The sequence below is a fragment of the Arvicola amphibius genome, chromosome X (assembly GCF_903992535.2).
Source record: "Arvicola amphibius chromosome X, mArvAmp1.2, whole genome shotgun sequence".
Lineage (NCBI taxonomy): Eukaryota > Metazoa > Chordata > Mammalia > Rodentia > Cricetidae > Arvicola > Arvicola amphibius.
The window spans coordinates 6,654,323-6,772,842 of record NC_052065.1 but is presented as its reverse complement, the minus strand read 5'-3'; the positions used below and the strand labels follow the sequence as shown (position 1 = coordinate 6,772,842).

The window sequence follows — 118,520 nt, the reverse complement described above, 5'->3', positions numbered from 1 at the left end:
CATGTACATATATGTATAAGTATATATACACAATATATTTTTTAATTTTAATGATTCACTATTCTTGTGCTGTGAGGCATCACAAAGAAAAAATAATTTGAGATCTTAAGCTGCTTTCTGTTCTTTAATCCCTTGTCTCCCTCTTGTTTAAAATTTTAATTTTTGCCTGTGTATTCTTGTTTATGTTGGACTAGACTGACCACATTTATGAGGATATCAGATTACAGGTAAATTATATGCATACTATAGGTCTATGCAATTTTGTGTTTACATAGACAGCTCAAACCTGATGTAGGTGTGTCTTCTATCTATCTGATCATTTCATTGGTTAATTAATAAAGAAACTGCTTGGCCTGATAGGTTAGAAAATAGGTGGGTGGAGTAGATAGAACAGGATGCTGGGAGTGAGGCAGATGCCTCGGGCAGATGCCATGCCTCTCATCTCTGGGACAGTCGCCTTGAAGCCAGCCACCAGGTCAGACATGCTGAATCTTTAAGACACCACTTTGTGGTGCTACACAGATTATTAGAAATGGGTTAATCAAGATGTGAGAATTAGACAATAAGAGGCTGGAACTAATGGACCAGTCAGTGTTTAAATGAATACAGTTTTGTGTGTTGCTATTTTGAGGCATAAGCTAGCCAGGCGGCCGGGGGCTGGGCAGGATGAAAAGCAAACCTGCCTGCAGCTCCTCACTACACAACCCATCAATATGAAACAAATTTGACCCTGTTAGGAAATATTCTGTCTTGAAACTCTCAACACATGTTCTCATGTCTTTAAATTTATTGAAACATTTTCAAGTGACCAAAAGCAGACTTGTTGATTGAAAGTAGGGCTCTTTCTAAGTGCTTTAGTAATACACCCCAAGAACTAGAATACAAAAGCAATAGAAGCACCTGAGGAAAGAGAAAGAGCTCTTTAAAATCCTGCTGCCCTATGTGATTGTATTCCCAACTTTCTGCCTCTTCCTTCTGCAGTCCCTCAGCCTGGCTTCTCTTACTTTTCTCTCTATTATGGCCATACTTACTCCTGTACTTGCATACACTCCTCCTCCTCCTCTTCCTGTAGGTTGGGGTGTATATGTAAAGATCGGTTGTCCTGCAATGGCAATATGTCTTCTACTGAATAGTTCCTGAAAGAGAGAGAGATGACCAGAGGATGAGAAGTTAGAGAAGATAGTAAAGTTTGGGATCAGGCATGCTAACACAAGTTGACTGTTGGTACAAGCAGGTTTATTAGGAAATCCTACATCCTATACACAGTTTTCCTGAAAGGAAAAAGGGGACGGTATCAGCAAAAATTCTATTACAAGAGGGCAAAGTTAGCAGTAAGTCGCTCCACTAAAAAAGCACAAAGGTAACACAGAATATTGCAACTGAGACCCATGCTGAGTGCACAAAGGCTATTGGAATGATAAGCACTGCCTCTCACGATGGGAAGACTGGTTCTCAGGACCTAAGGTACCGCCCCTCTTAAGGCCTGAATCCAGGATACTTCTGGCCTTGTTAAGAGTGTGCCTGGCCTTAGACCAGGAATTAAATTCATTCGTCATACATCTGTGTCAAAGAGAAAACCGCAGGCAAGTAAAGTTCAATACCAGGGTCAGGACAGGCTCTAGAAACTACAGGGAAACCCTGTCTCGAAAAACCAAAAAAAAAAAAAAAAAAAAAAGGATAAAAGAAAGAAATACATTAAAAATATTCTAAACATGTTTGGGTCTGAAATGCTGGACTTCGATGGGAAAAGTTAGAAGACACAAGGTTCAGAAGGAAAAGAACCTAGGCTCTCTCTCAACACCAAAAAAATCGATGCACGTGATGTATGTATACATACACACATACACATACGTACACTCACAGATGCATACACACATACATACGTACATACATACATAGGCTTGAAGTGAAAAGAAAAGACATAAAGTAGCAGCTATAATTAACCACACTCACAAAACAGCTTCTCCCATGTAGAGTTTGGCACAGGTCTGAAATAAAATGGATCTACATACAACCTGAAACTTTGAAACCCCACTGTAGCTCTCTTTACTCCATTTATATAAATAGAAAGGAAACCTTACATTAGAAATGTCAAAATGTCCTGTATCCCAGAAACCTGAAACACTGGAGGAGGAAGACAGCTTATAGTCCAGAAACGTGAGGCCAAATTGGGAAAACTAAAGAGACCTGCTCTCAAGGACAAATGAAGGGACATAGTTTTCAAGTCACACAGGTAGCTCTAGTGGCTCTCTTTGTCCGATGTTCAATCAGCTGAACTATTTATACCCCTGATCTCCTGACCATTAACACAGAGTTTTGCAAAATCCCCTGTGTTTTCATGGTCTACTTTAATCTTTCAACTCTGGCTTTCATGGAAATATAATTTCTTTCCTTATAATAATTAGGATATGGGCTGGTATTTTCATGATTCCATGGTGTATTCATTTACAAACCCAGCCAATCATAAGAGCTGGGGAAGAGAGACTTACAAATTTGAAGAGAAAAGCATACAAAAACCCTGACAAACACCACTCACCTGCCAAGAACTCATAGACTGATGCACAGAAGACAGAAAAACAGAAGCAGCAACTTGGGTGGTTATTGAGGAAAAAGTAAAGATGTTTGCATAACAAGGCATCAGAATAGAGGCAGGTGAGTGGGTATCACAATCTTAATTCTTTACAACATCACTTGCATGGCCAAACAGGCTTAGGAAATGAGAAACGACTAAAACAAGTGAGCCAACTCCCATGTCAAATTCACAAAACACACACAGAACAAACGCAGAAAGAGTAGAAGAACAACTCAGAGAGAGTGTGACTGTCGAGGAAATGAAATCACGGGGTAGATGCCATCGGTGCGGACAACTGATGGCAGGAAAATAAGGGTAAATGAGCCTGAGCAGATGAGCGCTCCACATACTAGATGTGTATGGACCACATGATGGATCTGCCAACCTGTACAATTCTTATCTTTGAATGACCAACAGGACTGAGTCACACATCCGTCCAGTTTATCACAAAGGCGATGGAATACCTATTAACAATCCCAGCACTGTATCTTGTTCACAGAGCCTGATATCCTGACTGCACATCTTCACCCGGTGTTTCCATCTCTGCAGCAAGACTGGTAGGGATAAAAGGAGCATATCTAAATATAATAAAGGCAATATACGGGGGCTGGAGAGATGGCTCAGCGGTTAAGAGCATTGCCTGCTTTTCCAAAGGTCCTGAGTTCAATTCCCAGCAAACATATTGTAGATCACAGCCAACTGTAATGGGGTCTGGTGCACTCTGCTGGCCTGCAAACATACACACAGACAGAATATTGAATACAAAATAAATAAATAAATAAATAAATAAAATATAATAAAAGCAATATACAGCAAGCCAACAGCCATCATGAAACTAAATAAAGAGAAAATCAAAGCATTGAGAAAACAGAAGGAGACCAAGGGGATACAAATCTGAAAGAAGTCAAACACTCACTGTGTGTTTATGATAGGATAGTGTACATAAGAAAACACAAATTTCTACCAAGGAACTTCGACAACTCATAAACACTTTTAGTAATATAGCAGGATAAAAGGTTAACTCAAAAAAAATCAGTAGCACTCCTAAATACATGTGGTAAATGGGCTGAAACAGAAATCAGAGAAACGTCACCCGTTACAATAGCCACAAAAGCATAAAATAGCTAGGATTAACTCTAACGAAAAAAGTGGAAGACTTGTATGACAAGATCTTTAAATCTTTGAAGAAAGTAATTAACGAAGACACCAGAAAATGCAAAGATCTCCAATGCTTTTGGGTAGGTAGAATTAACATAGTAAAAATGGCAATCTTACCAAAAGAAATCTATAGATTCAATGCAATTCCTAGCAAAATCCCAGAAAAATTCCTCACAGACCTCAAAAGAATAATACTTAACTTCATATGGAAAAGTAAAAAATCGAGGATAGGGATAGCAATCCTGTGCAATAAAAGAAATTCTGGAGGCATCATAATCCCTGATTTCAAACTCTACTACAGAGGTACAGTACTAAAAACTGCCTGGCGTTGCCCTAATAAGAGATAGGAGGACCAATGGAACCAAATTGAAGACAAGGATATTAATCCATGCATCGAGGAACACATGATTTTTTGACAAAGAAAAAATATTTAAAAAATGGTGCTGCCATAACTGGATAACAACATGTAGAAGAATGAAAATAGATCCATAACGATCACCATGCAAAAAACTAAACTCCAAATGGATCAAAGTCCTCAACATAACACCAGAAATACTGAAAATTATGAAAAAGAAAGTGGAAAGTACACTTGAATGCATTGGCACAGGAAACCACTCCCTAAATATAATCCCAGTAGCACAGACACTGAGAGAAACAATTAATAATTGAGACCTCCTGAAACTGAAAACCTTCCGTAAAGCAAATGACACGGTCAACAAGACAAATCGACAGCCTTCAGAATGGGAAAAGATCTTCACCAACTCCACATCAGACAGAGGTCTGATCTCAAAAATACACAAAGAAATAAAGACAATGAGCATCAAAACAGAAATAACGCAAGAATAAAAAGGGTATAAACCCAAACATAGAACTCTCAACAGAGGAATCTAAAATGCCAGAAAGGAACTTGGAAAAGCTCAACATCCTTAGTCATCAGAGAAAGGCAAATCAAAACAACTCTGAGATTCAATCTGACACCTGTAAGAAAGGCCAAGATCAAAAACACTTATGAAAACTTAGGCTGGAGAGGTTGTGGGGTAAAGGAAACACTCCTGCATTGCTGGTGGGAATGCAAGCTGGTACAGCCCCTTTGGATATCAGTATGGCAATGTCTCAGAAAATTAAAAAAACAAGCTTGCTCAAGACCCAGCAATACCACTTATGGGTATATATCCAAAGGATGCTCAGTCGTGCCACAAGAACATGTCCTCAGCTATGTTCATAACAAAATTATTTGCCATAGCCAGAATCTGGAAACAACCTAAATACCTCTTGACTGAAGAATGGATACGGAAAATGTGGTACAATTGCACAATGTAGTAATACTTAGCAGAAAAAAAAACCAACGGTATCTTGAAATTTGCAGGCAAATGGATGGACCTAGAAAACATTATATGGAGAGAGATAACCCAGACCCAGGAAGACAATTATCATATATACTCACTCGTAAGTGGTTTTTAAACACAAATCTAAGAAAATCAGCCTACAAATCACAGTCCCAGAGAACATAGAAAACAATGAGGAACCTAAGAGGGACAATTAAATATGGACCTAATATACATGGGAAATAGAAAAAGACAAACACTCCTGAATAATTTGGGAGCATGGTGACCATGGCGGAGGGTTGAAGGGGAGGGGAGGGGAGGGGAGAAGTAAGGAAGGTGGGGAGCTAAGAAAAATTAGACTTCAATTAAATCAATTATAAAAAGAGAAAAAAGGAGTGAGGGAATGTGGGAAGTATGGTGAAGAGGGGGAAACTGAAGGGAAACGGGACAGAGAAGAGGCACAAATGGAAGAAAGGCAGTAGAAAAGGAGTAATAGGAAGAAGAGTAAGACAAAGGGTGCAAAATAAAGAATTGTGAAGGGAGAAATGGGAGTGACTTTTAAAAAAGAAATCTAGCCAGGAAGCCAGCAGTAAACTAGAAACTGAGGCGTCCTGAAGCAGAAATAGTAGGAACGCTGTTAGTTTGAGAGCATCCTAATCTGCACAAGGACGTCCACCAAATCAAGGAGGACATGGACAGTCCTATCTGTAAAAGCAAATGAAAGTAATATAAATGGTGATGATGATGATATTAATGATAATCAACAAAGCAAAATATATAGAAAACTAACTTTGGATGGAAAGGGAAGAAAGAAAAAAGAAAGTAAAAGAAGTAAGAAAAATTCAATGAAAGAATGAAAGAACAAAAGAAAGAAACACAAAAGGAAAGAAAGGAAGGGAGGAAGGAAGGAAGGAAGGAAGGAAGGAAGGAAGGAAGGAAGGAAGGAAAAGAAAATAAAGGAAAAATCAGAAGAGGAAAAATTGTGAGGAAGGTTTTCCTGCCTTGAAAAAAAAATTTAGAATTTTTTAATGGAAAAGAGAGATACACGGAAAATATGGAAGGATGAAAAAGAAGAAGGAACGAATGGAAAGGTGCTAATATCGAGCAAAGCGGTAGGAAATGGGGAAAGAGATGTAATGATTAAAGGACAAAGAAAGAATGGACAGATGTTACAGGGAAGGAATCATGGTAGGAGGAGGACTCAGAAGAAGAAGCAGAAGGGGAGGAGACACAGGTCAAATCAGATGCAGGAGAAGGAAATAAGCAACAAGAAAAGATGGGAAAGGGAGCAGAAGGAGAAAAGAAGGGAAGGCAATGTGGACGTGCAAAGGTTAAGGAAGAAAATGAGAAACACAGGATAAAAATAATCAGGAGAAAACTTCAACCACTGTTGGTCAGAGCATGCAGCTCATGGGAGGCAGACATCAGTAGACAAAAAGGAAATTCGTGAGTTCTGGACAGACAGGACCAATGAACAAATGAAGCGCTGAACAAAGAATCAAATAAAGGACATACAAGGGATATCACTGAGACAAGGGGGATCACAAAGCATACAAAACCGTGAAAATGACTTTAAAATATACACATTAGGGCACTGTCAAAGACTCAGATATGCAAAAATGACAGGCAAAAAGCTCTCCTAAAGGCAAACTGTAACAGCCTGACAGCATTAAAACGTGACAACAATACAAACCAAAAGAATCTTTTACATGTTCTATTTTTGAAAAAAATTTGAACTCCACATTAGAATAAGTTTTAACCCTATGCAATACAAGAGACAGTCACATGTAAACACAGCTCTCAGAAACAGTCACATAAAAATTCTACGGTCAAGGGACTATTCCCAAAGCAGCAGGAGGTAAACAACAAAACACTATGAGTTATCAGGAATATTCACAAAAGGGTTTCACAGTCTAAGTAGATATGCATTCTAGGGATGATACCTTTTCAAACCTGTTTTTCAGCGTGCATAAATTACAGACAGGACACCAACTAAGGATGTACAGACTCCTAACATCATCTAAACGTGTAAGGATGCTAATATCTGAAAGAGCGTTCTTTCATTTCCTCAAAGACACTATTGTTGAAAGAGGAATGGCTATCACCTGGTGTAGGCCTGTGCTCCAGCCAGTGATCTGAGGATTTAAGGAGAGCACATGACAACTGACTACTTCCAAACCCACCTAGCGACAGAACAGCCACAAAGCTGACAGAGGCCACTGCCAAGAAAATATTTCAAACTTAAAACGCAAGACACGTAAGAATTGGTATTTGGCTCATAGAAACATCCTGACTACCCTGGACTTCATTGGAGATTAAAATCGAGGCCTTGCTGGGGCTTTCAAAGAGGGACCAATGTATGGAGAAATGACTTAGTTTCTTGTCCAAATTCAAGCACATACTATACAGATAAGAGTCCTTTAGGTGATTTCATAATAGTTTTATATGTGTGTATGTGTGTGTGTGTGTGTGTGTGCGTGTGTGTGTGTGTGACTGTGTTGGAAAGTATATATACACACATTTTTTTATTTTAATGATTCAGTGTTCTTATTCCCTGAGGCATCACAAAGAAAAAAATGATTCGAGATCTTAAGCTGCTTCCTTTCCTTCAGTTTGTTCTCTCCCTCATGTTTAGAACTTTATTTTTTACCATCGTAGCTCTGTTTGTTTTGGATTAGACTGACCACATTTATGAGGGTATCAGATTAGAGCCAATAATATGCATAGTAGGGATCTAAGAAATACTATGTCTACATGAACAGCTCAAACCCATCAATATGAAACACATTTGACCGTATCAGAATATATTTTGTGTTGAAACTCTCAAGTATATATTTTTATATCTTAAAATTAATGGAAATATTTGCAGAAAAGCAAAGGCAGACTTCTTGATTGAAAATAAAGCCTCTTCTAAGTGCTTTAGCAATACACCCCAAGAACTAGAATACAAAAGCAACAGAAGCACATGAAGGAAGAGAAGGAGCTGTTTAGAATCCCACTGTCATATGTTATTGCACTCCAAATCCCTTCTGCCTCTTCCTTCAGGCAGTCCCTCAGCCTGGCTTCTCTTAGTTTTCTCTATGCTATAGCCATACTTACACTTCCTGTTCTTGCAAATAGTCCTCCCCAAGTCTGGGGTCCATATTGAGGAATGAGTTGTCCTACGATGGCAGGTGGTTTTCTACTGGCAGGTTCCTGAGAGACAGAGACAGGACCAGGATGAGAAGTTAGAGAAGATAGTAAAGTTGGGGATAGAGCGTGCTTCCACAAGTTGACTGCTGCTACAAGCAGGTTTATTAGCAAATTCTACATCCTATATACAGCTTTCCTGAAAGGAAAAATGTGATAGTGTCAGCAAAAATTCTATTACATGAGGATGAAGTTAGCAGTAAGTAAATGAACTAAAAATGCACAGAGGTAACACAGGGTATTGTAAAGGAGACGCAATGTGAGTAGTGCACAGAGGCCATAGGAATGATAAGCATGGCCTTCCACAATAGGAAGACCTGGGTTCTCAGGACCAAGTGATAGCGTCCCTGTTAGGTCCTGCCTTCAGGCCACTCCTGGCCTTCTCAAGAGTGTGTCTAGTTTTAGACCAAGAATTAAGTTCCTTCTCTGCACATCTGAGTCTCAGAGAAAGCTTCTGACAAGTCAAGAGGAAGAACAGGGTCAGAAGAATGAAAAAAAGATAGAAATACAAAAGATATATTTATAACGGTCCATTGGCATGAAAACCTGGAACTCAGGAAGCACAGGAAGAAGAGGCCAGAGTCAGAAGGAGAAGCATGTTGGCTATCTCTCAAGCACTGAAAAATCAATACATGTGCTGTATGAATATATGCAAACAACTATAAACACAATTTATATATAAATACTTAAGTATGTAGGCTTTCACTGCCAAGAAAATATATTAAATGGCAGCCATAAATGACCACACTCAAAAAAACAGCTTCTTTTGAGTAGAATTTGACACAGATCTGAAATAAAATGGTGCTGGATACACAAACTGAGACTTTGAAACACAAAGGCATCTGTCTGTCTTTTGAGTTGGGGTGGAATTTGACACAGTCCATGTCAGCCTGGTGGCCTGCATATACACCTCAGCAGGTACGTTCAATCAAAGGACCAAGCCTGGTAAGAAAGACATGGGACCCACTGACAAAATACAGGCTGTAGGCGCCTGATGTCCATGTCCCACACGGGGTAGGCATGTCCCTGATAGAGCACAGTGTGGGTGAAGCTCCCCAGGTCCCAGTACCTGGTGGACATATCTCCAGAACAAGAGAGCAGCCCCGAGTTGTCTGAGAGGAACCGTGTGCTGTATTCTGGGTCACAGTGTCCCCACAGAATCTTCATCTCTGAGCCTGTATTATCTTCCTCATTCTCCTCATCCTCCAAAGTGTCACAGGCAAGACAGGTATGAGATGTGTCCACAAGGAGAGGATCTGATTTCAGCTTTTGAAATCATAAACTCCGGAGCTATATGCAGGAATTGTCAAATCCAGCAGCCAGGAGTTTGCTATCAGAAGAGATCTCAACTGCAGTTCTATAACCCCATTCCACGTAAACTGAGAGGAAACCTTTCATGTGGGAATGTCAAAGGACCCTGTATCCAAGAACTATGGAATACTGGAGGAGGAAGATGGCTTCAGACCACCAGTATTGTATATCGTTCACATAGCACGATATCCTTATTGTAAACGTTCAAAAACAGTTTTCATCCTGCAGCACAACAGGCACTTGGGGTGTAATATTTTCTTTCAATGGACTGTCTTCTTAATCTAATATTTCTTTCAGCATGTGCACGTATTCTTGATAGGCATCAGTGGGGGCAGTCCCTCCATCTTCTACAGACAACAGAAGCCCAGGCGATGGCATTTGCCACGGTGATATGGAGGACAAATAAAACAAAACAAAAAACAAAACCAAAAACCAAAAAAAACCAAAGGTTTTATTCCCCCCAATACAAGCAAACATCTATGTTCCTACAGCTGAGAAACAAAATCAGAACACCTCAGAAGTATTGAGAAGACCTCATCTCATAGCCCAGATCAGAAAAAGCATATAAAGCAGTGTAAATGGCCTCAACTGATGACATACACATTAGGACATTGTCAAGGATTCACATATGTAAAATAATCACTGACCAAAACCTCTCCTAAATGCAAACCTTAATAGCCTGACAGCATTAAGAGTTGACAAGAATACAGACCAACAAAATCTTTGACATATTCCATCCTGCCAGAAACTGAACCTCGCTTTAGATTAAGCTTTAACCCTATGTTATACAAGAGACAGTCACTCGTAAACACAGCTCTCAGAAAAAGGCACATATGATTTCTACAGTCAGGTGCCTATTTCCAAAGCAGCAGCAGACAAAATGACAAAAGTCTACGAGTTATCACAAATACTCACAAAAGGGTTTTTAAAATCTCAGTAGACATGCATTCTCGGGATGGTATCTTTGTATGCCTGCTTTTCAACGTAAATAAATCACAGACAGGAGAGCAAATAAAGACCATTCTGTACAGTTTAGCATTACCTGAATGTATTTGAAATCTAATTTTTGAAATAGCATAAAAAGAAATGGATATAATCTGGTTCAGGTGATTCAGGCCTGTGCTCCAGCCAGCTGACTGAGAGTCTGAGGAGAGCACATGACAATTGACTCCTTCCAAACACAGAATGACAAAAGAGTCATAGAGCTGTCCTAGGCAACTAACGAGAACACATTTCAAACTTAAAACCTAAAAGATGGGTAAAAATTGGAATTTAATAATGGAGATCTTCTGACGAAACTGGACTAGGTTGGAGGTTGTTAAGAGATAGGCTTGCCTGGGGCTTTCCCTGTGGCCCAATGTATGAAAAAATAACTTAGTTCCTTGTCTAATTCCAGGTACAGACTATACAGGGAAGAGTCACTTTACCTACCCTCATAATTGCAATATATATACATATATATGCTTATAAGCACATATAAGTGCACGTATATATTAATTTTAATGATTTAGTGTTCTTATCCTCTAAGGCATCACAAAGATAAACCAATTTGATATATTAAGCTTCTTCCTTTTCTTCAGTCCCTTCTCTCCCTGTTGTGCAGAATTTGAATTTTTCTCCTGGGTACCCCAGTTTGTTTTGCATTACAATAAAGATATTTATGAGGGTATCAGATTAGAGGAAAATCATATGCATACAATGGGTCTAAGCAATGTTGTGTCTACATAGACAGCTCAAACCCATCAACATGAAGCATGCACATTTGACCCTGTTAGGAAATATTTTGTCTTAAAACTCTCAACTGTATGTTCTCATGTCTTTAAATTATTGAAACATTTTCAGGTAACGCAGACTTGTTGATAAAAAGTAAAGACTCTTTCTAAGTGCTTAAGCAATACACCCCAAGACCTAGAATACAAAAACAACAGAAGTACCTGAGGAAATAGAAAGAGCTCTTTAAAATACTGCTGTCCTATGTAATTACACTTGCAACACTTCTGCCTCTTCTTTCAGGCAGTCCCTCAGCCTGGATTCTCTTACTTTTCTCTGTTATGACCATACTTACTCCTCCTGTACTTGCAGACACTCCTCCTCCCATAGTCTGGGGTCCATATTGAGGAATCAGTGGTCCTACAAAGGCAGGTTGTCTTCGACTGACAGGTTCCTGAGAGAGAAAGATGACCAGATGATGAGAAGTTAGAGAAGACAGCAAAGTTTAGTGGTTTGGGATTAGGCATGCATACACAAGCTGACTGCTGGTACCTCTATGTTTATTAGGAAATTCTGCATCCTATATATAGCTTTCCTGAAAGGAAAAATGGGACAGTGTCGGCAAAAGTTCTCATACAAGGACTAAACGTCAGCAGAAGTTGATCAAGTAATGCTGCACAAAAGTAACACAGAGTATTGCAAGTGAGACCCAAGATGAGAGCACACAGGCCGTAGAAATGATAAGCATGGCCTCTCAGGATGGGAAGACCTGGGTTCTCAGGACCCAAAGATACCATTCCCAGTAGGGCCTGAATCCAGGCCACTGTTGGCTTTGTTATTGTTTGCCTGGTTATAGACCAGAAATTAAGTTCCTTTTTTGCACATCTGTGTCTCAGAGAAAGCCACAGATGGGTCAAGTGCAACAAGAGTGTGTGAAGCATGAAAAAAGAAACAAATACAATAGAAATATTGACTGAACAGCACACCTGAAAGCTCTAAAACAAAAAAGAAGCAGACTCACCCAGGAGGAGCAAAAGATAGGAAATGATCAAATGGAGGGCCAAAATCAACAAAATAAAAGCAAAGAAATGAATACAATCAATGAAACAAAGAGTTGGTCCTTTGAGAAAATCAACAAGATAAATGAACCCTTATCCAAACTAAAAGGCAGAGAGAGAACATGAAGTTAACAAAATAAGAAATGAAAAGGGGGACATAACAACAGACACTGAGGAAATACAGAGAATCATTAGGACTGGTTTAACATACAAAAAACTATCAATGTAATCCATCAAATAACTAAACTAGAAAAAAACATATGATCATTTCATTAGATACTGAAAAGGCCTTTGACAAAATCCAACACTCCTTCATGACAACGGTCTTGGAGGGACCAGAGAAAGAAGGAACATATCTAAATGTAATAAAAGCAATATACAGCAAGCCAACAGTGAATATCAAAATAAATGGAGAGAAATTCAAAGTGATTCCACTAAAAACAGGAACAAGACAAGGCTGTCCACTCTCTCCATATCTCTTCAACATAGTTCTTGAAGTTTTAGAAAAAGCAATAAGACAACAAAAGGAGATCAAGGGAATTTAAATTGGAAAGGGAGAAGTCAAACTTTCATTATTTGCAGATGATATGATAGTGTATATAAGTGACCCCAAAATTCTACTAGAGAACTCCTAGAGCTGATAAATATCTTCAGTGATGTGGCAGGATACAAGATCAAATAAAAAATGAGAAGCCCTCCTATACACAAATGATAAAAAGCTGAGAGGGAAATCAGAGAAACATCACCATTCACAATAGTCACAAATAACATAAAATACCTCGGGGTAACACTAACCAAAGAAGTGAAAGACCTATATGACATGAACTTTAAGTCTCTGAAGAAAGAAATTGAAGAAGATACCAGAAAATGGAAAGATCTCCAACGATCTTGATTAGGAAGGATCAACATAATAAAAATGGCAACCCTACCAAAACCAATCTATAGATTCAATGCAATCCCCATCAAAATCCCAACACAGTTCTTCACAGACCTCAAAAGAACTGAATTCAACTTCGTATGGAAAAATAGAAAACCTAGGATAGCCAAAACAATCCTGTACACTAAAGGAACTTCCGGAGGTATCACCATCCCTGACATCAAGCTCTATTACAGAGCTACAGTAATGAAAACAGCTTGGTATTGACAGAAAAACATACAGGTTGACCAATGGAATTGAATATAAGACCCAGATATTAATCCACACACCTATGAACAGCTGATTTTTGGCACAGAAGCTAAAATTACACAATGGAAAAAAGAAAGCACCTTCAATGAATGGTGCTAGAATAACCGGATGTCAACATGTAGAAGAATGAAAATAGATCCATATCTATCAGCATGCACAAAACTCAAGTCCAAGTGGATTAAAGACCTCAATATAAATCTGACCACACTGAACCTGATAGATGAGAAAGTGGGAAGTATTCTTCAATGCATGAGCACAGGAGACCACCTCCTAAATATAACCCCAGGAGGACAGACTCTGAGAGCAACCACAAATAAATGGGACCTCCTGAAACTGAGAAGAAAGCAAAGGGCACAGTCAATGAAACAAAAAGGAAGCCAACTAAATGGGAAAAGATCTTGACAAAACCCCACATCAAACAGAGCATTTACCGACAAAATGTACAAAGAACTGAATAAATTAGACATCAAAATTCAAATAAACCAATTAAAACTATAGTACAGATCTAAACAAAAAAAAACTCATAAGAATTTCGAGTGGTGGAAACACTTTAAAATGATATTCTATGCCCAATCCTTCTGCCTCTTCCTTCAGAATTCTGTTGTGCAGAATTTGAATTTTTCTCCTGGGTACCCCAGTTTGTTTTGCATTACAATAAAGATATTTATGAGGGTATCAGATTAGAGGAAAATCATATGCATACAATGGGTCTAAGCAATGTTGTGTCTACATAGACAGCTCAAACCCATCAACATGAAGCATGCACATTTGACCCTGTTAGGAAATATTTTGTCTTAAAACTCTCAACTGTATGTTCTCATGTCTTTAAATTATTGAAACATTTTCAGGTAACGCAGACTTGTTGATAAAAAGTAAAGACTCTTTCTAAGTGCTTAAGCAATACACCCCAAGACCTAGAATACAAAAACAACAGAAGTACCTGAGGAAATAGAAAGAGCTCTTTAAAATACTGCTGTCCTATGTAATTACACTTGCAACACTTCTGCCTCTTCTTTCAGGCAGTCCCTCAGCCTGGATTCTCTTACTTTTCTCTGTTATGACCATACTTACTCCTCCTGTACTTGCAGACACTCCTCCTCCCATAGTCTGGGGTCCATATTGAGGAATCAGTGGTCCTACAAAGGCAGGTTGTCTTCGACTGACAGGTTCCTGAGAGAGAAAGATGACCAGATGATGAGAAGTTAGAGAAGACAGCAAAGTTTAGTGGTTTGGGATTAGGCATGCATACACAAGCTGACTGCTGGTACCTCTATGTTTATTAGGAAATTCTGCATCCTATATATAGCTTTCCTGAAAGGAAAAATGGGACAGTGTCGGCAAAAGTTCTCATACAAGGACTAAACGTCAGCAGAAGTTGATCAAGTAATGCTGCACAAAAGTAACACAGAGTATTGCAAGTGAGACCCAAGATGAGAGCACACAGGCCGTAGAAATGATAAGCATGGCCTCTCAGGATGGGAAGACCTGGGTTCTCAGGACCCAAAGATACCATTCCCAGTAGGGCCTGAATCCAGGCCACTGTTGGCTTTGTTATTGTTTGCCTGGTTATAGACCAGAAATTAAGTTCCTTTTTTGCACATCTGTGTCTCAGAGAAAGCCACAGATGGGTCAAGTGCAACAAGAGTGTGTGAAGCATGAAAAAAGAAACAAATACAATAGAAATATTGACTGAACAGCACACCTGAAAGCTCTAAAACAAAAAAGAAGCAGACTCACCCAGGAGGAGCAAAAGATAGGAAATGATCAAATGGAGGGCCAAAATCAACAAAATAAAAGCAAAGAAATGAATACAATCAATGAAACAAAGAGTTGGTCCTTTGAGAAAATCAACAAGATAAATGAACCCTTATCCAAAATAAAAGGCAGAGAGAGAACATGAAGTTAACAAAATAAGAAATGAAAAGGGGGACATAACAACAGACACTGAGGAAATACAGAGAATCATTAGGACTGGTTTAACATACAAAAAACTATCAATGTAATCCATCAAATAACTAAACTAGAAAAAAACATATGATCATTTCATTAGATACTGAAAAGGCCTTTGACAAAATCCAACACTCCTTCATGACAACGGTCTTGGAGGGACCAGAGAAAGAAGGAACATATCTAAATGTAATAAAAGCAATATACAGCAAGCCAACAGTGAATATCAAAATAAATGGAGAGAAATTCAAAGTGATTCCACTAAAAACAGGAACAAGACAAGGCTGTCCACTCTCTCCATATCTCTTCAACATAGTTCTTGAAGTTTTAGAAAAAGCAATAAGACAACAAAAGGAGATCAAGGGAATTTAAATTGGAAAGGGAGAAGTCAAACTTTCATTATTTGCAGATGATATGATAGTGTATATAAGTGACCCCAAAATTCTACTAGAGAACTCCTAGAGCTGATAAATATCTTCAGTGATGTGGCAGGATACAAGATCAAATAAAAAATGAGAAGCCCTCCTATACACAAATGATAAAAAGCTGAGAGGGAAATCAGAGAAACATCACCATTCACAATAGTCACAAATAACATAAAATACCTCGGGGTAACACTAACCAAAGAAGTGAAAGACCTATATGACATGAACTTTAAGTCTCTGAAGAAAGAAATTGAAGAAGATACCAGAAAATGGAAAGATCTCCAACGATCTTGATTAGGAAGGATCAACATAATAAAAATGGCAACCCTACCAAAACCAATCTATAGATTCAATGCAATCCCCATCAAAATCCCAACACAGTTCTTCACAGACCTCAAAAGAACTGAATTCAACTTCGTATGGAAAAATAGAAAACCTAGGATAGCCAAAACAATCCTGTACACTAAAGGAACTTCCGGAGGTATCACCATCCCTGACATCAAGCTCTATTACAGAGCTACAGTAATGAAAACAGCTTGGTATTGACAGAAAAACATACAGGTTGACCAATGGAATTGAATATAAGACCCAGATATTAATCCACACACCTATGAACAGCTGATTTTTGGCACAGAAGCTAAAATTACACAATGGAAAAAAGAAAGCACCTTCAATGAATGGTGCTAGAATAACCGGATGTCAACATGTAGAAGAATGAAAATAGATCCATATCTATCAGCATGCACAAAACTCAAGTCCAAGTGGATTAAAGACCTCAATATAAATCTGACCACACTGAACCTGATAGATGAGAAAGTGGGAAGTATTCTTCAATGCATGAGCACAGGAGACCACCTCCTAAATATAACCCCAGGAGGACAGACTCTGAGAGCAACCACAAATAAATGGGACCTCCTGAAACTGAGAAGAAAGCAAAGGGCACAGTCAATGAAACAAAAAGGAAGCCAACTAAATGGGAAAAGATCTTGACAAAACCCCACATCAAACAGAGCATTTACCGACAAAATGTACAAAGAACTGAATAAATTAGACATCAAAATTCAAATAAACCAATTAAAACTATAGTACAGATCTAAACAAAAAAAAACTCATAAGAATTTCGAGTGGTGGAAACACTTTAAAATGATATTCTATGCCCAATCCTTCTGCCTCTTCCTTCAGGCAGTCCCTCAGCCTGGATTCTCTTACTTTTCTCTGTTATGACCATACTTACTCCTCCTGTACTTGCAGACACTCCTCCTCCCATAGTCTGGGGTCCATATTGAGGAATCAGTGGTCCTACAAAGGCAGGTTGTCTTCGACTGACAGGTTCCTGAGAGAGAAAGATGACCAGATGATGAGAAGTTAGAGAAGACAGCAAAGTTTAGTGGTTTGGGATTAGGCATGCATACACAAGCTGACTGCTGGTACCTCTATGTTTATTAGGAAATTCTGCATCCTATATATAGCTTTCCTGAAAGGAAAAATGGGACAGTGTCGGCAAAAGTTCTCATACAAGGACTAAACGTCAGCAGAAGTTGATCAAGTAATGCTGCACAAAAGTAACACAGAGTATTGCAAGTGAGACCCAAGATGAGAGCACACAGGCCGTAGAAATGATAAGCATGGCCTCTCAGGATGGGAAGACCTGGGTTCTCAGGACCCAAAGATACCATTCCCAGTAGGGCCTGAATCCAGGCCACTGTTGGCTTTGTTATTGTTTGCCTGGTTATAGACCAGAAATTAAGTTCCTTTTTTGCACATCTGTGTCTCAGAGAAAGCCACAGATGGGTCAAGTGCAACAAGAGTGTGTGAAGCATGAAAAAAGAAACAAATACAATAGAAATATTGACTGAACAGCACACCTGAAAGCTCTAAAACAAAAAAGAAGCAGACTCACCCAGGAGGAGCAAAAGATAGGAAATGATCAAATGGAGGGCCAAAATCAACAAAATAAAAGCAAAGAAATGAATACAATCAATGAAACTAAAGAGTTGGTCCTTTGAGAAAATCAACAAGATAAATGAACCCTTATCCAAACTAAAAGGCAGAGAGAGAACATGAAGTTAACAAAATAAGAAATGAAAAGGGGGACATAACAACAGACACTGAGGAAATACAGAGAATCATTAGGACTGGTTTAACATACAAAAAACTATCAATGTAATCCATCAAATAACTAAACTAGAAAAAAACATATGATCATTTCATTAGATACTGAAAAGGCCTTTGACAAAATCCAACACTCCTTCATGACAACGGTCTTGGAGGGACCAGAGAAAGAAGGAACATATCTAAATGTAATAAAAGCAATATACAGCAAGCCAACAGTGAATATCAAAATAAATGGAGAGAAATTCAAAGTGATTCCACTAAAAACAGGAACAAGACAAGGCTGTCCACTCTCTCCATATCTCTTCAACATAGTTCTTGAAGTTTTAGAAAAAGCAATAAGACAACAAAAGGAGATCAAGGGAATTTAAATTGGAAAGGGAGAAGTCAAACTTTCATTATTTGCAGATGATATGATAGTGTATATAAGTGACCCCAAAATTCTACTAGAGAACTCCTAGAGCTGATAAATATCTTCAGTGATGTGGCAGGATACAAGATCAAATAAAAAATGAGAAGCCCTCCTATACACAAATGATAAAAAGCTGAGAGGGAAATCAGAGAAACATCACCATTCACAATAGTCACAAATAACATAAAATACCTCGGGGTAACACTAACCAAAGAAGTGAAAGACCTATATGACATGAACTTTAAGTCTCTGAAGAAAGAAATTGAAGAAGATACCAGAAAATGGAAAGATCTCCAACGATCTTGATTAGGAAGGATCAACATAATAAAAATGGCAACCCTACCAAAACCAATCTATAGATTCAATGCAATCCCCATCAAAATCCCAACACAGTTCTTCACAGACCTCAAAAGAACTGAATTCAACTTCGTATGGAAAAATAGAAAACCTAGGATAGCCAAAACAATCCTGTACACTAAAGGAACTTCCGGAGGTATCACCATCCCTGACATCAAGCTCTATTACAGAGCTACAGTAATGAAAACAGCTTGGTATTGACAGAAAAACATACAGGTTGACCAATGGAATTGAATATAAGACCCAGATATTAATCCACACACCTATGAACAGCTGATTTTTGGCACAGAAGCTAAAATTACACAATGGAAAAAAGAAAGCACCTTCAATGAATGGTGCTAGAATAACCGGATGTCAACATGTAGAAGAATGAAAATAGATCCATATCTATCAGCATGCACAAAACTCAAGTCCAAGTGGATTAAAGACCTCAATATAAATCTGACCACACTGAACCTGATAGATGAGAAAGTGGGAAGTATTCTTCAATGCATGAGCACAGGAGACCACCTCCTAAATATAACCCCAGGAGGACAGACTCTGAGAGCAACCACAAATAAATGGGACCTCCTGAAACTGAGAAGAAAGCAAAGGGCACAGTCAATGAAACAAAAAGGAAGCCAACTAAATGGGAAAAGATCTTGACAAAACCCCACATCAAACAGAGCATTTACCGACAAAATGTACAAAGAACTGAATAAATTAGACATCAAAATTCAAATAAACCAATTAAAACTATAGTACAGATCTAAACAAAAAAAAACTCATAAGAATTTCGAGTGGTGGAAACACTTTAAAATGATATTCTATGCCCAATCCTTCTGCCTCTTCCTTCAGGCAGTCCCTCAGCCTGGATTCTCTTACTTTTCTCTGTTATGACCATACTTACTCCTCCTGTACTTGCAGACACTCCTCCTCCCATAGTCTGGGGTCCATATTGAGGAATCAGTGGTCCTACAAAGGCAGGTTGTCTTCGACTGACAGGTTCCTGAGAGAGAAAGATGACCAGATGATGAGAAGTTAGAGAAGACAGCAAAGTTTAGTGGTTTGGGATTAGGCATGCATACACAAGCTGACTGCTGGTACCTCTATGTTTATTAGGAAATTCTGCATCCTATATATAGCTTTCCTGAAAGGAAAAATGGGACAGTGTCGGCAAAAGTTCTCATACAAGGACTAAACGTCAGCAGAAGTTGATCAAGTAATGCTGCACAAAAGTAACACAGAGTATTGCAAGTGAGACCCAAGATGAGAGCACACAGGCCGTAGAAATGATAAGCATGGCCTCTCAGGATGGGAAGACCTGGGTTCTCAGGACCCAAAGATACCATTCCCAGTAGGGCCTGAATCCAGGCCACTGTTGGCTTTGTTATTGTTTGCCTGGTTATAGACCAGAAATTAAGTTCCTTTTTTGCACATCTGTGTCTCAGAGAAAGCCACAGATGGGTCAAGTGCAACAAGAGTGTGTGAAGCATGAAAAAAGAAACAAATACAATAGAAATATTGACTGAACAGCACACCTGAAAGCTCTAAAACAAAAAAGAAGCAGACTCACCCAGGAGGAGCAAAAGATAGGAAATGATCAAATGGAGGGCCAAAATCAACAAAATAAAAGCAAAGAAATGAATACAATCAATGAAACAAAGAGTTGGTCCTTTGAGAAAATCAACAAGATAAATGAACCCTTATCCAAACTAAAAGGCAGAGAGAGAACATGAAGTTAACAAAATAAGAAATGAAAAGGGGGACATAACAACAGACACTGAGGAAATACAGAGAATCATTAGGACTGGTTTAACATACAAAAAACTATCAATGTAATCCATCAAATAACTAAACTAGAAAAAAACATATGATCATTTCATTAGATACTGAAAAGGCCTTTGACAAAATCCAACACTCCTTCATGACAACGGTCTTGGAGGGACCAGAGAAAGAAGGAACATATCTAAATGTAATAAAAGCAATATACAGCAAGCCAACAGTGAATATCAAAATAAATGGAGAGAAATTCAAAGTGATTCCACTAAAAACAGGAACAAGACAAGGCTGTCCACTCTCTCCATATCTCTTCAACATAGTTCTTGAAGTTTTAGAAAAAGCAATAAGACAACAAAAGGAGATCAAGGGAATTTAAATTGGAAAGGGAGAAGTCAAACTTTCATTATTTGCAGATGATATGATAGTGTATATAAGTGACCCCAAAATTCTACTAGAGAACTCCTAGAGCTGATAAATATCTTCAGTGATGTGGCAGGATACAAGATCAAATAAAAAATGAGAAGCCCTCCTATACACAAATGATAAAAAGCTGAGAGGGAAATCAGAGAAACATCACCATTCACAATAGTCACAAATAACATAAAATACCTCGGGGTAACACTAACCAAAGAAGTGAAAGACCTATATGACATGAACTTTAAGTCTCTGAAGAAAGAAATTGAAGAAGATACCAGAAAATGGAAAGATCTCCAACGATCTTGATTAGGAAGGATCAACATAATAAAAATGGCAACCCTACCAAAACCAATCTATAGATTCAATGCAATCCCCATCAAAATCCCAACACAGTTCTTCACAGACCTCAAAAGAACTGAATTCAACTTCGTATGGAAAAATAGAAAACCTAGGATAGCCAAAACAATCCTGTACACTAAAGGAACTTCCGGAGGTATCACCATCCCTGACATCAAGCTCTATTACAGAGCTACAGTAATGAAAACAGCTTGGTATTGACAGAAAAACATACAGGTTGACCAATGGAATTGAATATAAGACCCAGATATTAATCCACACACCTATGAACAGCTGATTTTTGGCACAGAAGCTAAAATTACACAATGGAAAAAAGAAAGCACCTTCAATGAATGGTGCTAGAATAACCGGATGTCAACATGTAGAAGAATGAAAATAGATCCATATCTATCAGCATGCACAAAACTCAAGTCCAAGTGGATTAAAGACCTCAATATAAATCTGACCACACTGAACCTGATAGATGAGAAAGTGGGAAGTATTCTTCAATGCATGAGCACAGGAGACCACCTCCTAAATATAACCCCAGGAGGACAGACTCTGAGAGCAACCACAAATAAATGGGACCTCCTGAAACTGAGAAGAAAGCAAAGGGCACAGTCAATGAAACAAAAAGGAAGCCAACTAAATGGGAAAAGATCTTGACAAAACCCCACATCAAACAGAGCATTTACCGACAAAATGTACAAAGAACTGAATAAATTAGACATCAAAATTCAAATAAACCAATTAAAACTATAGTACAGATCTAAACAAAAAAAAACTCATAAGAATTTCGAGTGGTGGAAACACTTTAAAATGATATTCTATGCCCAATCCTTCTGCCTCTTCCTTCAGAATTCTGTTGTGCAGAATTTGAATTTTTCTCCTGGGTACCCCAGTTTGTTTTGCATTACAATAAAGATATTTATGAGGGTATCAGATTAGAGGAAAATCATATGCATACAATGGGTCTAAGCAATGTTGTGTCTACATAGACAGCTCAAACCCATCAACATGAAGCATGCACATTTGACCCTGTTAGGAAATATTTTGTCTTAAAACTCTCAACTGTATGTTCTCATGTCTTTAAATTATTGAAACATTTTCAGGTAACGCAGACTTGTTGATAAAAAGTAAAGACTCTTTCTAAGTGCTTAAGCAATACACCCCAAGACCTAGAATACAAAAACAACAGAAGTACCTGAGGAAATAGAAAGAGCTCTTTAAAATACTGCTGTCCTATGTAATTACACTTGCAACACTTCTGCCTCTTCTTTCAGGCAGTCCCTCAGCCTGGATTCTCTTACTTTTCTCTGTTATGACCATACTTACTCCTCCTGTACTTGCAGACACTCCTCCTCCCATAGTCTGGGGTCCATATTGAGGAATCAGTGGTCCTACAAAGGCAGGTTGTCTTCGACTGACAGGTTCCTGAGAGAGAAAGATGACCAGATGATGAGAAGTTAGAGAAGACAGCAAAGTTTAGTGGTTTGGGATTAGGCATGCATACACAAGCTGACTGCTGGTACCTCTATGTTTATTAGGAAATTCTGCATCCTATATATAGCTTTCCTGAAAGGAAAAATGGGACAGTGTCGGCAAAAGTTCTCATACAAGGACTAAACGTCAGCAGAAGTTGATCAAGTAATGCTGCACAAAAGTAACACAGAGTATTGCAAGTGAGACCCAAGATGAGAGCACACAGGCCGTAGAAATGATAAGCATGGCCTCTCAGGATGGGAAGACCTGGGTTCTCAGGACCCAAAGATACCATTCCCAGTAGGGCCTGAATCCAGGCCACTGTTGGCTTTGTTATTGTTTGCCTGGTTATAGACCAGAAATTAAGTTCCTTTTTTGCACATCTGTGTCTCAGAGAAAGCCACAGATGGGTCAAGTGCAACAAGAGTGTGTGAAGCATGAAAAAAGAAACAAATACAATAGAAATATTGACTGAACAGCACACCTGAAAGCTCTAAAACAAAAAAGAAGCAGACTCACCCAGGAGGAGCAAAAGATAGGAAATGATCAAATGGAGGGCCAAAATCAACAAAATAAAAGCAAAGAAATGAATACAATCAATGAAATAAAGAGTTGGTCCTTTGAGAAAATCAACAAGATAAATGAACCCTTATCCAAAATAAAAGGCAGAGAGAGAACATGAAGTTAACAAAATAAGAAATGAAAAGGGGGACATAACAACAGACACTGAGGAAATACAGAGAATCATTAGGACTGGTTTAACATACAAAAAACTATCAATGTAATCCATCAAATAACTAAACTAGAAAAAAACATATGATCATTTCATTAGATACTGAAAAGGCCTTTGACAAAATCCAACACTCCTTCATGACAACGGTCTTGGAGGGACCAGAGAAAGAAGGAACATATCTAAATGTAATAAAAGCAATATACAGCAAGCCAACAGTGAATATCAAAATAAATGGAGAGAAATTCAAAGTGATTCCACTAAAACAGGAACAAGACAAGGCTGTCCACTCTCTCCATATCTCTTCAACATAGTTCTTGAAGTTTTAGAAAAAGCAATAAGACAACAAAAGGAGATCAAGGGAATTTAAATTGGAAAGGGAGAAGTCAAACTTTCATTATTTGCAGATGATATGATAGTGTATATAAGTGACCCCAAAATTCTACTAGAGAACTCCTAGAGCTGATAAATATCTTCAGTGATGTGGCAGGATACAAGATCAAATAAAAAATGAGAAGCCCTCCTATACACAAATGATAAAAAGCTGAGAGGGAAATCAGAGAAACATCACCATTCACAATAGTCACAAATAACATAAAATACCTCGGGGTAACACTAACCAAAGAAGTGAAAGACCTATATGACATGAACTTTAAGTCTCTGAAGAAAGAAATTGAAGAAGATACCAGAAAATGGAAAGATCTCCAACGATCTTGATTAGGAAGGATCAACATAATAAAAATGGCAACCCTACCAAAACCAATCTATAGATTCAATGCAATCCCCATCAAAATCCCAACACAGTTCTTCACAGACCTCAAAAGAACTGAATTCAACTTCGTATGGAAAAATAGAAAACCTAGGATAGCCAAAACAATCCTGTACACTAAAGGAACTTCCGGAGGTATCACCATCCCTGACATCAAGCTCTATTACAGAGCTACAGTAATGAAAACAGCTTGGTATTGACAGAAAAACATACAGGTTGACCAATGGAATTGAATATAAGACCCAGATATTAATCCACACACCTATGAACAGCTGATTTTTGGCACAGAAGCTAAAATTACACAATGGAAAAAAGAAAGCACCTTCAATGAATGGTGCTAGAATAACCGGATGTCAACATGTAGAAGAATGAAAATAGATCCATATCTATCAGCATGCACAAAACTCAAGTCCAAGTGGATTAAAGACCTCAATATAAATCTGACCACACTGAACCTGATAGATGAGAAAGTGGGAAGTATTCTTCAATGCATGAGCACAGGAGACCACCTCCTAAATATAACCCCAGGAGGACAGACTCTGAGAGCAACCACAAATAAATGGGACCTCCTGAAACTGAGAAGAAAGCAAAGGGCACAGTCAATGAAACAAAAAGGAAGCCAACTAAATGGGAAAAGATCTTGACAAAACCCCACATCAAACAGAGCATTTACCGACAAAATGTACAAAGAACTGAATAAATTAGACATCAAAATTCAAATAAACCAATTAAAACTATAGTACAGATCTAAACAAAAAAAAACTCATAAGAATTTCGAGTGGTGGAAACACTTTAAAATGATATTCTATGCCCAATCCTTCTGCCTCTTCCTTCAGGCAGTCCCTCAGCCTGGATTCTCTTACTTTTCTCTGTTATGACCATACTTACTCCTCCTGTACTTGCAGACACTCCTCCTCCCATAGTCTGGGGTCCATATTGAGGAATCAGTGGTCCTACAAAGGCAGGTTGTCTTCGACTGACAGGTTCCTGAGAGAGAAAGATGACCAGATGATGAGAAGTTAGAGAAGACAGCAAAGTTTAGTGGTTTGGGATTAGGCATGCATACACAAGCTGACTGCTGGTACCTCTATGTTTATTAGGAAATTCTGCATCCTATATATAGCTTTCCTGAAAGGAAAAATGGGACAGTGTCGGCAAAAGTTCTCATACAAGGACTAAACGTCAGCAGAAGTTGATCAAGTAATGCTGCACAAAAGTAACACAGAGTATTGCAAGTGAGACCCAAGATGAGAGCACACAGGCCGTAGAAATGATAAGCATGGCCTCTCAGGATGGGAAGACCTGGGTTCTCAGGACCCAAAGATACCATTCCCAGTAGGGCCTGAATCCAGGCCACTGTTGGCTTTGTTATTGTTTGCCTGGTTATAGACCAGAAATTAAGTTCCTTTTTTGCACATCTGTGTCTCAGAGAAAGCCACAGATGGGTCAAGTGCAACAAGAGTGTGTGAAGCATGAAAAAAGAAACAAATACAATAGAAATATTGACTGAACAGCACACCTGAAAGCTCTAAAACAAAAAAGAAGCAGACTCACCCAGGAGGAGCAAAAGATAGGAAATGATCAAATGGAGGGCCAAAATCAACAAAATAAAAGCAAAGAAATGAATACAATCAATGAAACAAAGAGTTGGTCCTTTGAGAAAATCAACAAGATAAATGAACCCTTATCCAAACTAAAAGGCAGAGAGAGAACATGAAGTTAACAAAATAAGAAATGAAAAGGGGGACATAACAACAGACACTGAGGAAATACAGAGAATCATTAGGACTGGTTTAACATACAAAAAACTATCAATGTAATCCATCAAATAACTAAACTAGAAAAAAACATATGATCATTTCATTAGATACTGAAAAGGCCTTTGACAAAATCCAACACTCCTTCATGACAACGGTCTTGGAGGGACCAGAGAAAGAAGGAACATATCTAAATGTAATAAAAGCAATATACAGCAAGCCAACAGTGAATATCAAAATAAATGGAGAGAAATTCAAAGTGATTCCACTAAAAACAGGAACAAGACAAGGCTGTCCACTCTCTCCATATCTCTTCAACATAGTTCTTGAAGTTTTAGAAAAAGCAATAAGACAACAAAAGGAGATCAAGGGAATTTAAATTGGAAAGGGAGAAGTCAAACTTTCATTATTTGCAGATGATATGATAGTGTATATAAGTGACCCCAAAATTCTACTAGAGAACTCCTAGAGCTGATAAATATCTTCAGTGATGTGGCAGGATACAAGATCAAATAAAAAATGAGAAGCCCTCCTATACACAAATGATAAAAAGCTGAGAGGGAAATCAGAGAAACATCACCATTCACAATAGTCACAAATAACATAAAATACCTCGGGGTAACACTAACCAAAGAAGTGAAAGACCTATATGACATGAACTTTAAGTCTCTGAAGAAAGAAATTGAAGAAGATACCAGAAAATGGAAAGATCTCCAACGATCTTGATTAGGAAGGATCAACATAATAAAAATGGCAACCCTACCAAAACCAATCTATAGATTCAATGCAATCCCCATCAAAATCCCAACACAGTTCTTCACAGACCTCAAAAGAACTGAATTCAACTTCGTATGGAAAAATAGAAAACCTAGGATAGCCAAAACAATCCTGTACACTAAAGGAACTTCCGGAGGTATCACCATCCCTGACATCAAGCTCTATTACAGAGCTACAGTAATGAAAACAGCTTGGTATTGACAGAAAAACATACAGGTTGACCAATGGAATTGAATATAAGACCCAGATATTAATCCACACACCTATGAACAGCTGATTTTTGGCACAGAAGCTAAAATTACACAATGGAAAAAAGAAAGCACCTTCAATGAATGGTGCTAGAATAACCGGATGTCAACATGTAGAAGAATGAAAATAGATCCATATCTATCAGCATGCACAAAACTCAAGTCCAAGTGGATTAAAGACCTCAATATAAATCTGACCACACTGAACCTGATAGATGAGAAAGTGGGAAGTATTCTTCAATGCATGAGCACAGGAGACCACCTCCTAAATATAACCCCAGGAGGACAGACTCTGAGAGCAACCACAAATAAATGGGACCTCCTGAAACTGAGAAGAAAGCAAAGGGCACAGTCAATGAAACAAAAAGGAAGCCAACTAAATGGGAAAAGATCTTGACAAAACCCCACATCAAACAGAGCATTTACCGACAAAATGTACAAAGAACTGAATAAATTAGACATCAAAATTCAAATAAACCAATTAAAACTATAGTACAGATCTAAACAAAAAAAAACTCATAAGAATTTCGAGTGGTGGAAACACTTTAAAATGATATTCTATGCCCAATCCTTCTGCCTCTTCCTTCAGGCAGTCCCTCAGCCTGGATTCTCTTACTTTTCTCTGTTATGACCATACTTACTCCTCCTGTACTTGCAGACACTCCTCCTCCCATAGTCTGGGGTCCATATTGAGGAATCAGTGGTCCTACAAAGGCAGGTTGTCTTCGACTGACAGGTTCCTGAGAGAGAAAGATGACCAGATGATGAGAAGTTAGAGAAGACAGCAAAGTTTAGTGGTTTGGGATTAGGCATGCATACACAAGCTGACTGCTGGTACCTCTATGTTTATTAGGAAATTCTGCATCCTATATATAGCTTTCCTGAAAGGAAAAATGGGACAGTGTCGGCAAAAGTTCTCATACAAGGACTAAACGTCAGCAGAAGTTGATCAAGTAATGCTGCACAAAAGTAACACAGAGTATTGCAAGTGAGACCCAAGATGAGAGCACACAGGCCGTAGAAATGATAAGCATGGCCTCTCAGGATGGGAAGACCTGGGTTCTCAGGACCCAAAGATACCATTCCCAGTAGGGCCTGAATCCAGGCCACTGTTGGCTTTGTTATTGTTTGCCTGGTTATAGACCAGAAATTAAGTTCCTTTTTTGCACATCTGTGTCTCAGAGAAAGCCACAGATGGGTCAAGTGCAACAAGAGTGTGTGAAGCATGAAAAAAGAAACAAATACAATAGAAATATTGACTGAACAGCACACCTGAAAGCTCTAAAACAAAAAAGAAGCAGACTCACCCAGGAGGAGCAAAAGATAGGAAATGATCAAATGGAGGGCCAAAATCAACAAAATAAAAGCAAAGAAATGAATACAATCAATGAAACAAAGAGTTGGTCCTTTGAGAAAATCAACAAGATAAATGAACCCTTATCCAAACTAAAAGGCAGAGAGAGAACATGAAGTTAACAAAATAAGAAATGAAAAGGGGGACATAACAACAGACACTGAGGAAATACAGAGAATCATTAGGACTGGTTTAACATACAAAAAACTATCAATGTAATCCATCAAATAACTAAACTAGAAAAAAACATATGATCATTTCATTAGATACTGAAAAGGCCTTTGACAAAATCCAACACTCCTTCATGACAACGGTCTTGGAGGGACCAGAGAAAGAAGGAACATATCTAAATGTAATAAAAGCAATATACAGCAAGCCAACAGTGAATATCAAAATAAATGGAGAGAAATTCAAAGTGATTCCACTAAAAACAGGAACAAGACAAGGCTGTCCACTCTCTCCATATCTCTTCAACATAGTTCTTGAAGTTTTAGAAAAAGCAATAAGACAACAAAAGGAGATCAAGGGAATTTAAATTGGAAAGGGAGAAGTCAAACTTTCATTATTTGCAGATGATATGATAGTGTATATAAGTGACCCCAAAATTCTACTAGAGAACTCCTAGAGCTGATAAATATCTTCAGTGATGTGGCAGGATACAAGATCAAATAAAAAATGAGAAGCCCTCCTATACACAAATGATAAAAAGCTGAGAGGGAAATCAGAGAAACATCACCATTCACAATAGTCACAAATAACATAAAATACCTCGGGGTAACACTAACCAAAGAAGTGAAAGACCTATATGACATGAACTTTAAGTCTCTGAAGAAAGAAATTGAAGAAGATACCAGAAAATGGAAAGATCTCCAACGATCTTGATTAGGAAGGATCAACATAATAAAATGGCAACCCTACCAAAACCAATCTATAGATTCAATGCAATCCCCATCAAAATCCCAACACAGTTCTTCACAGACCTCAAAAGAACTGAATTCAACTTCGTATGGAAAAATAGAAAACCTAGGATAGCCAAAACAATCCTGTACACTAAAGGAACTTCCGGAGGTATCACCATCCCTGACATCAAGCTCTATTACAGAGCTACAGTAATGAAAACAGCTTGGTATTGACAGAAAAACATACAGGTTGACCAATGGAATTGAATATAAGACCCAGATATTAATCCACACACCTATGAACAGCTGATTTTTGGCACAGAAGCTAAAATTACACAATGGAAAAAAGAAAGCACCTTCAATGAATGGTGCTAGAATAACCGGATGTCAACATGTAGAAGAATGAAAATAGATCCATATCTATCAGCATGCACAAAACTCAAGTCCAAGTGGATTAAAGACCTCAATATAAATCTGACCACACTGAACCTGATAGATGAGAAAGTGGGAAGTATTCTTCAATGCATGAGCACAGGAGACCACCTCCTAAATATAACCCCAGGAGGACAGACTCTGAGAGCAACCACAAATAAATGGGACCTCCTGAAACTGAGAAGAAAGCAAAGGGCACAGTCAATGAAACAAAAAGGAAGCCAACTAAATGGGAAAAGATCTTGACAAAACCCCACATCAAACAGAGCATTTACCGACAAAATGTACAAAGAACTGAATAAATTAGACATCAAAATTCAAATAAACCAATTAAAACTATAGTACAGATCTAAACAAAAAAAAACTCATAAGAATTTCGAGTGGTGGAAACACTTTAAAATGATATTCTATGCCCAATCCTTCTGCCTCTTCCTTCAGAATTCTGTTGTGCAGAATTTGAATTTTTCTCCTGGGTACCCCAGTTTGTTTTGCATTACAATAAAGATATTTATGAGGGTATCAGATTAGAGGAAAATCATATGCATACAATGGGTCTAAGCAATGTTGTGTCTACATAGACAGCTCAAACCCATCAACATGAAGCATGCACATTTGACCCTGTTAGGAAATATTTTGTCTTAAAACTCTCAACTGTATGTTCTCATGTCTTTAAATTATTGAAACATTTTCAGGTAACGCAGACTTGTTGATAAAAAGTAAAGACTCTTTCTAAGTGCTTAAGCAATACACCCCAAGACCTAGAATACAAAAACAACAGAAGTACCTGAGGAAATAGAAAGAGCTCTTTAAAATACTGCTGTCCTATGTAATTACACTTGCAACACTTCTGCCTCTTCTTTCAGGCAGTCCCTCAGCCTGGATTCTCTTACTTTTCTCTGTTATGACCATACTTACTCCTCCTGTACTTGCAGACACTCCTCCTCCCATAGTCTGGGGTCCATATTGAGGAATCAGTGGTCCTACAAAGGCAGGTTGTCTTCGACTGACAGGTTCCTGAGAGAGAAAGATGACCAGATGATGAGAAGTTAGAGAAGACAGCAAAGTTTAGTGGTTTGGGATTAGGCATGCATACACAAGCTGACTGCTGGTACCTCTATGTTTATTAGGAAATTCTGCATCCTATATATAGCTTTCCTGAAAGGAAAAATGGGACAGTGTCGGCAAAAGTTCTCATACAAGGACTAAACGTCAGCAGAAGTTGATCAAGTAATGCTGCACAAAAGTAACACAGAGTATTGCAAGTGAGACCCAAGATGAGAGCACACAGGCCGTAGAAATGATAAGCATGGCCTCTCAGGATGGGAAGACCTGGGTTCTCAGGACCCAAAGATACCATTCCCAGTAGGGCCTGAATCCAGGCCACTGTTGGCTTTGTTATTGTTTGCCTGGTTATAGACCAGAAATTAAGTTCCTTTTTTGCACATCTGTGTCTCAGAGAAAGCCACAGATGGGTCAAGTGCAACAAGAGTGTGTGAAGCATGAAAAAAGAAACAAATACAATAGAAATATTGACTGAACAGCACACCTGAAAGCTCTAAAACAAAAAAGAAGCAGACTCACCCAGGAGGAGCAAAAGATAGGAAATGATCAAATGGAGGGCCAAAATCAACAAAATAAAAGCAAAGAAATGAATACAATCAATGAAATAAAGAGTTGGTCCTTTGAGAAAATCAACAAGATAAATGAACCCTTATCCAAAATAAAAGGCAGAGAGAGAACATGAAGTTAACAAAATAAGAAATGAAAAGGGGGACATAACAACAGACACTGAGGAAATACAGAGAATCATTAGGACTGGTTTAACATACAAAAAACTATCAATGTAATCCATCAAATAACTAAACTAGAAAAAAACATATGATCATTTCATTAGATACTGAAAAGGCCTTTGACAAAATCCAACACTCCTTCATGACAACGGTCTTGGAGGGACCAGAGAAAGAAGGAACATATCTAAATGTAATAAAAGCAATATACAGCAAGCCAACAGTGAATATCAAAATAAATGGAGAGAAATTCAAAGTGATTCCACTAAAAACAGGAACAAGACAAGGCTGTCCACTCTCTCCATATCTCTTCAACATAGTTCTTGAAGTTTTAGAAAAAGCAATAAGACAACAAAAGGAGATCAAGGGAATTTAAATTGGAAAGGGAGAAGTCAAACTTTCATTATTTGCAGATGATATGATAGTGTATATAAGTGACCCCAAAATTCTACTAGAGAACTCCTAGAGCTGATAAATATCTTCAGTGATGTGGCAGGATACAAGATCAAATAAAAAATGAGAAGCCCTCCTATACACAAATGATAAAAAGCTGAGAGGGAAATCAGAGAAACATCACCATTCACAATAGTCACAAATAACATAAAATACCTCGGGGTAACACTAACCAAAGAAGTGAAAGACCTATATGACATGAACTTTAAGTCTCTGAAGAAAGAAATTGAAGAAGATACCAGAAAATGGAAAGATCTCCAACGATCTTGATTAGGAAGGATCAACATAATAAAAATGGCAACCCTACCAAAACCAATCTATAGATTCAATGCAATCCCCATCAAAATCCCAACACAGTTCTTCACAGACCTCAAAAGAACTGAATTCAACTTCGTATGGAAAAATAGAAAACCTAGGATAGCCAAAACAATCCTGTACACTAAAGGAACTTCCGGAGGTATCACCATCCCTGACATCAAGCTCTATTACAGAGCTACAGTAATGAAAACAGCTTGGTATTGACAGAAAAACATACAGGTTGACCAATGGAATTGAATATAAGACCCAGATATTAATCCACACACCTATGAACAGCTGATTTTTGGCACAGAAGCTAAAATTACACAATGGAAAAAAGAAAGCACCTTCAATGAATGGTGCTAGAATAACCGGATGTCAACATGTAGAAGAATGAAAATAGATCCATATCTATCAGCATGCACAAAACTCAAGTCCAAGTGGATTAAAGACCTCAATATAAATCTGACCACACTGAACCTGATAGATGAGAAAGTGGGAAGTATTCTTCAATGCATGAGCACAGGAGACCACCTCCTAAATATAACCCCAGGAGGACAGACTCTGAGAGCAACCACAAATAAATGGGACCTCCTGAAACTGAGAAGAAAGCAAAGGGCACAGTCAATGAAACAAAAAGGAAGCCAACTAAATGGGAAAAGATCTTGACAAAACCCCACATCAAACAGAGCATTTACCGACAAAATGTACAAAGAACTGAATAAATTAGACATCAAAATTCAAATAAACCAATTAAAACTATAGTACAGATCTAAACAAAAAAAAACTCATAAGAATTTCGAGTGGTGGAAACACTTTAAAATGATATTCTATGCCCAATCCTTCTGCCTCTTCCTTCAGGCAGTCCCTCAGCCTGGATTCTCTTACTTTTCTCTGTTATGACCATACTTACTCCTCCTGTACTTGCAGACACTCCTCCTCCCATAGTCTGGGGTCCATATTGAGGAATCAGTGGTCCTACAAAGGCAGGTTGTCTTCGACTGACAGGTTCCTGAGAGAGAAAGATGACCAGATGATGAGAAGTTAGAGAAGACAGCAAAGTTTAGTGGTTTGGGATTAGGCATGCATACACAAGCTGACTGCTGGTACCTCTATGTTTATTAGGAAATTCTGCATCCTATATATAGCTTTCCTGAAAGGAAAAATGGGACAGTGTCGGCAAAAGTTCTCATACAAGGACTAAACGTCAGCAGAAGTTGATCAAGTAATGCTGCACAAAAGTAACACAGAGTATTGCAAGTGAGACCCAAGATGAGAGCACACAGGCCGTAGAAATGATAAGCATGGCCTCTCAGGATGGGAAGACCTGGGTTCTCAGGACCCAAAGATACCATTCCCAGTAGGGCCTGAATCCAGGCCACTGTTGGCTTTGTTATTGTTTGCCTGGTTATAGACCAGAAATTAAGTTCCTTTTTTGCACATCTGTGTCTCAGAGAAAGCCACAGATGGGTCAAGTGCAACAAGAGTGTGTGAAGCATGAAAAAAGAAACAAATACAATAGAAATATTGACTGAACAGCACACCTGAAAGCTCTAAAACAAAAAAGAAGCAGACTCACCCAGGAGGAGCAAAAGATAGGAAATGATCAAATGGAGGGCCAAAATCAACAAAATAAAAGCAAAGAAATGAATACAATCAATGAAACAAAGAGTTGGTCCTTTGAGAAAATCAACAAGATAAATGAACCCTTATCCAAACTAAAAGGCAGAGAGAGAACATGAAGTTAACAAAATAAGAAATGAAAAGGGGGACATAACAACAGACACTGAGGAAATACAGAGAATCATTAGGACTGGTTTAACATACAAAAAACTATCAATGTAATCCATCAAATAACTAAACTAGAAAAAAACATATGATCATTTCATTAGATACTGAAAAGGCCTTTGACAAAATCCAACACTCCTTCATGACAACGGTCTTGGAGGGACCAGAGAAAGAAGGAACATATCTAAATGTAATAAAAGCAATATACAGCAAGCCAACAGTGAATATCAAAATAAATGGAGAGAAATTCAAAGTGATTCCACTAAAAACAGGAACAAGACAAGGCTGTCCACTCTCTCCATATCTCTTCAACATAGTTCTTGAAGTTTTAGAAAAAGCAATAAGACAACAAAAGGAGATCAAGGGAATTTAAATTGGAAAGGGAGAAGTCAAACTTTCATTATTTGCAGATGATATGATAGTGTATATAAGTGACCCCAAAATTCTACTAGAGAACTCCTAGAGCTGATAAATATCTTCAGTGATGTGGCAGGATACAAGATCAAATAAAAAATGAGAAGCCCTCCTATACACAAATGATAAAAAGCTGAGAGGGAAATCAGAGAAACATCACCATTCACAATAGTCACAAATAACATAAAATACCTCGGGGTAACACTAACCAAAGAAGTGAAAGACCTATATGACATGAACTTTAAGTCTCTGAAGAAAGAAATTGAAGAAGATACCAGAAAATGGAAAGATCTCCAACGATCTTGATTAGGAAGGATCAACATAATAAAAATGGCAACCCTACCAAAACCAATCTATAGATTCAATGCAATCCCCATCAAAATCCCAACACAGTTCTTCACAGACCTCAAAAGAACTGAATTCAACTTCGTATGGAAAAATAGAAAACCTAGGATAGCCAAAACAATCCTGTACACTAAAGGAACTTCCGGAGGTATCACCATCCCTGACATCAAGCTCTATTACAGAGCTACAGTAATGAAAACAGCTTGGTATTGACAGAAAAACATACAGGTTGACCAATGGAATTGAATATAAGACCCAGATATTAATCCACACACCTATGAACAGCTGATTTTTGGCACAGAAGCTAAAATTACACAATGGAAAAAAGAAAGCACCTTCAATGAATGGTGCTAGAATAACCGGATGTCAACATGTAGAAGAATGAAAATAGATCCATATCTATCAGCATGCACAAAACTCAAGTCCAAGTGGATTAAAGACCTCAATATAAATCTGACCACACTGAACCTGATAGATGAGAAAGTGGGAAGTATTCTTCAATGCATGAGCACAGGAGACCACCTCCTAAATATAACCCCAGGAGGACAGACTCTGAGAGCAACCACAAATAAATGGGACCTCCTGAAACTGAGAAGAAAGCAAAGGGCACAGTCAATGAAACAAAAAGGAAGCCAACTAAATGGGAAAAGATCTTGACAAAACCCCACATCAAACAGAGCATTTACCGACAAAATGTACAAAGAACTGAATAAATTAGACATCAAAATTCAAATAAACCAATTAAAACTATAGTACAGATCTAAACAAAAAAAAACTCATAAGAATTTCGAGTGGTGGAAACACTTTAAAATGATATTCTATGCCCAATCCTTCTGCCTCTTCCTTCAGGCAGTCCCTCAGCCTGGATTCTCTTACTTTTCTCTGTTATGACCATACTTACTCCTCCTGTACTTGCAGACACTCCTCCTCCCATAGTCTGGGGTCCATATTGAGGAATCAGTGGTCCTACAAAGGCAGGTTGTCTTCGACTGACAGGTTCCTGAGAGAGAAAGATGACCAGATGATGAGAAGTTAGAGAAGACAGCAAAGTTTAGTGGTTTGGGATTAGGCATGCATACACAAGCTGACTGCTGGTACCTCTATGTTTATTAGGAAATTCTGCATCCTATATATAGCTTTCCTGAAAGGAAAAATGGGACAGTGTCGGCAAAAGTTCTCATACAAGGACTAAACGTCAGCAGAAGTTGATCAAGTAATGCTGCACAAAAGTAACACAGAGTATTGCAAGTGAGACCCAAGATGAGAGCACACAGGCCGTAGAAATGATAAGCATGGCCTCTCAGGATGGGAAGACCTGGGTTCTCAGGACCCAAAGATACCATTCCCAGTAGGGCCTGAATCCAGGCCACTGTTGGCTTTGTTATTGTTTGCCTGGTTATAGACCAGAAATTAAGTTCCTTTTTTGCACATCTGTGTCTCAGAGAAAGCCACAGATGGGTCAAGTGCAACAAGAGTGTGTGAAGCATGAAAAAAGAAACAAATACAATAGAAATATTGACTGAACAGCACACCTGAAAGCTCTAAAACAAAAAAGAAGCAGACTCACCCAGGAGGAGCAAAAGATAGGAAATGATCAAATGGAGGGCCAAAATCAACAAAATAAAAGCAAAGAAATGAATACAATCAATGAAACAAAGAGTTGGTCCTTTGAGAAAATCAACAAGATAAATGAACCCTTATCCAAACTAAAAGGCAGAGAGAGAACATGAAGTTAACAAAATAAGAAATGAAAAGGGGGACATAACAACAGACACTGAGGAAATACAGAGAATCATTAGGACTGGTTTAACATACAAAAAACTATCAATGTAATCCATCAAATAACTAAACTAGAAAAAAACATATGATCATTTCATTAGATACTGAAAAGGCCTTTGACAAAATCCAACACTCCTTCATGACAACGGTCTTGGAGGGACCAGAGAAAGAAGGAACATATCTAAATGTAATAAAAGCAATATACAGCAAGCCAACAGTGAATATCAAAATAAATGGAGAGAAATTCAAAGTGATTCCACTAAAAACAGGAACAAGACAAGGCTGTCCACTCTCTCCATATCTCTTCAACATAGTTCTTGAAGTTTTAGAAAAAGCAATAAGACAACAAAAGGAGATCAAGGGAATTTAAATTGGAAAGGGAGAAGTCAAACTTTCATTATTTGCAGATGATATGATAGTGTATATAAGTGACCCCAAAATTCTACTAGAGAACTCCTAGAGCTGATAAATATCTTCAGTGATGTGGCAGGATACAAGATCAAATAAAAAATGAGAAGCCCTCCTATACACAAATGATAAAAAGCTGAGAGGGAAATCAGAGAAACATCACCATTCACAATAGTCACAAATAACATAAAATACCTCGGGGTAACACTAACCAAAGAAGTGAAAGACCTATATGACATGAACTTTAAGTCTCTGAAGAAAGAAATTGAAGAAGATACCAGAAAATGGAAAGATCTCCAACGATCTTGATTAGGAAGGATCAACATAATAAAAATGGCAACCCTACCAAAACCAATCTATAGATTCAATGCAATCCCCATCAAAATCCCAACACAGTTCTTCACAGACCTCAAAAGAACTGAATTCAACTTCGTATGGAAAAATAGAAAACCTAGGATAGCCAAAACAATCCTGTACACTAAAGGAACTTCCGGAGGTATCACCATCCCTGACATCAAGCTCTATTACAGAGCTACAGTAATGAAAACAGCTTGGTATTGACAGAAAAACATACAGGTTGACCAATGGAATTGAATATAAGACCCAGATATTAATCCACACACCTATGAACAGCTGATTTTTGGCACAGAAGCTAAAATTACACAATGGAAAAAAGAAAGCACCTTCAATGAATGGTGCTAGAATAACCGGATGTCAACATGTAGAAGAATGAAAATAGATCCATATCTATCAGCATGCACAAAACTCAAGTCCAAGTGGATTAAAGACCTCAATATAAATCTGACCACACTGAACCTGATAGATGAGAAAGTGGGAAGTATTCTTCAATGCATGAGCACAGGAGACCACCTCCTAAATATAACCCCAGGAGGACAGACTCTGAGAGCAACCACAAATAAATGGGACCTCCTGAAACTGAGAAGAAAGCAAAGGGCACAGTCAATGAAACAAAAAGGAAGCCAACTAAATGGGAAAAGATCTTGACAAAACCCCACATCAAACAGAGCATTTACCGACAAAATGTACAAAGAACTGAATAAATTAGACATCAAAATTCAAATAAACCAATTAAAACTATAGTACAGATCTAAACAAAAAAAAACTCATAAGAATTTCGAGTGGTGGAAACACTTTAAAATGATATTCTATGCCCAATCCTTCTGCCTCTTCCTTCAGGCAGTCCCTCAGCCTGGATTCTCTTACTTTTCTCTGTTATGACCATACTTACTCCTCCTGTACTTGCAGACACTCCTCCTCCCATAGTCTGGGGTCCATATTGAGGAATCAGTGGTCCTACAAAGGCAGGTTGTCTTCGACTGACAGGTTCCTGAGAGAGAAAGATGACCAGATGATGAGAAGTTAGAGAAGACAGCAAAGTTTAGTGGTTTGGGATTAGGCATGCATACACAAGCTGACTGCTGGTACCTCTATGTTTATTAGGAAATTCTGCATCCTATATATAGCTTTCCTGAAAGGAAAAATGGGACAGTGTCGGCAAAAGTTCTCATACAAGGACTAAACGTCAGCAGAAGTTGATCAAGTAATGCTGCACAAAAGTAACACAGAGTATTGCAAGTGAGACCCAAGATGAGAGCACACAGGCCGTAGAAATGATAAGCATGGCCTCTCAGGATGGGAAGACCTGGGTTCTCAGGACCCAAAGATACCATTCCCAGTAGGGCCTGAATCCAGGCCACTGTTGGCTTTGTTATTGTTTGCCTGGTTATAGACCAGAAATTAAGTTCCTTTTTTGCACATCTGTGTCTCAGAGAAAGCCACAGATGGGTCAAGTGCAACAAGAGTGTGTGAAGCATGAAAAAAGAAACAAATACAATAGAAATATTGACTGAACAGCACACCTGAAAGCTCTAAAACAAAAAAGAAGCAGACTCACCCAGGAGGAGCAAAAGATAGGAAATGATCAAATGGAGGGCCAAAATCAACAAAATAAAAGCAAAGAAATGAATACAATCAATGAAACAAAGAGTTGGTCCTTTGAGAAAATCAACAAGATAAATGAACCCTTATCCAAACTAAAAGGCAGAGAGAGAACATGAAGTTAACAAAATAAGAAATGAAAAGGGGGACATAACAACAGACACTGAGGAAATACAGAGAATCATTAGGACTGGTTTAACATACAAAAAACTATCAATGTAATCCATCAAATAACTAAACTAGAAAAAAACATATGATCATTTCATTAGATACTGAAAAGGCCTTTGACAAAATCCAACACTCCTTCATGACAACGGTCTTGGAGGGACCAGAGAAAGAAGGAACATATCTAAATGTAATAAAAGCAATATACAGCAAGCCAACAGTGAATATCAAAATAAATGGAGAGAAATTCAAAGTGATTCCACTAAAAACAGGAACAAGACAAGGCTGTCCACTCTCTCCATATCTCTTCAACATAGTTCTTGAAGTTTTAGAAAAAGCAATAAGACAACAAAAGGAGATCAAGGGAATTTAAATTGGAAAGGGAGAAGTCAAACTTTCATTATTTGCAGATGATATGATAGTGTATATAAGTGACCCCAAAATTCTACTAGAGAACTCCTAGAGCTGATAAATATCTTCAGTGATGTGGCAGGATACAAGATCAAATAAAAAATGAGAAGCCCTCCTATACACAAATGATAAAAAGCTGAGAGGGAAATCAGAGAAACATCACCATTCACAATAGTCACAAATAACATAAAATACCTCGGGGTAACACTAACCAAAGAAGTGAAAGACCTATATGACATGAACTTTAAGTCTCTGAAGAAAGAAATTGAAGAAGATACCAGAAAATGGAAAGATCTCCAACGATCTTGATTAGGAAGGATCAACATAATAAAAATGGCAACCCTACCAAAACCAATCTATAGATTCAATGCAATCCCCATCAAAATCCCAACACAGTTCTTCACAGACCTCAAAAGAACTGAATTCAACTTCGTATGGAAAAATAGAAAACCTAGGATAGCCAAAACAATCCTGTACACTAAAGGAACTTCCGGAGGTATCACCATCCCTGACATCAAGCTCTATTACAGAGCTACAGTAATGAAAACAGCTTGGTATTGACAGAAAAACATACAGGTTGACCAATGGAATTGAATATAAGACCCAGATATTAATCCACACACCTATGAACAGCTGATTTTTGGCACAGAAGCTAAAATTACACAATGGAAAAAAGAAAGCACCTTCAATGAATGGTGCTAGAATAACCGGATGTCAACATGTAGAAGAATGAAAATAGATCCATATCTATCAGCATGCACAAAACTCAAGTCCAAGTGGATTAAAGACCTCAATATAAATCTGACCACACTGAACCTGATAGATGAGAAAGTGGGAAGTATTCTTCAATGCATGAGCACAGGAGACCACCTCCTAAATATAACCCCAGGAGGACAGACTCTGAGAGCAACCACAAATAAATGGGACCTCCTGAAACTGAGAAGAAAGCAAAGGGCACAGTCAATGAAACAAAAAGGAAGCCAACTAAATGGGAAAAGATCTTGACAAAACCCCACATCAAACAGAGCATTTACCGACAAAATGTACAAAGAACTGAATAAATTAGACATCAAAATTCAAATAAACCAATTAAAACTATAGTACAGATCTAAACAAAAAAAAACTCATAAGAATTTCGAGTGGTGGAAACACTTTAAAATGATATTCTATGCCCAATCCTTCTGCCTCTTCCTTCAGGCAGTCCCTCAGCCTGGATTCTCTTACTTTTCTCTGTTATGACCATACTTACTCCTCCTGTACTTGCAGACACTCCTCCTCCCATAGTCTGGGGTCCATATTGAGGAATCAGTGGTCCTACAAAGGCAGGTTGTCTTCGACTGACAGGTTCCTGAGAGAGAAAGATGACCAGATGATGAGAAGTTAGAGAAGACAGCAAAGTTTAGTGGTTTGGGATTAGGCATGCATACACAAGCTGACTGCTGGTACCTCTATGTTTATTAGGAAATTCTGCATCCTATATATAGCTTTCCTGAAAGGAAAAATGGGACAGTGTCGGCAAAAGTTCTCATACAAGGACTAAACGTCAGCAGAAGTTGATCAAGTAATGCTGCACAAAAGTAACACAGAGTATTGCAAGTGAGACCCAAGATGAGAGCACACAGGCCGTAGAAATGATAAGCATGGCCTCTCAGGATGGGAAGACCTGGGTTCTCAGGACCCAAAGATACCATTCCCAGTAGGGCCTGAATCCAGGCCACTGTTGGCTTTGTTATTGTTTGCCTGGTTATAGACCAGAAATTAAGTTCCTTTTTTGCACATCTGTGTCTCAGAGAAAGCCACAGATGGGTCAAGTGCAACAAGAGTGTGTGAAGCATGAAAAAAGAAACAAATACAATAGAAATATTGACTGAACAGCACACCTGAAAGCTCTAAAACAAAAAAGAAGCAGACTCACCCAGGAGGAGCAAAAGATAGGAAATGATCAAATGGAGGGCCAAAATCAACAAAATAAAAGCAAAGAAATGAATACAATCAATGAAACAAAGAGTTGGTCCTTTGAGAAAATCAACAAGATAAATGAACCCTTATCCAAACTAAAAGGCAGAGAGAGAACATGAAGTTAACAAAATAAGAAATGAAAAGGGGGACATAACAACAGACACTGAGGAAATACAGAGAATCATTAGGACTGGTTTAACATACAAAAAACTATCAATGTAATCCATCAAATAACTAAACTAGAAAAAAACATATGATCATTTCATTAGATACTGAAAAGGCCTTTGACAAAATCCAACACTCCTTCATGACAACGGTCTTGGAGGGACCAGAGAAAGAAGGAACATATCTAAATGTAATAAAAGCAATATACAGCAAGCCAACAGTGAATATCAAAATAAATGGAGAGAAATTCAAAGTGATTCCACTAAAAACAGGAACAAGACAAGGCTGTCCACTCTCTCCATATCTCTTCAACATAGTTCTTGAAGTTTTAGAAAAAGCAATAAGACAACAAAAGGAGATCAAGGGAATTTAAATTGGAAAGGGAGAAGTCAAACTTTCATTATTTGCAGATGATATGATAGTGTATATAAGTGACCCCAAAATTCTACTAGAGAACTCCTAGAGCTGATAAATATCTTCAGTGATGTGGCAGGATACAAGATCAAATAAAAAATGAGAAGCCCTCCTATACACAAATGATAAAAAGCTGAGAGGGAAATCAGAGAAACATCACCATTCACAATAGTCACAAATAACATAAAATACCTCGGGGTAACACTAACCAAAGAAGTGAAAGACCTATATGACATGAACTTTAAGTCTCTGAAGAAAGAAATTGAAGAAGATACCAGAAAATGGAAAGATCTCCAACGATCTTGATTAGGAAGGATCAACATAATAAAAATGGCAACCCTACCAAAACCAATCTATAGATTCAATGCAATCCCCATCAAAATCCCAACACAGTTCTTCACAGACCTCAAAAGAACTGAATTCAACTTCGTATGGAAAAATAGAAAACCTAGGATAGCCAAAACAATCCTGTACACTAAAGGAACTTCCGGAGGTATCACCATCCCTGACATCAAGCTCTATTACAGAGCTACAGTAATGAAAACAGCTTGGTATTGACAGAAAAACATACAGGTTGACCAATGGAATTGAATATAAGACCCAGATATTAATCCACACACCTATGAACAGCTGATTTTTGGCACAGAAGCTAAAATTACACAATGGAAAAAAGAAAGCACCTTCAATGAATGGTGCTAGAATAACCGGATGTCAACATGTAGAAGAATGAAAATAGATCCATATCTATCAGCATGCACAAAACTCAAGTCCAAGTGGATTAAAGACCTCAATATAAATCTGACCACACTGAACCTGATAGATGAGAAAGTGGGAAGTATTCTTCAATGCATGAGCACAGGAGACCACCTCCTAAATATAACCCCAGGAGGACAGACTCTGAGAGCAACCACAAATAAATGGGACCTCCTGAAACTGAGAAGAAAGCAAAGGGCACAGTCAATGAAACAAAAAGGAAGCCAACTAAATGGGAAAAGATCTTGACAAAACCCCACATCAAACAGAGCATTTACCGACAAAATGTACAAAGAACTGAATAAATTAGACATCAAAATTCAAATAAACCAATTAAAACTATAGTACAGATCTAAACAAAAAAAAACTCATAAGAATTTCGAGTGGTGGAAACACTTTAAAATGATATTCTATGCCCAATCCTTCTGCCTCTTCCTTCAGGCAGTCCCTCAGCTTGGCTTCTCTTAGTTTTCTCTGTGTTATGGTTATACTCACTCCTCCAGTATGTGCTGCTCCTCCTCCTCCTCCTCCTCCTTCTCCTCCTCCTTCTACTCCTCCTGTAGTCTGGGATCGATATATAAAAGTCGGTGGTCGTAGTATAATGGCAGGCTGTCTTCTACTGACAGGTTCCTGAGAGAGAGAGATGACCAGGGGATGAGAAGTTAGAGAAGATAGTCAAGTTTGGATCAGGCGTGCTTACACAAGCTGACTGCTAGGAATTTCTACATGCTATACACAGTTTTCCTGAAAGGAAAAATGGAACACTGTCAGTGGAATTTCTCCTACAAGGGCAAGAAGTTAGCAGTAATTCGACCAAGTAATGATACACAAGGTAACACAGGGTAATGCAAGTGAGACCCAAGCTGATTGCACAGAGGCCATAGGAATGATAAGCACTGCCTTTCAGGATAGGAAGACCTGGGTTCTCAGGACCCAAAGATTAGGGCCTAACTTCATGCCACTGCTGCTCTTTTCAAGCATGTTCCTGGCTTAATACCAGGAATTAAGTTTCTTCTCTGCACATCTGTGTCACAGAGAAAGACACTGACAAGTAAAATACAAGAACAGGGTCTGAAGAATGAAAAAAGAAAGAAATACAAAAGAAATACTTATAAACGTACATTGAGTCTGAAATCCTGGATCTCAGGTAGCAAAGGAAGAAGAGGCCAGGATCAGAAGAAGAGGGTTGGCTAGTTCTCAAGTACTAAAAAATTCGATGCATGTGGTATATGTACATATACCCATCAATATATATATATACATACATATATGTATAGGTTTGATGTTGAAGGAAAAGCATAATATAGCAGCCACAAATAATCACACTCTCAAAATGCTTCTTTGTAATAAAATTAGACACAGGTCTGAAATAAAATGGCACTGAAACACAACTGGAGATCTCTTTATTCCATTCCTTATGCATTGAAAGCAAACCTTTCATGGGCGTATGTCAAAGGACCCTGTTTCCATGAAATATGGAATACTGGAGGAGAAAGAATGCCTTAGTCCACCAATGCTGTATCTTGTTCATAGAGCCTGATATCCTGAGTGTATACCTTCAACCACAGATTTCCCCCTGCATCAGGATTGGTACTTGGGGTGAAATAATATTTTTTTCACTGGACTGTCTTTTTAATCTATCTTTTACTTTCAGCAGCTCTGCATATTTATATGCAACAATAGGAATCATTCCTTCCATCTTCTACAGACAACAAAAGAACAGACAATGATATTCACCACCATGAAGTAAAAGACCAACAAAAGCAAGTCTTTTTTCCCCAAAAAGAGAAATATGTGTTTGGGTTACTACAGCCAAAACACAAAATCAGAATACCTCAGAACTGTCAAGAAAACCTCATCTCATAGCCCAGAACTACTACATATAGCAAACATCTTATTTGTAATGATGTATAGAAAACAACAACAATATATAACACATAGTGAGTTCCAAGCTTGAGTAAGGAAACAAAGCCTGCATGCATACCAGAAATGAGGGTGAAAAATAACATGAAAAAATATTTCGAGGCCATGAAGCCTATATCTACAATGGAACTACTATGAAGGAGGCAGCAGGTAGACCACGAGGTCAGGACAGTCAGTACAGGTGCCAGTTTCTAAGTTATACTCTCTTAGGAAAACAAAAATACCTCATTTAATGCAGAACTCGGGAGGCAGAGGCATGGGGATGTGTGTTTGAGGCCAGTCTGGCCTATGAAACAACTTCCACACAGCACAGACTGTTAACACAGAAAAACCCTGTCCCACCTCCCAAAAAAAGGAAAAAAAGGAAAAATAAAAATAGAAAAAGAAATGTTCCACAATGGACAGAGTGGTAGGCTCATGAAATCACAGCACTGCAGAGGCACTGGTCACAGTATAAAGGCTCTCAGTCCTGCCAAGGACACAATAAGACAATGTCACATGTTTAGCTGTAGAGCATTTTATAGCCTGACCTAGGGAATTTTAAAATATGCTAAATCAAAATTTAAATTTAAAATATAGTAAGAGAAGCATGCAAGAAATTGTAAATGTATACAAGAAAAAATAAAAACCTCAAGGGGGTTCTGCAAAAAGATGCATGATTAAAAAAAACTGTCAAAGAGGTTCAATCAGAATCTTATATTGTGGATTCAAAACACAAGCTCCAGGAAGCTGTCCATTGGAATCTATATGCCTCCAGTGAGTAGAAAGTCTTGCATTCCAGGAAACACAGACATAAAAAGAAAACACTAAACTCATTCTCTCACACATGCACACAAAAACCGCACACTCACACAAAACAAACACACACACACACACACACACACACAGAAAGAGAGAGAGAGAGAGAGAGAGAGAGAGAGAGGAAGAGAGGGACGGGGGGAGGGAGGGAGGGAGGGAGGGAGGGAGGGAGGGAGGGAGGGAGGGCGGCAGGAACTAAGGGATGGAGGGGAAAGACAGCTTCAACCCAAAACTGAAATAAGAGATTCAATGTTAATGAGGATGGTCTCTCAAAATAATACCACAGTCAAAGGCTATGTGACAGCTATACATTGAAAGACATTAATAGTAGCACTATACAGTGCTGAACATAAGAACTGATATGAAAATGATCATTGACAAATTGTTAAAAGTGGAAACAGACAGACTATTGACATCTGATCCTCCCAGGATCATCAATTGCAACAGGTATATACTCTCTGCTACACTACTTCTGGTCAAAAAGTATATGCTTAAAAATACAGAGATCTACATCCCATCAATTGGACTCTGTAAGCTACCAGTTCCACTCTGACCCCAGGCCCTCCTATTCCCCTGGACCCGTGAGGAACTCTGAAATACAGGCTGCAACTAGGCAGAGATGCCAAGGGTGAGTGCCAACTCAGCAAACAGGGCTTCCAATCTCTAAACATTCATACAAGGGCAAAACCCCAGGCACTTCCCCAACCTGCCTTAGCTTGTCTAGCTAGGCAGTAGGCAATCTTCCTGCTGTGGGCTGCTCCAATACCCCCATTCCATCAATGGGACTTCCAAGCTACAAGGCACACTCTGACCCCAAAACCCCCTATCTCCCAGGACCTCAGAGGAACTCTGAAACACAGGCTGCAAATACATAGATATGATCATGAGGTGAGTCAGCACCTACCTAGCGGGGTACCCACTCACTAGTCCCTTTATACCACGGCAAAAAACTAGGCCCCTTCCCAGATCTGACTCTGCTTCTCTAGCTAGCCAACAGGGAACAATGAACAAAGGAACCACTGAATGAAGTAACAAGTGAATGACATACAAGCATATCACTGGGACAAGGGGGATCAGAAATCATATAAAGCAGTGAAAATGACTTAAATTGATTATATACACAGTAGTATACTGTCACAGAATCAGATATGCACAAAATCACCGACAGCATTAAGAGTTGATGAGAATATAGACAAACAGAATATTTTCATGTTCTATCATGGGAGAAATTGAACTTCACATTAGAGTAAGTTTTAACCCTATGCTATACAAGAGACAGTCACTCATGAACACAGCTCTCCGAAACGTCACATATGACTTCTACAGTCAGGTGCCTATTCTCAAAACAGCAGCAGACAAAATGACAAAATAATGACGAATTATCATAAATACAAGTTTTCATAATCTAAGTAGACATGCATTCTCTGGATGGTATATTTTTCAGCCTGTTTTTCAAAGTGCATAAATTACAGACAGAAGTCCTAATAAGGATAATTCTGTACAGACAAGCTAACATCCTCTAAACATGTAAGAATGCTAATATCTGAAACAGCATTCTTTCATTTCTTCAAAGGCGCCACTACTGAAAGGAGGAATGGCTATGACCTGGTGCAGGTGACTCAGGACTGTGCTCCAGCCAGCTGTCTGAGAGTCTGAGGAGAGCACATGACAACTAACTACTTCCAAACTGACCTAGTGACAGAACAGCCACAGAGCTGACCGAAGCCACTGATGAAAACATATTTCAAACTTACAAGTCAAAAGATGGGTAAGAATTGGGATTATGCTCATAGAAACATCCTGAATACCCTAGACTAGGTAGAAGGCTGTAAAGAGATGGGCCTGTCTGGGGCTTTCCCTGAGGCCCGATGAATGGAGAAATAAATTACTTTCTTGTCAAAATCCAGGTACATAATATACAGATAAAAGTCATTTTAGGTGATTTCATAAATGTAATATATACATATATGTGTGTGTATATATATATATATATGTCCATAAGTATATATACTTAAGTATATATACACATTTATATTTTTTAATTTTGATAATTCAATGTCCTTGTCCTTAGAGGCATCATGAAGAAAAACTAATTCAAGATCTTAAGCAGTTTCCTTTACTTCAGTCCCTTATCTCCTTGTTGTTTAGAATATTTATGTTTCTCCTCTGTATTACCGTTTGTTTTGGATTAGACTGACCACATTTCTAAGGGTATCAGATAACAGTCAAATCATGTACATACTATGGGTCTAAGATATCTTGCATCTATATGGACAGCTCAAACCTATCGATATGAAACTCATTTGAACCTGTTAGGAAATATTTTGTCTTAAAATTCTCATCTATATAGTTTTATATCTTAAAATTTATGGAAATATTTTCAGAAAAGCAAAGGCAGACTTCTTGATTGAAAGTAAACCCTCTTCTAAGTGCTTTAGCAATCAATACACCCCAAGAACTAGTATACAAAGGCAACAGAAGCACCTGAGGGAAGAGAAAGAGCTCTTTAGAATCCTGCTGTCCTATGTAATTGTACTCCCAACCCTTCTGCCTCTTCCTTCAGGCAGTCCCTCAGCCTGGCTTCTCTTAGTTTTCTCTGTGTTATGGCCATACTTACTCCTTCTGCACGTGCACCTGCTCCTCCTCCTCCTCCTCCTCTTCCTCCTCCTCCTCCTCCTCCTCTTGTAGTCTGTGGTCCATACTGAGAAATCGGTTGTCCTACAGCGTCAGGTTCCTGAGAGAGAGATGACCAGGGGATGAGAAGTTAGAGAGGATAGTAAAGTTTGGGATCAGGCATGCTTACACAAGCTGACTGCTGGTTCAAGCAGGTTTATTTGAAAATTCCTCATCCTATATACAGTTTTCCTGAAAGGAAAAATGGGACAGCATCAGCAAAAATTCTCATACAAAAAGACAAATTCAGCAGGAAGTCGATCAACTAATGATACACAAGGATAATAGAGCATTGCAAGTGAGACCCAAGCTGAGTCCACAGAGGCCATAAGAATGATAAGCATGGCCTCTCGGGATGGGAAGACCTGGGTTCTAAGGACACAAAAACATCAGCCCTGTTAGGAACTAACTCTAGGCCTCTGCTGGTTTTGTCAAGAGTGTGCCTGGTTTTAGACCAGGACTTCATTCTCTGGACATCTGTGTCTCAGAGAAAGCCTCAGAAAAGTCTAGTTCAACAACAGGTTCTGAAGAATGATAAAAAAGAAATACATTAGAAATATTCATAAAAATATTTTGGGCCTAAAATCCTGGAGCTCAAGGGACAAAACAAGAGGAGAAAAGGGTCAAAAGAAGATCAGGTTTTATTATTTCTCAAGCACACAGAAATTGATGCATGGGTGAGTGTGTATGTATACATCAACACATACCTACATATGTACACACAGACACACAAACATACACATACATATGTCCCTATACACATGCCTAATTGCATACATATATAGGTTTAAAGTACCCAGAAAATGCATAAAATAGAAGTTATAATTGATCACACACTCAAATTAGCCTCTTTGGAGTAGAATTTCACACAGGTCTAAAACAAAATGGAATTGAAAATACAAACTGAGACTTTGAAACACAACTGCAGCTCTCTTTACTCCATTCCATATAAATTGAAAGGAAACCTTACATGTGGGAATGTTAAAGGACCTGTATCCAAGAAATATGGAATACTGAAGTAGGAAGATGGCTTTAGTACAGCAGTGTAAGGTTTGACCTGGCAAAACTAAACAGACCTGCTCTCAAGGACTAATGAAGGGTATAGGTTTCAAGTCACACAGGTAGCTATGAAGGGACCCACACTCTATAGGCACGCCATATCCAACACTCAATCACCTGAACTATTTATTCCCCTGATCACCTGACCATTTTCATAGAGTTCTGCAAAATCCTCCATGTTTGCATGGTCTCTTCTAATCCTTAAGCTCTGGCTTTCATTGAAATATGAGTTCTTTCACTATAATAATTAGGATATGGGCCTGTATTTTCAAAAGGAAAACTCCTGATTCCATTGTGTATTCATTTACAAAGCCAGCCAATCATGAGGCATAGGAAAAGACAGTCACAAGTTTCAAGAGCAAAACAAAATCCCTACCAAACATCATTAACCTGCCAAGACCTCATAGGCTGGTACACAGAAGACAGAAAAACACAAGCAGCAACTCAGGTGGTAAATGGGAAAAAATTAATGATGTTTGCAGAACAAGGCATCAAAATAGAGGTAGGTAAGCAGGTGTCACTAACATAATTCTTTTTAACATCACTTGCTTGGCCAAAGATTCTAGGAAATGAGAAAGGAGCCAAATTCCTGTCAAATTCACAAAACACAGACAGAACAAAATCACAGTGTAGACAGGACCAGTGTGGACAGCTGATGGCTGGAAAATTAGCACAACTGAGCCTGATCTGATGAGCTCTCCACATGTTAGGTGTGCATGGACCACATGATGAATCTGTTAACATGTACAATTCATATATTTGAATAACCAACAAGACTGAGTCACACATCCGTCCAGTTTATCACAGAGGAAGTGCAAGGACTGTAGAATACCTATTACACTCCCAGTGCTGTATCTTATTCACAGAGCCCAATATACTGTCTGTACACCTTCACCCGGTGTTCCCCCTGCAGCAGGACTGGTACTTGGGATGGAATAGTTTTCTTTCAATGAACTATCTCCTTAATCTAATTTTTCATTCAGCATATTCACGTATTCTTAATATGCATCAGTGAGGATCATTCCCTCCATCTTCTACAGACAACAAAAGCCCTAATAATGACATTTGTCACCATGATGTGGAAGACAATAAAAGCAAGGTTTTGTTCTCAAAAAGACAAGCACAGGTCTCCGTGCCTATAGCAGAGAGACAAAAACAAAATACCTCAGAAGTGTCAAGACTTCATCTCATAGCCCAAAACTACTCACAGAAACATAGCAAACATCTTATTTGTAATGACATATAGAAAGAACAACAATATATAATATATAGTAAGTTCCAAACATGTGTAAGAACAGCACAAACAGCTTAACATACATGATAGGAACAAGGCCTACATGCATATCAGAGATGAGTGAAATCCAACATGAAAAAAAATTATTTTGGGGCCATGCTGCACACAGCTACAATGGAACAGCTATGGAGGAGAATCAGGTGAACCATGAGATCAGGACAGTCCAGCACATGTGCCAGTTTCTAAGTTACATTCTCTTAGGAAAATAAAAATGGCTCTTTTATTCCAACACTACAGAGGCAGAGACATGGGGATATCTGTGAGTTTTAGGCCAGCCTGGACTACGAATCATGCTTCACAAGGCAAGGACTGTAACACAGAGAAACCCTGTTCCAAAAAAATAAATAAAAAGTAAAACTAGAAAAAAAAAGTGTTCCACAGTGGCCAGAGTGGTAGACTCCTGAAATCAGACCACTACAGTGGCACTGGACAGAGTATAAAAACCATACGTCTTGTCAAGGACGCAAAAAGAAAATGTAACATGTTTTAGATACAGAGCATTTTAAAGCCTGGCCTAGGTAATTTTAAAAGACACTGATTCAAAATATGAATATTTAAAAAAGGACCTTAACTAAGAGAAGCATGCAAGAAATTGTAAATATACACAAGAAAAACACCTCAAGGGTAGAACAAAAACTACAACTGTATACTACAAAAAAGAAATGAAAGGGACATATGCAAAATGATGTATGGTACAAAAACAGGCATACGTTCAGTCAGATACTTATATTGTGGATTCAAAGAATCAGCTCCAGGAAGTTGTCCTTGGGAATCTATATATCTCCAATAAGTAGAAAGGCCTGTATTCCAAGGGAAGCAGACATATAAAAGAAACACTAAACTCATTCTCTCACACATGCCTACAGAAAACACACACACAGAGAGAAAGATAGCGAGACAGAAAAAGACAGAGAGTAAGAGGAGGAGGGAGGCATGGAGGAAGTAAGGGATAGAGGAGAGACAGATTCAAACCAAAATTGAAACAAGAGATTCAAATTTAATGAGGACAATATCACAAGATAATACAACAGTCAAAGGCTATGTGACATGTTTATGCTGAAATTCATTAAAGGTAGCACAATTGCTGCAGGAGCTCCTTCCACTCCTTTAGCCAATAACCTTTAAGATACCAGCCCACTTGGGCATGGTCTCTCTGGCTTGAAAAAGCAGAGTTAGCCTCGTGCTCCCTTTCTTGCTTCAGAATCAGGACTCCTCCGCTTCTGGCTACCAGACGCTTATCCTGATCGTGCAGGAGGTTATTGTCTAGGACAGTGATCTGTAAGTGTTTTCCCTGTAGATAAACAACCCTATTATTAATCATAATTCTAGACTGCTGTGGGATTGTTTCGTGACTTACTCCTTTATCTGAAGTCCAACGTTTGGGCAACCCCTCCCACCTCCCCACCCCCCCACCCCCCCCCACCCACCCCACCACCACCCACCACCCACCCCCTGCTCAGCTGCCAGTGCAGCTTGGCTCAAGCCCTCAGCCACAGCCTGTGAGTGGAACCAGCAGTAACCTCCACACCTCCCGGGACCCACAGGCCCAGACAGTCTCTGCCTGCCTGATTTGTTCTTGGTCGTTTTTAAATACCCCCTTGAAGCACAGCGCTTAGGCAACTCGAGTCACAGAGCTCACAGCACAAGCACAAGTGGTTGCTGAACGCTGAAAACCCCTTGGGGCAAAAACTCCCCAAGAAGTCCCAGCGGCTCATATAGACATGTTGTTTGAAATCCCTGCCATAACTGAGTGGGAGCCCTGACACAGCAGCGTTTACAGTGTGACCCCTTGTCTCAGCATAGGGACACTGGGAACGCAATCAGCCTCTCTTGCAGTGGCTGTGTACTACCCCCTGCATTGAGTCTAAACTGAGCAGCAGGGCAGACATGCCCGGGACGGACCACGCTGTTTATCAGCTGCTAGAAGATCCCTGGCTTTTTGTGCTCTGTGCCAAGCCTCTGGGTTTTCTCCCTCTGTGTACTACATCTAACCTTTCGAGTGAGATTTTAAAACAGGATTTGTCATGACACCATTACAGTGGTTCCAGTCGCGACTCAGAAACTGTGCCATCTGCTGGTTAACAGCTAAAATGGCAGGTTTCGTTTTTAATGGGACTCTTGCTGTGAATTTTGCTGCCACTCTGGCAGAAATCACAAGATGCCTATGGAGATACCTCAATTTCCTGGTTATTAGGTTTCAGTTTTCTTTTTCATATTATATCATTATGGAAGTATATGGCATTAATTGATAGGATTAATAACATGATAGGCAAACTTGACTCCGTATCTGAGGGTACTAGAAACTTACCTGAGAGGGCCCAGGCTGTTGAATTTGACATTCAGAAGATATCACAAAGTTTTGATAAGGTAACAGACAGAATATACCTCCAGGATGGCAATTTACATGATGTTCAGGAGCATTGCAAGGAGGAGATGTTATCTTTGAAAGGAAACATTATGACCTTGGAATCACAGGTGCAGAATGGGTACCAGAAAATTAATACCATAGGGAAATCACTAGGAACATTTGTAGGTCAGGAGATCCAGACTTTATAAGAGATTATGATTAAGAGATTTGAAATGATTGAGGAAATTATCAGAGCTGATGAACAGGGTGAGAAGGAAAAAGGGCAGGATACACTGTCAGCACCGGCTGTTAGAGCTGCTTTACCCAGGACTTTAGCGACATACTCTGTAATTTACTCTGACAAAGCGTCAACTTCTAAAGGCTCAAAGGGAGCCAAAGAAGCTAGATGGACGCCAGTAGGAATGAATGACCTAAAGGAAATTAAGCAAGCCATCGTTAATTATGGATTGCACTCTACATTTGATAAGGAAATGATAAGAACTTGGGCTTCTAATGTCAGGTATACGCCCCATGATTTCTTACAGTTAGCATCCACGGTGTTGGAAGATGGACCTTCCTTGATGTTTGGAATTTATTTCAGAGAAGAATCCAAAGATATGGAACAAGGGAGAGCAAAGTGTGTGGCGGTTTCCCAGGATCAAATTCTTGGAGTAGGAGCTTATGCTGATCCACGGGTCCAAACTCTTTATGATGAAGAAGTATTGTCCCTATGCCACAAAGCAGCCTTGAATGCATGGGATAGAATACCAGAACTAGGGAAAAGAATCAAGTCATATACCAGAGTTAGGCAGGGACAGGGAGAACCCTATACTGACTTTTTGCAAAGATTAATTAAGGCTCTGAGCATAGGAGTAACAGACCCAGAAGCTAGACAAATGGTTCTTGAATCGCTGGCTTTTGAAAATGAAAACTTAGAATGCAAAAATATAATTGGGCCTTTAAAGTCTAGATCAGCACCTATGGATGAATGGATTCAGCATATCATGAATTTTCAGACATTTAACTACAATGATGAATCTTGGGTAGGGGAAATAATTTCCAAAGCAACGAGGGGACATGAACCTGCCAAATGTTTTAATTCTGGTAAATTAGGACACCTGAAAAGGGACTGCAGACAAAGAATTTCTAGGAATAATACCTCATCTGGGAATGGCAAGAATGGGAAATCTCGGCCTTCAGGTATATATGTAGGAGGTATGGTAAAGTCGACAATGGACCAATGAATGCAGATCGACAACAGACAGACAAGGCAACCTGATACCATCAAGAAACTCCCTGAGGAGCCGGGTGGTGGTGGCGCACGCCTTTAATCCCAGCACTCGGGAGGCAGAGGCAGGTGGATCTCAGTGAGTTCGAGGCCAGCCTGGTCTACAAGAGCTAGTTCCAGGACAGGCTCTTAAAAAAAAAAAAAAAAAAAAAAAAAAAAAAAAAAAAAAAAAAAAAAAAAAGCTGCAGAGAAACCCTGTCTCGAAAAACCAAAAAAAAAAAAAAAAAAAAAAAAAAAAAAACTCCCTGAAGGGCCTCTCGTAGGCCCCCAAGCCAAAAGTGGACCAGTTATTCCCAGTAACCATGGAGGACATGACACACCAGGAAAATTAAAAACTCTAGAACCTTCTGTGCAATACCATAAGGTTTTAAATGATGGCTCAAATATGGAGGAAAAGTCAGAAATTCAATTAGGAAATAAGAAACATATATTTTGGCAAACCTCTATAAATGATCAGAGACAAAAGCTGAGAGTACATATAAATGGAATTGTGATTGTTGGCCTGATAGACACAGGAGCGGATGTATCATCACTCCAGAATCTTGGCATCCAAATTGGCCTCTTCAAGAGGCAGATGTTCAATTACTAGGAATTTGAACCATATCTCGAGTTAAACAAAGCACAAGATGGGTTGACTGTATTGGCCAGAAGGTCAAAGAGGAAAGCTAAGGCCATATGTAGCTGATATTGCAATAAATTTATGGGGCCGTGACCTTCTTTAGAAATGGAATACCCAGATTAACATTTCTGCAATCCCAGGAACTCATAATTCTGGGAAGGATGTAATAAGGTACTATGCACAAAGCTCACCAGCCATTCAGGCTGTACAAGAACATAAAGCAACTAACAAACCTTTAGAGGTACCAACAACCCTACCTTTAAAATGGCTAACTGAGAAGCCAATATGGGTTAAGCAATGGTCTCTAGCTGAAGATAAATTGCAGGCTTTAGAAAGATTGATACAAGAGCAATTAGATGCTCGACATATTGAGGAGTCACCTCACCCTTGGAATTCTCCTGTGTTTGTTGTAAAAAAAAATCTGGTAAATGGAGAATGGTGACAGATATAAGGACTGTCAACAAGGTAATTCAACCTATGGGCCCTCTTCAGTCTGGAATTCCTCTGCCTTCTCTGTTACCAAAAGGATGGCCTCTTATAGTTATTGATTTAAGGAGTGCTTCTTCACTATACCTTTACAAAAAAAAAAGGACAGAGAAAAATTTGCCTTCACAGTGCCTACTTATAATAACTCTCAGCCTACTAGGAGATACCAGTGGACTGTACTCCCACAGGGCATGCTCAGTAGCTGAACCCTGTGTCAATACTTTGTGAGTCAAGCACTGGAAATAATACGTAGACAGTTCCCTATGTCTATAATTTACCATTACATGGATGACATTTTGCTATCTGATTCAAACATAGATACTTTAGAAAGAATGTTTGAGGAAATAAAGATAGTTTTGCCTAAATCGGGATTACAAATTGTTCTTGAAAAGATTCAAAGAGGAGATTCTGTTAATTACCTAGGTTACAGAATAGGTTTACAGAAAATCAGAACACAAAAGGCAAAAATTAGAAAAGACCAGCTACGGACTCTTAATAACTTTCAAAGATTATGAGGAGACATTTCCAGTCTATGACTGGCTGTTGAAATAACACCTGATCTAATAATTCATTTAAACAAAACCTTAGATGATAATAAAGATTTGAATAGTCCCAGAGAGTTAACAGGTGAAGTAGAAAAGAAACTGACAATGGTTGAGGAAAAATTACAGGAGGCACATGTGGATAGGGTGAATCCAAATCTTAGTTGTATTCTAGTCATATTGCCTTCCAGAATTTCTCCTACAGGAGTTTTAATGCAGAGGGAAGATATTATTTTAGAATAAATCTATTTACCACACAAACCAAGTAAAAAATTAAAAACTTGTATAGAAAAGGTCTCTGAATTAATTATAAAGGTAAACTGAGACTTTGTTAACTAGCAGGTATAGACCCAGGAGTAATTATAGTGCCTTTAACTACTGATGAAATAAAAAGTTATGGGAAGGCAATGAACCATGGCAAAGGGATTGTGCTAATTTTGAGGGAGAAATTAATAGCAACTATCACAAAAGTGGTAGACTTAACCTTATAAAGAGAACTTCTTGGATTCTTCCTCGAACTGTACATGATGCTCCAATAACTGGAGCCCATACATTTTATACTGAAGCTAATAAATCAAGGAAAGCAGGTTACAAATCAGACAAATTGAGTAAGCTGGAACAAAGCCCTTATAATTCTGTCCAGAAGGCAGAATTATATGCCATTCTTATGGTGCTAAGGGATTTTAAAGAACCTCTTAACACAGTTACAGATTCAAAATATGCAGAAAGAGTTATCTTGCATATTGAAAGTGCTGAATTTATACCAGATGATACAGAGCTGACTTCATTGTTTATTCAGGTTCAAGACATAATCAGGAATAGGCTTTGTCCGATGTACATAACACATATCTGATCCCATACAGGTCTGCCAGGTCCTCTAGCACAAGGTAACACAGAAATTGATCAAATTATTGATTAGAAGCATGTTGCAGGGCTCAGAATTTCATAAGAAACATCACATCAATAGCAAAGGTTTAAAGAAAGAGTTTTGTATTACGTGGCAACAAGCTAAGGAGATTATAAAAGAGATGCACTACTTGCTCTTTATATAACCACACACCGCTACCTGCAGGGACCAACCGGAAGAGTACTCAAAGGAATGAAATCTGGCAGATGGATATGTTGCACAATTAGGAAAATTAAAATATGTATATCACACCATTGACACTTATTTAGGCTTTCAATGGGCAACTCTTTAAGCTCAGAAAACGTTGATTCGGTAATCATACATTTATTAGAAGTTATGGCCATCATGGTCCAGCTTATGTCTCTAGGAAAATGAAACGATTTTTTGCTTATTATAATATTAAGCATGTTACAGGTATACCATACAATCTTACAGGTCAAGCAGTCATAGAAAGATCAAACTGAACTGTAAAGGATATGTTAAACAAACAGAAAGGGGTGGAAAATGCCCCCAGAAATAGATTATATAATGCCTCATTAACCTTGAATTTTCTTAACGCTAATGAGAAAGGAACAACAGTGGCAGAAAGACATTGGATAATGGAAAAGTCTGCTGAACTAAATCAACTGGTTTATTTCAAGGATGTGCTGACCTCTCAATGGAAGCCAGGAGATGTGCTGCATTAGGGAAGGGGTTTTGCTCTTGTTTCCACAGAAGAAGAAAAATTGTGGATACCATCAAAATTAATAAAGGTTCAGTTTGAAGAGGAGAAACCTCTTGGAAAGGAGACATGACAGCTCATCCACAATGATGATAATCATACAGGTGGTAAGAAAAACATATAGGATAGGGGCAGGGTTCTGTTCTTGTCTTTGCAGGAAAACACTCATCTTTGAAAAATTCAAGGGACCCTAGATATTTGAATACTGACAGATGGAAAAAATTACTACCCAATATGGGTCACCAAAAAAATCGAATAGGTTCTGCAAGTAACAATGTGGAAAGGGGGTGGGAGGGGTGTGTGCACGCGGGTGTGTGCGTGTGTGTGCGTGCGTGTGTGTGTGTGTGTGTGTGTTTAGTTTATTTATATTCATATGTATATAGAACTGGTTTTGGAGTTGGACTATGGCTCAGTCCCTCTCTAATTCCAAGACTGTTGTTAAGAGAAAAACCCAGAGTTTCTGTCTCAGGTCAAGAGCCATGATATGGGACAAAAGGAAAAAAGAATTTAGTAAACATCTTTGCTTTTCTTCATATCTACCATACCTTTCATTGAATATATATATATATGTGTGTGTGTGTGTGTGTGTGTGTGTATAATTAATGTTTAAGTTTTCCACAATAAACAATGAATTTTCGTGCAGTGACATTTGAAGTTTCCAGGAAGAAGATGGGGCCCCATAACAACAACTCCCCCTGGTTGATATGACGTCATGATACTGATAGCACTACTACAAGACCTGTTTTAGGTACCAGCTGCACAAGATGGTTCCAATTTGGTTAGCTGAAATGGTGCACATCATTTACAATATTCTGGGCAGACCTCCACAAAATACTCAGAGACAATTTGCAATCTTACCAGACATTAATCATAAAATTTAACCATCATTTTACTTTCACAGGATCCCCTAGAAAGAACATCGCCCCCATGACAGCTGGAAGTAATTCTAGAGGACGATGTCCCCTCTCCCAGTAAAGTTTGTCCTTGGGTTTAGGGACATCATTTAGGGGTTGATTATAATTAGTATATGGTTGAGGGTTGTGGGAGGAATTTTATAAGCTCAAGGAACTTTTTGAAAAAAAAAGAGGGAAAATTGGATGATGGGATAATAGATTGGTATTTGTGAGTTATTGTTTATAGATAATTACATTGGCATAGACTCTTGTATATGGAGACAAAGTTAAATTATATTGAATATTGTATGCATGCATGCTTCTACCTCTGTTTAAAACATTTTTATGTATTGATATAGATATAGATATAGATATGTAGATATATATTTACCATATTGCAGTGTGTATTTCTACCTCTGATTAAGATACTTATATATTGTTTATGTATTGATATATATATATATTTACCATATTGCAGTGTATACTTGTACATCATTTACATTTGGAGGTTATTGTTCTTATTTGTTGCACAGTTGTTTAGTGTCTTGGTCTTTAAGTTAGATAGGTATTAAGAATTATAGATTAATAGTCATCTATGTTTGTCATATTTATAGTTAGACTAATCGGGTTTTTTAGATATGCAGAGATTATATTCTGTATACATAGATAATATTCAACCTCTTCAAAGAGCTGTAGAAATGGCATTTAATCTAACTTAGAGTTCTGTAGTAGCTAAACAATATCACTCCTGGTAACACTGATCTATTCCCGAGAGATTGTTGAGTACCAAAGACACTCCACTTGGAGTTTGTCTTCTTCTTGGCAAAACCAGCCTCTGGGCAAGGAACTGCCCATACCTCAACTACTGACAAAATAAATAGTACCCGGAAATGGATAAGCAGAACTGTCAAATCTTGCCAAGACAGGGTAAGACGGTTTTGAAAAATTTCTTGCCTTTAAAAATAATCTGTCAGTTATTCTAGGCCTTAGCCAAAGTTGGTTGCTTCAATGCTGCAAACGTGACTTTGGGTGATTGCCCAGGTAGCCAGTTGTCTCTGTGATTTGTTGCATGTTTTGGAAGTTGTTTGACTGTGCCTCCTAATTATTCATGTAACATTATTCCCTTCACGGATCTTCGATGGGGTTGAAGACTAGATAAATGCAGTTACTTTCCTCTCATAACTTGGCCAAGTTATTTATTATACAAGACTTAAGCTAGTTAGAATAGGATACTTGTTCTTATTGTATATAATTTTGTAATAGGTTTAGAACTCTCTTAAACAAAATGGGGAGGAGCTGCGGGAGCTCCTTCCGCTCCTTCAGCCAATAGCCTTTAAGATAGCAGCCCACTTGGGCGTGGTCTCTCTGGCTTGAAAAAGCAGAGGTAGCTGCACACTCCCTCTCTTGCTTCGGACTCAGGATTCCAGTTCTGGCTACCAGACGCTTCTCCTGGTTGTGTAGGAGGCTGTTGTCTAGGACGGTGATCTGTAAGTTTTTTCCCATTAAATAAATAACCCTTTTATTAATCATAATTCCAAACTGGTGTGGGATTGTTTTGTGATCTACTCCTTTACACAATCCAGTGCTGAACATAAGAACAGAGATGAAAATAATCATTTACAAATTATTAAAAGTGGAAACAGATAGACTATTAACCTGATCCTCCCTGGATCATCAATTGCAACAGGTATATACTCTCTGCTACACTACTTCTACCAGAAAAGTACCCTTAAATACAGCGATATAGATCTCATCAATAGGATCTTATAAGCTATAAGTCCCCCTCTGCCCTCAAACTCTCCTAAACCCCACAACCTCAAAGGAACTCTGAAATGCGGGGTGAAAATACACAAAGAAAAACATGAGGTGAGTTACCACCTACAAAGCAGAGTACCACACATTCTAGACACTCCATAATAGGGCAAATACCTGTTCCTGTCTCCCACCTCCCTCACCTTATCTAGCCAGCCAGCAGGTATCTTCCTGCAAGTAGGCTGCTATAACACAACCATCCCATCAATTGGATGCTGTAAGCAACAAGTCCCAATCTGTCCCCAAATGCTCCTATCCCCTGCAACCTCTGCGGAACTCTGAAATACAAGCTGCAAATACACAGATATGTCCAAGAGGTAGACTCCTCCAAAATCCCCACCCCATCAATTTGACCCAGTAAGCTACAAGTCCCACTCTGCCTCTAAGCACTCTAATCTCCCTGGACCTCAGAGGAACTCTGAAGCACAGACTGTGATGGCACAGAGTGGACAAAGAGAGCAGACCAAGAGAATCGACCAAAAGTGGACCAAGAAAGCAGGCAAAGAGAGACCTCAGTGGCTCCATGAGACACAAGCACTGACAGTAGAGAGCAGACCAAGAATGGCTCCCCAAAACACAGACAGCCAATGCAAAGATTGGACCAAGAATCAACAACACTGCTGGCACCAACTGGAAGAAGTAAAAAAAAAAATCTATTAAAGAAAACCAAGAAAAAACAGTCAAACTGGAGAAGCAAACAGTTCAAAGAGTTCAAGACTTGAAGACTGAAAGACAGGCAATAAAGAAAACACAAAAGGAGGGAATTCTGGAGAAGGGAAATCTGGGTAAACAAAGGGGAAATACAGAGGCAAGCATAACCAACACTATACAAGAGATGGAAGAGGGGATCTGAGGTATTGAAGATATTATAGAAGAAACAGAATCATTGGTCAAAGAAAACATTAAATCAAACAAATTCTTAATGCATGTATTACAGGAAATCTGGCACACCATGAAAACACCAAACCTAAGAATAATAGGGATAAAAGAAGCAGAAGAACTCAGCTCAAAGTCACAGAAAATACACTCAATAAATCATAAAAGAAAAATTTCCCAACCTGAAGAAGGATATCACTATGAAGGTATAAGAAGCTTACAGAACACCAAATAGACTGGACCAACAGAATCTTTTACATGTTCTGTCCTGGAAGAAAATGAACATCACTGTAGATTAAGTTTTAACCCTATGCTATACAAGGGACAGTCACATGCGATTTCTACGATCAGGTGCCTATCCCCAAGGCAGCAACAGACAAAATATCAAAACTATACGAGTTATCACAAATACCCACAAAAGGGTTTTCACAATCTAAACAGACATGCATTCTCAGGATGGTAAAATTTTAAGGCTGTTTTTCAACGTGCATGAATTAGAGACAGGAGACCTAATAAGGATAATTCTGTACAGACAGGCTAACATCCTCTAAACGTGTAAGAATGCTAATATCTGAAACAGCATTCTTTCATTTCTCCAAAGACGCCACTACTGAAAGGAGGAATGGCTATGACCTGGTGCAGGTGACTCAGGACTGTGCTCCAGCCAGCTGTCTGGGAGTCTGAGGAGAGCACATGACAACTAACTACTTCCAAACCCACCTAGTGACAGAACAGCCACAGCTGACCGAGGCCACTGCCAAGAACATATTTCAAACATAAAAGTCAAAAAATGGGTAAGAATTGGGATTATGCTCATAGAAACATCCTGAATACCCTGGACTAAGCTGGAGGTTGTTAAGAGCTAGGCCTGTCTGATGCTTTCCCTGAGGCCCCAATATATGGAGAAATATCTTGGTTTCTTGTCCAAATCCAGGTATATACTATACAGGTAAGAGTTATTTTAGGTGATATCATAACTGTAATATATATACATACCTAAGTATATATGTATATAATTATATATACACGTATATATTTTTATTTTAATGATTCACTGTTCTTGTCCTCTGATGCATCAAGGAAAAATTAATTCAATATATTAAGCTGCTTGCTTTTCTTCAGTCCCTTCTCTCCATATTGTTTAGAATTTTAAAGTTTTTCCTGTGAACCCCTGTGTGTTCTAGATTAGACATATTACAGTCACCATATGCATACTATAAGTCTAACCAAGCTTGTGTCTACATAGACAGCTCAACCCCATCAATATGAAACACATTTGACACTGTTAGAAATATTTTGTCTTGAAACTCTGAACTATATGCTCTCGTGTCTTTAAATTTATTAAAACATTTTCAGGTAACAAAAGGCAGACTTCTTGATTGACAGTAAAGACTCTAAGTGCTTTAGCAATACACCCCAAGAACTAGAATACAAAACCAACAGAAGCACCTAAGGGAAGAGAAAGAGCTCTTTAGAATCCTGCGGTCCTATGTTATTGTACTTCCAACCCTTCTGCCTCTTCCTTCAGGCAGTCCCTCAGCCTGGCTTCTCTTAGTTTTCTCTATGTTGTGGCCATACTTACTCCTTCTGCACTTGGATATGTTCCTCCTCCTCCTGTAGTTTGGAGTCCATATTGAGGAATTGATTGTCCTACACGGGCAGGGTGTTTCCTATTGGCAGGTTCCTGAGAGAGATGACCAGGGGATGAGAAGTTAGAGAAGATAGTAAAGTTTGGGATCAGGCATGCTTACACAAGCTGACTGCTGGCACAAGCAGATTCATTAGGAAATTCTACATCCTATATACAGTTTTCCTGAAAGAAAAAATGGGACAGTGTCAGCAAAAATTCTCATACAAAGAGAAAAAGTCAGCAGGAAGTCAATTAAGTAATGATGCACAAAGATAACAGAGTATTGCAAGTGAGACCCAAGCTGACTTCACAGAGGCCATAGAAATGATCAGCATGGTTTCTCAGGATAGGAAGAGCTGGGTGCTCAGAACCCAAAGAAACTGCCCTCATTAGGGCCTGCCTTCAAGACACTGCTGGCTTTGTCAAGCCTGTGCCTGGTTTTAGACCAGGAATTAAGTTCCTTCTTTGCACATCTGTGTCTCAGAGAAAGCCACAGAAAAGTAGAGAGCAACAACAGGGTCTGAAGAATGAAAAAAGAAAGAAATATCTATAAGATACATTGGGTTAAGGAATGTGGCAGGATATGAGCATCTCAAAAAATCAGTAGTCCTCCTATATACAAATGAAAGAACCTGAGAAAGAAATCAGAGAAACATCATCTTTCACAATAGTCAGAAATAACACAAAATATCTTGGGGTAATACTAACTAACCAAAAAGTGAAAAATGTGTTTGACAAGAATTTAAGGCTTTGGAGAAAGAATTTTTAAAAGATACTAGAAAATGGAAAGATAGATCTCCCATGCTCTTGAATAGGTAGGATCAAAATAATAAAAATGGCAATCCTACCAAAAGCAATCTACAGACTCAATGCAATCCCCATCAAAGTCCCAACACAATTATTCACAGACCTTGAAAGAACAAAACTCAACTTCATATGGAAAAAGAAGAGACCCAGGATAGCCAAAATAATCCTGTGAAATAAAGGAACTTCTAGAGGCATCACCATCCCTGACATCAAGCTCACTTATAGAAGATCTACAGTAATGGAAACAGCTTGATAGTGACATGAAAACATACAGGTTGACCAATAAAACTGAATAGAAGATCCAGGTATTAATCCAAACACCTGACTTTTGATAAAGAGAGTAAAATTATACAATGGAAAAAGAAAGCATATTCAACAAATGGTGCTGGCATAACTGCTTCTCAACATGTAGAACAAAGCAAATTGACCCATATCTATCCTCACACAAAACTCAAGAGCAAATGGATACAAGACCTCAATATAATTCTGACCACACTGAACCTGACAGAAGAGAAAGTGGGAAGTAGCCTTCAAAGATGGGCACAGGAGACCCCTTCCTAAATATAACACCATAACAAACAATGAGTGCAACAATAAATAAATGGAATCAACCTACCCCAGGATCCAGTCACTCCTGGGAATATACCCAAGAGATGCCCTATCGTACTACAAAAGTATTTGTTCAACTATGTTCATATCAGCATTATTTGTAATAGCCAGATCCTGGAAACAACCTAAATGCCCCTCAATGGAAGAATGAATAAAGAAAGCGTGGAATATATACACATTAGAGTACTACTCAGTGGTAAAAAAACAATGACATCTTGAATTTTGCATGCAAATTGATGGAAAGAGAAAATACCATCCTGAATGAGGTAACCCAGACCCAAAAAGATGAATATGGTATGTACTCACTCATTAGTGGATTCTAGCCATAGAACTGAGCCTATATTTCATGATCCTAGAGAAGCTAGATAGGAAGGTGAACCCAAAGAAAAACATGTAGCTATCCTCCTGGATATTGGAATTAGACAAGATTGCCAGGCAAAAATTGAGAGCCTGAAGGTGGGGGTAGGATGGGAGTAAGGGGAGATGGGGAGAGAGAAGTGAGAAGGAGAGGATGGGGAGAGCTTGGGGGAATGGGATAGTTGGGATAGAGGAAGAGTGGATATGGAATCAGGGAAGTATATATATTAATTAAGGGAGCCATTTGAAGATAGGCAAGAGATTAGACTCTAGAGGGGTTCCCAGGTATCCAAGGAGATGTCCCCAGCTTGCTCCTTGAGCAGCTGAGAAGAAGGCACCTGAACTGGCCCTATACTATAGCCACACTGATGAATATCTTGCATATCACCATAGAACCTTCATCTGATGTTGGATGGAGATAGAAACAGAATCCCACATTGGAACACTGGACTGAGCTCCCAAGTTCCAAATGAGGAGCAGAAGGAGGGAGAACATGAGCAAGTAAGTCATGGCCGCAAGGGGTGCATCCATTCGCTGAGACAATGGGACTGATCTAATGGAAGCTCACCAAGGACAACTGGACTGGGACTGATGGAGCATGTGATCAAACCAGACTCTCTGAACATGGCTGACAAGGAGGGCTGACTGAGAAACCAAGGACAATGGCACTGGGTTTTGATTCTACTGCATGTACTGGCTTTGTGGGAACCTAGTCTGTTTGGATCCTCACCTTCCTAGACCTGGATGGATGGGGGAGGAACTTGGACTTCCCACAGAGCAAGGAACCCTGACTGCTCCTTGGACTGGAGAGGGAGGGGGAGGAGGATGGAGGAGGGGAGGGAAATGGGAGAAAGGGAGGAGGTGAAAATTTGTAAAATTATATAATTTAATAAAAAAATGGAAGCACCTGAAACTAAGAAACTTCTGTAAAGCAAAGAACACAGTCAATAAGACACAAAGGCAGACTACTGAATGGGAGAAATCTTCACCAATCCCACATCAGGCAGAGGACTTATCTACAAAATACATGAAAGACACAAGAAATTACACATTAAAATTCCAAATGAAAGAATTCAAAAATGGAGTACAGATCAAAACAGAGAATTCTCAATAGAAGTATCGCAAATTGTGGAAAGACACTTTAGGAAACGTTCACCTTCCCTTAGCCATCAGGGAAAAGCAAATCAAAATGACTCTGAGATAACATCTTACACCAGTCAAAATGCCTAAGATTAACTAAACAAACGATATCTTTATGTTGGGGAGGATGTGTAGTAAGGGGAACATTCCTCCATTGCTGGTGGGACTACAAACTTGTACAACCACTCTGGAAAACATTATGAAGTTTTCTAAGAAAAAAGAGAACCTGGTCCCCTCCTTCATTAGCCTGCCTGTAGCAAGGCAGGCCCTTTGTCAGCGAGCTGCTTGGCCTGCAAGGAGACCTGACAGTCTGCCAGAGGATCCATCATTCATTGGAGTGAGTGAGGAGTGAGTGCCTGAACCGGGGCAGCTGCCCCGAGAGGGACCACCGACATTCCCCAACTCCCCCCCCCCAACCCGCACACTTCCTGCTCTTCCTGCAGGGGTTATTCTCCCCAGATACTGCCTCTCTCTTCCTGTCCCTTCCCAGCTTGCACCCAAAAACCCCCACCCCGCCTCATCCTCCCATCTTTGGGGCCACAAAATCCCACAGCTCAGCCTGTTTGGGCGCCAGGGACCTGGAATTGAGTGCACCCAGGCCGGTGGGAGGTCCCCTCCTTCATTAGCCTGCCTGTAGCAAGGTAGGCCCTTTGTCAGCGAGCTGCTTGGCCTGCAAGGAGACCTGACAGTCTGCCAGAGGATCCATCATTCATTGGGGTGAGTGAATTGAATTCATTGGGGGGAACTGAACTTCTAAAAGAAGACCCAAAGGGGATCATTCAGAGGAAGAAATGGGCAGGCGCCAATGCAAGAATTCCTCCAACAATTTGAAAAACAACATGAAAGCACCAGAACCCAACGAACTTATAACAGGAGGACTTGAACACACTAATCAAGAAGAAGTAGAAACAATTGACTTTATGAAAGTAATAGAGTCCCTTAAACAGGAGGTGAAAAACTCCCTTAAGGAAATGGACGAGAAGAATAACAAAAAGTTTGAAGAATTGAGTAAATCCGTAAATGATATCCTAGGAAACCAAGAAAAAAACAATCAAACAGATAATGGAAACAGTGCAAGACTTGAAAACTGAAATGGAGGCAAGGAAGAAAACACAACCCGAGGGCCAGCCGGATATGGAAAATCTATGTAAACAAACAGAGACTACAGAAACAAGCATAACCAACAGAATACAAGAGATAGAAGAAAGAATCTCAGATTCTGAAGATACCATAGAGAAAATAAATGCACTGATCAAAGAAAACAGCAAATACAACAAATTCTCATCACAAAACATTCAGGAAATCTGGGACACAATAAAAAGACCAAACCTAAGAATAATAGGCGTAGAAGAAGGAGAAGAATTACAGCTCAATGGCCCAGAAAATATATTTAATAAAATTATAGAAGAAAACTTCCCAAACCTAAAGAAAGATATTCCTATTAAGGTTCAAGAAGCTTACAGAACACCAAATAGACTGGAAAAAAAAATCCGCTCGCCATATTATAATCAAAACACAAAACATACAGAATAAAGAAAGAATATTAAGAGCTGCAAAGGAAAAAGGTCAAGTAACATATAAAGGAAAACCTATCAGACTAACACCTGACTTCTCTATGGAAACCATGAAAGCCAGAAGGTCCTGGATAGATGTTTTGCAGAAACTAAGAGACCATGGATGCAAGCCCAGATTACTATACCCAGCCAAGCTTTCATTCACTATAAATGGAGAAAACAAAATATTCCAGGATAAAAACAAATTTAAACAATACATAGCCACAAATCCAGCCTTACAGAAAGTAATAGAAGGAAATTCACAAACAAAGGAGTCCAACATTGCCCAAAATAACTCAGACATCTAGTGACCCTTCACCAGCACATCTCAAAGAAAGGAAACACACAATCTCTACTACCAAATAAAAAATGACAACCGGAGTTAACATCCACTGGTCATTAATATCACTTAATATCAATGGACTCAATTCACCTATAAAAAGGCACAGGCTAAGAGATTGGATACGAAAACAGGATCCAACATTCTGCTGTTTACAAGAAACACACCTCAACCACAAAGACAGACATCTACTCAGAGTAAAGGGTTGGGAAAGGTTTATCAAGCAAATGGACCTAAGAAACAAGCGGGTGTGGCCATACTAATTTCTAACAAAGTTGACTTCAAACTAAAATCAATCAGAAGAGATGGAAAGGGACACTTTATACTTATTACAGGAAAAATCTATCAGACTGATGTCTCAATCCTGAATATCTATGCCCCTAATACAAAAGCACCCACTTATATAAAAGAAACATTACTAGAACTCAAGGCAGCCATCAAACCAAACACACTGATAGTGGGAGACTTCAACACTACTCTTTCACCAATGGACAGGTCAATTCGACAGAAACCTAACAGAGAATTAAGAGACTTAATAGAGGTAATGAACCAAATGGACTTAACAGACATCTATAGAACATTCCACCCAAACAGGAAAGAATATACCTTCTTCTCTGCGGCTCATGGAACCTTTTCGAAAATTGACCACATACTCGGTAACAAAGCAAACTTCCACAGTTACAAAAACATATTAGTAACCACCTGCATCTTATCAGATCACCATGGATTAAAATTAGAATTCAACAACAATGCTACCCCCAGAAAGCCTACAAACTCATGGAAACTGAACAGTCAACTACTGAACCACACCTGGGTCAAGGAAGAAATAAAGAAAGAAATTAAAGTCTTTCTTGAATTTAATGAAAATAAAGACACAACATACTCAAACTTATGGGACACTATGAAAGCAGTGCTAAGAGGAAAATTCATAGCACTAAGTGCCCACTTTAAAAAAAAAACGGAGAAAGCACACATTGGAGACTTAACAGCACACCTGAAAGCTTTAGAAAAGAAAGAAGCAGACTCACCTAGGAGGAGTAGAAGACTGGAAATTATCAAACTGAGGGCAGAAATCAACAAAATAGAAACACAGAAAACAATCCAAAGAATCAATGAAACAAAAAGCTGGTTCTTGGAGAAAATCAACAAGATTGACAAACCCCTAGCCAAACTAATCAAACGGCACAGAGAGAACACACAAATTAATAAGATCAGAAATGAAAAAGGGGACATAACCACAGACACAGAGGAAATTCAAAGAATCATTAGATCTTACTACAAAAGCCTGTATGCCACAAAATTGGAAAATGTAAAAGAAATGGACACTTTTTTAGATAAGTACCATATACCAAAGTTAAACCAGGACCAGGTAAATGCTCTAAATAGTCCTGTTAGTCTCGAAGAATTAGAAACTGTTATCAGAAACCTCCCTACCAAAAAGAGCCCAGGACCTGATGGGTTCAATGCAGAATTCTACCAGAACTTCCAAGAAGACCTAATACCTATACTCCTTAAGGTATTTCATAATATAGAAACAGAACAGTCATTGCCAAATTCCTTTTATGAAGCTACAATTACCCTGATACCTAAACCACACAAAGACTTAACCAAGAAAGAGAATTACAGGCCAATCTCACTTATGAACATCGATGCAAAAATTCTCAATAAAATACTGGCAAACAGAATCCAAGAACACATTAGAAAAATTATCCACTATGATCAAGTAGGCTTCATCCCAGAGATGCAGGGCTGGTTCAACATACGAAAATCTATCAATGTAATCCATCATATAAATAATCTGAAGGATAAAAACCATATGATCATCTCATTAGATGCAGAAAAAGCATTTGACAAAATTCAGCACCCTTTTATGATAAAGGTTTTGGAGAGATTAGAGATACAGGGGTCATTCCTAAATATAATAAAGGCTATTTACAGCAAGCCGACAGCTAACATCAAATTAAATGGAGAGAAGCTCAAGGCCATCCCACTAAATTCAGGAATGCAACAAGGCTGTCCACTCTCTCCTTATCTCTTCAATATAGTGCTTGAAGTTCTAGCAATAGCAATAAGACAAAACAAGGGGATCAAGGGGATTCGAATTGGAAAGGAAGAAGTTAAACTTTCGTTATTTGCTGATGATATGATAGTGTACATAAGCGACCCGAAAAACTCCACCAAAGAACTCCTACAGCTGATACACTCCTTTAGTATCGTGGCAGGATACAAGATCAACTCCAAAAAATCAGTCGCCCTCCTATATACAAAGGATAAGGAAGCAGAGAAAAAAATCAGAGAAGCGTCACCTTTCACGATAGCCACAAATAGCATATAATATCTTGGGGTAACTCTAACCAAGGAAGTGAAAGACCTATTTGACAAGAACTTTAAGTCTTTGAAGAAAGAAATTGAAGAGGACACCAGAAAATGGAAGGATCTCCCTTGCTCTTGGATTGGGAGGATCAACATAGTAAAAATGGCAATACTACCAAAGGCAATCTATAGATTTAATGCAATCCCCTTAAAGATCCCATCAAAATTCTTCACAGATCTTGAGAGGACAATAATCAATTTTATATGGAAGAACAAGAAACCCAGGATAGCCAAAACAATCTTATACAATAAAGGAACTTCTGGAGGCATTACCATCCCTGACTTCAAACTCTATTACAGAGCTACAGTATTGAAAACAGCTTGGTATTGGCATAAAAATAGAGAAGTCGACCAATGGAATCGAATAGAAGACCCAGATCTTAACCCACAAACCTATGAACACCTGATTTTTGATAAAGGAGCTAAAAGCACACAATGGAAGAAAGAAAGCATCTTCAACAAATGGTGCTGGCATAACTGGATGTCAACCTGTAGAAGAATGAAAGTAGATCCGTGTCTATCACCATGCACAAAACTCAAGTCCAAATGGATTAAAGACCTCAATATCAATCTGAACACACTGAACCTGTTAGAGGAGAAAGTGGGAAGTACTCTACAACATTTGGGCACAGGAGACCGCTTCCTACGTATAGCCCCAGCAGCACAGACATTAAGGGCAACATTGAATAAATGGGACCTCCTGAAGCTGAGCAGCTTCTGTAAAGCAAAGGACACTGTCACTAAGACAAAAAGGCAGCCTACTGACTGGGAAAAGATCTTCACCAACCCCGCAACAGACAAAGACCTGATCTCCAAAATATATAAGAAACTCAAGAGACTAGACTTTAAAATGCTAATGAACCCAATTAAAAAATGGGGCACTGAACTGAACAGAGAATTCTCAACAGAAGAAGTTCGAATGGCCAAAAGACACTTAAGGTCATGCTCAACCTCCTTGGCAATCAGGGAAATACAAATCAAAACAACGCTGAGATACCATCTTACACCTATCAGAATGGCTAAAATCAAAAACACCAATGATAGCCTTTGCTGGAGAGGATGTGGAGTAAGGGGTACACTCATCCATTGCTGGTGGGAATGCAAACTTGTGCAACCACTTTGGAAAGCAGTGTGGAGGTTTCTCAGGAAATCTGGGATCCACCTACCCCAGGACCCAGCAATCCCACTCTTGGGAATTTACCCAAGAGATGCCCAATCATATTACAAAAGCATTTGTTCAACTATGTTTATAGCAGCATTATTTGTAATAGCCAGAACCTGGAAACAACCTAGATGCCCTTCAGTGGAAGAATGGATGAAGAAACTGTGGAATATATACATATTAGAGTACTACTCGGCGGTAAAAAACAATGACATCTTGAATTTTGCATGCAAATGGATGGAAATAGAAAACACCATCCTGAGTGAGGTAACCCAGGCCCAAAAAGATGAACATGGGATGTACTCACTCATAATTGGGTTCTAGCCATAAATAAAGAACATCGAGCCTATAATTCGTAAAAAAAATCCTAGAGAAGCTATATAAGAAGGTGAACCCAAAGAAAAACATATAGTTATCCTCCTGGATATTGGAAGTAGACAAGATTGCCGGACAAAAAATGGGAACATGGGGGTGGGGTGGGATGGGGGGATGGGGTGATGGGGAGAGAAAAGTGTGAAGTGGAGGATGGGAAGAGCTTGGGGGAGTAGGATGGTTGGGATATAGGAAGGGTGGATATGGGAACAAGGAATTATATATCTTAGTTAAGGGAGCCATTCTGGGGTTGGCAGAGACTTGACTCTAGAGGGGTTCCCAGGTGTCCAGGAAGACGCCCCCAGCTAGTTCCTTGGGCAGCTGAGGAGAGGGTGCCAGAAATGTCCAGATCCTATAGCCATACAATGAATATCTTGCATATCACCATAGAACCTTCACCTGGCATTGAATGGAGAAAATGACAGAGCCCCACATAGGAGCACCGGACTGAGCTCTCAAGGTCCTGATGAGGAGCAAAAGGAGGGAGATCATGAGCAAGGAAGCCAGGACCGCGAGGAGTGCTTTTACCCATTGAGACGGTGGGACAGATCTAACAGGAGACCACCAAGTCCAGTCGGAATGGGACTGATGGAACAGGGGACCAAACCGGACTCTCTGAATGTGGCTGACGGTGGAGGAGGACTGAGAAACCAAGGACAATGGCAATGAACATGAACTCTACAGCATGGACGGGCTCACTGTGAGCCTTGTCAGTTTGGTTGCTCACCCTCCTGGACTTAGGGGGAGCTGGGAGGACCTTGGACTTAACATAGTGAAGGGAACCCTGATGGCTCTTTGTCTTTGGAGAGGGGTGGAGTTGGGGTATGGGTGGAAGGGAGGGGAGTTAAGGGGGAGGAGGAGAGGAGGAGATGGAAATCTTTAATAAAAAATGAGAAAAAAATCAAAAAAAAAGAGAACCAACCTACCTCAGGACCCAGCAATATAACTCTTGGGTATATACCCAAATGATGCTCAACCATACTACAAGGACATTTGTTCGACTATGTTCATAGAAACATTACTTTTAATAGCCAGGACCTGGAAACAATCTACATACTGAAGAATGGAAGAAGAAAATGGGGGTACAAATACAGAATGGAGTACTACTCATTGATTAAAAAAATGATATCTTCAAATATGCATGCAAATGGGTGGAACAAAAAAAAACAAGACTGAGGCAGATAACCCCGAGCCAAAAGATGAACATGGTGAACACGGTATGTACTCACTCATAAGTAAATACTAGCTATGAAGAAAAGAATAACAAGGATATAGTCTACAACTCTAGAGAAATTAAGTAACAAGGTGAACCCTAATAAAAAATATATATAGACCCCCTGGGAAGGGGAAATAAACAAAATCTCCTGACAAAATTGGGAGCATGGAAGTGCAGTGAAAAGGGAGGGTAAAGGAGAGGGGACGAGAGAATGGGAATGGGGAGGAAAACTTGCAGGAACAGGGTAGTCAAAGTGGATAAAGGACAGAGATGGAGAGCAAGGAAAGAGATATTTTGATTAAGGAAAACATTATGGGCCTAGCAAGAAACCTGGCACTAAAGAAATTCCCATGAATCCACAAAGATGATACCAGCTAAGACCCTAAGCAATAGTGGAGAACTGACCCTGCCCTGGAGTCAAATTAATGACTGTCTTAAATGTCACCATAGAAACTTCATCCAGCAACTGACAGAAACAGAGGCAGAGACCCACAGTGGAGCACTGAGCTGAGCTCCCAGAGTACAGTTGATGAGTGGGAGGAGTGAGAATATGAGCAAAGAGGTCAAGACCATGATGAGCATTCCCACTGAAACAGTTTTCCAGACCTAATGGGAACTCATCAATTCCAGCCGGACAGGGAAGGAACAAGCATTGGACCAAAGTAGAACATTTGAATGTGGGTGACAGTTGTATGGATGGGGCAGACTGAAGAACTACTGGCAGGGGCACCAGGATTTATCCCTACCTCTTTTTCTGGCTTAGGAACTTATTCTCTTTGTATAGATACCTTGCTCAGCCTAGATATATTAGGGAAGACCTTGGACCTTCCACAAAGCAATGTGCCTTAAACTCTCTGAGAAGTGGATAGGGGTGGGGTGGGGGAAAATAAGAGAATGGAAGGAAAGTAGGGAGTGGGAACAGGGATTGGCATGTAAAATGAAAATGATAGATTTTTTTCCTTTTTAAAAAATAAAGAACACAGAAACCTAAGGATAGATAAAATGTTGAGAAAAGCAGAGATGAGAAAACAAAAGGAGTGGAAAAGAAGCTGCAAAGGGACTGGAAGGTGAAAAGGGAGTTGGAAGTAGAGAGATGAAACAGAAGAAGAAAAACTGTAGGATGGGGAAGAAGCTTGAGAAAGCAGAGAACTCAGACATTGGAAGAGGAACCTAGAGAACAGGGGTTGGGGAGAGAGACAGCTATAGGACCAGGACAAAGGGCACTAAACAGAATATAGGAGAAAGGATTAGAAAAGACAATGTACTGGGAAAGACACATTAACACAAAATAGGTTAGGGAAGGTAGAAAGTGCTGGGGAGAAAAATTTTTTAAAGCATAGGAAAGGAGAAAGAGTTTAGAAAAGGGAATTGCATACAAAGGGAATGGAGAACTGGTACCAAGAAAAAGGAAGGGAAAATAGAAGAGGTGGAACATGAATAGGAAGAAGCAAGGTAATGGGAACAGGGAAAGGAACCTGAAAAGGTAAAATTATTTATGGATTTGGAAGAAGGGCTGAGAGAGTGAAATTGGAAAGGGGTAAAGGTATGACAATAGAGTTGACGGTGGGAAAATGAAGGGAAAGGACAGAAGGAAGACAGGAGGGAATTACAATGGACGTTAAGGTGGGAAAGAGAAAGGAAAGAACAGAAGAACAAGTTAAAGGGGTTCAAAGATGAGTAAGATGGAACACTTAGAAACGGGTATTGTTAAGTGGAAAACCAGAAAGCAATGCGTAAGCAGAAAGGGCTGGAGGTATTGGAAAGGTGAGTACACTAATGGGAGAGAGGTAAAAGAGCTGTCAGAAATGGAATAGGACAGAAAGGTAGGAGAGGGAAAAAGAGAAGGGAGAGTCTTGGAAAGCCTGAAAAGGGGAAGGGAGAAAAATGGAAAGGTACTGGTAAGGAGAAGGGAGGTTGGAAAGACAGGATAGAGGTGGTCAGGGGAGAAGGGCACACAGGAGAGGGGATAGTAAGAGAGAGGGGGTTGGGCAGGGAGAAAGAAAACTGGGGGAGATGAACTGGGAGGAGGAAGGCAATAATAACAGAACAGGACAGAGGAAGCCCTGGGAAGGAGGGACAGTAACTGGAATTAGGCATGGTGGAGGGGAGGGGTTAAAGACATGTTAAAGGTATTGGAAAGTGAGGAAGGGGGAAAGGAGGATGGAGAGGAAGATCAAGGAATAGAAACCGCTCCTGAGACATCCCAACAATCAGCTATAGCATTTAAAACCTACTAAGAATGGAAAGAACGGTTATAAAAAACTCAAACATGTACTAAAAATGGACTTGGGAAAGCACACCACCGAGTCCCACCCCTGGGGTTAACGGGAAGGTTCCAGAAAGCCATCAACAGAAACGTTAAAGTGAGACTCCTCAGGAGAAAGGGAGATGTTGGGATGGAAGAATCTCAACAAACACTCTACTCACTGCCATGGTGAGCAGAGAGCTCCACTAGTCCAAAATCAGCACTGGGCATCCATGGAGAGGGCCCACAACTCTGAGAGAGTCCACGAGCGCCAAGAAACCCCAAAGGGCCTGAGCGCCTCGGGGCAGCAGCCCTCACGATGGCCCAAACTGTCAAACAGACACCAGAGCATTCTGGGAACCGGAAGTGAGTAACGTTCTACATCGCTCCTACTGGCAGGGCCGGAACACAGCGCCTGTTGCCCAAGCCCACAGCTGTGCTGCAGAAGCTGGACCTCTCCAGCTTACTAGGAAGGGGGAAATGGAGAAGTTGGAACTCAGTCCCAATACCGACCTGACTGTGGGGTAGCAGGGACACTGTGAGAACTTACGTGGGATTTACAAGGAAGGGTTTGGTGAAAAGCGCAGGAGAATCTTTTAGGGAGACTGAAGATGATGAATTTCTGTATCCCTTCTTATATATATATATAAATATAAATATTTGGTAAGAATGCCCAACCTACTTCCAAAGGGGTCAGGGGAGAAACCTTTAACATGGCAAAGGGCTGTGAAATGAGAGGCTTGGGGGTGGGGAGAGAAGTATTTATAAAGAGACAAACAGAACTAGGTTCTTTGCAAATGGTGTGCAGGGAAGAAATAGGTGAGAAACAGATAAACCTATGGGAAGGGAAGGAAACACTGAAGTAGGAGGAGCAATCTTAGAAGACAGGAAGTGTGGGAATGTGGGAAGTATGGGAGAGGGGTGAGACAGAGAAGAGGCACAAAAGGAAGAAAGGCAGTAGGGACTGGAAAAAGAGATGAAAGAGAGAGAGAAAAGGGTGGTAAATACGGAAAGAATTTTGAAAGGAGAAATGGGAGTGACTTTAAAATGGAAATCTAGCCAGGCTGCCAGCAGAGGACTGAAGCAGAAATAGGAGGATGTCTGGGATTTTGCATGTTCCCTGGTCTACACAAGGACTTCCAGGAAACCCATGAGAACACTAACAGGCCCTATCTGTAATGTCAAATAAAAGTAATAATGAAAATGATGATGGTGATATTAATAATATGCACCAAAACAAGATATAATGGAAAATTAATGGTAACAGGAGAGGCAAAACAAGGACAAATAAAAACGAAGAATAGGAAAAATTTAGCAAGGTGAAAAATGTGAGAAAGGTTCTCCTGCCTTGAAATAAGATAAACAGTTAATAATTTTTTAATGGTAGGAGAGAAATATAGTGGACATGGGCAAAAGAGGAAAATGGGAAGGCACAAATGGAAAGGTGCTCATAATAGAGCAAGGCAGTAAGAAATGGGGAAAGGGAAGTAATAATTAAAGGGCAAAGGATGAACGGACAGATGATATAGTGAAGGAATGAGGGAATGGGAAGGACTTGGAAAAGAGGCAGAAGGGGACAAAATGCAGGTGAAAATACAGGTGCCAGAGAAGGAAATAGGCAACAAGAAAGGATGGGGAGGGGTGCAAAAGAAGAAAGGAAGGGAAGAGAATGTGAACAAGCAAAGGTTAAGTCAGAAAAGGAGAAAGATACAAAATCAGGAGAAAATTCCACCACTGCTGGCCAGTGTTATCCAGCTCATGGGTGGCAGGCATCAGTAGAGAAAAGGTAAATTCCTGGGTTCTGGACAGAGAGGACCAATGAACAAATGAACCACTGAATGAAGAAATGAGTGATGGACATATAAGGGATATCACTAGGACAAGGGGGGTCAGTGTAGTGAGAAGGCGAGCAGGCCTGGTTTTCGCCCCACTAGGCTCCTGCAAGGCTAGCTTTACACCTGAAATAACAACACACAAATTGTATTCATTTAAACACTGCCTGGCCCATTAGCTCTAGCCTCTTACTGGCTAACTCTCACATCTTGATTAACCCATTTCTATTAATGTGTATCACCACTTGACTGTGGCTTACCAGCATGAGTCTAACCACCGTCCATCCTGGGTAGGAGAAGCATGGCGTCTACCTGACTCTGCTTTCTTTCTCCCAGCATTCTGTTCAGTCTACTCCACCTATCTAAATTCTGCCCTATCAAAAAAAAAAAAAAACAAGGCAGTTTCTTCATTAACCAATGAAAGTAACAATTAGACAGAAGACCCTCTTACAGATCAGAAAGTATATAAAGCAGTGAAACTGACTTAAACTGATGATATAAACATTAGGACACTGTCCAAAAATCAGAGATGCAAAAAGCACTGGCAAAAAGCTCTCCTAAAGGCAAATCTTAATAGCCTGACATCATTAAGAGTTGACGAGAATACAGACCAACAGAATTTTTTACATGGGAAAAACTGAACCTCACTTAAGAATAAGTTTTAACCCTATGCTATACAAGAGACAGTCACTCGTAAACACAGCTCTCAGAAACAGTCACATATGATTTCTACAGCAAGGTGCCTATGCCACAGCAGCAGCAGACAAAATGACAAAAGTCTATGAGTTATCACAAATACTCACAAAAGGGTTTTCATAATCTAAGTAGACATGCATTCTTGGGATGGTATCTTTTTCAGCCTGTTTTTCAAAGTGCATAAATTATAGACAGGAAACCAAATAAGGATAATTCTGTAAAAATAGGTTAACATCATCTAAACGTGTAAGAATGCTAATATCTGAAACAGCATTCTTTCATTTCTTCAAAGACGCCACTACTGAGAGGAGGAATGGCTATGACCTGGTGCAGGTGACTCAGGCCTGTGCTCCAGCCAGCTGTCTGGGAGTCTGAGGAGAGCACATGACAACTGACTCCTTCAAAACCCACCTAGTGACAGAACAGCCACAGAGCTGACCTAGGCCACTGCCGAGAACATATTTCAAATTTGTAACTCAAAATTTGGGAAAGAATTGGGATTTTGCTCATGGAAACATCCTGAATACCCTGGACTAGGTTGGAGGTTGTTAAGAGCTAGGCCTGTCTGGGGCTTTCCCTGAGGCCCCGATGTATGGAGAAATAACTTCGTTTCTTCTCCAAATCCAGGTTCATATTGTACAGATAAGAGTCATTTTAGGTGATTTTATAACTATAATATATATACATATATAGGTATATATGTTTATGAGTTTATATATACATATATATTTTTAATTTTAATGATTCAATGTCCTTATCCTCTGATGTATCATAAGGAAAAACTAATTCAAGATCTTAATTGCTTCCTTTTCTTCAGTACCTTCTTTCCCTCTTGTTTAGAATATTTATTTTTCTCCTGTGTATTCCTTTTTGTTTTGGATTACTCTACCAGCATTTATGATGGTATCAGATTACAGTCAAATCATATGCATACTATGGGTCTAAGGAACCTTGTTTAATATTGATGCTTTTGTGCTATCTATGTAGACACAAGTTTTAAGTGTAAGGTATACAAAAACCCTCACACACACCATTCACCTGCCAAGAACTCATAGGCTGATGCATAGAAGACAGAATAACACAAGCAGCAACTCAGGTGGTAAATGAGGAAAAAGTAAATATTTTTGCAGAACAAAACATCAAAATAGAGGTAGGTAAGAGAGTATCACTAACATAATTCCTTATGACATAACTTGCATGGCCAAAGAGTCTAGGAAATGAGAAATGGCTAAAATAAATAAGCCAAATCCCTGTCAAATTCACAAAACACAGAAAAACGCCAGAAGAGTAGAAGCACAACTCAGAGAGAGTGCTACTGTCAAAGAAATGAAAACACACTGTAGACAGACCAGTGTGGACAGCTGATGGCTGGAAAATTAGCACAACTCAGCCTTATCTGATAAGCTCTCCACATACTAGGTGTGTATGGACCACATGATGGATCTGGTAACCTGTACAACTCATATCTTTGAATAACCGACACAACTGATTCACACATCCATCCAGTTTATCACAGAGGAAGGGTAAGGGCCATGGAATACCTATTACACTCCCAGCACTGTATCTTATTCATAGAGCTCAATATACTATCTATACACCTTCACCCAGTGTTCCCCCTGCAGCAGGACTGGTACTTGGAGTGGAATAATATTTTCTTTCATTGGACTGTCTTCTTAATCTAATGTTTTTTCAGCATGTGCACGTATTCTTATTGTGCATCAGTGGGGAGCATTCCCTCCATCTTCTACAGACAACAGAAGCCCAGATGATGGCATTCGCCACCATGATGTGGAGGACTAATAAAAGCAAGGGTTTTGTTCCTAAAGTTTAAATCTCACATCAAAGCACACACACTAAAATTGGGAGACTTCAGCCACCAACAGACTCTCACCAACAGACAGGTCTGCCAGACAGAAATTCAACATAGAAATAAGGGAACTAACTGATGTTATAACTCAAATGGCTTACACATCTATAGAATATTTTCCCAAAACACAAAAGAATACACCTTCTTCTCATTTCCTCATGGAGTCTTCTCTTAAATTGATCATCTACTCAGTCTCAAAGCAAATTTAGTAGATATTTAAAAAATGGAATGACTCCCTGTATCTTATCAGATCACCAAGGCTAAACATTAGTACACAACAGCAGAAACTACAGAAAGCCTACAAACTCATGGAAATTAAATAACACTCAACTGAATCACCATTAGGCCAAGGAAAGAAATTAAAGACTTCTAAGAATTTCATGAAAATGAATGCTCAACATGCTCAAACTTATGAAAGCAGGGGTAAGCGGAAATTTCCCAGCATTAAGTTGGAGAAATCTCACACTAGCATCTGAACAGCACACATGAAAGCTCTAGAACACAAAGAAGCAGATTCACACAGGAGTAGATGACAGGAAATAATCAGAATGAGGGCTGAAATCAATAAAATAGAAACAAAGAGTTGGTTCTTGAAGAAAATCAACAAGAGAGACAAACCCCTATCCAAAGTAACCAAAAGGCAGAGAGAGAACATCCAAATTAACAAAATTTGAAATGAAAAGGGGGCATGACAACAGACACGGAGTAAATCCAGAGACTCATTAGACTATACTTCAAAAACCTGTATTCCACAAAACTGGAAAATCTAAAAGAAATTAACAATTTTCTGGGTAGGTACCACATTCCAAAATTAAATAAAGACCAGATAAACAATTTAAATAGACCTATAATGTCTAAGAAAATAGAAACAGTCATTAAAAGTCTTCCAACATAAAAAAGCCCAGGGCAAGATACTTTCAGCATGAAATTTTACCAGAATTTCAAAGAAGAGCTAATACCAATTGTTCTACACAACAGAAACAGAAGGAACATTGCCAAACTCTTTTTAAGAGGCTAGAGTTACCCCGCATAGAGTTTATGCCAGCATTGCTCACAGTAGCCAGAACCTGGAAACAACCTAGATGTCCCTCAACTGAAGAATGGATAAAGAAAATGTGGTGCATTTACACAATGGAGTACTAGTCAGCTGTGAGAAGCCATGCCATCATGGAATTTGCAGGCAAACAGATGGAACTAGGAAAAATCATCCTGAGTGAAGTAACCCAAACTCAAAAGACAAAATATGTACTCAGTCTTAAGTGGATATTAGATGTAAAGCAAAGGATAACTAGTCTACAATCCACAGTCCCAGAGAAGCTATGGAACAAGGAGGGCCCTAAAAGGAACACATTGATTGTCCTAAGAAGAGGAAATAGATTAAGATCTCCTGGAAAAACTGGGGTCTGGAGGATAGAAGGGAGGGAAGGGGGATGAGAACATGAGAGGGCCAGATGGTCAAGCTGGGGGAGGGATGAAAAGGGAGAGCAATGAAAAAGATATCCTGATAGAGGCTATGGGGTTAGGGAGAAACCTGTTGCTAGGGAAATTCCCAAGAATCCATAAGGATGACCCAAGCTAAGACTCCTAGCAATAATAGCAAGGGTACCTGTACTAATCTTCTGCAATTAGATTGGTGACTAACCTAACTGTCTTCATAGTACTTTTGTCCAGTAACTAATGGAAGCAGATGCAAAGATCCATGGCCAAGTACAGGGCCAAGCACTGGGCCAAGCTCTAAGGGTTCAGCCAAGAAGAGGGAGGAGGGATTATATGAGGAGAGGAGGTCAAGATCATAATGGGGAAACCCACAGAGACAGCTGAACCATAAGTAGGAGCTTATGGACTCTGGACTCACAGCTGGAGAGCCTACATTGGACCAAACTAGGCCCTCTGCATATGGGTAACAGCTGTGTGGCTTAGTCTGTTTGGGGGCTCCTGGCAGTGGAACCAGAATCTATCCCTAGTACATATTAATATAGTAGGATGTCTTGCTCAGCCTTGATCCGTTTTCTCCAAAGGGGTGACAATGGGTATATCAACCACTCCAGGGCAGGCCTCGTGTTAGGAATAGATTACCTAAATATAATGGACTCCACAATCCTTTTGTTTGCTTTTGACTATGGATTGATTTTTGTCCGGTGGGTTTTTTGTTTGTTTGTTTGTTTGTTTTGTTTTCTTTTGGGATGTTGTTTTAGTCTGTTTTCTTAGTTTGGGGGGGCTTTGTTGTATTAGTTCTTTGTTTTTGGAGAAAGAACTTAAAAGTTGAGTAAATAGGGATGGGAAAAGGATATGGAAGGACTTGGGGAAAGGGAAGACTATAATAAAAATCTATATAAATTTAACAATTTTTAAATCATAAAAAATAATAAAAAGTAGAAGCCAAGGAATCATGATCCACTGAGGACATAGGAAAAGTAAATCATTGTTATTCATTGTTGTGGGAAGGTTTGTGTTTGTTATTTAAAGCAGGCTGGAATTCAATTCTCATTCTCATGCCTCAGCCCCAAGTGTGTGACCCCAAGCTGATTCATAGTAGTGATCCCAATAAGATATATTAATCCAAAGACATTTTCCACCATAGATGGTAGTATAAGCCTATTGCCCCAGATTAAAAGGCTAAAACAGGAGGACCCCAACATTGTGATCAGATAGACTATACAGAGTTCAGTCCTGTCTTGGTATTTAATAGTATGTGAGCAATATGCGAAAGAGAAAAAAGAAGCAAGCTGAACAACTGATTTTTCATCACTGGTGGCCTACATCTGCAACTCCAGGACTCAAGTAGCTAAAGCCATTGTGACAGGTGTAAGATGGAATCTCAGAGTTGTTTTGATTTGCATTTCCCTGATGGCTAAGGAGGTTGAACAATTCTTTAAGTGTTTCTTGGCCATTTAAGATTCCCATGTTGAGGTCCACCCACTGAGACAGTGTGCCTGTACTAATGGGAGCTCACTAAGGCCAGCTAGACCAGGACTGAATGAGCATGCGATCAAACCGGACTCTCTGAATGTGGCTGACAATGGGGGCTGAGAAGCCAATGATAAAGGCACTGGGACTTGTTTCTACTGCATGCACTGGCTTTTGGGGACCCTAGTCTATTTGTCTATTTGGATGCAAAGCTTCCTAGGCCTGGATGGGGGAGGAGCTTGGACTTCCAACAGGGCAGGGTTCCTTGCCCTCTCTCGAGGGAGGGAGAAGGAGGAGGGGGAGTGGGGGAGACGGAGGGGAATGGGAGGAGGGGAAGAAGTATACATTTTTTAAATGTAAAAAAAAAGATTCCTATGTTGAGAATTCTCTATTTAGATCTGTACTCCATTTTTAATTAGATTATTTTGTTTGTTGATGTTTAGTTTCTTGAGCTCTTTATATATTTTGGAAATCAGCCTCTGTCAGACTACTTTTAGATATTTCTAAGGCCTGTCTAGCTCACATAAAGAAAGTCTGTTTCATAAAATTGAAAACAATGTGCAGGCAATTTGGCTGTAGGTGTTTTACCTTATCAAATCTCACTAATTGCTACAATCCATATATTTTTAAAACATAAGTCTTTATTGATTCTTTGGGAATTTCATATCATGCACCCCAATCTTACTTACCTTCCAGTTCCTCCATATCCGACCCGCACCCCTTCAGCATACCCCCATAAATTAATAAAAACAAAACAAAAAATCCCTCATTCCTCCATCTTTCCAACAGCTCTTCATTCATCCTAGTGGCATCAGGATATATGGTGTGTCACACAGTATGCCCCATCCAATAAATGTTAATTGCAATGAGTCATTTGGCTTTTCTAGGCTTCGTGCAGAGACACCCCAACACACACCTGACCTCAACAACTTTCCTTAGTCTCAGAGGGAGAGTCCATAATCCCTTTCTTCATCCTTGACTCTAAAGCTAAAACCATGAGGCCAAAGCAGCCAAGGTTGCATTTAAATCTGAACCATCACAAAAGCCCTTGAACAGTATAGTGAATTAATACACTGAGGATATGTATAAGCAGCATACAGCATACCAAAAAAGAATAATTTAGAATAATACAAATCAAGTAGTAATAATTCTGAACAAGATGCTAGTATGCGAATGACTACATTATGCAAATTACAAACAACTTGTTAGGTACTACTATAGAAGTAAAACTGACTAAAATTAAGAGCTGACTTTTGACCAGCCATGATGTTGCAGCTCTGTGAGCCCAGCTGCTTGGGAAGTAGAAGCAGGATGATTACAAGTACAAGAACTGTCTTGGCAGTTGCTTGACAGAGCAACTTGAAGGCCAACCTAGGTAACCTAGTGAGACCATATTTAGAAATAAAAAGCAATAAGAGGACTAGGGATATAGGTTTTTACCTATAAATAATCTCCAATTCTGGAGAGATGGTGGATAATAGAGCTTTAAAACCTAATATATTGGTACATGCCTATAATCCCACTATTCAAGATTACAAAATTAGGGCTCCATGAAATACACAGTTTTCAAGTCAGTCTATAGATATAACAAAACCTATGCCCCTGCAAAACCAAAAAGGAAAGAAAAGAGCATATTCGCCAGTGGTTCATGTCTGTAATTCCAGTACATAGGAGGCAGAAGGATTCCTGAGTTTAACAAAGTCTTGGAACAAATTTGAAATCAGCCTAGATTAAAAGAGAATAAACACAATGTCTTTAAAAACAAAAAAGACAGAAAGTCACCAGTAGTCACTGTAGTACACATGTGTAATCTCAGCACTTGAGAGAGCTGAGGCAGAGGGAAGACAAAAGCAGAATTCTGGATTTTCTTAGAATACACAGCAAGAGGCTGTCTTTGAAAAATGGAAGAGAAGGTAACCTCTCCAAGAAATATGTCCCGCATTGATCACCAGTATTGGTCCTGCTGGTCCTGCTGGTTAGACCATTGTCCCTATCACCCCACACTAATTCATCTGTGTTCCTCATGATGATGTGTGCTCAACTGAAGAGGACAGTCTTACCAAAGAAGGACTCTTCTGCCACCACAAAGGAAGAACATTCTTTGGTGAGCTTCACTCCTCAACAAATATCCAAACAAGAACATCCAAATAAGCTCTGAAGAAAAGAAAAAGAGGGGGAGAAGATGTTCAACATCATTAATGACTATGGGAGTTCAAACCAACATGATACTTAAGCCCATTATTCAGCAAAATTTTATGTCTCACAATACCAAGAGCTAACACGAATATTAATCAACAGAATCTTTTACACTTTGAGACAAGGAGGTGGGAGAAATGGTGTGTGGGGCACCAACCAAGACAAAATATGTATGAAATGCCATAAGAAAACCTGCTACTGTGTCTGTTAATTAAAAGATAAGCCAAAGGCTGCTGAGATAGTTCAACTGGCAAAGGTACTCGGTGCCAAGCCTGATAGCCTGAGGTGGATCCTTGGGGTCTATTTAGTGGAAGGAGAAATCCAACTCCAGTGAGTTGTCTTATGATCTCCACCTATTCTAGTGTACACATATAAACAAACAATAATTTCTTCTAATGGGAGAGCTGCAGAAAGGCCTTTGCAGCTAAAAGCACATGCTGCTCTCCCCTAACCCAGCACCTGTACTCATGCACACATATCTCTACACGGATGTGCATGCATACACAAAAATAAAACAAAACGTTTACCTTTAAAAAAAGACAAAATAGCCGGGCGGTGGTGGCGCACACCTTTAATCCCAGCACTCGGGAGGCAGAGGCAGGCAGATCTCTGTGAGTTCGAGGCCAGCCTGGTCTACAAGAGCTAGTTCCAGGACAGGCTCTAAAAAAGCTGCAGAGAAACCCTGTCTCGAAAAACCAAAAAAAGGAAAAAAAAAAAAAAAAAGAAAAGAAAAAAAAAAAGACAAAATAGAGAAAGAAAGTAAAGTTAGAATAAAAGGGTTTTTTTGGTTTTGGTTTTTTTGTTTTGGTTCCAGGAAAGGCTTTGGAGCCTTTCCTGGAACTAGCTCTTGTAGACCAGGCTGGCCTCGAACTCACAGAAATCCTCCTGCCTCTGCCTCCCAAGGGCTGGGATTGAAGATGTGTGCTACTATTGCTTGGCAATAAAAGGGTTTTTTTAAGCCCACTGGCCTGACACATGCCTAAAATCCAAGCACTCAATGAATAGAGAAAGAAGCAGAAGGGACTGTCAGTTCATAGCTATGAAGGGAAGATTCCAACCTAGCCTGGGATATATAATTAGTCTTTATATTAAAAGAAAAATAGAAAGAAAACAATAGAAAATTATTCACTGGTGATCCTTGTTTATAAGGCCAATACTCAGGAGACTGGGCCAACTGTTGAAGTTCAAAACTTCACTGGGTAACACCATTCATTATCTTCCAGCTATGTAAGGAACACCCTCATCTTCCTAAAAATGAATAAGAAAAATAAACAACAAGACACAGTTATTCACTAAGTGTAGAGGGTGGGAAGCTCCTTAAATGCACTTAATGGTCTCAAAGATGTAATAACTAAGTTTTGGGAAAAGTGACAATCACCTCCAGGCCTGAGGTAAAAATGAAGCACAAACCTAGAAAGTTTGAGATGGCACACATACTGACAGCACTTGAAACTCCTTAGGACCTGGTGGTAATGGCAAAACCATTTGACTTACATCCATAGTGAAGGGATAAAGCAACCAAAGCCACTGAAATCAATATCCTTATGAGTATGCAACAAGGACCCTCAGAGAAGCTGACAAAACAATAGGTTGCCAGAGAATCAACAGTATTCCAATCAAACAGAAATAATCAAACTGTAACTATACCATTCCTCTAGCCCCCTATGATTTGTAAAGGCCAGGCAGTATTACAAGCAAGGGAAGGGGGAAAAAATCCTTAACTGTTGAGCTAGAAGACACATACAAGATTTTTTTTTGGAATTGAGTACAATGAGACAGTAAGATGTCCCAGGGTTTCTATTGCTGTGATAAACACCATGACCTGATGTGGGATTCCCCTCTGTATGCTATGAATACCATTGGTTAATAAAGAAATTGTCTTGAGCCTATAGTAGAGCAGGGACGAACAGAGCTAGGTGGGGAAAACTAAACTGAATGCTGGGAGAAGGAAGGTGGAATTTAAGAGAAGCCATGGAGCTGCCACCGGAGACAGACATGCCAGAACCTTGTCAGTAAGCCACAAGCCTCATGGGAAAATTTAAAATAATAGAAATGGGTTAAATTAATAAGTAAGAGTGAGCCAATAAGAAACTAAAGCTAATGGTGCAAGCAGTGATTTAATTAATTCAGTTTCTTTGTGGCTATTTCAAGAGTATGGGCAGCCAGGAAATGAACAAGTGTCCTCCCTACAACAATGATCAAAAGCAACTTGGGCAGGAGAGGGCTTATTTCACCTCCAAGATTACAGTCTATTATTCAGGAAAGTCAGGGCAGGAACTGCCATAGAGGAACACAGCTTACTGATTTGCTCCTCTGGGCTTTCTTTTATTGCTGTCATATATACTCCAGTGAAGTGTAAATCTAATTACTAACAATAAAAACCAGGAGTCAGATATAAGGGTAAAAACTTGAAAGATCAGGGAAGCAGCAGAGCAGCTACCAGTGACCTCCTACCTCTTCAGCTCCTCTGACCAAAAGGGCTGAGCTCCTGTCTACACCCTGCCTTATCACTTCCTGTCTTCTGCCCTGTATTGTTACTTCCTGTCTCCTGTCTGTACAAACTGACAGACTCTCTATGGTTAACTAGTGGCTAGTTCTGCCCTCTGATTTTAAGCCAAACTTTATTTGTCAAAAAACAAAGTATCACAACATTTCCCCCTTTTGTATAAAAATAGAAGTTTATAACTAACATAGAAAAACTATATACAATAAGTACAATAACTATACAATATATACAGTCAAGAATTATATTAACAGTGTATGTTCTATTTGCATTTGACAAATTCAGAGAAAATACTCCATTATCTATTCTATCTTGGTGATTCCAAAGGGTTATACCTAATTCACTTTCTTTTTTATATTTATTTATTTTATTATATAAACAATATTCTGTCTGTGTGTATGCCTGCAGGCCAAAAGAGGGCAGCAGACCCCTTTACAGATGGTTGTGAGCCACCATGTGGTTGCTGGGAATTGAACTCAGGACCTTTGGAAGAGCAGGCAATGCTCTTAACCTCTGAGCCATCTCTCCAGCCCCCTGATTCACTTTCTATCCTAACTTGCATTACCAATCCAAAACTATCTCTTTATGTATCTTAACCTTATACACTTCTTTTGTGAGTTACTTTTTAAAGTTTGATAAATAAGGAATGCTAGAACTATAACTAGTTTTTAACCCCATTAGAGACCTGAGAAGGATATAATATTACCTCAGTATTTCAAGCAAGCAACTTCCAAAAATTTGTGAGAAATGACAGAAACAGCTGGTTGCCTGGATAGTCACCCAAGGTTCCTCTTTAATGTTGGGGCATCCATCTTCAGCCTACAGGTGCAGAATATCTGACAAATTTTCCTATAAAACAGGATATTCTGAAGGGCTGTCCTACCTTGTCAAAGTCTGGCAGTCATTTTCTTTTGTGTCCTGCTTGTCCAATTTGGACAGCATACTGTCAGCAGTTGAGGCAAGGAAAGTTTCTTGCCCAGTGGCTAACGTTTGCTGCAAAGAAAGCAAACTCCATATGGAGTTTCTTTGATGCCCATCATCTTTTCTGAAGTAGATTTGTGCTGCCAGGAGCAGACATGACTCACTGTCATAAAAAAGAACCTATTTTATTAAAATATCTTAAATGCCAATGTCTCTCAGCAGCTATTGTTCCTTTATCATTAGCATTTAAAAAATTAAGATTAATAAAGCATTATGCGATCAATTTCTGGGAGTCTTTATTATTCCTTTCTGCTTATTAAGCATATCTTTTAGAGTTCCATTAGATCTCTCTATAACTGCTTGCCTTGAAGGATTATGCGGTATATCTGTAATATGTTTTATATTGTAATATGCAAAAACTGTTTCATTCTTTTAGAGACATGTGCTGGAGCATTGTCTGTCTTTATCTGTACAGGTATACCCATGATGGCCGTAACTTCTAGGAAATGTGTGATTACAGAATCAGCCATGTCAGAACTCAAAGCAGTTGCCCATTGAAATCCTGAGTATGTGTCTATGGTATGGTGTAGATACATTAATTTTCCAAATTCTGCAAAATGAAACACATCCATCTGCCATTGGGCACCAGATGAAGCATAAATCTAATTAATCTTAACAATAAAAACCAGGAATAAGATGTCAGGGTAAAAAATTGAAAGATCAGAAAAAACAGCAGAGCAGCCACCTACCTCTTTGGCTCCTCCAACCAAAAGCACTGAGCTCCTGTCTATGCCCCACCTTATTACTTCCTGTCTCTGCCCCATGTTGTCAATTCCTGTCTCCTGTCTGTACAAACCTCCAGATATCTCTGGTTAACTAGGAGCTAGCTCTGCCCTCTGATCTCCAGGAAAACTTTATTTCTCAGAACACAAACAAAATATCACAACATTTCAGAACCAACTGGCTTAGGGTAGCACCACCCAATATAGGCTGGGCTCTCCCATATAGGTGAAGAAAATTCCCCATAGGCTTGTCTATAAAGCCAGTTTTATGGAAGCATTTTCTCAGTTGAGGTTCCTTCTTCATGAATGATTTAACAAAACAACTAACCAGCACAGTTAAGAAATATGGAAGAAATTCAAGAAGGTGGAAGGTAGAGTAGGATCCTGCCTGTATGCATACATATACATATACATACACATACATATATTTTCACTACTGGGTAATAAACCAACACTTTCTTCACACTTGGTAAATACTCTGCTATAAGTTACATGCACAGACCAATCTAGTATGTGTTTAAATAAAGCTTCAAAAGGAGAAAATAGAGAATAGAGGCATTATCTGATGAGACCTTAATTGAAAATCTTTCAGACTAGTCAAAAGATATCAACCTATAACATTAGAAATTTATTGTGATGGTTAGTGTTACTGTTAACTTGACAAGATCTGGAATTATTTAGGTTAGGCTTGCCTCTAGGAATTCCTGTGGGAGATTATCTTAGATTAATTGAGGTGGGAAGAACTGCCCACTATGGAATGACACCATTCCCAGGGATGTGATCCTGGACTAGAAAAACTGGAGAAAGTGAGCTGAGCATATTTGTTTAGCCATGTCCTCTTCTTGAATATGAGTGTAATCTGCCCAGCTTTTGTAAACCCATGTAAGGAACATGCCTGACTCCATTTTGAAGGCAGGAGTCATTATGCTCTATTTTTTAAATTAAGTTTCATTTCTTGTGACAGTTGAGTTGCTCTCTGTTTCCTGGAACCAGACGTCCCCCAACCCATGATCTTAATTTTTTGTTGAGATTGCCCTTAACCTCCCTGACCCTTCTTGACGTTTTCTGACCATTCCCTAACCACATGGTTGCCACCTAATTTTTTGAAAGATTTTTTTTTATTTCCTGACTGCCCCATCATCTCCTTTATGTAAAACTACTCATGATTTACTCCTTAAAAGGGGTTCAAGAGATGGATTTGGGGCTGCTCTCTTTAACCCTGGCCAGTTCTTAGGTGCACTCCAATAAAAAATCAAGCTTATGTCAAATTTGGCACAAATTGTGGTAGTGGTCTTATTCTCGCTGTTGGAATTAACATTTTCTGGAGGCCCCAGAGAGATTCAGACCACCCATTCAAATTCTAAAACAGGACCTTCGTGCAGGAACTCTGGGGCCAGGGACTGGAAGCTACCTCAGAAGACACATGCCTTGAGATGTTCTAAGACTATCTTCAGTTCAAGAACTATCAGGGGGGTGGAAGGGAGGGGAGGGAAGGGGGAGGAGATGGAAATCTTAAATAAAAAAATGAGAAAAAAAAAAGAACTATCAGGGTGGACTTTGTGCTGAGAAAAAGAGAAAGCATCTACAGAGGCTCCTGGTGAGTTATATTCTGGTTCTGTTGTGTGGGATCACTATCTGGGATGTAGGAGGGTTTGATGTGACCCCAATATTCTCCTTCCAGGTTAAAAAGTAATACATCACTGGCGGGTGGTAGTGGCGCACACCTTTAATCCCAGCACTCGGGAGGCAGAGGCAGGTAGATCTCTGTGTGTTTCAGGCCAGCCTGGTCTACAAGAACTAGTTCCAGGACAGGTTTCAAAGCTACAGAGAAGTCCTGTCTCGATAAACATATATATATGAATAACATCACATTGCCCTGATGAGGTTATTGGTCTAGTTTTTTGTCCTGTTTGTCTTGTCTTTGCATGTTTTGTCTTTTATTTGACTTTATTTTTACTGTCCTCTTTCTGCCTTTTGTGCTTTCTATGATAATTAGCTTATTCTGGACTTGGGACAACTGAACTATTAGATAGTATGGGTAATACGACTAGCAAGCCTAATAGCCCCCTAACCTATGTTCTAAAGAATTTTGCTAAACTTTACCCCCTATAGTAAGGGAGGATTATTCCATCACCAAGCATCACCTCCAAATATTCTTTGAAGCTGAATGGCCCACATTCAGGGTTGACTAGCTCTCCCAGGGTACTTTTGATTCTCAGATGATCTGGTCAATGATTAATATCACCCTTGATAAGCCCGGCCACCCAGATCAGCCTGGATATATATTGACTTGGACTGAAGCAACTTCCAACCTGCTCCCCTCACCACCACATAAAGGGCTGTATGATCTGCAATAGTCAAAGTAGCCAAGCCCTGGTTATTGGCAGATAGACCTTTTGAGGTTCTGTAGCAGAGACTAATGAGCCCCCTCTGAAGACCGTTCTGCATGATTGACATAAGGAAGAACCCCTTCTCCCTCCATATAACCATATTTACCCTCTTCTCTCCTCTTCACCTCAACTTCCACCTTTGTCACCCTAGTCCCTACTACTAAGGCCTCATTCTGCACCTGTCTGCACCAACCCCTACCCCATCATCTAGTTCTTCCCTACCTCCACCTATCTTCTCCCCCATCAGCCCTCCCTCCCCACACCCATGGGGAGTCGCACATGGTCCTCTCAAGTTCCCCAATTCTGGTTCTGGGGTTGTACCTCCTTCAGTACTTGCTCCTCTATGGCCATTTCTTGACAATCATTACCTATATGTCCCAGCAGAGATCTCTACAGCCAGAAGAACCAGAACCCCCATTACTAATCCCAATTCCTTAATTCTTCTAATTGATTGCACCTTTTTCAATTATCTCCCCATGTGGGATGACTCCATACCGTTTTCACTACTGAAGAAAAGAAAGATTCTCATCAAAGAAATTGAAGCACTTCCCAGAATAGCTTCAGTGGTTGATGACCAGATGGCATAGGCAATTGACCATGCCCTATGGTCCAGGAAGGAGACCCCAATAGGACTACAATACAGAGAGAGGAAGATCACTCACTGAATATCACCAGGTTTTGCCAGAAGGAATGCAACAGGCAGCCTGAAAGCCCACTAATGTATTTAAGGTAACAGATGTGAAAACAGGAACCAGATGAATCACCTTCTGAAGCTACAAATATTCTCTATTCCACTGGTCCCCCTGGACAGGTTTCTCTCCCCCTACCATGTCCCGCTCACTAGCTCCTGTAGCTGCTTATGAAATAACTATTCTGAGACTTAATACTAATTACATACTCTTTGGTCTATTAGCTCAGGCTTCTTAACTAACTCTTACATCTTAAATTAACCTATTTCTATTATTTTTGTCTTTTTCTACTTTCTACTTCCCTTGTAGATTAGATCTATGAAAGTCTCTCTTAGTGTCCTCATTGTGGTTTGTAGGCTGGTTTTCTTTGATTTATGTTTAAAAATTACCTATGAGTAAATATATGTGACAACTGTCTTTCTGGGCCTGGGTTACCTCACTCAAAATGGTGTTTTATAGCTCCATCCATTTTCCTGAAAAAATCAAGATGCCGCTATTTTTTTCTTCTGTGTAGTACTCCATTGTGTAAATATACCACATTTTCCTTATCCATTCTTTAGTCGAGGGACATTTAGGTTGTTTTCAGGTTCTGGCTATAACAAGCAATGCTGCTATGAACATAGTTGAGCACATGTCCTTGTGGCACGATTGAGCATCCTTTGGATATATACCCAAAAGTGGTATTACTGGGTCTTGGGGAAGGTTGTTTTCTAATTTTCTGAGAAATCGCCACACTGACATCCAAAGGAGCTGTACCAGCTTGCATTCCCACCAACAATGCAGAAGTGTTCCTTTAATTCCACAACTTCTCCAGTATAAGTTGTCATCAGTGTTTTTGATCTTCGCCATTCCTACAGGTGTAAGATGGAATCACAGAGTTGTTTTGATTTGCATTTCTCTGATGACTAAGAATGTTGAACATTTCCTTAAGTGTCTTTCAGCCTATTTGGATTCCTCTGTTGAAAGTTCTCTGTTTAGATCTGTACTCCATTTTTTTATTCGATTATGTGTTCTTTTGGTGACCAATTTCTTGAGTTCTTTGTATATCTTGGAGATCCACTCTGTCTGATGGGCTAGTGAAGATCTTTTCCCATTCTGTAGGCTGCCGTTTTGTCTTGTTGACCGTGTCCTTTGCTTTACAGAAGCTTTCCAGTTTCAGGAGGTCCCATTTATTAATTGCTTCACTCAGAGTCTGTGCTGCTGGGGTTCTATTTAGGAAGTGGTCTCCTGTGCCAATGCATTCAAGAATACTTCCCACTTTCTCTTCTATAAGGTTTAGTGTGTTTGGCTTTATGTTGAGGTCTTTGATCCATTTGGAATTGAGTTTTGTGCATGGTGATAGATATGGGTCTATTTTCATTCTTCTACATGTTGATATCCAGTTATGCCAGTATCATTTGATTAATAAGCTTTCTTTTTTTTCATTTGATATTTTTGCTTGTCATATTTCTATTATTTTATATTTTATCACAAGGTTCGTGGTTTGTTACCTCTTGCTTCTTTGGAGACTACATGACATCTACCTGTCTCCACCTTCTTTCCTCTATATCTGCATGGATTCCCTGCCTTTCTATATTCTTTCTTGACATAGGCCAAAGCAGTTTCTTCATTAACCAATGGTAATAAAACATATTCACAGCATACATAGGGGAATCCCACATCATCCTTCAGCTTTCTAGAGTGTCTCCTGGATGCCTATTGGTTATACACATCCACAGACAAAGAGGACCTGGCAAATCTTAAAATGATTAACCTGACCTTTGTTACTTAGTCAGCCCCTGACATACATAGAAAGATACAAAAGATGGATGTGTTTACAGAAAAAAACAGGTCAGAACTATTAGAGATAGCTCAGAAAGTGTTTGATGACAGAGACAGCAAAGATCTTCTGATAAAGAAGATGGGGTGTGCTACCATGACTGCACTACAAGCCCCAGCTACTCTCAACTCTGCCCATGCACACCATGATAAAAACATGAGACCTTTACAAAAGGACCAATGTGCTTACTACAAAGAAATTGGTTCCAGGCCCGGATAGAAGACCAACTACCAATGCAGACCTCATAAATGCTGGTTTTCCCCTGACATGATCTTACTGGAACTTCAACACAGAGGAAGTTAGGGAGACGCTAAAAGTCTACCACCAGACTTTAATTGGGAGTCTCTTGCTGCAAGCTGGCCTAAAAAAAAAATGTCTAAATCAGGCATGCCAAGAGCATGAGAAAAAGCCAGGAGCTTTCTTGGAAAGATTGATAGAAGCCTTCAAGACCTATATTCCCCTGGAACCAGAAGCGGCAGAGAATAGATCTGCAGTGAGCCTGACTTTTGTCAGACAGTCAGCTCCAGACATTCACCATAAGTTACAAAGACTAGAAGGTTTTGAAGGTAAGAAGTTGGCTGAATTCATTGCAGTTTCAGAAAAAGTGTACAACAGAAATACCCCAGAAGATAGACAGACCAAAGGGCTAGGAAAGGCTTTAGATAAGTAAACTCAAGGCCTCACTAAGGTCCTCTTGGTTTTATTAGGTGACCGTGAAGCTAAGAGGTGGCATTGATTTTTACTCTTATTCTTTTGGCTCTTTTGGGGGACCCACCAACCATTTCCCAAATAAATCACACATGGACGCTTATTCTTAGTATAAATGCCTGGCCTTAGCTTGCCTTGTTTCTTGCCAGCTTTGACCTTTTTTAAGATTTATTTATTTATTTTATGTATATGGTACTCTATCTGCATGTATACCTTTATGCCAGAAGAGGGCATCAGATCCCACTATAGATGGTTGTGAGCCACCATGTGATTGCTGGGAATTGAACTCAGGACCTCTGGCAGAGCAGCCAGTGTTCTTAACCACTGAGCCATCTCTCCACTCCCTGCCAGGTTTTCTTAACTTAAATTATCCCATCTATCTTTAGTCTCAGGACTTTTATCTTTCTCTATTCCTGTATACCTTTTCTTTCCTTCTTACTCCATATCTGGTTGTGTAACTGGGTAACTGGGTGGCTGGCACCTGAAATCTTCCTCCTTCCTCTTTCATTCCCAGAGCTCCCCTTCTCCCCCAGATTTATCCTCATATTTATCATCTCTGCCTGCCGGCCCCCCCTGTTTCTCTCTCCTGCCTCACTATTGGCCGTTCAGCTCTTTATTAGACCATCAGTTATTTTAGACAGGCACAGTAACTTCACAGAGTTAAACAAATGCAACAAAAACAAAAGTAACACAGCTTAAAATATTTCCCAATTGGCAGGCAAGAAATATCACCCTAGGGGCTGGCTGGAGAGATGGCAGTGACTTGTATCTTTCTTTACCTTTGCTCTTTACCACAATCACAATTCCCCCTATACTTTGGGCCATTAGAAATCATGTATGTTAGGCCTCTACCAATTCTGCTCAACCTTAAGGTAGGACTATTAGCTGAATTTGATGACCAAAAATTTCTCTCCTCCCTACAAGTTCCCTCTCAGGTGAAGAAGCAACTCTGGTCCCAGCTATGAGCAGTCTATGGGAAGGAATCGCCTCCTGTGCCCCAAGGGTTCTGGCCAGGGGATCTGATAGTCATCAAACAACATCAGAAGACCTTAGAGCCTGGTTGGAAGAGACCCCACACATTATCCTGATGACACCTACAGCTGTTAAAATGGATGAGGGTCCCCACTTGGATTCACCACTCCCACATGAAGCCCATGAACCCACACGCTGATCCTGAGGTCTACACGCCAGAGGAAGTCAACTCCAGGCTTTGGAGAACCATTGCACATTCACCAGATCCTCTAAAACTGAGAATCCAGAAAGTCGCCAATCCAGCTAAGTGATGGGCTTGTCCCTATGCTTTCTTAGCACATGCCTGTTAGGGCTTTCCAGTCTGGTCACCATGGGGGACCACAACCCCCATCTAACCATTAATCTTACATGGAAGGTTATCAATGCTGACTCCTGAACCATACTTCCCATGCAACCCCTTTGGGGACCTGGTTTCCTGATTTATACGTTGACTTGGGCATGCTTTATGGTTGTACTAAGATATCTGATGCTAAGTTACAAGAAATCACCCCTTTTTGTGTTTTCCCTGGACATGATAGAGATAAGACCCATACAGAGATCTGGGGGAAATAACTATTTCTGTGCTTCATGGAGCTGTGTCTACAGGGATCACACCTGGTGGGAAGCCCCAAAGAATGGAGACTTTATCAAGATGAAAATTCACTGGAGAAGGGATATGCAACCCAATATTAACCAATGCTCATAAAAAGACATCCAGTTGAACATCAGGAAAAACCTAGGGTTTAAGGCTCTGTGGCCAAATCAGAGGACCAATAGGAAAAGACCCACCATCTGGTTAGACATTCAGCCCTTACACCCACAAAAGTCCCTGGGCTCCAATAAAGTAATGGGCACTCCAAAGAAAACTAGAACATTGTCTTTGGCAACTGAGGTTGCTCCCACGAACCTATCTTCCAACCTAGGTCTCCTTAACCTACTGAGAGCTACCTATTTGGTTCTAAATGCTTCAAAGTCAAGCCTCATCAAGACCTGTTGGCTCTGTCTGGACACAAAACTCCTTTATTATGAGGGGATTCCAATAGTGAGAAGTATACCAGATCTCCTAACATGCAGTCATGCAGATGGCAACACGCAGGCACGGGGAGACTTATTTTCTAATCTGTGAAAAGAAATTGCCTCAATGTGGGCCAATCCCCACCTAATTATGCTGGCTTCTGCATAAAACTCAGAGTCTACCAGGAATGGGATATTTAATTCCCCCCACCCAAGGACAATGCCTGGTGAGCCTGTAGCACAGGTTTAACCTCCTACATACATGCCCAAGTTTTAAATGTCATTCGGTGTTTCTGTGTCTTAGTACAACTGGTCCCTGGGATAGCTTATTTCCCTGATGAAGAGGTTCCCCATCAGCTAGAACCACTAGGAGAGGTCAAATAGGAGATTTTCACAGCTGTCCTAATATCCTTCCTCATAGGCTTGGGCATAGCCAGAGCCATAGGCACTAGAACCTCAGTCCTCATCCTCCAAGATCGGAATTATCAGATTCTGAGCACAGCCACAGATGCAGACATAGTCACCCTAGAAAAATCCATCACCCATCTGGAGGAATTGCTCTCTTCTTTAGCTGAGATGGCCCTCCAAAATAGAAAGGGACTAGATTTACTGTTCCTTCAACAGGGAGGTTTATGTCCAGCTATGAGAGAACAATGCTGTTTTTATGCTAGCCACTCGGGATTTATAAAAGATTCCATGAACCTTATCAAAAAAGGTTATATGATAGAAAATTAGAGAAACAACAAAATAAAGGATGATATGAATCTCTATTCAACTGGTCACCCTGGTTAATTACTCTCGTCAGTTTTAGCTGGGCCCTTAATCATCTTACTGTTGGCTCTGACCTGTGGACCATGTATAATTAATGCCTTAATCAAATTCATCAAAGAACATATCTCCATAGTCCAACTGATGGTTTTAAAACAACAATACAAATCTGTAGACCAGGAAGAAACATGACCAAGATTTGAGATGATGCACTGTTTAAGAGGGTAATGAGAGGACCAAGCAGCCATAATAACAGGCTGCTTGGCCTTCTCTCAAGGATCAGGCCTCAATTTCAGTTTTCTGAGACTGAGTAAGCAGTTTCTGAGGGAGCCACAAACAGAGGACAATCAATCTCCAACACCCCCAACAGCAAGAAAGAAGAGGCCTGGTACATGCAGTATCAGGCCAGGTAAGGCATGAGTTACAGTCAGCAGATAACCAAGTAAGAACAAAGTCTGGGACTTTTCCAAGCCTGCCCAAAAATGAAAAAGCTGTAACCTTAATCAGCTGTTGCTAGCCATAGTCAATTAGAATGTGCTAATATGACTTCCACTTGCTTATGCCAATCATATCTAAAATGACCTAATAACGGCTCTAGGAACTCCCCTTATCTGTGCTTAAAAGAAGCCTGGGAGCTTCTCTGGGGGTTGTCGCAATTTTGCCTTTGTGTGGGATGGACTGCTCCAGCATGCTGGAATAAAATCTTGCTGATTGCATACATGGATAGTGGTCTTTTGTGGGACTTCTCCAGGACCCTAATAGTAGGCAAGGGGTGAAGATGTGTCTGCCACAAGCTAGGTTTGTGCCCAACTATGGTCAAAAACTGAGTGCCTATGAGGGGATTGGGTGGCTGGCAACTTCAGGAGAGGAAGTTGCAAGAGTCAACAAGCATGTCGAACTGGGTTTTTTTGGTGCCATTTCTTTGTTCATTGACTCTCTGATTGGCCAAGGTTTGGAGGGAGGGAAGGAGGGAGGGAGAGAGAGAGAGAAAGAGACGAGAGAGAGACAGAGAGAGGGGGGGGAGGGGGGAAGGGGGGATGGGAGGGTGAGCTGGAGGCTCCAACCAAACAAAACTTTCTTTTATACATTCCCTTGATCTTTGTATCTGTACAGCAGTAGAAAAGCAACTAAAACACCATGCTTTTGTAGCAAAGAACTTTACCAAAGGAACCATCTTTCAAGCCCTCATTATTTAAGCTTTTGAACCAGAACTTACTCACTCATAAAATGAGATGTCTTAAAATTGGTTATGGGGAAGCACACTTATATTCCTAGTACTCAAGAGACTGAGTCAGAGAATTGCTGCAAGTTCAAGACGGCCTAGACTACACAGTGAATGCTAAGCCATCCAGGGCTATCTAGCAAGACCCAGTCTTTAAGAAACCAAACAAAAAATGAACAAAAAGCATGAGATGGCTAGGCTAGACTGCTATTATTATCCTATTTTTAGAAATAGTCAACCTCAATAAGGTGATAACATATTTGCTAACATAATAAGAGGAATATTTTTACACTTACTTGGTTTTGGTTTTTTTCTTAAGTGTATGAATGTTTTGCTTGAATGTATGTTTATGCACCATGTACATGTCTGTCATCTGAGACCATATCCCCTATGCCTGGAGCAACATGGTTTTGAGCTGCCATGTGAGTGCTGGTATTTTGTCCTCTGGACTAGCAACCAGTGCCTCTTTAACTGCAGAACTAGTCCCAGAGTATGTTTATCTAATGTCAATGTTCATGCTTCTAAGAGTACATAGCCTTTAGTCATCAGAGAAATGCAAATTAAAACAACTCTGAGATTCCATCTTACACCTGTAAGAATGGCCAAGATCAAAAACACTGATGACAACTTATGCTGGAGAGGTTGTGGGGAAAAGCGAACATTTCTGCATTGCTAGTGTGAGTGCAAGCTGGCACAACCCCTTTGGATGTCAGTGTGGCGATTTCTCAGAAAATTAGAAAACAACCTTCCTCAAGACCCACTTTTGGGGATATATCCAAAGGATGTTCAATCGTACCACAAGGACATGTGCTCAACTATGTTCATAGCAGCATTGTTTGTCATAGCCAGAACCTGGGAACAACCTAAATGTCCCTCGACTGAAGAATGGATAAGGAAAACGTGGTACATTTACACAATGAAGTACTACACAGAAGAAAAAAATAACGACATTTTGAATTTTGCAGGAAAATGGATGGAGTTATAAAACATCATTTTGAGTGAGGTAACCCAGGCCCAGAAAGACAATTATCACATGTACTCACTCATAAGTGGTTTTTAAACATAAAGCAAAGAAAACCAGCCCACAAACCACAATCCCAGAGAATTTAGACAACAATGAGGACCCTAAGAGAGACATACATAGATCTAATCTACATGAGAAGTAGAAAAAAGACAAGATCTCCTGAGTAAATTGGGAGCACAGGGACCTTGGGGGAGGGTTGAAGGGGAGGGGAGAGGCAGGAGGGGAACAGAGAAAAAATGTAGAGCTCAATAAAAATTTAAAAATACTGAAAACAGGTGCTGGTGAGATGGCTCAGAGGATAAGAGCACCGGCTGCTCTTCCAGAGGTCCTGAGTTCAATTCCCAGCAATCACATGGTGGCTCATAACCATCTATAATGAGATCTGGTGCCCTCTTCTGTCCCACAGGGATACATGCAGGCAGAATATTGTATATATAATAAATAAATCTTTAAAAAATAATATTGAAAACAAAAAAATAAAATGGGGAAAGGAAACAAAAAAAGACAAGATTACATAGCATCTGAAAATACAGTCTGTGAAATCCATTTTAGCAAGCAGATAAGATTCTACCAGTATACTGAGTGCTTATACTTATCAAGTATTTACTTGTGATATGTAAATGGTTGCCTCTGAAAGGTCTGGAAATAACCTCTCCAATCAATAATATTATCTGCACTAGTAATTAATTTGTGAAACAGACCCTTTCATTATACAGAATGCAAAGGTACGCTTCAGCTCAATGCTAAACTCAGCATTGTTCGTGTAGTCATTAATGAAGTTTAATTGTAATTACTAGGTGTGGCCTACAGCAATCATTTGAGAAAAATACTTTTTCACTGTATCTCGCAACTTTCCTACTTCTATTGCTTTCACTTTTCTACTGCATAATGAGTTACATAATAAACATGTACCTCATCTCTAAGGCAAACTTGGTACCATAGAAGGTTCTAGTTAACTTTAAAACCCTACTACACCAAGTCTCTGACCTTGAGCAGTTGGTTAGCTTTAAAGCAGTGGTTCTCAACTTTCCTAATCCTGCAACCCTTTAATATAGTTCCTCATGTTGTGGTAAGCCCCCAACCATAAAATTGTTTTAGTTGTTACTGCATAACTATAATAATTTTGCTACTGTTATTAATCATAAAGTAAATACCTGTCTTTTCTGATTATCTTAGGCAAACCCGTGAAAGGGTCCTTCAACCTCCCCAAAAGGGCTGTAAGCCACAAATTGAGAACCACTGATTTAAAAGTTCATTTTGTCTCCAGTTTAGAGCAAACTAAACACCAACAAAGAAATCAGAATCATACACAGAAGCAAAGAAGATAAATGACATTTGGCCTGATGTTCATCTGGCTGCAGATTAAAAGTCATGCTACAGTTTCAACATCCAGTAAATTAAGGGCATCAAGATTCAGAAGCTGGAGTAGAAAGATGGCTCAGTGGTTAAGAATATTTTCTGTTTTTCCTGAAAACCCAAGTTTAGTTCCCAGAACTCAATGCTTGTCTCTCAACCGTTTATAACTCCAGCTCCAGGGATTCTAAAGCTTTCTCTTTGGGCTCTCTCTCTCTCTCTCTCTCTCTCTCTCTCTCTCTCTCTCTCTCTCTGTCTCTCTCTCTCTCTCACACACACACACACACACACACACACAGAGAGAGAGAGAGAGAGAGAGAGAGAGAGAGAGAGAGAGAGAGAGAGAGAGAGAGAGAGAGAGAGAGTGTGTAAATACCCACTCACAGGCATACGCCTAAACAAAAAGTTAATTTTTAAAGAAGAAAACAGTTCACAAATTCAGGCCAGGCATGTAGCTCAGTGTATACCTAGCATTCACATAGTTTGATTCCGTAACGGTACAAACACTGAAAATCAAGCTGTAATGGTTTGGATAAAAGCGGTGGTGCAGTTCCCCAATGGGCAGCAGTGGGCCACGAGGGGCAGCTAGTAGTCCTACCATTCCAGGCCTCTGTTAGTCCCAGGTGGTGGGAGGCGGCGGGTGAGAGACCTCGCTGAGTTGGCAGGACTGCCGGTCCCACGAGGCGCTGCAGCAGGTGACAAACGGATAGACATACCATGCAGAGAAAGTGGGTATAGTTTACTTAGTGGGTTATGGAATGGAAGGGGAAAAGGGAGGGGGGGAGAGAGAGAGCACGAGAGGGACGGAGGGAGGGAAGGCAGAGGGAGGGAGGGAGCGAGGGAGGGAAGGGAGGGAGCGAGGGAGGGAGTGAGGGAGGGAGCGAGGGAGGGAGCGAGGGAGGGAGCAAGGGAGGGAGCAAGGGAGGGAGGAGAGGCAGCAGCCACCTCTTCCAAAGAGAGCTGGGACAGAAAGAGAGCCTGAGTGGGGAGAGAGCAGAAGTTACCTCTTCAGGAGAGCGACAGAAAGAGAGAGAGTACAGACTGGAGGAGGCGGATGCACTTCCCTCGGTGGAAGGGGAGGGGTTGGGAGAGGGCGGGGCTTGTCTCTTAAAGGGACAGGGGACTGAAGAGACATCTCAGCCCTTAAAAACACTGGCTGCCCTTCCAGAGGACCCAGGCTCAAATCCCAGCACCCACACGACTGCTCACAACTGTATGTAACTCCAGTTCCACAATTTTCACAACTAACATCTTCACACAAACACACATGCAGGCAAAACATGAACACGCATGAAATAAAAATAAATAAATCATTTAGCCAGGCGGTGGTGGCGCACGCCTTTAATCTCAGCACTCGGGAGGCAGAGGCAGGCGGATCTCTGTGAGTTCAAGACCAGTCTGGTCTACAAGAGCTAATTCCAGGACAGGCTCCAAAGCCTGTCTCGAAAAACAAAACAACAACAACAACAACAAAACAGCAACAAAAAAATGGACTGGGTACACAGGTGACAGACCAGGCCAGCAGATCATAAAATTCCCATCTTTTTCTTATAATAAAAAGGTGGGAAGTTAGGCACAACAGGTTAAAGGAATTGGGACAGCAGATACTCAAGACTGCTTCCTGCTTATTTGTCAGCATCATCTTTGGGGGGGGGGCTGAGAAAGCTGGGTGCTGGTCACATCCTGGGGTAGCTGGTCACTTTATTCCTGTCCAGGGTTTGTGGTATGGAACTGTCCGGTGTCTCTTGGACCTGGTAAGGTGTTAGCAGAACAGAGGACAAAGTTAAGTTCAGGAAGAGAAAAAAAATTTCAGGACCAGGAAATTGAGACCACTTACAAGAGATCCAAAAAACAAATAAATAACACACACACACACACACACACACACACACAAATCCAAACAGCACGAGGACCACTCCGAGTGATCTGCTCACATTTTTAGCTATGGGAAGCAATGAGGCATAAAAATATCTGAGGGTCCTGGCCCCAAAAACAAAGTCACTGCGCAATGAGTGCAGTGCTAAAGGAGAACTCAAGAAAGGGCAGTCCTGTGAGAGGCACTAGGCCAAAAGGGGAATAGTCTTACCAGTTGTCCCGGTGGACTGACGGACTGACGGAAAGTTGAGAAGTGGGCTGGTAGAAGGTCCAGGTTTAGGATTTTCACCCACAGTGCAGCAGTGATAGAAACAGGGCTCCATGAGTGGAAGGAACTGGAAGTAAAGAGGAAAATTACTCAGCACCATGAGCCGCCATGTCACTGAGCCACCATGCTACCAGCCATGGCAGGGAGCAAGGGCTAGAACTGTAAACAGCTGCTTCATGGATCGAACTAAACTTGCTGGTTTCTGTAGGACCAGCAGTAGTGCTAGCAGAGATAAAACAGAAGGAATGGGAGCGAGAGAAAAAAGAGCATTTACAGGTGAGTGGTAAGGGGCTGCCCAGCGAAAGGAAAAGCAGATGGGCATGAGATGCCGGTGGCGGAACTCTGGCAGTCCTCTTTGCTGGTAGAAATTAGAAAGTAGTGGGTAGGGAACATTACCATTTGCAGCACTGGAAAGTGGTCTGAGTCCAGGGTCCCCATGTGTTGTTCTCAGTCGGCCTGCCTGCAGGCGGGAGGGAACGTGGAGAGAGCCTGGCCAAGTCATGCACCCATGTTATTTCTTTTTAAAGACATAAGGGGGAAGGCCAGTCTCACAAGGGGTGGCAGTCTCACAAGGGTAGCAGCAGGTGACCTGAGGCGTCGGTAGATCCCCCAGGCCTCGGTAAGTTCTCTGAGGCCTTGGCAGGTTACCTTGGCGGGTGGGAGACCACAGTGGGTGAGAGACAGACAGATACAACATGATACAACGACAGCAGAGAAAGTTTGGATAAGGGATTTTTAGTGGGTTATGGAAGGTAAAGGAAAGGGGGGAAGGGAAGAGGGGGAAAGAAGAGAGAGAGGCACAGAGAGAGAGGGAGATGGGGGAGAAGAGGAGAAGAGAGGCGGAGAGAAAGAGAGAGAGAGCAGAAATTACCTTTTGGGGAGAAAGACTGAAAGAGAGAGTGCACTGGTCGGAGGAGGAGGGACATTGCTTCCCATGGCAGTAGGGGGAGGGGTTGGGAGAGGGCAAAGCTTATCTCTTAAAGGGACAGGGTACACAGGTGACAGACCAGGCCAGCAGATCATTACACAAGCTACATAATTTGATATTTTAAAAATCTCACATCCCAACCAGGTCGTGGTGGTGCATGCCTTTAATTCCAGCACTTGGGAGGCAGAGGCAGGCAGATCTCTGTGAGTTCAAGACCAGCCTGGTCTAAAAGAACTAGTTCCAGGACAGACTCCAAAGCTACAGAGAAATCCTGTCTAGAAAAACCAAATGAAACCAAACCAAGCCAAAACAAACAAAACAAAATAATTCTCACATCCTAGTCTGTTTGAACATATAAGAGTTTTCACCTATCTACTTGTCTCATGTGATGTCATACGTTGGGTATATGGTCATATTGAAATGGATTAAATAAAAAAACGCTGTAGGTCCCCTCAGTGGTGAGAGGCAGCGGGTCCCGAGAGCAGCCAGTCCCAGGCAGGAACAGCACAGTTCCCTGAGTGGCTGCAGCAGGCCACGAGGAGAGACAGACATGCTATGAGACCACACCTCAGGTCTCTGAAAGCGGCTGGTCTCAGGCAAGGAGACATATGGCAGCAGGCGAGAGACAGAGACATGGATAGGCACACCATGCAGAGTGAGGTTGGACATTTATTTAGTGAGTTATGGAGGGTGAAGGGAGAAGGGGAGAAGAGCAGAGAGGCAGAGAGAGAGAGAGAGAGAGAGAGAGAGAGAGAGAGAGAAGCTGCCTCTCTGAGAGGGGGACAGAAAAGGGAGAGACTCAGGCTGCAGGAAGGAAGGAAGACCTGCCTGCCTCAGGAGACTGGGGAGGGAGTAGGCATGGTTTGTCTCTTAAAGAGACAGAACAAATCATTACACATATCCCTCTTTATTTTTGTCTGTGGTAATTTCTGCTAGGCTTATGCCTCTTATAACCACCTTCTGTGTCCCTGTGTCACATGTTCTTGACAACTGAAGGTATTCAATTATTGTGAAATCAGTGTTTTTTTAGCTTCAGAAATTTTGACATTCGCTCCATTATAAAGTCCTTAGTGGGAAGCCATGACAGAAAAAGTAAAATCCGTGTCCATTTCCAGCATCGACACATGAGTGTTAAGTATTGTCGAGCTGCAGGAGCAGCTGTCATCATAAGCTGCGTCATCTGGGCAGTTTTCTGTAAAACATACAAGAGTGCCTGTACTTCCCACAGCTTTTGCCCTCAAGCTCAGATAGGATAACCTGGTGAGAGACAGGTCCCTGGAGCTGCAGACTACCATTAATGGTGGCAACATTTGCAAGGAAGAGACCCTGAGACAAGAGCCAGTGAAATGACTCAGTGGTAAAGGCACTTGCTGCTAAGCCTGATGACCTGAGTTCAATCACAGGATCCACATAGGGGACGGAAAGAATTGACTCTCACAAGATGTTCTCTGACCCCACAAGTGTGCTATAGCATTCAAACACACACACACACATACACACACACATGCACACATGCATGCATGCATGCACACACCACAAACAATACAATACATTTATTTATTTTTGGTTTTTTGAGACTGGATTTCTCTGTGGAACAGCCCTGGCTATCCTGGAACTAACTCTGTACACCAGACTGACCCTGAACTCACAGAGATTGGCCTGTCTCTGCCTCCCCAGTCCTGGGATTAAAGGCATACACCGCCACCACTCCCACCCAACCCCACCCTTCACCCCTAGCTCAATATAGTTTTTTTAAAAGAGTTTCCCAGACAAGACGAATTTCAAGATACAAACCCAATTATCTATATCAAAGAAAAGCATAGGGACTGGAGACAGAGCACAGTTAGTAGAGTGCTCACCTAGCATGTACGAGGCCCTAGATATCTCACAAATATAGCATATTTGTAGAGGCAAGAGGATCAGAAATTCAAGGTCAGTCTTTGCTACACAGGGTCTTCAAATCCAGCCTAGTGTAGAGTCTTAGTCTCAGAAGACATAAGTAACATAAACATAGACATCAATCACTATCAGGTCTGACTTTAAATCCAGAGCATAGAGATAGGAGAACCATGAAGTAGGAGTCATAATTAGATGGAATGTATAATTAATAAAAAATTTAAATGGGATCCACAAAAGAGATTGGCCGGCAGAGAGTTTACCCAGTGAGAATTCAAGCTGCTATCATCTATTTTAATTACATGTGTGAAATAGAATTCTGAAACTGGGGTTTAAATATATGACTTCGGATGAATATTTATTCCATTGATAATTTTCCTAGCAACGTTCTCAATTTACCCAAATTTGAAAGTGATGAAGAAGTAACTTGGCAAAGAAACAATCTGAGAAGGAATATCAGAAGTGAGATGCAGAATTAGTGTCCCAGTGTAGTTGAAAAATGTTCTACTTTTGTGAGGGGGGTGAGTGCCATGAAAGATCATGTCATCGGTAGGAAGCATGGTTACCGTTTTCAGAAAAATGCTTGTCCCTGTTAGAATTTTCAGATACAATAATAATAACAACATAAAGTACAGTGGCATACTCTTGTAATATCAATAGTCAGAGACAAGAGGATCAACACAAGTTAGAGGGCAGCCTGATCTGCATATTTTCATGAGTATGAGCCTGGATGCATGCCCAGATGTGTGTGTGTGTGTGTGTGTGTGTGTGTGTGTGTGTGTCTATGCGTAAGAGTGCATGTGGAGGCCAGAGGGTGACATTGGGCCTTTGCCTCAATCATGATTTACCTTATTTATTGAAACAGGGTCTCTCTCGAGCCTAACGCTCACCTATTCAGCTCATGCAGCTAGTCAGTTTGCCCCAGGGATCTGAGCATTAGGAGAGCAGGTGGGCTATGGTCCCTGCCCAGCATCTGCACAGGTGCTGGAGATCCAAACTCTCACTTGCATTGCAATCACTGACTGAGCCATCTTCCCAGCCCCCTAATAACTTACTAATTTAAGAAAATTGCTTACAGCAAATTTTCTGGCAAGTTCTCTTATGCTTTTAGTTTGCAAAGAAAGAAAATGAATACTGCAATAGAAGATATTTCTGTATTTGGGGTGGGAAAAGTCAGAAGGAATGAAAATCTCCAACTGCTCCGCTCAATTACTTCTCTCTCTACATCTTCTTTGTGTGTCATGGACTGGACAGCAGTAGGTGGAGTTTCTAAATAATACTATATTCATGTCTAGCTAGTTATCACAGATTTTGATACTTTTAAACAGAAATTAATCTTTTTTGAGACATAGAATCTCACATAGAACAGGCTGGCTTTGAGTCTTGAACTCAGTTTCTAGGCTCTGAATCCCCAAGGCCTAGGATTATAGGCCTATTCCACCAAATGCCTGGTGTCCAGAAGTGTGTGTGTGTGTGTGTGTGTGTGTGTGTGTGTGTGCGTGCGTGCGTGCGTGCGTGCGTGCGTGCGTGCGTGCTTATATGTATGCATGAGTGTATGCTGGTACATGTACAAATGTGTGTTTGTATGTAAACCAGAGGTCAACACAACATCAGTATCTCCCTCAATCCTTGCCATCTTATCTTTTGAGGCAATGTTCTTATTAAATTTAGAGCTCATTCATCTAGAACAGATTACCAACAAGTCCCAGAGGTCCCAGTTTCTCTGCCTTCTTGGAGCCAGATTTATAGACATGCACTACACTACTAGGGATATAGTTCTGTTCTCAGGTTGGTTGGTTGGTTGGTTTGTTTTGTTTGGACAAGGTCTTCTCTAAACCAGGTTGACCTCAGTTCATGATGTAGCGGAGAATTACCTTGATTCTTGTACACCCACCTCCTGAGTTGGGATTACAGTCAAGTACCATTCCTGTTTTGGAGTTTAGACGTGTTGCCTGCAGTTTTAGACACTAGATGGCACTGTAGATCAACTAGAAAGAAATCAGTTTGACAGGTTGAAGAAGGCGAGATTTCCCCTCTCCACCCCCAAAATGTCCCCCACCCGGTCACGTGCACTTCTCCCTTCTATCTTGTCAAAATTGAAATGTGGCCCTTGCATCAAGGGAACTGACCTCACATAAAACCTTACTGGGTACGTTCTAGCTCAGGCTTATTTATACTCTCTTGTGATAGAATCCACCCAATTAGCAGTACCATCTTAGCTAACCCAAAGCTTTACTATTACTCATTTACATACGTATTTATTTTAGTGTGCACATCATACATAGGGGCACGTTTATGCCTCAGTATGTGTGTAGAAGTCAGAGGACAATTTACGGAAGTTAGTTTGCTTCCTTCCACCAAGTGGCTCCAAGGGATGGAACTCAGGTCATCAGGCTTGGTAGCAAGCTTTTGTTTGTTTGTTTCTTTTGTTGCTTTATTTTTGAAAGATTTGAGCTTTTTATTTGCAATTTTGTATGTGAAAAAATGTAGAGAAAAAAAGAGGCAGAGGCACAGAAAGAACACCTGAGCTTGGTGTCCTTGGAGGCATCAAATCCTATGACACTGGAATTAGAAACCATTGAAGGCCATCCAATGTGGGTGCTAAGAATAAAATTCAGATCCTTTGGAAGAGCATCAAGCACTCTTGAAAGTAACATTGAAGCCGGGCAGTGGTGGCACACACCTTTAATCCCAGCACTCGGGAGGCAGAGGCAGCCAAATCTCTGTGAGTCTGAGGCTAGCCTGGTCTACAAGAGCTAATTCCAGGACAGCCAGAGCTACACAGAGAAACCCTGTCTCAAAAAAAAAGAAAGAAAAAGAAAAAGAAAAAGAAAGAAAGTAACAGTGAGCTATCTTTTCAGATCCTTTGGGTTTTGTGGGGCTTGTTTTGGTTTTTTGTTTGTTTGTTTATTTGATTGTTTGTTTGTTTGTTTGAGACAACATCTCATGTAGTCCAGGCTGGTCTTGAACTCCTAATCCTCCTGACTCTGCCACCCCAGTGTCAAGACATGCTGGCTTGGGCTATCTATCACATCAGCTTGACCTACAGCTTTTGAAAGGTTGACAGCTGTGTGGAAGCAGAAGAATTCTTCAGCATAACAGCAAACAAGACAAATGCAAACCAACCTCACTTATGCAAGGAAATACATGGATTCTTTCCCCTTTAAGGAAGAAACAAATGCTCTTGTAAACTACACTGGGAAGTACTTGCCGATGCCTGCTGCTTTGTCAGCAGGTGGCACTAGGAGACAGCTAGAAACAAGTCTGCTGCTTTGGGGCAGTGTCATAAGAAACTGGGGAAAACAGCTTGATCCAGACTTGTTTAAAATGTCTCCATTTCCAATGAATTCTTCTGTATGATGAAAAATAATATAAGCTCATGGGAAATGAATCAAAGAAGAAGACAAAGGCTTCTCTGAAAGGAGGGGAAGTTGAATGTACCTGTATTAAGGACTAGAATGGTCTTTGGGATTACTGTTTAAAACACAAATGATCCTAGGAAGCAATCTATTTCATGTAGTGTGGAGCTGCGGGCAGGCCTGTTTTTCATCCCGCCCGGATCCCACATGGCTAGTTTTACACCTGAAATAACAACACACAAATTGTATTCTTTTAAACACTGCCTGGCCCATTATTTTCAGCCTCTTACTCACATCTTGCTTTAACCCATTTCTAATAATCTGTGTAGCACTACGAAGTGGTGTCTTACCGGAAAGATTCTAGCGTACGTCCATCTTGGGCTGGAGCTTCATCGCGTCTGTCTCCCTGAGGAGAGGCACGCGGTTTCACTTAGGAGAAGCGTGGCATCTGACTGAGCCATCTACCTCAATTTCACCATCATTAGTGCCTTTCCAGGCATTCATCTGTAACCTTGCTTTGTAATGCCCCGACAGCCAAGAAACTGGCCCTAAATAGGCAAGACTTGGCAGGAGATCAAGTGTGATGCTCAGGGGGATAAACCTAAGATCAACCTTAAGTCAAGTCTCTAGGCACTGGATCCCAGGAAGGGGACTTGGGTTCAAAGGCAATTTCCCACTGGCAGGCTTAGATGCATTTCCAATGCTTAGGATTAATTAGAGATGAAGCCCTAATATGCTGAGCTTGAGACAGGAGCAGATTCCTTCCACCAAATGATCATGTCAAATTTACATACCAGCTAGTAATGGGGTACTCACCTGTAACCATAGCACTTCAGAGTGGAGACAGAAAGATGTGGAGTTCAACATTAGTTTTGACTACACAGTGAGTTCATAACTAACTTAGGCTATATGAGAATCTGTCTCTAAATAAACAAGTACAATCACAGCATCCAAGATACACTGAAGAGATGATTTTCAGATAAGCAAGGAATGAATTTTTAAATATAAATGTATCTAATAAACTTATACTTGAAACGTTATTTAGTGTTTATGTGAAATTCTGGATAAGCAGCACCCTGTATTTTATCTGTCAGCAAGGCAACAGGGCTCTCTCATTTATCCTCTGGTCTTCTGCAAGACTTCCCACATCAGAGCCAGTCTGGAAGACAGAAGTCAACAGAGCCTGGGAGCTGCCATCTTTGGGAATCTTGCATGTGTGGGAGGTCTCTGGAGAGAGATGGAAAAACAGTGGGCAGAAAAAAATGGAATTTAAGTGTTTTATGTGATATTTTTATTTTATTTCTGTTAAATATTCCTAAGCAAAATTTGGTAGTCTTTGTGTGGTAGCCTTTACCCACACAGTCCTCTCTCTGGCCCTTTGGTATCTTTTCTATATGCTTAAAATGCTTCCAATAATGTTAGGATGTTAACTATTATATAGATAGGTGTCAGATGCAACTGTTATACAATCAATCAATAGTTAATTGGCAGTGGGTATACATAAGTGTAGATAGAACTGACAGTTTGACATGCCAGAACAAGATCTAGTGTCTGACACTAGAGTGGGACTTCTTCAATTTTCTTATCAGCCTTCAGGAAATTTGAAGGCAGATGACAGAACTAGAAACAAAATCATCCTGAGTGAGGTAACCCAGACCCAGAAACACAAACATGGTATGTACTTCCTCATAAGTGGATGTTAGCTGTAAAGTAAAGGATAGCCATGCTACAATCCACAGCCCCAGTGAGGCTAAGTAACAAGAAGGACCTAAAGAGTGAGTATATGGATTTCCCTGGGAAGAGAAAATAGAAGAGATCACCTGGGTAGAATGGGGGCGAGTGGGGATGGGAACTTGAGGGATCAGGTTGAGGGGTGTATAGAGGGGGAAGGTACTAATAGAGATGTCTTGATATGGGGGTCAGGTAGAAACCTGATTCAAGGAAAACTTCCATCAATCCACAAGGATGACTCCAGCTAAGACTGCTAGCCATAGTAGATAAGTAGTCTGAAGTGACCATCTCCTGAAATCAAATTGGTGACTACCCCAATTGTCACCAGAGAGTCTTCATCCAGTAACTGATGGATATAGATGCAGAGCCCCACAGCCAAGCCCTGGGTCGAGCTCAGTGAACCCTGTTGAAGAGAGGAAGAATTGTATGAGCTAGGGAGGTCAAGGGAACCCACAGACTCAACTAACCTGGCCTTATAGGGACTCACAGAGACTGAACTGACAACCAGGGAGCCTGCATGGGACTGACTTAGACCCCTCTGCATATATGTGACAGTTGTATAGTTTGGTCTACTTGTGGGACTCCTAGAAGTTGAAGCAGGGGCTGTCCCTAAAGCTTTGGCTAGCTTTTGGAAACCTATTCCTCATACTGGGTTGCCTCACCCAGCCTTAATACAAGGGAAGGTTACCACAACTTGATATGTCATGCTTTGTTGATACCCATGGGGGCCTGCCCTATTGTTTTCTGAATCTGTGTATTTATGTGTGGTGGGTGGTATGTGTGTGTGTGTCACGGTGCATGTCACCAGTGGAAATCAGGAATAAAATTCACTCCGTCCTCCACCATGTGGGTTTCCAAGGCCCTTGGGCAGAGGTACCCTATGTTGCTGAGCCATTTTGCCATCCCATGATTTCATTTTTTTAAAACTCAAGTCAACCAGTCACACAGCAATTTTTAAATCAAATATTCTAACAATACCATACAAATACAGATTAACTTGATACTTGTATGTTGAAGAATGACAGTAGGAAAATGCTGAAAGTCTTTCTTTTCTATAAATTATATTTTATAAGAGTAGATATTTGGGGTCTGGTGGTAATGGTGCACGCCTTTAATCCCAGTACTTAGCAGGCAAAGACAGGTGGATCTCTGTGAGTTTGAGGCCAGCCTGGTCTACAGACCGAGTTCCAGGACAGCTAGAGCTACACAGAGTAATCCTATCTCGATGAAAAACCAAAAAGGGGGGGAGTTTGTGTATATAATAATACTGTATCTCAAAACATTAAAAAATTTGGAGTCTGAGCCAAGATATTTTAGGCAGGTTTATTGATGTATGTTCTGATGGCACGTACAGGGCAAAGCATACATGTTGTACTTTTAGAACCAAGTCTTCAGGAATGGCAGTTTCTGCAAGCACCTTCAGGATCACGTCAGATTCATTATGCCTTTGACTTTGATTTAATTTTTTCATCATTGCCCATTTTGAAACCTTTTATAGCTCACAAAATTTCAACAAACGCCACATTAAGGGCTGAGGAGCTAGTTCAGTCATTAAAGTGGTTTCCTCACAAGCGTAAGGATCTGAGTTCAGTCCTCAGAACCCTCATAAAAAGGTTGAGTGCATTGGCCTTGGGGCTCATTCATTAACCTAGTCTAATCAGAGATCCCCAAGTCTCAGTGAATGACCCTTTCTTAAACATTAAGATAGATGGTTCCTGAAAAATCACACACAAGGGCTGAAATCTGGCTTTTGTGTGTGTGTTCTGCCCCCCAACACACTCTAAAAAGCCTATTATTAATTATAATAAATAAAATGCTAAACTGGGTCTAATAGTACAGGCCTGTAATATCAGTTCCTCAGAAAGCTGAGGTCAGAAAATCACAAATTCAAGCCCTGCCTGGGTTACAGAGTAAGTTGGCAGCCTGGGCAAGTTAGTGCGACTCTGACTCAAAATAAGAAGTTTAAAAAGGACTGGGGATATAACTCAGTATTAGAACACTTGCCTAGCATGTGTGAAGCCCTGTGTTCAACCCTTGGTACAAAATAAAGAAGCAAACAAACAAACACATACATCAACGAACGAACGAATGAATGAATGAATGAACGAATGAATGAGACATAAAGATGTTCTGATTCAGAAGACGAAAGGAACACTGAGACAGTGAGCTGAGAAAGCCTCAAAGAGTTGGGATGGAAGAGGCTTTTGGAAGCTGGCTAGACTTTGCATAGTGGCTGTGGAAGAGACTTAGCATTCTATACACAGGAAAAAAACCCTGTGAAACATAATGAATCTACAGTGAAGGACCCTAAATGGTCAGTAATGTATGTGAGGGTCTACAGAAACAGCTAAGGATGGAGAATAGGTTGGAACAGGAATCCATGAAACTTGAAAGTCCCTTCCCCAACCACCAACAAGGCTTATTCTGCACATGCCTCTGTCAGGCAAAATATCATCCCTTGGAAGTCCCTCAAAGTCCCATGAAGAGCCTGCCTCTTTCTTTGTAGAGTGTGGGCAGTCCGAATGCTTTTCATAGCTAGGCAGTGACACAATCCAATCTGTGATGTAGGCAGATTGACTTGGCAACTCCACACATGAGAGACTGAAGAAGAGAGAGAACTTGAGATGGAAGAAACATTCAGAGGCCAAAGCCATTGTTGGAAGACATGTAAGGGCCTAAAAGAGACCAAGGCCTCAGAACTGCAAATAAGGGGATAAATGAAAAGAAACCAGGAAATCACTAGCAGAATTGCTATATCCAAATGACTAAAAGAGATTAAGGAAGGACCCGAAGTTTAGAACAGTAATATCCTTAAGGACAATAACCTTGAAAGTGGTAGGCAGCTTTGAGAAGATTGGAAGAGTGTTTGAGGGTAGAGGATGTAGTCCTGTTGGTACAGTCCTTGCTGAGCATGAATAAAGCCCTGGGTTCAGTTTCTAACACTGCATAAATTACATGAACTGGACATAGTGGTATTATATGTCTGTAATCCTAGCGGGTGGGAGGTGGGTGCAGTAGAATCTAAGTTCAGGAAAGCCATCCACAAAATGAATTGAGGCCAACCTGGCCAATAGAGTGAGACTCCACTTGAGATAAAAGGAAGGAAAAAAAGAAGACAGGGTGAGGGAGTAAGAGAGGGAGAGCAAGAGTTCATTAGGATGAATTTCAGACCTAATAAATAGATTAGCTGAACTCAATAGTCTATTAAGCAGGAGCTTTGAGACCAAGGACTTGCGGGCAAACCAGAGCTACCAAATCAAATTTGAGTGCTGCATGTTTCTTTTTCAGATGGGTAATTAAGAGAGAAGAAGGTACACCATAGGTTTTTTTTCTTAGAGAATAAAGAACAAGAAACTAAAAGGAACCAGAGAAAAGAGAAAGCAGTAGATGTTGGGTGGCATAGTTGTAATCATTCAGCCACACAGCATGGCTGACACTTCAGGGTTCCAGGGCCACACATGTGCGGACAAGCCCTCAGGCAGAAAGTGCCTAAGGGCCCTGGGAATCTTAAAGGACCCCGCGTGACCCACGTGCAGCATGGTTGCATCATCTATACATGATGCCAGCTGCCTTGCAAGCATGCCACATGCGTGAGCTCCGTCATCAGCATATGACGCAGCCAAGTCATCTCGCTGTGCACGTGTGCTAGGCAGCCTTTAAAAGCTGTACGTGCCACCTTCAAGCTCTCTCTCTCTCTCTCTCTCTCTCTCTCTCTCTCTCTCTCTCTCTCTCTCTCTCTCTCTCTCTCTTCACACCGACCTTCACTAGGCCTGTATCCCCCCATAAACTCCTAAGCATGTTTGTTGCATGTTCTGTGTTTCCTTCTCACTTACCCCAGGTAATTTCAATAGTGACTCACTCATTCCTCTAATCCCAGTATTTAAGAGATGAAGGCAGAAAGATCAAGAGTTCAAGGTTTGATTCCCAGAACCCACATGATATCTCACAAACATCTGTAGTTGCATTTCCAGGGGATACAGTACTCTTCTGGACTTCATGGGCACAAGACACACTCATGCTACATAGATGTACATGTAGGGAAAAACACACATCGATATAAAATTAAAACTAAAGTCAAATAAAAAATAAGAGTTTAAGGGTAACCTTGGCTAGATACTGAGCTCAAGGTCAGCCTGGATTGCTAGAGACCCTGTTTCAAAACAAACAAACAGCAAAACAAAACTTACAAGGCCAGGTATGGTGCAAATGCCTTTAATGCCAGCACTTGTGAGGCAGAAGAAGACAAGTCTTTGAATTCGAGTCCAGCCTGATCCACATAGTGAGTTCTAGACTAGAAAGAGCTACACAGTAAGATCTTTTCTCAAAACAAAACAAAGCAAAACAAGCAGACAAAAATCCCAACAAACCCAAAGAGGCCTGTGGATGTATCTTAGTATCTTAGCTGATAGAATATTTTCCTGGCATGCCTGGCCCCTGGGCTCAATCCTCAGCATTGCATAATCAAAAACTGAAGGTCATTCTTTACTATACAGTGAAATTAAGTCTAGCCTGAGTTATGAGAGACTCTGTCTCAAAAAAACAGAGTGGGAGAAGAGGGAGGGACCTACAAAAAGAGATAAGAGATTGGGGGGAGGCAGGGAAGGTAGAGGAGAGAAAGAGTACTAACTATGTTAAAAGAGACAATGCTGGCTCACACTGGATAGACAGCTTTCTATGGCCCATGGACAATTGTTTGCCCACCCAGTAGAGCAGTATCATGTCTTGAATTCCTTTGTCTTTTGTAAAACTGACATTTTAAAATTAATTCACTTGTGTGAGTATGGTGCTTGGAAGGGGGGGTGTGGTTCACATGAGTGCCACAGTTCATATTCAGAGGTCGGAAACAACTAGTGGTTTAACAGGCTTTCTTTGGGGCCATCAACTAGCTCCCAAATCATAACATAGACACTTATTAGTTTTGAAGGCTTGGCCTTAGCTTAGCTCTTATTCTAATCTGGTTTTTTTTTTTTAATCTATGCTATGGCTCAGGTCTTTTTGCCTTTTTTCTTTCATATCTCTTACTTTCCTGCTGTCTCCATGTCTGGCTGGCTAGTGGCTGCTTGGCCTCTGGCCCTGGGTATATCCCTCTCTTTCTCCTTCATTCTGTTACCACCCCCCCCCCACCGCACCAGCCTAGATTTCTCCCCCTACTTATTCTCTCTGCCTGCCAGCCCCGCCTATCCCTCTCCTGCCTGGCTATTGGCTAGTCATCTTTTTATCAGACCAGTCAGGTGCCTTAGGCAGGCAAGGTGAAACAAATGCAACACGTCTTTACATAGTTAAACAAATGCAGCACAAACAAATGTAACACATCTCTGCCTAGTTAAAATAATATTCCACAATGTAATGGGAATCAGTTCTCTCCTGCTACACTCTTGGTCCTGGAGTTCAAACTCAGGTCATCACAATTACAAGCAAGCACTTTTACTCACCGAACCCCATTGTACTTGCCTAGGTACTAAACAGTCTCTAGCTTCCTCTCAGTCACTGATGCCCAGGACCTGGCATGTTTGCCAGTCTTTATCCCAGGAAGCTTTCATTTTGCCAGGAATAGGTTTTCTGTCAGCCCTCCCGCCAAAATAGGTTTCTCTACTGACATAGTAAGCCAGATCAAGCCAAACTGAAAAGGTATAACAACGGGTTTATTTGAGCAAAGCAACCCCCAGGAGAGTTCTCCAGTTCCAGAGATGAAGGCTGGAGAAGTCACACACCCAAACCAAAGCAGGGGATTCTATAGGTTGTAGACAAGAAGAGATGACATGTCCACCATAAGCTCGGTTTGTTCTCAAGTATGCTCAAAAGCTGCGTGCTTTAGATGGGGACATGGGAAGCTGGCAACTTCAGGGGAGGAAGTTGCAATAGCCTCCAAGAATGCAGAACTGAGCTTTTTTGTGCCTTCCCTTTGTTCCGAGATTCTGAGCAGGTGGGGTTTGGAGATAGAGAACGACAGGAATGAGGCTTCCCAGACCATACAGGGGCAAGTAAGAAGGTTCCAAGCGAACAGCCAGTTCTCTCATTCCTCCCCTGTCTTGATGTGACCCAATTACATATGCCCTGCTCTGCAACCTCACGGCACATTTCTTGACCTTCCATTGGTCCTCAAATAATTCTGCCAAAGGACATTCTAATGTCACATGACTGAGTTTCAAAATAGGCAGTGTCCTTTACTGTCTACGACTTGAAGTTGATTAATGAACCTGCCACATCAGATTCCTTTTGGCTAGCAGGGGCCTAGAAGAGTAACAACTGTAATTCATAGTTACTCAGTGGAGTCAGATTTTGCAAACCTCTGGTGCTACATGTTACTGTTGTATTGTCATGCCTTCATGTTTCCTTCTGTCTGCACCATGGTGTTTTTGGCATAAAAGGAAGTGGACACTAGCCGTGCACTCAAGGTGCAGAGCAGTGAAAAGTAGATAAGAGAGTAGAAAGATGGCATGCAAACTTTTCCAGAATAGTGAAGACCTGCATGGAATTGAGGAGGAGTAGACAAAACTGAAAGAGTTTAAAAAAAAAACTGGAAAGGGACTTTGTAGGGTTAATGGGATCTGAAGCAGGCAGGAAGAAATTAGCTCACGAGTGCCGGCAACTAGAGAAATGGCTCAGCAGTTAAAAGCATTTGCTGCTCTTCTAGAGCACCCTCATGATGGGTCCCACCATTCTTTAACTCTGGTCTTGGAGGATTCAACACTCTCTTCCGGCTCTATGTGCACAGACATACATTCAGGCAAATGCTCAGACATAAAATAAACTTAAGGAAAATCTCAAAAGAATAAATCATGAGCACTAAGAAAAACTTTCTTCTTCTTTTTTTTTTTTTCTGTTAGCGTTTCTCAGGCTGACCTTGAACTCCCAAGGATGAGGATAACCTTGAACTCTTGCCTTCAGTCAATAAATGCTAGGATTACAGCTATACCATTATACGCGTGTTTCTTTTCTTCATTTTTGTTTGATTGTTTGTCAGGACAGGGTTTCTCTGTGTAACCCTGGCTGTACTGGAACTCACTCTATAGACCAGGCTGGCCTTGAACTAAGATCCTCCTGCCTCTGCCTCTTGAGTGCCGGAATTAAAGATGTGCACCACCCCTGCCCAGCTCCTTTCTTTTGTTTAAAACTATTTCTAAAACTTTCTGCCAAAGCAGTAAATATCTCTCTAAATAGAGATTATTGGTTATTAGTTGAGAAAACCGCCATGCCAAATATATCACTATGTAAACTGATCTTTCAGTGAAACTTGGAAATTTTCATGCATGGACTGTTAAAACCTATTAAAAAAGTAGCATTGCATACATATACTTTAAAGAATTTAACAGTTTAAAAATCATTATGGTCAAATGTATTGAATAAAAGTGGAGGTAATTGATTAGGGTACCAAAGACAATCTAAATTCTCATGCTACATGATACCAATTAAAATTTGAACTAACTCTAGGGATCATGTCTCAGGGGCAGAGTGTTTGCCTACTATGCTCAAGGCTCTGGGTTCCATCTCCAGCATCCTGAAAAATATAAAATAAATAAAAGTTAAGCTCAGGGCTGCACCTGTAACTCAGTTGGCACAGTGCTTGCTTAGCATGCTAGAAGCCCTGGCTTGACCTCCTGCCCCAAATAAACTGACAACGATAGTATATGGCTACAAGGCCAGCACCCAGGAGGTAGAAGTAGGAGGATTATGAACTCTAGGTCGTTTTCAGCCACAACAGGAGTTTAGTCGAGGCAAGACTAGGATTCTTGAGGCCCTGTGTCAGTTGGAAAACACTTTTTTTATTAAGCTCCATTTGTCTCTGTAGCTTATCATAATCCAGGAACCCAGGTCGGACTACAGATACTTTAAAATGGGCTTATTCTCCTTTGCCTCAGCCTCCTGAGGCCTTCATCCTTGACCTCCCGCCACAGTTT

General features: G+C 40.1%; 3 long non-coding RNA genes across 3 annotated transcripts; all 3 read right to left on the bottom strand.

The window, feature by feature from the left end:
• Nucleotides 1-8,155: 8,155 nt before the first annotated feature.
• Nucleotides 8,156-14,680, bottom strand: LOC119804573. The gene is made up of 3 exons (XR_005283816.1): nucleotides 14,581-14,680; nucleotides 11,621-11,719; nucleotides 8,156-8,250 (listed from the first exon to the last, which is right to left on the bottom strand). It is a non-coding gene; the product is annotated as an uncharacterized LOC119804573 (long non-coding RNA).
• Nucleotides 14,681-48,188: 33,508 nt separating this feature from the next.
• LOC119804568 lies at nucleotides 48,189-101,298 on the bottom strand. The gene is made up of 3 exons (XR_005283810.1): nucleotides 101,164-101,298; nucleotides 84,226-84,319; nucleotides 48,189-48,276 (listed from the first exon to the last, which is right to left on the bottom strand). It is a non-coding gene; the product is annotated as an uncharacterized LOC119804568 (long non-coding RNA).
• An 891-nt stretch (nucleotides 101,299-102,189) lies between these two features.
• On the bottom strand, nucleotides 102,190-103,350 carry LOC119804543. Its single transcript, XR_005283809.1, has 3 exons — nucleotides 103,105-103,350; nucleotides 102,652-102,775; nucleotides 102,190-102,316 (listed from the first exon to the last, which is right to left on the bottom strand). It is a non-coding gene; the product is annotated as an uncharacterized LOC119804543 (long non-coding RNA).
• Between the last annotated feature and the right edge of the window lie 15,170 nt (nucleotides 103,351-118,520).